The 121,896-nt window shown below is 35.4% G+C and overlaps 3 protein-coding genes and 2 long non-coding RNA genes across 9 annotated transcripts; 4 read left to right on the top strand and 1 right to left on the bottom strand.

Annotated features, from left to right (window-relative positions):
* Nucleotides 1–5,061: 5,061 nt before the first annotated feature.
* LOC122276136 (myosin-6-like) lies at nt 5,062–27,050 on the top strand. Its single transcript, XM_043085640.1, has 38 exons — nt 5,062–5,518; nt 6,126–6,254; nt 7,508–7,651; nt 7,912–8,057; nt 8,148–8,307; nt 8,464–8,522; nt 8,642–8,801; nt 9,047–9,196; nt 9,267–9,403; nt 9,474–9,620; nt 9,729–9,830; nt 10,254–10,311; nt 10,404–10,505; nt 11,362–11,399; nt 11,572–11,698; nt 11,773–11,943; nt 12,067–12,198; nt 12,300–12,409; nt 12,489–12,549; nt 12,831–13,008; nt 13,137–13,342; nt 18,811–18,930; nt 19,144–19,242; nt 20,677–20,889; nt 21,063–21,202; nt 21,408–21,537; nt 21,629–21,703; nt 21,821–21,991; nt 22,389–22,535; nt 22,713–22,895; nt 23,319–23,450; nt 23,532–23,602; nt 23,691–23,790; nt 24,043–24,099; nt 25,600–25,656; nt 25,807–25,887; nt 26,013–26,095; nt 26,385–27,050. The coding sequence occupies exons 1-38, from the start codon at nt 5,516–5,518 to the stop codon at nt 26,497–26,499; spliced, it is 4,494 nt and encodes a 1,497-aa protein (XP_042941574.1). The 5' UTR covers nt 5,062–5,515; the 3' UTR covers nt 26,500–27,050.
* Nucleotides 27,051–36,139: 9,089 nt separating this feature from the next.
* LOC122302981 (probable indole-3-pyruvate monooxygenase YUCCA7) lies at nt 36,140–38,573 on the top strand. The gene is made up of 3 exons (XM_043114491.1): nt 36,140–36,888; nt 36,993–37,364; nt 38,084–38,573. Exons 1-3 carry the CDS (start codon nt 36,190–36,192, stop codon nt 38,309–38,311), a joined length of 1,299 nt encoding a protein of 432 aa, XP_042970425.1. The 5' UTR covers nt 36,140–36,189; the 3' UTR covers nt 38,312–38,573.
* Nucleotides 38,574–40,719: 2,146 nt separating this feature from the next.
* Nucleotides 40,720–67,770, bottom strand: LOC122276130 (protein BLISTER-like). The gene is made up of 13 exons (XM_043085627.1): nt 67,183–67,770; nt 65,757–66,492; nt 65,038–65,627; nt 47,393–47,512; nt 46,734–46,799; nt 46,438–46,548; nt 45,095–45,171; nt 43,601–43,668; nt 42,905–43,018; nt 42,335–42,501; nt 42,076–42,144; nt 41,568–41,723; nt 40,720–41,254 (listed from the first exon to the last, which is right to left on the bottom strand). The coding sequence occupies exons 1-13, from the start codon at nt 67,219–67,221 to the stop codon at nt 41,174–41,176; spliced, it is 2,394 nt and encodes a 797-aa protein (XP_042941561.1). The 5' UTR covers nt 67,222–67,770; the 3' UTR covers nt 40,720–41,173.
* A 10,709-nt stretch (nt 67,771–78,479) lies between these two features.
* On the top strand, nt 78,480–82,017 carry LOC122276117. Of its 4 annotated transcripts, XR_006228760.1 has the most exons (7): nt 78,480–78,897; nt 80,032–80,128; nt 80,512–80,596; nt 80,703–80,801; nt 81,021–81,156; nt 81,282–81,439; nt 81,776–82,017. It is a non-coding gene; the product is annotated as an uncharacterized LOC122276117 (long non-coding RNA). The 4 variants fall into 4 exon arrangements; XR_006228762.1 differs by lacking the exon at nt 81,021–81,156 and having other exon boundaries at nt 78,481–78,897; nt 81,780–82,017; XR_006228756.1 differs by lacking the exon at nt 81,021–81,156 and having other exon boundaries at nt 78,482–78,897.
* Nucleotides 82,018–108,707: 26,690 nt separating this feature from the next.
* Nucleotides 108,708–112,389, top strand: LOC122276114. Of its 2 annotated transcripts, XR_006228755.1 has the most exons (4): nt 108,708–108,974; nt 109,599–109,771; nt 109,961–110,032; nt 110,741–112,389. It is a non-coding gene; the product is annotated as an uncharacterized LOC122276114 (long non-coding RNA). The 2 variants fall into 2 exon arrangements; XR_006228754.1 differs by having other exon boundaries at nt 108,710–108,974; nt 109,961–112,389.
* The last annotated feature ends 9,507 nt before the right edge of the window (nt 112,390–121,896 follow it).

The raw sequence follows: 121,896 nt of genomic DNA, 5'->3' as shown, positions 1-121,896 counted from the left end.
ATATGAATCCGATCAATGAGCTTTTGTTGTTTTCAACGGACATAAAGTAAAGGGTCTTTCTTTTGGTCATCATGAAGAAATCCTTTACTCTCTCTCTCTCCACCCTTTGAACTTTTACATGATGATGGCAAATCATAGATGGTGGCATCGGTGGGCGTGGAACAATCATTATCATTATTTTTTTGATTCACAAAAAGACAGTGATCCAGAGGAAAAAATAGACCCCAAAAGACTATTGGCATCGAATATTACCCATCGTTGGTGGACCCTAATTCATGGAAACAATATTTTAGAACCCTCTAGTCTCCTTATTCAAAAGTCTCAGTCAGTCCATCAGCTTTGATAATTCCTTTTTAAGTTAACTCTTTTCCTACCCAAATTTAGTGGTAGGTTACACTTAATTTGGGTGGTTGAGTTTCCAAAATTCCAAGTGTAATTAATGATGGGCAGAGGCTTACTACCTATCTAGTACCCAGTTTATTTCAAGTTTTCTTATTTTTTTTTATCATTTTTTAAAGTATTTTTTTAACATCTTTAATAATTAAAAAAATAAAATAATATATAATTTTATTAATACTCACTTTTTTAATCGTAAAATAAAAAATTAAAAAATTAAATATAAAAAGACTAGTAGATGGATAATAATAAGATAGTAACCCTATCATTATTCATTAAGATTATCATCTATAATTATGTAATGGAAAAGAAAATTGTTATTTGTACTTACATAGCAATATGTATTGATGTGCTGTCTATTGATATAGTGAAAATTATAAAATTTGAAATTTAAAAATTAATTTTAGAAAGAAAACTGATAAAATAATTATTGTAAGTAAAATTGTAAATACATGTAACACTATTTTATGAAAAATATCATTCTTATATTTTTAGTCATCATATTATTTTGACTAAAAATATAATAACTCCTTTTAGCAACTCTTTTTGTCACACGCACAGGATTACCGAAATTGTTACCATCAAATCTTTTTAGATCTGACTTTTGCAATTAAAAAGAGATAAACTTGTTGCCTTCACATGTCATCAAAGTCATTGGAGTTAATCCAAACGGTAATCTATCATTTTCGTTCTTGTGTTTCCTTATTGTATGGCAGAAATAAAAAATGAGTTCATTTATTGAATGGTTTGTTTGTAAAGATTGAGTTATCTCTTTCTATAATGAGTGATGTTAAGTATTTGTTTAGGCAGAATTTGTAGAAAAGCACGAGCAACAGTGAAGTCTAGATTAGTCCAATAGTGTACTGGTGGAGCTCTAAATGATTGATATGAAGATATCCCTGCATATATCTGACATTTGATATAAGTTTTTATTGATAAATGAATGAATGATGATATTTTTTTTTTTTAAAAAAAAATTATGTATTGATCATTTGATATCATGTTATAAGGTGATGAAATAGTTAACGATGGTTGAGAGACTTGTAAATATTATTATTCTTACCAAATTCATTGACTCATTGATAGGTTGTTAGGAATTGAGATGGTGATTAATACAAGAAAGAAAAAAGATTTTTTGCATGATCCAAATTTGTCTTTCAATGCAATGCACCTAATGGAAAAACCTTTAAATCATGGCTGAAAAAGTAATTTTGCAAATTTGCAATGCAACAATTGTCAACCCCAGGCAACCTTTTCAGCTTTTCTTCATATATTGAGTACTTAAATGATTGAGTTATTCCTAAGTTATTATATTAATAAGTTCGTGGGTAGAACATTCATATTATTTAAATAATAAGATTTTATTTATAATAAATAAATTTTAAAATCTTTACTTTAAATTAAATTATACCATGTTAAGGATATGTTATCTACACCGGGGTGAATTTGGCATTTGGATGGAAATTTGGATTTCGGAGACACAGACAATGCAATCTGTAAAAAGACAAAATTGCACATGGAAATCCATATTAAAGTGGTTGGACTTTGGAGCCATAACCTTGTAAGATGGGGCCCACCTGATTTTATATATTGTATAGTCAAGCCCACTATCTCGTTGAAAAGCCTCGTTTAAGGAACACCTGTTTCCTTTTTAATTAACAAAATTTAAGATTGTTTAGGATTGTGTGAGACAACTTTCCCTAAACGAGAGTAACTTCTTTTTCTTTCAGAGTCAAACGTCGTGGGATTTTCCTGTCTTAATTTATACCTTTTTGGTACCAATTTTGGCCCACAATCTACACTTCCATTTAAGCTTTATATTCCAGTCCCTTTTAGATCTTCTTTAATTATACAGCCTAGATATATTAAAATAAGATATTTTAAATAATAATAAAATTTTTTAAATAAAAATGAGATGAAATAATTTTAATTTTTTTCCGTTTGGATGGCCAACATAGATGAGATAATTTTATTTTTATTTTCATATTTTTTAATATATTTAAATATTTTAAAAAATAAAAAATATATCAATATATTTAAAACTATTTTTTAATTATTAAGGTAAAAAAAAAAAAGAATACTTTTTACTATTGACGAAATTATGTTCAAAATGTGATGGGAAAAAGAAACAAAAAAAAAGAAAAGAAAAAGAGAGTACGAAGGGCTCAGTAAGGACAATGCTTTTCACTGTAGGAGGAGAGTTTTCACCACTTATGCGTCAGGTACAATAGAAGGGTTGAAAACTTCACAGATAAGACGGAGATGAAAATCAGTAAGATGTTTGGATGGACAAAACTCTCTTCCGTACAGGTAAGAGGAGATTTGTATCTGAACTGGCATTCCAAACCGGGACTTAGGCTGTGTTTGCTTTGTTAATTCATCTTAATTTATTTTATTTAATTATTATAATTTTTTTAATTTTTAATATAAAATATAATAAATAATTTAACTTTTTTAAATTCTTAAATAATAATATTAAAAAATAATATTTTATTTAACTTTTAACTTTTATCTCAATTCAATTCATCTCTATATCCAAACAGATCCACGTGAAAGTTTGAGATTGCGGTGATAAATATAATTTATAATTTTAAGATTTATAGTTTAAGTTTTATAACTTAAGTCATAAATTTTAATATTAAAAAATTATTTATATTTAGTAACTATACGTTTAAAGCACTTTTAAACACATTAAATTTATTTGTAAACAAATTAAAAAAATATTTTTTGAGATAGAAATGACGATTATTTGAATTTTAAAAAATTAGGACCATATCATTGAAAATTGTAATTATCTTAAAGTTGTATAGATATTTTCGTCAATTATCAATTTTTTTAAAATTTCAATTACGTTTCACATTATCTGAAAGAGCAAATTTATATTTTTCCTCAAATGTACTTCTTAGTTTATTTGAAATTAAAAATACTTTAATATGTAATATTTAAAAAAAATCAAAATTTTATACTAAATAACTTTTAAACTTATTTAAGCATTTTTTAAGATTTATATCGTAACACCAAACAAAACCTTAGTATTTTAGAACTTTTATTGTCCCAAATAAATTTTATAATAAAAATAATTTTACAATCTAAAATACCATAATAAATTATATCAATTTATAAATTTATTTATCTAAATCTTTTTATAACTTATTATTCTATTGGGATCGTTCCATCGATCCCATAACACGCAAAGTATTGTTCCCAGTGGTGGACTTGAGACCGTCTCATGTGTGATGTTGATATTTAGTGGATTTTCGAAAATATGCCGATTCAAAATGTTACAAAACTCCGTGGCTGAATTTACACTGCCTTTTAGAAATGAATTTACACTTGAAATCCAATACTGAGATAAGCATATTAAAGGGAAAATATAGGGCAATAATCGTCATGGCTACGGATACAACTAGATATTGTAATTAGAAAAAATTTATTTATAAACATAATTATGTAGTAATATATATACTAATTTAATGTGATTGGTTAAAAAATAAATTTTATTAAAAATATTATTAATTTAATTTTTAAATATAAAAAAATTAATTTTGATACTTAAATTAATAAGTAAAATAATTTTGGGGGCGACACTACGGGAGAAATGATTTGGAAAACAGTTCCTGGACAGGTATATCCTAAAGAAGAGGTTTATCGGAGATCAATAGTGAAACGACACCTCAGCTAAGCGCATAATCTAAACTTAAACCTGGTCGCACCATAGCAAACGGCAAAAGAGTAGAATTAACGGAAAATCCCTTCGACGAAATCAAAACCGAACGCAACCCCACTGCAAGCCGTACAACCTCCGGTCCCGGTGGAGGAGCTCCAGACGGCGAACGGCAAAATCATTTGTATCATTTTAGTTTCTGATAATTTTTTTCATCTATTTCTCACATATCTCTCCTTCCCCAAATAGATTTTTCCATTCCGTTTCAAATACACAAATTCCACAAACTTAAGCAATTTCTCTGTCTCTAAATCCCTGCTTTCGTTCCCAAGCACCCTCTTCTTTTTTCTCCTTTCTCTCATTTCCCACAAAATCCAATTCTTCAGATATTGCAAAAATAATTTCAAAATCCTACAAGGTTAACGGCGAATCAATGGTGGGAGTAAGAGACCAAATTGCAAATGTGAGAAGGGAGGGTCTGAAACGCTCATAATTCTTGGTGGCATTTACAACGCACATACAATTTTCTAAAACGCCTACTCTGGAGCAGCGGTCAAGGATGGGGAGGGAGGGAGGGAGCGACCCCGGGGGGGGGGGGGGGGGGGGGGGGGGGTGGTTAGTTGGGACGACGCAGAGCATCGGGGGGAAGAAGAAATATTTTTTCTTTATGAACCGCATCACACAATAATTTGGATGTGTGGTCTATGTGGCATCTTTTAATTAGACTCTATTATTTAGGGAAAAACGGGCGTACCTGCGTGGAGTTGTTCTCTTTGGAAAAATGGAGAGTACGGATGACTTGCGAAAAATGATCACGTGCGCCGAACAAGAACCTTCGCTAAACAAACTACCGACAGTAAAATTTTGAGGTACGTGTGCAAACAGTAGCTCGAATTGGCAGTATCTGCAAATAAAACAAATACCCATGGGCAAATCCGGAAGTCGAGCTTAATATTGAGTTTTACGCGTTAACGTTGTTTGTTTGTTGTGCTCTTCGATAGGGAAGCGGAAGCCAAAGCAGGGAGAGAGAGATACAGAAAGAAACAGAGGGAGAGAGAGAGAAAGTGCGAGAAAACAAGGGGGAAAATAGTTGCAAAGGAAGGATTTGGTCTTTTCCCACTGTTCTTCCCGCCTTTGCTTGGCTCTCTGCAACCGCATTTTCCCTTTTTACCTCCCCTACCCACATTTCATTTTTCCCATTGCTCAGCTATAGACCACCAAAATTCAAATTCCGTGCTGTTTGAGCGGTAAAAAACGGAGCATTTGCACTCGTTCCCGGTGCGGCTTCTAGTTCAAGGAAGGGTTCGCGCAATTAGGGACTTGATTGGATCGAATTTGTTTTGATAGGTGGGATCTATGGTTTGGTCCCATTGGGTGGTGGCGGTTGCTCTTGAAGGATTTTAGGGTTCATTAACTCAGCCTCAGATCTCAATCTCGTCACATTTTCGTTTAAAAATGGTATTTGCTTTCCTTCGGCCTGGCATTGTCTTCCCCTCGAAGTCTAGCAATTTTTTTTTCTCTCTCTATTAGTTTGTAAAAATAAAATAAAATTATGTGCATGTCTTATTTTTCACATCAATTCATGTTATTTATTAACTTATTTCCACGATTCTGTGCTGAAATTTGACTTGAAATTTTTGAGTGTGTTTCTGTGTAAATTCGAGATATATTTGTATGCTTGCATTGTTCAGCGGGAAGCACTGTAGTCAGGTTTTATCTTCATTTTTACTTTATCAGATTTCGTAATCAGATGTGTGAAAATAAAATGTTTAATAGGATACTTTTGAAAGCATTTATCCCACAAAATTTTCATTTGTTAATGATTAACGACTGGTAAAATCTAGTTAGCCGATTGTGGTAATTTTTCTGGGGAGGCAGGGGCACTCTCCAGCTTTATATGTGAATGGATTTCATTATCATCAGTGGTTGCACTCTTGCTGCTCTCCTCACCTGTTTGCTACCTTGCATGACGCTCGTATTATATGTCAATGTTCATCTTGCAAAGTACTATACTCACACTCTGCTCTGTATTATAGACTTTCTGATGAGATAATTAACCACACAGGTTGTCCAAGCCAACTTAATGGTGGGATCTCATGTCTGGATGTTGGATCCTGAGGTTGCTTGGATGGATGGTGAAGTTATAGAAGTTAATGGTGAAGATTTAGAAATAAGCTGTACATCTGGAAGGACTGTGAGTGATGCTTCTCAAAATTAATATGAAATTATTGCATCATAAGTGTGGATTTTGTTTATGATTAAAAGAATTTCATCAGCTTGTTTTCTTGTTGCTAGCTGATTCTATTCACATGTTTAAAACCTTTATTGGATGATTGATACTAGTTTATACGTGCCTTTCCTGATTTAGTGCCAATTGAGTGGAATAAGACATATTACAGGGAAAATTCATTAGAAGTTGATAACTGGTTTGCCTAATGTGGTGCATTTGGAGGGAGAGGAATGCTCTAACCTTTGAGGATTGTGAGAAGACCGTGGAGGAGCTAAATGATTCCGTTTTAGATCTCTTTAGACTGAAAGTAATAGTTTATGTTCGTCTGGCCTAGTTTTCAGGATTTTCTTGGTCCTGCTACTCTTTCTGGCTAGCTATATCTAATGTATACTCCTCGTGTATTTGGGTTGCACCTCTTGCTCATTAACAAATTTATCTTATAAAAATAAAATTATCAATCACATCCATGATGTTGATTGACAACTTTTTCTTTTTTTTTTTAATCGATAATTAAAATTTTCTTGAGCATGAAATAGACAAAGGCTGAGTACACGGGACATATACAAGAGTGTCGCCTATGCGTGCAGTTTGTTGATTGACAATTTTAAGAATTACTTTATGACTTATGTGCCTATAAAGAGGCTGAATACTTGAAGCCTCCTTTACAATTTATATCGTCAGGATTGCTTACAAAAAAATTAGATTGTCAGGAGTTTGATCCTTAATTCTACTATTTGTGGCTGTGTTTTTGGTCATGTTGCTGGTTCCGAAGCACTAAAATGGACTGTAAAATTTTCCGTTACGGTTTTTTGTGACCAAGGAATTAGCTTTCAAATGTAGGTACAAAAAGTAAGAGTTCTTGCATGCCTTATCATCTTTCCATTGTAAGACTCTTTTTTTTGATAAATAATGCGAGAGAAATTTAGTACTAAAATCTCCATATATCAAGGGTAGTGGCCTTTATTTCATCTCTTGGGAGGCCAAGATCCTGGAAATATGCTTGCTTTCTGCATTTTATTCTATTTTGCCCAATTATTTTAGAAAGAGTATTTATGCATATGGTGGTTAAGGTCCATTTGACTGTATCTATAGTTGGTTCTAAGTGTTCATGTGACATTATTAGAGCTTCATTTTATGTTTATGTATATAGTGCCTGCTTCATGGGGTGGTTTCCAACTTTCCGGTTGTGTAAGGGCTTATATTTATTTATGTTGTAGGTTGTAGCCAAAGCATCCAATGTCTATCCAAAGGATCCTGAATTTCCACCATGTGGTGTTGATGATATGACAAAGCTGGCTTATCTGCATGAACCGGGGGTTCTACAGAATTTAAGATGTCGTTATGATATAAATGAAATATATGTGAGTATTATTCAAAAGTTTCCCGTTCCTCCCTGTTCTCCTGTATTCATTTTGAAATGGATAGTTTCTTAATACGTTCAGTTGCTTCAGCAATATTTAATTCCTTTTTCATTTTTATAAGGTTTCTACAAAGTGTGGAAATGTATATTTATTTGTTGTCCACATTGAGTTTTGTTGCTGTCTATCATTTGTCATTTTTTAAGTAGTATATCTCTAATGGTTGAGGTTTACAAAGCTAAACTTTCTAATGGTGTTTCCAGACATATACAGGAAATATATTGATAGCTGTAAACCCTTTTCGAAGGCTACCTCATTTATATGATAGTCATATGATGCAACAGTATAAAGGGGCAGCTATAGGTGAGCTAAGCCCACATCCTTTTGCTATTGCAGATGCTGCATACAGGTATCTGTCGTATCCTGCTTTCAAAACTTATGGGAGTACTCAATGTTATTTGACATGTGTAAAAAATAAAAATAAAAATTGTTAATGTAGATTGATGATTAACGAGGGAATAAGCCAGTCAATTTTGGTTAGTGGGGAAAGTGGAGCTGGTAAAACAGAAAGTACAAAAATGCTTATGCAGTATCTTGCCTATATGGGAGGGAAAGCTGCAGCTGAGGGAAGACGGTCTGTGGAGCAGCAAGTTCTAGAGGTAACAATTTATTTGATACTTATTCAAATGGATGGTCTTAAAGCCGATGATTCTAATGTTGCTGTCTTATATGTTATGGCTTTTTCTTGGAAAGGAATCTTGCATGAATGCTAAATTCCAGTTGATTCACTGTTTTTCTTCTTATTTGTCTGGCAGTCCAACCCTGTGCTAGAAGCATTTGGTAATGCAAAGACGGTTAGAAACAATAATTCAAGGTGGAAACCTATTTCTCATATCAATTATTTTTTTCTCCTGATTTCTACATTTATGGTGTCTTGTATGTTCTGTTTGGTTGGGTGAAAATTTTTCTGAATTGTATATAACACAATTGCAGTCGCTTTGGTAAGTTCGTGGAGATTCAGTTCAATCAAAGGGGGAAAATATCGGGTGCTGCCATCAGAACTTACTTATTAGAACGATCCCGAGTTTGTCAATTATCTGATCCTGAACGAAATTATCATTGCTTTTATATGCTTTGTGCTGCACCACCCGAGGTAAATTCTTTTGGAATTTCATAGCATTGAGTTCGTGCTAAAATTTGTATATCTGTTGGATTGGTGTTAGAACCTTGGTTCCCTTGGATTCCATTGCCATAATCCAGAATAGTCAAAGAGTCACTGTAGTGGCATTTACAGCTTAGTTTTATAAGGGACTGTGATGCACTGACTTTAATTTTTTATGTCAAGTTGGTTTCCCGATTGGTTTTTCTTCACAATTCTAAATGACAATTGATTTTCAGGATGTTGAGAAGTACAGACTGGGAAATCCAAGAACATTCCATTATCTAAACCAATCAAATTGCCATGAGCTGGATGGAGTTGATGATTCTAAGGAATACCTTGCAACTAGAAAAGCTATGGATGTTGTCGGGATCAGTTCTGATGAGCAGGTACTGTGTGGTTAGTTTTGTTACAGCATATATTTGTACAAGAATCTCTACTAAAGTTTCTTGTTCTCAGGATGCAATATTCCGAGTTGTAGCTGCAATACTTCATTTGGGCAACATTGAGTTTTCCAAGGGAAAAGAAATAGATTCTTCTGAACCCAAAGATGACAAATCTCGGTTCCATCTCAAAACAGCAGCTGAACTTTTCATGTATGTGATAATTGTTTACAATTTTCTAGAGAAGTTAAAGGCAAATCCTCAATATGCATGTTTTATTTAGGTGTCACGAGAAGTCTCTTGAAGACTCGTTATGTAAACGTGCGCTTGTGACTCGTGATGAGACCATAACAAAATGGATTGATCCAGAATCTGCAGCTCTCAGCAGAGATGCTTTGGCAAAAGTTGTTTATTCAAAGTTATTTGATTGGTAGGTTTTAATGTACTTAGTAACATCATCATTAAGGATATGTTGTATCTGTTACTTGGCCTTCCTTTTTTCCTTTTGATTAAATGTTTTGAACGCTGAATGACTCAGGCTTGTGAACAAGATTAACAATTCTATTGGTCAAGATCCTGATTCAAAAAACTTGATTGGGGTTCTCGATATTTATGGATTTGAGAGTTTCAAGACAAACAGGTGCTTAACCGGTATGCTTTTGTTTTCATTATTTACAGAGGTTAATTTGTTGCCAAGGACAGGTTGAAATAATTGTGATGATCTGATGGGGGGGATGTCTAGCTGGGAAACATAACTTTGTGGGCTTGATGCCATTTGTATGTTAATTTCGTGATGAATCATATTTTTGTTCATTTAAATATGTGCTGGTCAGTTTAATTCTTCAAACACTCCGTACAAGGATACTTTTGGGTCATAGCTCGCTTCTTACCATTTTTTTCTGGCTCTTGGCTTTTCTTGAGGATTGCTAATGAAATGGATATGCTAATTTTGAATGATTTTTTAGGTTGTTATATAGATACATAATTACAGTTGTATGATTTGATCCTTGTTTGTTATATTTTGAGTTTGGCATTGTGTAAAATGTTTATTGGCTCTGTGCAGCTTTGAGCAATTTTGTATCAATTTGACTAATGAAAAACTGCAGCAACATTTCAACCAGGTTTTGAGCACGAACATATGCTGTATTCTTTAATTTCATTGATCTGCCACGTGATTTCCAACTTAGTTTAACATCAATATTGTGTTTGACAGCATGTTTTTAAGATGGAGCAAGAAGAATATACAAAAGAAGAAATTGACTGGAGTTATATAGAGTTCATTGATAACCAGGATATTCTTGATCTCATTGAAAAGGTTTGTCAGTTTTCTGGCTGCACTTGCCATCACACATCAGAAAGAATATTCATTTCACCAAATGTTCTATGTACACAAGTTATAATGCTCCAATGTATTTAATATATGTTAAGATTATGGATTTTGAAAGTTATTTTATTTGATTGCTTCTGTGTCTGCTTCAATCATTCCTTTTCTTGGATGCTATGGTTCACCTCTCTTGGGTCCTTCTTTTATACCTCCTGCATACTTGAATTTTACCCTTTTTTATCCTTCATAGTGAAACTGCTACTTGCATGCGTATGAATCTTCTTTGATGATATAGTGAGACAGTTGTCCCACTTGTCTTTTCTTCTTACATTTTCCCTTCTGGTTTCTTTAGTTTCTTATATATATGTTTAATTTTCCTCTTTTAATCTTTGATGAGCCCCTATCAGTCCAATGATAGGTGTTTGTGGCTAATGCAGTAGGGGCCAGTACTTGATACTAAAATCATGAACTTATATCTAATATCCATGGTTCCCCTCCCAGGTCCCAGGCTAAGGATTTCCTTCGTATAACAACAAATTGGACTTAATAAGAGTTCATGCATGCGTGTGTGCATGCACATACACACAGATAAGCACATATGATTGTGTGTATGTATATATATATTTAGACACAGATAAATATCAATGAAATTTTATCTTATCATGAATCCTAGTTGGCTGTATGTTGCTTTTGTGCAATTTTATCATACTTGTTCATCTAAGTTTTTTGTTCTTGTTTTCGTTGCCTTTATTGTTGTTTCCGTAGTTCAATTCTTGTTGTAGTTGGATTAAGGAGACATATTGATGAATGACATAATATGTGCTTTATTTTCCCGTTTGTAATTCAGAAACCTGGTGGCATCATTGCTCTTCTGGATGAGGCTTGGTATGTTTCAAAAGAGAAAAAATCTATTATTCCATTTTATCTCATTTAGTTTTGAAACAGTAAACCTGTTTGGTCCCTGCAATACTTTTTGTTTCTCAGTTTGTTCTTTTTCTTTAGAATTACGTATAAATTTATTGGGCGATTGTGACATCACCCTTGGTATTTTTTGTAGTATGTTTCCAAAATCAACGCATGAGACATTTGCAGAAAAGCTCTACCAAACTTTTAAAGAGCATAAACGCTTTAGCAAGCCAAAGCTGTCACGTAGTGACTTCACCATTTGCCATTATGCTGGGGATGTAAGTGTCTGGAATCATTTGGTTTGCATGGTAACATGCCTGAACATTTTTTGATGTGAAGAACTTTGTTTTAGGTCACCTATCAAACGGAGCTCTTTCTGGATAAGAATAAAGACTATGTTGTTGCCGAGCATCAAGCACTCCTGAGCGCTTCCAAGTGCTCCTTTGTTTCAGGCTTGTTCCCACCTTTAGCTGAAGAATCTTCCAAATCATCAAAGTTCTCGTCAATAGGTCTTCGTTTTAAGGTTTGTTTCTGCTGTATCGGTATGTGCAATCAAGTTTAATTCTTCCCATATGCTTCAAATTTCAAAATATTGTAAAATTTTTTTTTTTTTTTATAAGTAAAAAATATTGTAAACTTAAAACAGCAACAATTGCAAGCTTTGCTTGAGACACTGAGTGCCACCGAGCCACACTACATCCGTTGTGTAAAGCCGAATAATCTTCTCAAACCAGCCATATTTGAAAGTAACAACATTTTACAGCAACTTCGCTGTGGGGTAAGTTCTATTTTTGGTTATCTCAATATAGTTTGGTGTGCTAGTCAGCTTTTCTTCAGACATCTACTTGCGTAACTGGATTAACAAATGTTGTACTTCAGGGAGTCATGGAAGCAATTAGGATCAGTTGTGCTGGGTATCCCACTAGAAAGACTTTTGACGATTTTTTACGTCGGTTTGGCATCTTGGCACCTGATGTTTTAGATGGGAGGTACGCCTTTGTCATTTTATTCACTGGATTTGTTGCATTAGATTCGTATTCCACTAGCTCTAATTCTTGTTCATTTCAGCTATGATGAGGTCACTGCTTGCACAAAGCTTCTTGAGAAGGTGAACCTTAAAGGCTATCAGGTATGTTTCCATAATAGTGCTCTCTGTACTGCTTGAACGTTTCCAGGATGCCAAATTCTGCATTTTCCTTTTATTGGCATGGTTTGTTGCAAATGTCCATATTTAAATTGCCTGGCAGACCCACATTCCATAGGTTTTTGGGTTTTGTTGAATTATCATGTTGCCATTAAGCATACCGCTTATGAGCATTTATGTTGTTGTTGGCTGCTGTATCTAGCATGTTCCTAATATATAACTTCTGGATGGGAGTGAGACAATTTTTTGGTGCCTTTCTTTTGCAGATTGGCAAAACAAAAGTGTTTCTTAGAGCAGGTCAGATGGCAGAACTAGATGGTTATCGAAGTGAGGTCTTAGGAAGGTCGGCAAGCATCATCCAGAGAAACGTTCGCTCATATTTGGAGCGGAAAAGCTTCATCTTGTTACGGCTGTCTGCCATACATATCCAAGCCTTGTGTAGAGGTACAGAGTAGTGTAGTTTTACTTATTTGCATCTTGGTATTGATTCAAGGGATTATTGACTTTGGGATTTTGTTACCTAACATTGGAGATTTTTATGACTTAATAATGTGTTCTCTGAGTTGATTCAGGACAAGTTGCACGCCATCAGTATGAAAACATGAGAAGGGAATCTGCTTCTTTGAAAATCCAGAAACATTCTCGCATGTATCTTGCTAAGAATGCTTATAGGCATTTATACTTTTCAGCCATATCTGTACAGACTGGTATGCGTGGGATGGCTGCTCGTAATGAGCTTAGGTTCAAGAAGCAGACTAGAGCTGCAATTTTTATCCAGGTAAATATGAAAATTTTGTTCTCATATATATAGGAATATAAATTTTCTTCTCGTTTATTTTTTGGATGGAATATTTGCAGGAAGCTTATTAATGCTAATCAAGTTCCTCTTTTTATTTACTCTCATTTTTAAATTTTTGTTTTTTTTTTGAGCAACCCCTAAATGTGCTAGTTTAGAGTTACAAGGAATTCATGAAAAGACATGCCATGAAAATCAATTACAATCAACCAATGGAGTAAAGTATTGAAAATAAATTTCTAAGCTTATCCATTGACTGCACTTGATCTTCAAAACTTCTTTTGTTCTTCTCCCTCCGAATTCACCACCATAAACATATTGGAACCATCTTCCAAATTGAGGCGATTTGAGAGTTATCCTGAATGGCTTTCCAAGAAGCTAGGAGGTCAATTACCCGTCTCAGCATCACCCAAGCTCCATCCAAGCAAAACTTCATTCCATAGTGTCCTGGCAATCTCACAATGAAGTAGTAGATGGTTAACCGACTCTCCACTCTTTTTGCACATACAACACCAACACATGAATATGATTCGACGTTTTCCTAGGTTGTCTATAGTGAAAATCTTCCCCAAGGAAGCTGTCCATACAAAAATTTTTGCCTTTAGGGGCCTTTCTCTTCCAAATACTCTTCCCTCGGAATGGATTTGTATTGTGCATTGTCATGGCTTGCTAGGAACGGACCCCGAACTTCCCTTTCTTAGAAGGGTACCAAAGATCTTGTCTTTGATTCCCCCCAACAAACGAGTGGAGTACACTAAGTCATAAAACTTAAAAAAAACGTCAATTTCCGAATCCTGTGCATCTCTGAGGAATGTAACATTCCATTGGGGAATGCCGTTAGAGAGTATGAAGAGGTCAGCAATTAGGCTTCTTTCGTACTTGCCATATCATAAACTTGTGGATAAGTTTCCTTGAGTGCCCTATTGCCACACCATACATCTTGCCAAAATTTAATTTTGAATGCATCATCCATCGTAAGGAGGGTATATCTTGAATATGTGTCCCAACCTCTTCTTCTATGCTTCCATAACTCCACACGGTGAGGCCCACTCACCTCATTGGAACACCATCCTCCCCATGGTTCACCATGCTTCAATTCGATGATGATTCTCCACAAGGCCCACCTCTCATTGTGGTATCTCCATAGCCACTTGCCACAAGCTTTGCTGAGAAATGAAAAATTGCAAGTTTTTTTTTTTTTATAGGTAATAAGTTATTTTAGTGATATAAGGATGGGCATAGCCCTGGTACACTGGAAGTATACAAGTACATACACCTATTTAAGAGTTAGAAATAGTTACAAGGAAATCATGGAAGCTGTGGCCATTAAAATCTAGAGCAATGGCCCACAAGAACAAAGTCTTCTAGAAAAGATTCCGAAACTCTTCCGAGGAATGTTCATGATCCTCAAAAAGTCTCTCGTTTTTTCTGTTCCAAATACACCAAAAAATGCAAATTGGAGCCATCTTCCACACCGCTGTGATCTGTGGTGTCCCAGTGATCCCTCTCCAGCTTGCTAGAAGATAAATCACCCTACCTGGCATTACCCATGCTATTCCCATTCTGCTGAAGTAGTTCCAAATCTCACAAGCAAACTCACAATGTAGGAGTAAGCGGTCCACCGTTTCACTACTATTTCTACACAAACAGCATCAATCCATAATTATTAGGCCATGTCTTTTAAGATTATCAATGGTTAGAATCTTCCCCAGAGCTACTATCCATATAAAGAATGTGGCCTTGGTGGGTGCTTTACTTCTCCAAATATTCTTCCTAGAGAAATTGTGCCTTTGTTGCAAGGTAATAACTTCATAAAAAGAGCGAACTGAGAATTTCCCTTTTCTAGAAGGACTCCATACTAGCACATCTTCAGTTGTGGCAACAATAGGGACATTATACAGCAAGTGAAAAATTGCAAGTTTCTGAATATCCAAGCCTCCTTGAATAGAGAGCATATTGTGACCCATTTCATTAAGTGAAATTTGAACTTGTCGTCCCCCCCCCCCCCCCCCCCCCCCCCCCCAAAAAAAAAAAAAAAAGAAAAAAAAGAAGCCATGTTGGAGTTTCTCCAAGTGATGAGCCACCTTGGTGGGGAGTGGAAATAATGATAGGTTGGCAAGTTGGGAGGAGTGCTTTGGATTAGGGTGACCCTACCACCTTTGACAAATACATCATTTCCAACTAGCCAATTTCCTCTCCATTTTTTCTGGAACATCATCTCAAATAGATATTGATTTCAACGGAGCACCCAACGGGAGGCCAGGATATTTCATAGGCAACTGAGATATCTTCATTCCAAAATGGAAGCCATACTCTCCACATTAGGAACATCCCCCACTGTTACTACTGCTGATTTGGCCAAGTTCAACTTCAACTTGATACAACTTCAAAGCATAAAAGGAGAGCCCTTAGAGCTTGGATTTGATCACGTCAAACCCCACAAATGATTAAGGGTCATCAACGAATAATAGATGGGATATGTTGAGAGTGTCAATTTGGCCTCCCCCACTGAAAACCCAGATATTCCACCTTCCACAACACCTGAGATCATCTTGCTAAATGCTTACGGGCGTTCCATTTTGTTATTCCCTTTGTTCTTTATATGCTTTTGTTGCATCGCAATAAAATGAAAGTTTATCAATGCTGTCAAGTTGCCTTGGCCGGCCATATAACTAGGACTTGGATGGTAGTAAGTTTATTGAATTTGGGTGGTCTAGGAGAAATTTTCTGAGTTCGTGACTCTTCTGGTAGGCAATGGCAGAAGATCATGCTTTTGGCTTGATGTTTGGTGTGGGAATGTTGCATTAAAATTGTTATTTTCTGACTTTTATAATGGCTGAGAGCAAGGACACTTCTGTTAGATCTTAGATCCATTAGAGCCAGGATGCTTCCCGTGTACTTGGCTTTGTCTATTTTTAATAAAATTCCTATTTACTGATAATAAAAAAAAGAAAGTTAATGGACTTTTAGGTTGTTTGGGAACTAGAATCAACAGACGATTCATATTTTTATCTGCTAGTGGGTGTAGGCGTTGATAGGTTGTACTAGGCCTGCACAGTGACCCGGTCCGATCAGATTTGGGCCAGATCCGATCCGACCCACAGATGAGGTAGTATCAACCCGACCCAACCTGAATAGTAATTCGGGTCGGGTCAAGCCCATTCTTCTTTCTTTCGATCAGTTCACCTTCATAATTTGATTTGCAGACCCACACAGCCACGCTTTGCAAACTCTGCCTCTCGCACATCGTCCGTCCCTCATTTTCCTCTTCCTCCTACTCCTCCCCTCCCAAACTCACCCTCCCTCTGCAGGTACACGTTGAGGGGCTCCACATAGTCTTCGAAGTTGAGGGAGGTCATGGCCCACAGCAGATCGTCGCTTCTCCCTCTAGCACTTGTCAGATGCCTCACCAGTGATAAAGTTTATTTCATTTTCTTTGAGATCGTCGACGACCTTCACCTCAAGAGGAAGCAGAAGCTTTGGTTGGAACCGGGATCTTGTTGGTTTGATCTGACATCGAAGCGAGTGCTTCGCATGACCGGATCTTTTTTCTCTCTGCTTCTGATTTCTGAGAAGGAACCATTTTTTGGATTTTGTACGCCTCTCCAATCTGTTTCTAGCATCCAGAATATTTTTTGGTTTTACTTTATTATCATTTTTCAGAGCTTGATTTTGTCAATTTAGCTGAATTCCCCTTTAGATCAAAGTAATCAGCTCTTCTATTGGTTTAGATGGGTTAAACTTTGGGTTCCTCGAACAGTTCAAGGTGGTGAACGGCTGTTAGGGTTGGAGGATAAGTTGAGAGTGGGATTGATCGGGTCATCGGTTTCGACCGATAATTGTTTGTAATTAACCGTGATTGGGATTGATCCGATGAACCCGACTTTAGTCGGGTGGTCCCATGTCGGGTCTGTTGGATGGATTGGGTCCAAGCTTTTTATGCACAGCCCTAGGTTGTACTGGAAGCCTAAGAGAAGTAATGAATTCAACGTCAATTGTTTTTATTAGGTGTTGAGAGGGCCCAGTAAGGATCAATTGCCTTTGATCCTAGCAAAATTCTTTGGAAGGGTCCTTTTTGTTTTTACTTTGGACAGCTAGGAAGATTCTAGCTTGTTGCATGTGTAAATCCAGTGGAGAGTTAATTGACTATCTATTGTTTTATTTCTCAGCCAGTGGATCATGGTCTTTTGTTTTGTCATTATTTGGGGTTCAATATGTGTCTCCCAAGAAGGTGGTTGAAATGCACTTAAGTTTGAAGACAATGTGGTATTAATTTTATATGCAATGCAACCCTGCTTCCTGTGTACTTGGGCAACACCTACTTCATTATCATTAATAAAATTATTTTACCTATTAAAAAAAAAGAAGAAATGCAATGCAACCCCTTTTTGCCGTATGAAGGCTATGCAAATTCTGTTTTTGTAGATCTCTTGGATTTTAGATTGTAATATTTAGGTGAGCCTTTTGTTATATTCTCTGTACACGGACTTTTCTTTTGCCTAATAAAATATTTATTACCTATAAACAAAAAATAAGATAAAGATAGGAAGAGGCGCACACTTATCAGTTGGGATTTCATATAAAAGAAAGGAAGTGTACCTCATACTTTTGTTTTGTATGGCTTTAAGTTTTAAAGGTGATTATTCTTTATGTTAGGATCACAATTCATGTCCTATTCTCTCTTGGCGAGGCATACATAACAAGGAAAATTCTTCTTGTCATCCTCACACTTCCCACACCACACTTATTTTAATTTTTTTTCATTTTTTCTATAATAAATATGTAGTGTGTAGATGATAAATAAAATAATTCAATTAGTTTAATAAGAATAAAATGAAATAAAAAATAATATTTTAATATATAAAATGTGTGGTGTAGGATGATGTGTAGCATTCCTCATATAACAATATTTAATTTTAAAACTCTACAAGTAAAGCCGCTAAAGTCTTAGTTTTAAAGGCTGTATTTGAGATGTACTGACCAGTAATAGTGTATTTTCATACAAATTGCATAGTAGAAAATTGATGACCAAAACTATCTTTATTTAATCTTTTATTATGGTGCAACTTACCATTTTAAAAGGGTTACTTTTTTCTGTTGAGTAGCAGTCTTGATTGCACAAACATTTTTTTTTTTTCCCGTCTTCTATTCTGGATCACTAACAGATCATAGAGGGAAGGGGGTTCTCTGCAAGGACAAAAGTATACAGAATGAAGAAAAAAACTAGTATTGCACAAAGCTTAAGACCAAAAGCTTTAAGAAGCCTGAATGTTGGAAAAAGTGGTAACATTGGAACACCAAGGCATTTGTTTTCCCGTTTATAAAAGTATTGCTGGGCTTTAGTTTTTCCCTGCCTTTTAGGTAGATTATCCTGTTAATAGAATTCTTATTTACTGATTAAAAAAGGTAGATTATGCTCCCTGATTCTATGTGAGTTCATGCTGTCACAGAGTCAATTCCGAAGATACTTGACCCGCCTTCATTATCTAAGGATAAAGAAAGCAGCAATAGCCACACAATGTGCATGGAGGGCAAGGGCTGCACGTCGAGAACTACGGAATCTCAAGATGGTGATGAGTTTTTTTTATTTATTTTTTATTTTTATGGCAACATTTTTTTTAATATGTTACAATAACTCCTCATATATGGAAATATTTATAAAAATTTACGTGCTCTAAGTATATAAATAAATTGGTTATATACTGGTTACTTCTAGTGCTTGTGCTTGCATTGCATAGAGTGATCATATGTGGATTTTGTTTTATTAAATGGCTGTCTAACAGGCTGCTAAGGAAACTGGTGCTCTCCAAGCTGCCAAAAATAAGCTGGAAAAACAAGTTGAAGAACTGACCTGGCGTCTGCAGCTGGAGAAGCGAATGAGGGTAATTATTTTCTTGTGTTTAATTTAATCCAGGATATTTCAATTTAGCTGTCATTTGGGTAAGTAGCTGTCCTGTTGTATCTTTGGCTTGCTTCAAGTATCGCAGGATTTCCTTTTAATTGAAATTTACACTTTTTTGTCTGTTAATACGAGTTGCTTCTATGATAAAAGAATTCTGTGTAGGCCAAAGGAGTTATGTGATGGTTGCAACTTTCAAAACAGTGTTAAAGATGTGTACAAGGTCCTTCTTCCATTTTTGGCTACACCCATTGTGTTAACCTTATCTGCTGTCCATGTTTGATTTTCTCTTGGGGTCCTCAGCTGGAGATACATGTTGGTCCATTTCCTAACTAATATCTTAGGATTGATGCTTCTTCAATCATAACTTAATACAATAAAACCTCTATAAATATTGGTACCACTGATATTTTTCTGGTGAATCATTTACTATCTCTTCCAATCGACTTCCCTTTTTGGACTGAGTGGGTTGTGCCTCAGCAGGTGGTGGAGTTTGTTTTCTGATGAGGTTCATTTACCAATTTAAATGTATAGAGGATGGTTCCCCCATGTTACTGGGGTGTATTTAGTAGGAACATAATGCTCGTACCTTTCAAATTTGGGAGAAGATGGTGGTAGAACTGAAAACCACTATGTTCAACTCTCTTTATATTTGGATGGCTGCTCACAATAATTCCCATTGCTGTAGTTTCTAGAATTCATGGACTCCTGTCCTTTTTCATCTTCTTCTAGTTGGTTGCTCTCTTTCGTATACCTTGTGAACTTGGGTTGTGCCCCTATGTGCTTTTAATAAGGTACTTAAAAAACGTTTGAAAATGGTTGCACTCTTAGGCTCCGTTTGGATGTTGAGCTGAGTTGTTCTTTATGAATAATAGTGAGTTGAGATGGTGGAGTGAGTTTTGTGGGGTCCACCTAAGATGAGTTTAGATGTTTTTGGATGTTAAGATGAGTTTAGATGTATTTATGGGAAGTTGAAAAAAGTTGTAGGTTCTATGTGTAAAGATGTGTTAATTTGAAAAAGGTTGTGAGTCCTACGTATAAAGAAGTTTTGAGTTGAGATGAGTTTAGTAATTTGAGAGTTGGGTGTTTGGATGTTAGATTCATTTTAAAATTAGTTCCAAACAGGGCCTTAGTGTGAAATTTGGCTGCTGTCTGTTTCTGTGTACAACTTACTGGTGCAGGGATATAAAGCTGTTTCGATATTTGGTAATTTTTTTTTTCTATCAGCATTGGTGCATCATTTGACTTCTTCTAAAAATGGTTCTTTTCTACCTCTATTTCATCCTCTGTTGAGAAAGTTCATGGAGTTTCGAAGAAAAACAAAGATGCTTAGAATGTGGTGTCTTTTACACATTGTTCTGGAAACTCTAAAGGTATCTAGTTTTACTTATTCTAGTCATGGTGTGTATTAATGCAGGCTGACCTTGAAGAATCCAAAACTCAGGAAAATGCAAAATTGCAGTCTGCTCTGGAGGAGATACAACTTCAATTTCAAGAAACTAAAGCACTACTTATCAAGGAGCGTAATGCAGCCAAGGAAGCTGCTGAACAGGTTCCAATTGTACAGGAAGTTTCCGTTATTGACCATGAAATGGTCAATAAACTTACTGCTGAAAATGAACAGCTCAAGGTAAGGTTGCTGAAATTCTGGCATTTATATGGTGCTTCTCAGAAAGACCTTGGTGTTGCTTCTTGAATATGATCTTGGTTTTTATCAGAGGCGTTTAAATGTTTACTTCTGGAAGTGGATGCATTTGAATTTACTCATATTGATCATTTCTTTATGGCTGTTGCATTTTTTAGGCCCTGGTAAATTCTCTGGAAAAGAAAATTGATGAAACAGAGAGGAAGTATGAAGAAACAAGCAAGGTTTGTGAAGAGCGGTTAAAGCAGACTTTGGAGGCAGAGTCAAAGATAATTGAATTGAAGACGGCCATGCAAAGGTTTCATACTACGTGTTTACTTCCTCTATCAGTTAGTGTCCAGCGTACCAATAAAAAAATAAAAGTTGGTGTATGGCATGAATTGTTTTGGAAATTGGATCAATTGGATTTTTCTTGATTTGATTGGGTTTGGCTACCATGCTTTGAATTTTGATGCATTAGATAAAAGATTACTTTTCTGAATTATTGTCAATACTTTTCTCAGGCTTGAAGAAAAACTATCTGACATGGAAGCTGAGGACCAAATTCTGCGTCAGCAGGCATTGTTAAATTCTCCAGTTAGAAAAATGTCCGAACATTTAGCAATTACAACACCTGTAGAAAATGGTCATCATGTAAGTGAAGAAAATAAAGTGTTTGTATGCTGTTTATGTATTGTCATTGCCCCTGTTATATAGTCCTGAGAGAGGACTATACTTTTTACAGGAACCACAGAGTGCCGCACCAGCAAAAAAGTTGGGTTCAGAGTCTATGAGAAGATCCCAAATTGAAAGGCAGCATGTATGCACTTGATTAAAAGGAAACAAAATATTGAATGTCTAACTATTAATTAATTTTTTTCCTTAATTTTTGTTGCGGAGATTAAATTGTTGATTCTCGTATTATTGTCTGGTGCAGGAGAGTGTAGATGCTCTTATCCAATGTGTGACACAAGATCTTGGGTTCAGTGAAGGAAAACCAGTTGGAGCATTTACCATATACAAATGTCTGCTTCACTGGAGGTCATTTGAAGCAGAAAGAACTAGTGTGTTTGATCGCCTCATTCAGTTGATTGGTTCTGCAATAGAGGTTAGTTGATGTATAGAGAAATTGTTGTTCCTTCTTTGGCCAAGTGTGGGATGTTAATTAGAACATATGACCTAGATATCTGTGATTTGGAATGCTTGATTACTAAAACTCTCATTTTATTAGCTTGAGAAAGACATAATATTATTTTCCCTCTTTCGTTTTCTAACTATCAAAATATTAAAAATATAGTGAATAAATAGAAGGACAATGCTAGTTTGCCCCCTGGGTTTGACCGCTAGTTTATTTTGGGTTTTTTTGGGTGTGGTTTGAAAAGGCTCCTCTGTCCAGAGCACCAGTCTGGCACTCCCCTCCTAATAAAAAGGAAAAGATGGAATTAGATCAAGCTTAGTCAACTGAAATCTAACACGGTTGGAGCTTGTGTTGACATTTCTTGCAGAGCCAGGATAACAATGATCGTATGGCTTATTGGCTAACCAACACATCTACGTTGTTGTTTTTGCTCCAACGAAGTTTAAAAGCCAGCAGTGGAACCGCAGCGCGGAAGCCTCCCACCCCAACATCATTATTTGGGAGGATGACTCAAGTACTGTGATGATTATGATATATAGACAATATGTATATACAATTTTTTTTTTCTATATATATTTGCATGTGTACGTTTGTGTCCACGCATGTATGCTTTGGCGCAAATGTACGCATCTATATACAGAATTAAATTTCATGAACATTATCATCTGATTGTTGATGGTGTGTTTCCCAGGGTTTCCGTTCTTCTTCTGCCAATCTTTCAGTTGGTCCAATTGATATAGTCCGCCATGTTGAGGCGAAATATCCTGCTTTGCTTTTCAAGCAGCAGCTTGTTGCATATGTGGAGAAGATATATGGGATTATCCGAGACAATGTGAAGAAGGACTTGTCACCACTCCTTTCTTCGTGTATCCAGGTATAGTGAATCTCAATTTTCCAGCACTGTATCTGTGCAATGAATTGTCTCCTTTTTTTCCAGTACGGATTTTCGGGGCTCAAATTTTGCAAGACAAGTAATGCCGGCTACATTCATGATTTTAGTATGAATTCAAGCTAAAGCTTATCTTTGTTTATATTTCATGGTCATTTTTTCCCTGAATCTGAAGTAAATTATCTTCTTTTAGCTTAGTTTTACTCATTATACCCAGCCATATACAGGGCATGACTTTTATGGTAGGCTTGCTTTATTTCCTCTATGTTTGCCACAGAAGGTGATGAAAGCCAGCTAGGTTTTCTAGGTTGATGTCCTGTGCTAGCCTGTAGTCCTATAGCACTGATTGGTTTATCATATCTTAACTAGCAATTTTCTAATACCAGTTATCTGTCATCTGACAATCAGGCACCCAGAACATCAAGAGGAAGTGTTTTGAAGTCATCTGGGCGGTCTAATATGAATAGTCCCCTAGCTAGTCCCTGGCACAGCATCATCGAGAGCCTTAATAATGTTCTCTGTTCATTAAAAGAAAATTTTGTATGGAGTTCTTTTGGAATATTCAAGTGAATTATTATCTTATTTTTGAGTTTTGGGAACTTATAGTCAACTTTGTTTCAGGTTCCTCCAGTTCTTGTTCAGAAGATATTCACTCAGATTTTCTCATATATTAATGTACAGCTCTTTAATAGGTAAACTGTGTTCATCTGTGTGTGTCAAGATATGTTATAAGCTGCCAGTATAACTTATGGATGCATCACTTGTTTGATGCTGCTGCAGTCTTCTCCTTCGTCGAGAGTGCTGTACATTCAGCAATGGGGAGTATGTGAAGTCTGGGTTGGCTGAATTAGAGCTATGGTGTTGCCAGGCAACAGAAGAGGTACTATTTTGAAAAGTATTATACCTAGTGAAGGTCTGTTTGGCATTTGTTTAACCTTACCCTTCCCTTGGGCAGATCTTTGTAATAGCACTCAATGAGCTGTAGCTCATTCAACACTACCTCCCCCATAAGAATGGGCTGGAGGGGAAGTTTGTGGGTGTGTTTAAATCATGTTCAATGTATTTAGTATTCAATACTAAATACTAAAGAATTGTATTTAGTATTGTTTGTTTGAAGCTTTTATCTTTGCAGTATGCTGGCTCATCATGGGATGAACTCAAACATGCAAGGCAGGCAGTTGGATTCTTGGTATGTCCTTTTCGTGTTGAAGAACAACATAAACATGATTTATTGAGTATTGATCTGACATACATTGAAGAAGCCAAATGTAGAATTAGGTTTAAGTGCTGTGGAAAATTTTCTATGGGATGAAGAAAACATATTCATTAGGTGGTATTTTCATATCAATCACTTGAATTTTGGGTTAATTTTTGTTTCTTTAATTACTGATATTTTTTTTTATTTCTTTAATTATTCAGAATTGGTAAGATATAAAAGTCTTTCAGATATTAGTCATCAAGCAATAGGCTGCATGGTCGAGTCCAAATTAAGGCAATGTAGTTTGAGAGACTGATTTGAAGTTCTTTGAGTTACTACAGAAGTTATCGTATCTTTCCTTCCGAGATATCTCATATTTATGCAAATTGTTGGGCTAAAACTCTTGTACTGAATGATGTTAATTTTCTGGATTGGAATTAGCTTTTCTTCTGCTTTCTAGGTATTTCCTTTGTATATGCCCCGTGTACTTGGGTTTTGCCTATTCTTGGTAATAAAGTTTCTTATTAATTAAAAAAAGAAATTATGCAAATTGCTGGTGTCATTTTTTCATTAAAAAGGCACAAATTTTGCACATTATTTGGGAACACTTATCCACATAATACCTTTACCATCCACATAATCCTAAGTTTCATAATATCTGTTAGTCAAATCCCTAATATATCCATCTGGTTTCACATTGTGCTGCAAGTAGCTTTTGCTACTTGACGGTGTTAGGTTGACTTCAATGCCATTTGTCACGATTTGTGGACACACCAATTACTTCTGGTCCTTACCCCAAAGGAGCTAGTCATTATTGGATTGCTTGTGGGCTCCTTTATTGTTATTTTATTTATGTATTTATATGTCGGGGAACCTCTCTAAGGCACCCTTTAGACCCACCTCTGCAGAGTAAATCCCGGTCCTATGCAGCACACCCTCGGAGGTTCCTTACAGGGAATTGGTTAAATCGCTGGTTTTTCACCAGGGGGTGTGGCCCAAAGGATTGTTTGCACCCATGAGGTGTTGAAGCTTGGACCTTGAAGGGAGTGATACCCCAAGACCAAGAGTTCCACTTGTGGGATCTATTACATGCAAACATTTCACAGTCCATGTGGTTCAAAGTATCACATTCTTTCAACCAATTGTTTAAACTTTTGCATGTGGAACTCTTACATAATTATTGGATAGAGACAATAAAGTGACGTCTCTTGTTACTTCAGCCTCTGAATTTATAGCTCCTCTGTATTTAGTTATTTTTATGGGCATGATTTTAGGTTTCTATTATTATTATTATTATTATTATTATTATTTTTAAAATTTTATATGAAAGAAATTTGTTAACGTAGTTCTGTATGGTTATGAGCATTATTTTTCTTCCATCATGTCTGCTTTTGTTGATGGTATTAAATATGGACTCTAATGCAGTAAATAGTTACTTTGGCTCTGATGGATATGATATTAAATCTCAATTTTCCTTAATAAACTCTGCAGGTTATACACCAGAAGTCTAGAATTTCCTATGATGAAATTACTAATGACCTCTGCCCTGTAACTCTCTCTCTCTCTCTCTCTCTCTCTCTCTCTCTCTCACACACATACTTCATTGCATGATTTCTTTAAGAGTTTAAACTGATAGGACTGGCTGCATGTCTAGAAAAATATTGTTCTTTCGTACTCACAATTGCTTATGGTCTTCAGATCCTGAGTGTTCAGCAGCTATATAGAATATGTACGCTATACTGGGATGACAATTACAACACTAGAAGTGTATCCCCAGATGTAAGCCAAAAGATCGCTAAAAATATTTTTTTAAATTGGTTCTAGATATTGGTTTCCTTTTCTATAGTTGGCGTATATTAGATATGTAACTTAGCAATGTGTTCCTGCTCCTGTAATTTGTGTAGGTCATTTCCAGCATGAGGATTCTAATGACAGAGGACTCCGACAATGATGATGGCAACTCCTTTTTGTTGGATGATAATTCGAGGTTTGCATACAATCATTTCTAACTGTAGGAAATAACTTTGTGTCTATATACAAAAAGAACAATTCATAAGAGATCTTTTCAAGGTTGGATGACAAGGAATTCTTTTTCTTTCTTGAAACAAGAAGAAAATGCATCCAGGGATTTTTTTTTTTTTTTGGTTGAAACTATAAGAAAATAAAGATACGCACATTTTTATTTATGTTACGATGATATCTAGTGATGGAGAGTAAAAGAAAAATTCTACAACTTGTGTTCTCTACTTGCATTAATTATAATTATGTAAATGCAGCATTCCTTTCTCGGTTGATGATATTTCCGGTTCCCTCCAAGAGAAGCATTTTTCTGATGTAAAGCATCCTGCAGCACTCTTGGAGAATCCAGCCTTCCAATTTTTACAGGATTAAGGCCGGGGTTCCTTTAGCATTTTTTATCCCTGTGGTGCGTCAAATTTAGTCAAGGATTCAACTGAAACTTCCAACTCCTGTCAAAGCCACTGTAAATCCAACCCCTCATCCCCCCTTCTCCTCTTATATTTTTCCTTCATTTTAGCATCCACTGTCCTGGAGTAAAATTATTCTTTATATAAGCAATGTAAAATTTCCATTAGGCTCGTTCAGATAGTTAAAGAGACAGACCGGGACAAGGATAGGTTTTACACTTTTGAGTCCACCACGTGCTTTTCTTCTGTATTTTCATTTGATTTTTTGTTTTCCCTTTGGCCTTTGTAACGGGTCACTTGAGGCCAGCATTCTTTGTAGGGATGGTAGGAAGGAAGAAAGTTACCGATAGTGAGGTGGGAGGAGCTGATCTTAAGGCTACTTCTTCAGTCCCCCACGTATTTAAAAAGCAACAGAATGTGTTAGGATATATCTCTGTATTGTAATTGAGCTGTAATATAGTATATTTCTTCTCGTTTCACTCCATATATACAGTTGCAAAGGTTACTTACAATTCACTTTTCTTGCATCATCTACTTGTTGAGGCAAATCTTTTTTCTTTTTCTTTTTCAATTGAAGCTTAATGAGATGCAAAAGCTCCTCCTTGTAAAAAGGTAAAGAAGATGATTTAAGTTTACTGTAAATTAAGTTAGACTTGTGATTTGATATGGTCATGAAGAGAAGGAGCATGCGTATTTTATGCTAAATATGTAGTGGGTTGGAAGACAGGTCCGAATGGAGTGGAGAAGTGCATGTATGCATTTTGTGTTGGGACACCTCACAGACATTATGTAATGTAAGACCTACCTTATAGCTGGGAAGGGTGAAATATTAATCTCTTGCAGTGGAGATATATAGCCTTACATATATCTATATAACCTCTACCTCTTAATTATAATGTATACAAAACAGCCAGTGGTGAAGTTTCAACAGAGAATTGTCTGACTTATCTTTATAAATTCCAAAATTATTTAGCAACTGCACACGAGGCTATTTTTTAACCTTTAAAAATACTGGGATCTTACATCCTTAAACTAGACTTCTTGTCTAAAATGAACGAGGTTGAGATGGATTTCAAGCTTAAGGCTCTGTTGTAAGATTCAATTGAGATTAATTTAGTTAAGTCTAATTTTAAGTTGAGTTTAATATTCATACACTCAATTCTCAAATCACTAAATTCATTTCAATTTAAAATCTCAGACTCACAGTATTTTTCAACTCAACACATTTTTATATATTAGACTTACAACATTTTTCAAATTTTCATAAATAGAATTAAATTTATCTAAACTCATTTTAGATGGGTCTCATATAACTCACTCTACCTATTTAAATTACTACTATTTATAAAGAATTTAGCATAGCTTAACAGCCTAAGTTGGGCTTAAATGGAAAATCCCCAACTTTGACCTTAAAATTGGGTTGAAGTCGACCGCGCCCGACCGAAACTAAAATTTTGGTTAATGTTCGGCAATTTTGAATATATAGATGCAATTAATCACACGGGCCAACAGAAAAAGAAAAGAGAAGATCAGGAATCATGAGCGCCACTAATTGTAAGCTATATAAGCTTGATAGATGTAGAATTGAATTTGAAGAACTCTTGTGACCTGTACGTACGTACATTAAGTGTCTTGTTTTTGTAGTCATTAAGCATCATCAAACAGACACGACAAATTAATTAGGTTGCTAACAATTAGATATGAAGGGCCATAATATACGTTACGTGACCAACCTGTAGACTGCCTAATTAATTACCTAACTCAACCTAACATGAACTTGTGATCTGGCTTACATAATTACATTAATTTTTGCAATGCATGAAATTCATCTTCGTCATAGAGATTTCATTAAATCTCAATCATTATTTTCAAATTAAGTTTATTGATATTTTATGATATCATTAACAACAGTACCCAATCATCCATTTTGCAATATTTCCATATATATATATATATATATATTATATTGCATTTGTTTTTCAAACTGGAAAGTTCTTTTTTTTAAAAAAAAAAAAAAAAAGAAATTAAAACAAATATAAAAAAACTAAGGGGTTTTGGAAGTGGCTTGAGTACTACCGATCGATGGAGTTAATCAGTAAGCTTGGCGGCACATGATGCATGCATGCATGCATGGTGGTCTTATATTTGGAAGATTGTCATTAAAACCGTTTGTTGAACATGACTTCGATCCTCAAGATGATCAGTACCAACGGTCTCATGACCCAACTCTTCCAATTACGACACTCACGTGATCACATGTCTTCCCACGTTTCACATCTGATTCCCTTCCACTTGAGGGAACAAATTTGACTACGTCTTTAATTAATATATATACGATTTCAGTTATTACAGTTATGGGAGTTGGTTGCTTTTGTGTGTTTGTATATATATATATATACACTAGTAAATGGGCTATGTGCAAGGCACATATGCCCTGCGAATATAGGACCTGGGATCGGTAGTTAGCTAGAAAAGTATTATAGAGGACCTATTTGAAAAGCATTATTATAATAGTATTTTTTGCACATAAATATTTGAAATTTCATATTTTTTAGAGAAATTTTATATCATGATATAAAGAAATAATCAACTATTTTAAATAAAGTGACTGATATAAATACATGCAATTCATAGATAAAAAAAAATAGTATATGAAACAAGTTTTTCGTATGCAGATATTAAAGAGCAATATATAAAACATATATCTAAATTATATTGAAAAGTATTAAAGGAATTCTTTAAGGGTAAGTTCTGAATTAGAATAATATGTACATCATAAAAGTTTGTTAAAGTTAAGGAAACATTATTTTTACAGTACGAGAAAAATATTTACATCTGTAAGTCATATCGTTGTTTTAATTATGGGATGCATAGATATCACGTTAAATTTTGTGTGTTGTACTTGTTTTTTAGATTGAGAGAGACTCAATTTATCTCATTTTATCACTATAATTTTTATAAATTTTAACACAAAATATAATACAAAATTTAAATTTTCAAATCTTAAAACAATAATAATATTAAAAATTAATATTATAATAATATTTTAATAAATTTTCAACTTTCATCTCAATTGATCTCATCTAAACTCACTATCTATATCAATGACAAGATACTTAAACAAAAATATAAACCTACAAATTAATGTAATTTCATAGAATTCATTAATTCTATTTTATAATAAAAATTATTTTATAATTTAATATAATTTTTCATAATTGACTAAATTATTTTATTTATTTAAATTAATAAAAGTCACACCACTACTTTAGTACTGCATGTCGTGATGAATTTTTTGTTATTTATTACTCGGTACAAAGGTGGGTCTTAAGGCCATTTATTCGTTGGATCGAGACTTTTGAGGAAAGTAATTATAGGAATCTGGAAATGTATGCAAGGGCAAAATGAGAATAAATATTGTAACGTAAAATACTGTTCGTTCACGGATTGACACTTTTATATATAAGAAGATATACTAAAATGTCTTTTTATTGATAAACAACTAAACTTCGTAGTTGGTGGTTAATTTATGCGTCAAGCGACTAATTCAGAAGCATGCAAATGGTCCAGTTTCCTTCTTAATTAATATATAGAATAAATTGGAATCCATCAAGGATTTTAATCCCGATCATGAAGGAGATCGATCATCTGTTGGATAATTGATGGTAGACCGACAATTTGATTCTGGTATAATAAGGTGGTACTGTTGCATGTTACTGTTCAAGGACGAACAATACGTTATCATGCGCCGACCACCTTCTAAATTAATGAAGTGCAATATTCCATGGATCGAACAACATTAATAATTAATTAATTATATATGTTGTTTCAAGCACGCTTGACCCTGGGGGGTTGATACGAGGCATGATTTAGTGCTTGGACTAGGGCTTTGGTGCATCTCGCTGAAAAAACATCTAGCTAATTAATTGGTTGAATAATAGTTTTGCCAATATATATTAGCTTGCTCAGAATCTGCTGCATGCTGCTCGCTGTTAGTAAATAGTAATCTCTCTCTCTCTCTCTCTCTCTCTCTCTCTCGTGCCTAGTGCTTATCCATAGTATTTGGATGACTTAACAGAAATAGACCTGATTCATTCTAACGTCTTCACAATCTATCGACCTCATTAGCAGAATCTATTTATCGAAAACTGTGTCATTTATATTCGGAAAATTACACACGCACATATATACATGACTAAACCCAGTTCCACCCTAATTAATAACAAACACATCATTAATATATAACGATATATTATAATTATATTGTATATTATATAAGAAATTAAGGAGTTGAATATCAAACCCTCATTGAGAAGTGGAAAAGGATTGTTGGATTGTTCTAATTAATGTGTGCGAAAAAGAACCAATGATTGATTTTCTTAGGCGCAACTAACGTACGTTTTGGGTGATCACATGCAGTGTATTTGATCAAACGGATCATGATGATTCGTTTTTATACTAAACTTTCATAAAGTAGAACAATATATAATGTCTATCATTTTCTTCTGAAGTTCTTGATCAGGCGAATATGGCACGGCGCAATTAATTTATAGGGAAATGTTACATATATATATATATACATTATATATACTGGAATGAATATATATATATATACATATAGCACTTGGGTTCTCTTTTTAATATAAATACATGTCATGCGTGTATATTACAAGAATATTAATTACTATAATCTCGCAAAATTCAAGACGCCATGCAGTAGTAATCGGGCCCAATAATTAATGAGATAGTCTTTCTACGTATGTAGCAATAAACCTGATGGTGGAATATATATGTGTTAGCTAGTTGTTGTCTTATTGGACGTTATAAATTAATTATTAGATGCATATTATATATAATATATAATATATATTTATATATATAATGTGTTATGGCTTATAATCAGTAGATAATTTATTAAGGCATATATATATATATATATATTTATATGTGATCTACATGATATATATGCAGTACTTAGAGATGGTTCGTGAGAGCATAAATACAGAGTCGCATCAAGAGATCAGAGATATCACAAAGTCAATTGAAGGCTTAATTTGTGGTATGGAAATCGAAATAAAGTCTTCTTTATATTTCTTGGCAACGTGTTAGGGCAAATGATGCGCCTACACTTATGATCATCAGTAAATTAATTAATTAATTATCACCCAAAAAAAGAATATATTCATATCTTTTTTAAACCACAAATTCGAAATAAAAAATAAACAAGAAGAGATAATTAAGGCTCCCCATAAATAAAAATCAAAGATGCAGTGGTTGAAAGAAAAGTTAAATAAAAAAAGAAAGGAAATTGAATCAATTATTAAATTGGTTAATTATAGCCTATAATTTCTTTATATATATATATATATAGTGTAATACTCCAATTGGTGCAGTACTAGAACTACTACTGGTTCTCAATTCTCAACTTTCTGACTTTTTAACATGAAGAAAAAACATTACATGCATGCATGATGAAAACTCGACTCACTAGAAACAAAGACATGCAGGATCAAATTAATTAATTAGCAGATGATCAGTATCTCAAAATAAAAAATTAAGTTGCAAAATGGGTGCGTTTATGTATATAATATGTATATTATATATATATAGCTAGGTAGGTACGTAGACTAAATTAAACGCAATCATAGGGGGCCATCTTTTAAGCATTAATAAAACAAAACATCGTATATTTATCAGCTTGTTCAACCCTAATTATGTAACAAGCAATTATTGAGGCCCCAGTCGCAAGATATATTGCATGTATGCGGATCAACTACTTCAGTCCCGAAGAAACTCCTCCTTCACTTAAGAAATATAAATATAAATATATATTTATATATATGACTTGTTCCTTCGATCGATGCAGCTTATACGTAGCTAGGCTCCTGGTTTGGTGTCCTCAGTCCACCAATACCACCAAGTTAATAAAGAAAAACGATATAGTAAAATAAAATAGTAATAATAATGCTTGTAGGCAAGTAGCTAGGCGGCCTCGGTTTGATGAACTAATTGGGTGCTTAATCGAAGCAAAGCCCTCCACTTCTCGAACCTCTGATAATGTTGGAAGAAGTTAAAAGATTAAAAAAAAGAACTGTAATCCATGCTAGCTTTAGAATTAATACGTACGTAGCCACAAGGAATGTTGTTAGGCCTCGAGTTACATACAGGCCAGCCAGGCCTCTCCGAATTAACTGGATGATCTCAGGGGCCATTGCAAGCTAGCTAGGCTGCATGCCTAGCTTGATAAAGATAAACCACAACTAAATCTCTATGAAGGGTGTGGATTCCGATCTCTATATCTTTCTTTCATGCACGTACACACATGACAATTATTAGCTTGCACAAAGGGATGCGTGCGCGCACTTGCATGCATGCATAGATATTTGTCAATTTTCTTGGAGAGTCCATTAGCAACTTTGGAATCATAACCCTCAAAATACTAGAATAATAAAGTGCCTAACAAGATCAGCTAATATATATATATATAGGTACACCTCCTCAATTTTGCATATAGAAGGGATTTACTTTGTGAAACCAAGGTTTCATGCACGTGAGGCACCTCCTTTTTCCCCATGGCATATATCTCTATCCTTGTGACCCCATTGGCCAAAACACAATAGTACTGGGCGTAAATGCCAAACACTGGGAAGAATTGAAATTGCTAAACCAAGTGTACGTAGGCTGTATTCCACACAGACACACACACGTACACATATATATACGCCATACAGTTGTTAATGTATAATTAGTTGGGAAACTTAATTGACTTTCGTGGTCCAAAAACAACATGTTCCAATGCAGAACAACTAAGGTATACATATATAGATGGTGTGGGCCAAATTCCGATATATATATATATATATATAGAGAGAGAGAGAGAGAGAGAGAGAGAGAGGGAAAGGGGAAGAGGAGGGGGGGGGGGGGGGGGGGTGTTTCACGATCAGCTCCTGCTCCCAGCAGGTAATTGCAAATCATGTGAAACGATAAGGAATGCAAAACGAGAAGGTTGCATTATCCTCATCAGCCGAAACTTCAAGTTCAAGTGGATTATTTTAGTCAATTCTGGAACTTAGGTATTGGTCATGTGTATGTAGGGACGTCCTAGCTAGTTGCTTAAACTCGTTTTCCAACATGCAGTTAATCCTATGTACTCAACATCATCATTTTTTTTTTAATATTATATTAAAAAAATCCAACCAATTCTATTAATGTAAAATTAATAAATAAAAATGATTACATAAATTTTTTTTGATATAAATATATATAACCTTTCACAATGCTTGTTTTCGTAATAATTAATGAAGAAAAATCTGGCCGGTTCAGCGCTACACGATTTTTTTTCTGCAATTAATTCCATCAATGTCATATATTATAATTTATATATTATATATATATATCTATTTAATTAACTATTGATTTGTTTTTTTCATTTCCGAGATCCCAACTTGTGAAAAAAAACTTCTGCCATTTAATTAAAAATTTATTTTTCATTTAAATCTTCATATATTGTCAGCATCATTTACTTAATTTCAGCCATCCCTCGTAAACATAAATATATATATATATATATATTGTCACATTAAACATCAAACAAAAGTGAACTTATGTAGACACTACAAGAAAATTAAGTAGATACTGTCACTTATTTCTTATAGAATGATTATATCCTGTTAAAATGAAACTATTTCAGCATGATATAGTTAAATTCGCAAAAATTAAATAGTAGTAACTGTCTAATTTTTTGTAGTGGTACTTTCACTCCACTTGATGATCTTAATTACTTTGATGGGCCTATATATATATATACACACACACACGTACCGAAGGCTCAAAGAATTAGTTTACGTTTGATTGGTCTAGTGACTCGTATGATCATATCCTAGATGATCATCTTCCAATATTATATATGGCGATACGTTCCATTCCACATGATCAATCTTTATCAGCAAGAAATTTGGAAGTAAAACTGTGCATGTCAGCCCACATATATACACTCATCCTGTACGTTTTTATTTCTGAATTATATATAGGAAAAAGTTTGTTTGCTGTCTGGGTGGTATCGCTCAGGTATACAGTTTGGAATTTTTTTTTTTTTTACTTAATAATTAAAGAAATGATTTTAAATATTGTATTGATATATATTTTTTATTTTTTAAAAATATTTAAATATATTAAAAAAATAAAAAATAAAAATTAGGCATGGGCGGCATAGTACGTAGCCTTGCCCGAAAAGTAGAACTAGTGCGAGGGAACCTCTGTTTGTCAAAGAGCGGTACGAACTCATGTACCAATATAAGAAGAAAAACCCCGGGGTACGTAAACTCGATCTTAGCCCCTTTTTTTTTTTTTTTTTAACAAGATATTTTCAAATATTTTCCTATATTTTTAGATATTTCATTCTAAATATCAATCAAAGTACAAAATACTTCTCAATTAATGTAAAATTTCAATTTTTTCATTTAATCATTATCCAAACATAAAATTCAATATAAAATTTTCAAACTTATAGCCAAAACACAAAAACTAATAACACTTTTTTAAATTTTAAAACAAAAATAACATTCAAATATTTTTTTCACTTTATAATATTTTTATTTAGCTTTTTCTCAATTTTTTTAAAATTCAATAAAACATCTTTAACTCAAACTATTTCAATAATAACATTAACAAATAATATGAGATATTCTAATAATTAATATCCAAACTAGCTATATCATCACATGAATCTTATATAATTATGAGATATCAGATCTGCTAAAACATGCATGCAGTCAAGGTAGGTTTGTGCGATGTACTCAAACTGTATCGTTACAATGTATTCGACCTGGGATCAGACAAATTAAATGGTTGGGGTTTCCAGTAGTGCTAGGTTTGTAGGGGGTTTTATCTTAGGAACCAACCCTTGAAAAGAGGTTGCTCGGCCATGTGCTTGCCTACTGGAAGCTAGCCATTGGACCAAATAAGATCAAAGGAGTATGGATAGTAGGTTTGGTGGTCAAACTAGGCTAAGTCGGAAGAGAACAAAAAAAAATAGGAAAGGTTGACCAAAGAAGACTATCCTATAAAGGCATACAGAGATAAAAAGTGACACGAGAATTTAGACCCCAAAAAGAAATAATTGGAGAAAATTAAAAAAAAAAAAGAAAAGAAAAACAAATTAAACATACACATGCATTGATTTCGTATCAGTTTTGTGGGTTATGAATGTATTATTTTATGTGGCCTCTAGATGTATAATAAATTAAGAAAAAGGGAAGGAAGGCGGCCACTAGCTAATTATCATTTGAGAATGACCCTCAAATCATTTTCAAATCCCAATCACATGCAGCTGCAGCAGCTCTCATGGCTATGCCCTCCCCTATTTAAGCCTCCCCATCCCTCTTCCCCCCTCCACATACATACACATCACTTCAAACAAATTACATTTTGTTCCCCTTCTCCATTCCTCTTTGTCCCATCTATCTTTTCACATAATTAGATCAAACTAGCTATAGCTAGCTAGCTAGTTCGTTCATTTGGTAAACAACCTTCTGTTATCATCTTATATTCATTCAAGTACTGCCATTAAACTTTAATATCTCGATCATCTCTCGTATATAGTATCACTCACCAATATCCGAAAAGCCGCATACATACACGTTCTCAAGTTTCAACCATGATGCGAAACAGTTGTCTGAGTATACCACCAATGGTTCCAGCTTTTGAGCATGAGGGACTTCTTGCTCCCCGATGCATATGGGTGAACGGACCGGTCATAGTTGGGGCTGGTCCATCGGGTTTAGCCGTTGGTGCTGGCCTTAAAGAACAAGGAGTGCCTTTCATTATCCTTGAACGAGCCAACTGCATTGCCTCTCTATGGCAAAACTGCACGTATGATCGACTCAAGCTTCACCTCCCTAAACAATTCTGTCAACTACCCAAATTCCCATTCCCAGAGGACTACCCGGAATATCCTAACAAATATCAGTTTGTCGATTACCTAGAATCATATGCGAAACACTTTGATATAAGCCCACATTTCAATGAAACAGTGCAGTCTGCTAAGTATGATGATACTTTTGGTTTGTGGAGAGTCCAAACAATTAGAAAAAGCAGCTCAAACCCTTGTGATCAAGTTGAGTACTTTTGCCGGTGGCTCGTGGTTGCCACTGGTGAGAATGCAGAGAAAGTGGAGCCGGACTTTCGGGGCTTGGAAGAGTTTGGTGGCCATGTCATGCATGCTTGTGACTACAAATCCGGCGACAGCTATAGTGGGAAACGTGTACTTGTTGTTGGTTGTGGGAATTCAGGCATGGAAGTCTCCCTCGATCTTTGCAATCACAATGCAGAACCAGCAATGGTTGTTCGAAGCTCGGTGAGTAAAAGACATGACTACATAAAGATGGCTATTCTACGACCAGTACTTTTAGTTTTTTCATGTTCACCTTATAATAATGTTAATGCTACTGTGTTCCACAGGTTCATGTTATGCCAAGGCAAATTCTTGGAAAATCAACTTTTGAATTAGCAGTTTTGTTAATGAAATGGCTGCCACTTTGGCTTGTGGATAAGATATTGCTGATTCTTGCGTGGTTCATTCTTGGGAATGTGGAAAAATATGGTCTGAGAAGGCCATCGATAGGTCCTTTACAGCTAAAAAACACTTCAGGAAAGACCCCTGTGCTGGACATTGGTGCCTTGCAGAAAATTAGATCTGGCGAGATAAAGTTGGTCCCTGGAATCAAAAGGTTCTTTCCCGGCAAAGTTGAATTTGTTAATGGAGAGGATTTAGAGATTGATTCTGTTATTCTGGCAACAGGGTATCGCAGCAATGTTCCTTCATGGCTAAAGGTAACTAATTTTTCTTCAAATGGTTCCGTACCTAAATTTTTTAGGTTCACCTGTTAAGATCCATGTGACCGTTATGGACGTTGGGCTATTTTTATTAGATTCTTTTATTAGTTCCCATTTCTTTTTTACTGAATTTAATAAACTTTGCTTCAGAATTTGGAAGTGGGGTCAGCTTGTTATTTCGGTGGTTTCATTGTCTTATTTATGAGCAGAATTTAGCATGAAAAGTTTCTTCTGATATCCACTTACCCTTTTTTCCCTTGAGTGGGAGAAGGCATACTGATTACTGAAACAACGGGCTGGGTTGTTTTGTGCCCACTCTCTCTTTTTCCTTACCTTCACTACAGATAAAAGTTCTCTTAATTTAACTTGAAATAAGAATATCCATTTAATGGATCCTTTTCTACCATCCGGCCCCCGTTTTCGTTATCTCTTTCCTGATTTATACGCCAATGGTTTCAGAAACAAGCAGACCCTGTCCAATGGTTTCTGTAAAAATCTGACAATCAGACCCCGTCACTTATTTTCCCATTGTCTTTTCTTTCTTTTATTCCTCGTGTACCTGCCAGATTGCTAGGTTGTTAGATGGCTTGATGTTTGCCATGTGTCTTTATTGAAATTTCCAAACGTTTCTCTTTCTTATTTCCATAATTGGGATGGCATTTTCCAGAAAGTAAGCTCACTGTCTAATGCTGTTTGAGCATATTTGCATTGTACAGGAATATGAATTCTTTTCCAATGATGGACTTCCAAAAAATCCATTTCCAAATGGGTGGAAAGGCAAAGCTGGGCTCTATGCAGTTGGTTTCACAAGGAGAGGTCTCTCTGGTGCATCTTTGGATGCCATTAGCGTGGCAAATGATATTGCCAGGAGCTGGAAAGAAGAAACAAAGCAGAGAAAGATATCTATTGCATCTCGCCATAGGAGATGCATTTCCCATTTCTGAAGCCTCAGCCTTACTACTGATGAAAGTGATTTTTGGTCAGCTTTGTTGCTTTGGTTTGGAGACTGATAATCTGTCATAACTGATTCAGTTTGTGTAGAGAATAATTTAGAATAGCCCTCTCCTCGGGACATCCCAAATGTTTTGTGCAAATAATTGGGTGTTTCTTGTACAAAGGAAGATGAGGCTTATCATCTTTCAAGGTCTAAACATTATTTGTATCTTAATTTTTTGTAATCCAAGTCAAATGAGAACTCTCTCTCTCTCTCTCTCTCTCTCTGTGGATCCATGTACTCACTAATAGAACCGATAGGTTTCTCTCTAAATGTGACATCCGGGGCCGAATGTATATATAGTCGACCCCACTATACCAACATCAGATTTCTCTTCCAAATTTCAGAATGCTTACGTGGAAAATGGATTTCTAGGCTCTTCACGTCATGTTGCCCTGCACATGGCTACAGCCAACCAGACCGACTCACAGAGAAGAGAAAATATATCTTATCTTTGAACAGTACAGCAGAAAAATTTAGTTACAAGCATAATTATGCATTAATTTATTGTGATTGATTAAAAAGTAAATTTTATTAAAAATAATGTTAATTTAGATTTTAAGTATGAAGGAATCAATATTGATACGCAGATTAATACACAGCTTTATTTATATGTAGCAAAACTCAAATGAAAAAAAGGACCTCCCAGTATTTATATCATAGGGATGAAACAGCATCAACTTATAACCAATGGCTGTAAACCAGTGCTTGCCATGTGCACGCACTCCCCAGCTAGAAATCACCGCCCATGAGCGAGGATGTCAAATGTTATCAGCAAAATAATTATATTTTGTATCTCAATACATACACATCATACTCATTTTAATTTAATTTTTTTATTTTTTCTATAATAAATATAAGATAAGTAAAATAAGTTAATTAATTTAATAAAAATAAAATAATAACAATAAATAATTTTAAAATATTGGGATGAGACTTTTCAATTCCCAAAGCATCTGATACGACCTGTCCAAACTCATTTTCTTCTTTTCTCAAATTCCTCTGTCAGGGGTCAAAACATACCAACATTTGTCTAATTGAAGAAGTTCGACTCTACGGTTCCAACTCTACAAACCTCAATCTCCGAAACCCATTAAATTATTTTAACACAACATTGGAGAAACAGTTTCATTTGTGGAACGTGAAAGTCATGTGGGAAATTGTGAAATGATTTTTCCAAGAAGCCTAAAATTCCTGTTAAAACTAGCTACAAGAGATCTGGGGAAAGTAATCTGGTCCCTGCCAGTCCTATCCAACCATATTCAGCTACCCTTTTGCAACTTTCCTTTTATTATGCAATTCATCTCCATGTCTGGTCTGATTTAGCAAGAAATAGTTTCCCACTAGACAGGCTACTCTTGTCTTTTAGATATGGAATTTGGAAGGAAAAGACAACCAATATGAGAACACATGCCGTTGATTCAAACGTGCAGAAAGGCTCTAACTGGATGGCCCATCTAAAAATCTCTTCACAACCACAAACTCATCAATAAAAAATGAACAAGAGATAATCAAAGTCAGCATCAGTGTACTACATAAGTAATATATTCAGTGGTTCTCTTTCTTCAAGTGTATTGAATCTGAAGTAAAGAAGCATAAGATTGAGCGCTTGAATTTCGTACCACGTTCAGACTGCAACACAGGTTCTTCAACCGTTCATTTGTCAATTCCCCCACCAGAAGTTCTAAGGTTCTCATAAAAACCTGCACCCACAAATACAGACATCACTGTGACTAAGAGAAGGAAACACATGGGGTGGCCACCACCCACATCTTTTTCCTTTCTCCTCACCCAAAGCCCATTCCTTCATTCATTTCTCTTCCTGTTCACTGAGGATGGACCGTAACCTTTTACCTTAATTTGGTCTGCGCATGCTTATGTGCGTGTAGTGATGTCGGATGATATTGATTAATTGGATTGTGCGAGCGCATTCCACAGGCACAGATGAGCCTCGCAGGGTCACGTACTAGGTCAACTTGGAATATATTAACAATTATATATTTCGAGCAAGAGAGAAGTCCTATTTTTTTTTTCTTTAAATGAATAATGTTTCTCTAGTCTCCCTTGCATATATTGTCATGTTACCATATGAAACATTAACACATAACATAAGTAATGGGTTCACAAAAAGATTTTACAAAAATAAAATAAATTTATAAAATGATTTAATTAGATGTGATGCATTAGATTTACTGTATAAAAAAAAGCTGCTTTTGCATCTAATGCACCACAAGCCATATCAATTTTTAAAATTTATTTTCGTGAAATCTCTTTGGAACCAAACATTTCCAATGCAGAAAAGAATAAAGAGTACTTCAGAATATGAAATTTTTGAATATGAAAGTATTTGAAGAACCCTTGGAAAGCCGAAACCGTTTGTTTCATTACCTGGGCTTAAGCCCCGAATGGTTGATCTGAAATACAATAGATATGGGCAGTAAAGAAAAACAAATCAACCTATGCATGTTACAACCTCTCTCATATTTGTCTATTACAGCATCGTCTCTCTCTTTTACATCATCACGTCCCATAAATGTCCCATTACACTTTGATATCCAAACGTAAAGAAATGGTAGCAGCAGCAGGGGGAGTTATTTATTGTCTTCAGTCAAATAAATGATATCCAATCAATGGGAAGGCATCTCAAAACATTAACTCATTTCCTTTCACAAAGAATGGCTATTTAGCTGGACTCAAAATATACAGACTACGACCTTTGTTTTGTATCACCAAAAATAGGGGATAGGGTGGTATGAGGGATGACCAAATCAGAGCTGAAAGGACTTTTCCCAGCTGCCATCTGACTTGCATTTTACAGAAGCTTGCTGGTTCTCCGTTTTGATGGCCCTCCTGGAAAGAGCTTCATGATCCATCCTAAGACCCTTTCTACCACCTGACATAGCAAGAAAAAATATTAAATCTAAGAAAAGCATGGAAATGCTTAGCTTCCAATTCATAAATTCGGGCGCTTCATGACAGGAAAAAAATAAAGATAGAAAAATACAGCATCTCAAAGAAAAATACAGCATGTCAAACTCTTGCATGGCGCTGGTTTATATGCAAGTAGTCTCTGGTAGTATTAGGAGTGATCGTTGACAACCTCTGAGTGGATTTAAAAGTTGGAAAGAAAAAATCAATGCAACCCACACCTACACACACACCCAACTGCCAACTAGTCTTAACTCAAAAATGTAACAACAGTATACCTCATCGCCCTCGTCTGCATACGGAGTATTCTCATGCATAAGATGAGAATCAGGTTGTCTAGCTGGAATAATAGCATTGGCCATACTTTGAGCAGTCAAAAGCTCCATTCTCTGAGTTTGAGCTTCGAGTTTATGGGACAAATCCTTGTTCAACTCCTTCATTCATAAAAAATAGGACAGGTAAGCTTGTAACATACAAGATTCAGGTCAATAGCTGAACAAGGCAGTGAGTATGTTTAGTGAAATGCATAATTTCAAATCACATTTTCTACCAGATGAGAGAGTACGGCCAATTACATGGGCTTGAGAGAGCGTGTCGCTACATATAAATGACTTCTTTGTTTGGTAAATAATAGTAAAACTTCATTGATAGACACATACATGACTTCTAAAGCCTCAATTGAAACAAAGGAATGAATAAAGACAACAAAATTAAAATTTTAGAAATATGTGGCACGATATAATTTCTATTCACAGTATATAAAGCCTGCTACAAATTGAAAATTACCTTTAGCTTGGAACAATGAGATGACTCAGATGCCAAAGCTTGCACCAACTCTTCTTTCTCCAACGCTAACTGCAGCAAGACAAGGCAATGCTTTTGTTAGGTCTAAACAGTGAGGAAAGAATTGGATCTCAAGGCATATCACGAATAAATTAACAACCAGACAATCTATAAAAATGTGGTCGGATAATACCTCAGATACGTTTTTTGATAAGTAAAAGAAATTTCATTAGCATTTTCATAGCCCAAGTACGGATAATACCTCAGAAATTAGCGTGTTAATATTTTGAATCATTCTCATCTGATCAGGAGGAACATTCACAGATGAAACTTCAAGAGTTGACTGTCCATTTTGAGGCAGCAAGGAAACACTGGAGGTATCACTTACAAGAGAAGATGCATTTTGATCCGTTTCATGGATGGAGACATCTGGGATAGAATAGAATTGAATCAATGATTGGACGCCACCAAAGAGAAAACTGAATATCGTTAAGAAGAAAAAGAAAAAGAAATTTTTTTAAGAACCCATCCTGTACAGACTGGTCCAAAAACAAAGGAACCATTCCTGTACAGTACCCCAAATCAGTAGTATGAATACATAATATCAGCATAAGGTCTATTTTTTACCTTAAATTTTTTTGGTGCAGAAAAAAATTAATCACTTGGCATCAAACACTCAAAATTATAAATAAAATAAAATTATTTGAGCCGGAACTTTATCAGGGACCAGAATGACATGGTAACTAGACCTGATTTGGCCATCTCAACAAGATTCTTTATCAAGACCACTATTGAAAGTTTTATGAGCAGCCATGACAAAAGGTAGTCTTACCTAAATCTTCTGTAGATGTAAACATATCCCTTTTATTATGAGTGTGGTTGCTAAAATCAATAGAAGTTGCACTTGTGGAAGCTTTCCGCAGCTTAGACTGCAAGAGCTTTTTCTCTGTGTCAGAAAAACAAAAAAGGGACAAAGAAACAAATAAGAGGCAAACATTGCAAGCATATACGATATACACTGGCATATCTATGTGACAAATTCATTTACTACATCATCAGTTGTAGGACAACAAACAGTGGAAATCTCAACAATTTAGACCTGTTTCAGTGTTGTAACTTCTGGAAGTTTGGACAAAATCTGAAACACAAAGCCTACTGAATTCCTTGGACCAAAAAAAGAAAACAACTTTGATGGAATTTCTATTATTCGAATCTCTAGACATTCTGGAATTTCCTAAGTTACAAATAAGGTAATGCACACATTCTCAATTGGGTTTAAAAGGAAGGTCAAACACAGAAATTGTAAATTACAGATCGATCCAATTACTTCTTTATCAGCCCCAACCTACCTCCCCCAAATCCCCTCGACAACTTCGTGCCCCAAAAGAACCGCACAAATATATATATATATATATATATTATATGAAGTCTGCTCAAACCCTACCACACTGATACAATAAACTAATATTGGAACTAGAAGATAAGTAAAGAACTAAAACACTGGAGAAATGCATACAAGCACGCTTACCTTCTTGAAGAGCATCCACAGTTGACTGCAAATCCTGACTATCTTTCTCTAAGCTAGAAATTTTCTTTCTACAAAATAATACAATATGATAGTCATTTTCTGAAATCTCACCACGAATAACTGGAAATTAAAGCATAGATAAGGATTAATCAAGTTTCTTTCCATATGAAGGGACAAACAAGTTCCCAAATAACTAAATCTGAAAGAGTTCCACATTGACATTTTGTGAATAGTAGTAAGATAGTTTGTGAATAGTAGTGAGATATTTTGAATTGAGTATTTTTTGGGTTTTGAAAGGACAGAGAAAAAGTTGAATAAAAAATATTATAAAGTTAAAATATTGTTAGAATATAGTTTTATAATATTATTCTTGTTTGGGCATTTTAAAAAGTTGAATTGTTTTTTATTTTTTGTTTGAAAGTTTGGGAAAGTTGTAATGATTAGTTTGAAAGTAATTGTGTTTGAGTGATGTTTGGGAAAGAGATGGGATGGGATGAGATGAGATGAGAATTTTGGGATGGAAACTTTTTCCAAACAAGCCCAGTCATAGTACATCTAATCATTTACTCCTAACCAATAATAAAGATCTTGTGATTACGAATAGTGGTACCTTGGGCTATATAAGTCAGTTTAAACTCCCAATCAGAACTCGGAATAAGTGCCACACAAGGGAATAACATTATTTGAAGATATCAAAATAGGAACACCATTAGCAGGAAAAAAAAAACCATCCCTAAAATAGGTCACCGAGATTATGAGTTTTCATATACACCATCCAGGAAAACTCTCTTTTTCACAACAAACGGCATGTAAAAGCACCTCTTTAACAACTACAAATACCATATTTCAGCAGCAAATCTCTCCCATTTTTTAAAAACTTTAAACTCAAAGCAGTCCATATTCGTCACTAACACATTTTTTCTTGTAATTTAGCAATTTTTCTATTACTCATGAGCATCACACGTTTCAGAATAACTTCTAAATTCATTTTTGATTTACTATAAAATTATAGTAATTACACAATCTTTTTCAGAGCTTTAGATAACACTGCATCCATAAAAGAGAAAGCCTGGCCACACCCATTGTTCTTATCAATAAAACTACATATAAAAACATCGCACGGAATACAGGAAGCTTAATTTAAATAAGTTGTATCACAGTTCTTTGTGTACGGAGAACCTTTTTTTATGAGTAATGTAATATCATTAAAAAAGCACAGAGGGGCAGGCATAATCTTAATATCATTAGGTGCTAGCTTTCATATACTTCCTGTGTAACTGGGCTAAACCTATTTACTTGTTTCAATATTATTTTATTCTTACTTACATAAAAATGTACGCAAGACAACCCCTATTCAGAATAAAACGAAAAAACAGCAATTCCAAATTCTGAAAAGCTAAAAGCACGGTATCATGAGCTATAATCAATATGTAAAGGGTGTTTGAGAACAATCTTTGTCCTAAACACCCAGGAAACTAAAAAAGAAAAGCATACTTGTATGAAGATATTTCAGCTTGTGAATTCTCCAACTGCCTCTCCAGCTTTAGCTCACTAGATCTTAATCTGAGTGCCTACGTGAATTAATTAGAGAATGATTTCAAGAAATATAAACGGTGACGGCAACTGAGAAAATACCAGTAAATGGTACAATATCATCATTTACAAAAAGAATTATTCATGCATCTGACACGTAGCAATCCCAGTACAGCCTATTTTGCAAGTCAGATTTATAAAAACGTGAACAAAGCAACAAGAATGTTCAGACTAGCCTATCCTCACTAGATTCAGAGACTTTTTCACATTGCTTTATCCATAATCCTTTTATCATTGCTGACTTTAGTCTTTAGGAAAAGACCTAGATGAAACACTTCACTTTCCAGTAAATGATGGCTTTCTATTCAAACTAATTTGTTTAAGCATAGCAAAAACGTTTTCATCACGATACAAACAGTTTCTTCTCTCGTACATTTTATCTCAAATATATATATATAATTTTTTTTTATAAGTACTTCAAATATATATATATACTTTAATACTCAAACTTGACTAAAATCCCTTAATGTAGCATGTTAATCAAGCGTCCCAAGACACTATTATCTTAAACTTAATCTCATGCAGACAACTATAAAACTAACAAAATATTGAGGAAAATGAAAAATAAAACGACCAAAAACACCATCTCATCTATATCAATTTTTTTTTTTTTAATCAGCATCTATATCGAAACTTCCATCTTGTAAACCTATTACTATCATGATATCTTTTTTAATTTTCTGATCAAAGGCAAGTTGATTTACCATACTGCATAACCTAATGGTTATGTTAACCATACTGCCAAATCTGATCATGGTACCAACACTTTTGAGCCACTAGCCTGACTGATCAAACACACTTGAGTCTGCAAATAACAACCCTAAAATTATACCTAATGCGACTTTGACAAAAATTCTCAGCGATTCATATTTACAATTCTATAAGAAGCAAATATGAGTTTGTACGTGTTCAACACCCACACACATAAGGATATATGTAAGGCACGAAAAATATTATTTCTCTGTAACATATATTCAATGGTAAAACAAAAACTATATTTTATGGAATGACATAAGCCTGATGCAACTTCACCATAAGTTTAAAAAAAAAAAAAAACACTTCTAGTTATTGTTTTCCTCCCTCATACCCGGTTAATTTCTTTCATATGCACCTTGTGTACTTGAGTCATGCCCTTTTATACTATTAATGAAATTTGATCACTTATAAAAAATATATATAAGTAATGGCATTTCTTCGTGAGAAGGCAACAGCATAAACATAAACATACCAATAGATTCTACTACCTTCTCCTCTAAACCAATAACTTCAGAAGCCAGTAACTTGGCACGTTCATCAGCGGCATTACATTCTAGTTGTGCATTTGCATATTCAACTTTGACAGACTCAAGTTCCACCTGCCCACATCAAAGGGTACATATATAGCAACTAAAAGTAAAGCACAATCAAACTATAAAACATTTTGAAACCAGAGTTGACATGACAAAGTCAAAAAGAGGAAAATAATAAAACTAATACCCACACAATCAAATAAGTTGATTTATATTAACAGACAGAAAATTAAAGGATGGCAGATGCTAACCAGTCGAGCTTTGATTTCCTCCTGTAAGATCTCCATGTCAGATTTGAGTTGGTTGACAACACTTCTCTGAAGCAAATATAAGTGAATAAAAAACAGATGGATTAGAATTTAAATGTGGTAGCATCTCCACGTCATATTTGATTTGGTTGACAACACTTAACAGAAGAATATATATATATATATATATATATGAAAAAACAGATGGATTAGAAAGCCATTCTTGGTTATTCCACTTAAAAAAGAAAAAAACTCAACTTCAATAGTAACATCTTTCAATCCCAAAAAATTATTCTATTTCAACTTTTCAACCAATCATTTGCCTGGGTTCCAGTGAAAAAAACTTCTACAAAAACCCCTAGATAACTTCCCTAAAAAAATTATGTTCGTCGAGTATCATTATCCCATTTAGATAGCATGTACCTCTTTTACATCAGATATGTTTCTGTATTACATCTGATATGAATATGTTTCTGTCTTACTTCCTTTGCGAGAGAGAGAGAGAGAGAGAGAGAGAGAGAGAGAGAGAGAGAGAGAGAGAGAGAGAGAGAGAGAGAGAGAGAGAGAGAGAAGATATCTCAAATCAAGGAAGAGATCATGCTGAAACAAAATAATTGACAAGCTGCCTAAAATAAAATAGTATTGCTAAATTTAGAGCCAACCTGTTGATTGTAACTATCTGTCATAGATGAATTTTCAGCAGCTAGGGACTCTGCTAAAGCTCGTGAAGCCTCAAGAGCTCGTTGTAAAGAGAATTTTTCTTGTGTCAAATCTTCAATATGCTGCATGCACGAAAGACAAAATCACTAACGTAACTATTAGAAGGCAACAAGCTCAGAAGTTGACATCAATGCAGGGGATGATAAATACAGAGTTTAAACTATTACTAGAAATAACAGTTAAAATTACTAGAGGATTATGCTTTTGCATTAAATATATGACAATAATTCCAAGGAAAAAACTGAAGTAATGTTAATATTCAAACGTTTAAAGAATCAAGAGTACATACTTATCATTCAGTTTCTGGCAAGCTAATGGTTTTAATATTCAGAAGGCAGTACATCACATGTTTAAATAAAAAACTACTTGGCCATTTTCTCAAACACAAAATTCCCAGATCAAAACTCTCCAAATCATTACAAGCTGTTCAAGCCTAATTGACCGTGCATAAAAACTAAGTAGATTCTTCCAAACCTTCTGCCATATAATTATGCCAGTTTGATGGTAAAAATCATTGCCCATTTTTGAACAAGAAGTAAATGCTATTAAAGTAGTGTCAAAATGAAGATGCAGCTTCTCTCACTCTCTCTCTCTCTCTCTCTCACCATTTCACCCCTTGTTTTAGTGGGGAGGAGATGCCATCTGGTCCAAAGAACATTGAACTGGGTGTCTCATATCCTCTGTTCAAGCGTAGCCAGCTTTTAATACAATTTGTCTCATGAATGAAATTTGCAAGGCTCTCCCAGATTTCCTTCCCTTTTTTAGTTAATAAAAGTATTTTTTAAATAAATAAATAGGGGCAACCCACATACATGGGAGTGTATTAGTTTAAAATTTGAATCGAATTGAATTAATAAAAAGATGAAAAAGGGATACTTTAAGCAGTCATCCAATCTTCAAAGGAGCACTACTTTTTAATACACAAGTTATCTCTACTAGTTAGCTACATTAATAAGAAGTTATGTCCTAGTAATTCTCATCCTTTTTATGCTGATGATCTGATAATCTTTTTAAATGGCTCCAAATTCTTTGAAGGCATGTATGGATACTTTACACACATATGAAAACATTTCTGGTCAAAAGGTCAACCATAACAAATATGCTATATATTTTGCTAAACAAGTTTCTACAGTACGCAAGATGATTGGGCTTCAGGCCACAGGATTTCATAGGGTTCATTTCCCTGTTTATATTTGGGTGCTCCTATATGTCCAGGTAGTATGCGAGCCGCTCACGTAGATTTCTTAATTCAGAAAGTGCTAAAGAAGTTGGCCTCGTGGAAAGGTGCTTTACTCTCAAAAGGTGGTAGACTTGTATTATTAAAACACATGCTATCCAGTATTCCTATACATCTGTTTACTGTGCTTAATTCACCTCGTAGTGTTATACACAAGTTGAATCAAATTTTTGCAGACTTTCTGTGGGGAAGTAAGGAGGGGAAGAAGATAAAGAAATGGGTGGCATGGGACACTGTTTGTCGGCCTACAGAGGAAGGTGGTCTTGGTATACAGAAACTGGAAGACATTGAGAAAGCTCTTCATATGAAGTTTGTTTGGCAATTTTTGTATGCAAAATCTATTTGGGCTACTTTCTTCAGAGCCAAATATAAAGCTCAGCATCACCCTTTCTCCCTGAATCATGTTTCATATGAATCAAATTTTTGGAAGGCTTTAAAATCATTGATCAAATCGGTGATTCGAGGGTCTGGATGGATCATAAATGAAGGAAAGATGTCATTCTGGTATAAACATTGGTCATCTCTGGGGATTCTAGACCGGATGTTATGGATCCCTCTCTGACAGTAGCTGATGTTTTTTCTGATATGGGAGGTAATTGGGAGAAAATCCAAGAGCTAGTGGGGAATCATATTTGTGATGAGCTGAAATCACAACATATTCAACTCTGCTTAGCCCAGATATTCCTATATGCAGAGAGGAGCAAAATGGTAATTTACCTTCATCTTCAGCTTGGCATTATAATCATGAACCTAAAGACAAACCACCATGGGCTAAATGGATTTGGCATAGATTACTTCTGACTAAAATACCTACGTTTATGTGGAAAGGTATGTATAATGGTTTGCCTTTTGACCAGAATGTTATGAAGCTACAATATCTATGGCCTCTAAATGTGAATATTGTAAAATCGCTGGTTGTGAATCTTTAAATCACCTGCTTCTTTTGGGGGTGATTCCAACTTTTGTTTGGAGTTTTTTTTAGGTAGCGCTAGGTCTAAAATTTGGGCCAACTCATTCATGGGGTGGTAAAATCCAACAATGGATATCCAAAGCTCGGGCGGTATCACAGATCAATGTAGTGGTTGGTATTCTTCCCTCTTTAATAAGCTAGTTCCTATGGTTATATAGATGTAAAGCTCGCATGGAAGGGATTATTGAAACAGGGGAGCAAGTGGTTTATAAAGTCAAGAATCTGTTAGCTAAAATTATCCACACCAAAACGCATGAGCCCTTAATCAAATGCTCAGATAGTGTGAGTTTACAGCAACTAGGACTTATGAAGATGCTTGTACAGAGAAAGAATATTAAGATTTTAGAGTGGATGCACCCGGCACAAGGTTTTGCCAAACTTAATGTTGATGGAAGCAGTCTTGGTAATCCAGGCAGAAGCGGAGGTGGTGGTATTCTTTGAGATGCGGATGATCAAATGATTTTTTGCATTTGTCAGATTCTATGGTATAAATTCCAATAATGTTGCAGAGATCAGAGCCCTTTCGAATGGTCTTAGATTATGTGCTCAAATGAATAGAACTCATATTGAGGTTGAATCTGATTCGAAACTTGTGATTAAATGGTGGGAGAAAGATGGGCAAGTTCCTTGGCGAAGTTAGAGATATTGGAATGAGGCAAGATTGACAGCTCGCTTGAGGGTGGTGAGGCTTTATCATTCATTTAGGGAAACGAACCATGTTACTGAAAGATTAGCCAAATTGGGCACTAAAGGTATGGGTTTCTTCTTTAATAATAAAAAATAGTCTTCCAAAGGACATTCTGGGAGCTATTCGCGTGGATCAAGCAAGTTTACACATACTTCACTGGCTATAACAGGTATGCTACAGATTTCTTATCTTGTTTTTTCTTGCAGGTACATTATGTTATTTTGGTTTTGTTTTTATTAGACTTTTGTCGTTAATAATTTGTATATTCTGTAGTGGGTTTATTTTGGGTTTGGATATTGTATATTGCTTCTTTTTTTTTTATACCTGGGTTTAGATTTTCTTGATTATATGTAACCCACAGGTGTCTGATTGTAACTACGGTTTTCCTCTACTATAAGTGAGGGTTATCAATAAAATTGAGGTATCGTCATTTTCTTAAAAAAAAAAGAAAGAAGGTGCATGGCCCAACGTTATAGAGACATATATATATATATTGTTGGATCTTGTATTAAATTTAGGTTGATCACTTGGGATAAGATTACCTTATACTCGAGCCTTGTAACATAAATTGGTTATAACTCGACCAAATAACTAAAGTTGCAATTCTCCAATCCAAAGTACTGTCAATTGGGTTCGTGCTTGCTTGCTCAATCAATAACCACCAGGGGACAATCAAATAAATGAAAGTCCTGATTGAGACTAAGGGCTTGTTTGCACACTTGGAGTATCTCATAATTATGTAAATAGTAAGGAAATGGTTTGAGTTAATATGTTTTATTATGTTTTGGAAAAAGAGAAAAAGTTGAATAAAAATATTATAAAGTTAAAATTGTTGAATATTATTTTTGTTTGGAAGTTTGTAAAAGTTGTATTGATTTTTGTGTTTTGTTTTTAAGTTTTAATAAGTTGTATTGGTTTTGTATATAGATAATGATTAGGTAATGATTATATGGAAAAGTTGAAGATTTGAAATTGACAAGTGTTTTGTATTTGAGCGATGTTTGGGAATAAAATTATGAGAAATTTTGAAATTTTTGTCTCATATTTGTGTCCAAATGAACCCTAAAAATATCATGAATTAAGGAAACTACATAAGGTTCCACTATTGTATACTCAATCCAATTAAAGCTTTAGGATATCTACGTCATCCATATTGGTATATACACTTCATGAAAGAGTAGCTCAATCAATCATATTTGAAAACCTAACTTATATCTTCAAACAAAAAAGTCAAATCGGGCATTGACATACTAGGTTTGCCATTAACAAAACTTGCACCTAAATAGCCAGAGAGAGGATAAAGGGAAGCACAGGGGTTGGGGGGGCCAATTTCTGGAAGCAGGGGTAGGGTACTAGGACTAAGGCCATTATGGAGATATAATGCAAAGGAGGGAGAGAGAGGTTGATAGAATGAAAGAATGCAGATGCAATCAAGGGAAGCAAATAACATCAAGATATTGTTGTTAAAATTCTCGAAGAATTAATGAAAATCATATGACTTACTTCTTTGTAGGCCTGTCCAACCGATCCTATCCACATATCAAAGCCTCTATGATGTCAGGAGGGAAGCCATTAAAGGTTAGATTAATAATTGCCATCTTGTAACGCCCCAATGGAAGACCCAAACTACATGACCTATACTCCAAAAGGATTAGTCAATGTTACAAATTTTTTTTATGTAAGTAATTAGTCAATGATACAATTTGAGCCCCATTAATATATTATAAAGAGCAAGAACTTCTCCTCTCTAAGCAATGTGGGATCTCATACACCACCTCTCCTTACACATCAGATGGGGTATCACAATCTCCCCCTCGCCCCTAAATTCCTGACGTCATTGTTGGGCCTATCTTTCGTAAGTGGCAATGCTCAAGTCACACATTTCTGGTTAGAATAGGCTTGGATACCGTTTGTAACACCCCAATGGAAGGCCCAAATTACATAGCCTATGTTCCAAAAGAACTAGTCAATGATACAATAAGAGCCCTATTGGAATATTATAAAGAGTAAGAAACTTTTTTTTTTAAGTAAACAAATTATATTAAGAGCAAGAACTTCTCCTCCCCAAGCAATGTGGGATTCCATACGTCACCTACTCTTACACATTATATGGGGTATCACACGTCATAGCTTCAGTATTGAAACCAAAATCTGATGATATTAACGCACAAGTTGACATTGGTATTCCCAAGATATCAAGTGTCATCTTCTCAAGAGTTGAAAATTCTGGATTATTGGTACACCACTAACCCAAAAAGTCGAACTCCTCATTTGCATTAATGAGAGGCGCTACTAAATATCGATCAAGTTCCCTTTTTTAGGAAACTTGGTTACAACAGCATATTTTCACATCCCGAGACCTATTCAGCATATTGCAATCACCATCATCAAGGTGAAGCTATTACCGTTATGATCAGTGACAGAAGATGATAATGCCTACATGCCAAGTTCCTTTTCATAGTAGTCAAAAACATTATTAAAAACATTACGAATAGGTGCCAAGTATGTCTTAGGTGCCTTAAGACCATAGAACTTCGTGAACGTGAATTGCACATACTCAAATTTTCTACTTAGGTCAAGGATGATTATAGTTGCCAAAACCGTTCTACACTCACCAAAATACTTGTTAAATTTTACTTTCATTCTAATTGCCAACGAGCAAATAAATTCGTATTCACTTTTTTGCAATTCAAGCAATCTAAGGTGAATGCCACAAACCTTAGGGAAGCATACATTTGTAGTACGATATTTGCTTCTTGAAAAACTGAAAATAGCATCATATAGAACTTTCAAGCATTTGTATACGACTGTCGCCATTTTCCATTCCTCCACAACGGATTCACGGCCACAAAGTCACGATCATTACCTTCCAAAGAGAACACTTTTATCAACTTCAGGGCACTCTCAAGCATAAGGACATTGGAATCCCACATTGAAGAAACTAGGGCTGTACAGGAACCGAAGAAACTAATCGGAAACCGATCAGACTAGCCGAAACAGACAGAGAACCAGTCGGCCTGCGGTAGGATTTAAGTTAAACCGACGTCGGCCAGTTCGATCTTGGTTCAATCCAGGGAAAAACCACTGAACCAGCCAACGTCTTTTCCTTATTTTCTTTTCATATATATAGGCCCAAAACGACGTTGTTTCACTTATTAAAATGAAACGGTGCATTTAGATCCTGCAATTTAAAACAAATACTAATGAAACGGCGTCGTTTAGTAGGTTGATACCAAATGGCATCGTTCTGGCTAGGGTTAGGCTTCTTTGAATGAACCCCCACCTTTCTTTGTTCTTCAACTCCACCGTCACTCACCCTTGTGCACACAGAGACTCTCTCTCGAATCTCACCTTTGTGCTCTCTCTCACCATCGTGACGAACTCACGTCCTCCTTGGCTCCTCCTCGATGTCACCCGCTGCTGCCAACCACCATCTCTTCCACTCTCACCGACGAGTTTCACTTCTAATGTAAGCCTTCAAAATTTTGGATTTCACTTCTTCAATTCCACACTCCCACTGCCCTTCAGTTCCCATCGTCATCCCCAATCTCCTTCTAGGGTTCATAATGCCACACACAGACTCCCTCTCATCTCCCGATGTTTGCCCGAAATTTGTTGATCTGATTCTTCATTCTTGAATGTTGAGAAATTTGTTGAATTTTATTGTTGAATGTTGAGAACCAATGGAATGCCGATGAACCAACAGCAACCGGCCGAAACTACGCCAGCCGGTTTTCCCACCCTTTATCGATCGGTTTCACCCCCTAGAAGAAACATCGTTACATATTGTACTATACTTGCCTCGCAAGTTGTGTTGCTGTAGAGTATACTGAAAATTCAACTTCCACTGTACTGGTGCTTCATTAATATATCTTATAGTGTTCCTCATCTTATAAAAAACATCTCACTCATATCATTCAATCCATCCTAAAAAAGAAGATTTATAATGTTTGTAGTGTAATGGATGTGGCAGAAACGTGCACATAAAGGCCACCGGCAAGCTTGAAGGCGAAGCCAACTTTCCATGTCTCAAACCATTTCATCATTAGAGCAAGAACTTTTTAAAGTAATAGAGCACAATTTCTTGTCAATGTTCTACTCCTAAAGCAAACGTGATACCGTTAAAAACAAGTTGTCCCTGGCTCAATATCATTGTATTGATCTACTTTTTTCAAGGCAAGAATTTTCTTCAATATCAAACCATCTTCAAGAAATTGTAAGGCGAAACAACAATACACATTCTTCTTACGATGACATGTCCAAAACTGAATTATTGAACTAAAATGACGAGAAAGCGTACCAAGATACTTGTATAGTTTCTCCTTCTCTTCTTTGAAGACATAATGAATGTTAGCCTTTAAAGTGTCTCTGTCTTGTGAATAAAGTTTAAACCTAGGCTGTAAATTCTTCACAAAAATTTGAAAAACTAATGTTCAGCCATATTCACTAGATTCCCATGCTTAGTTATCATTCTTGCGACATCCAAGCAACTCCTTGTTAAGGAAAAAGACAGGACTGTAGACTTAAACACCTAAAGCATAGCTTATCTTGTCTTCCTCCAACACCTGGTGCTTATCTTTCTAGTGTTTATCTTCTAAACACTGTAGATAATCATGCGTGCAATCAAGTGGATAGTCTTTGTAATTGCTCACACTTATCTTGTATTGATCATACTTATCATGTATTTTAGTGCTGCACTATAAATAAATGAATCACCCACCTAATAAGGTGGCTGTGGAAACCAAACCAAACATCTTGGGTGTAGTTTGGATAGTGAGATGAGATGGTTTTAGATAAAAGTTGAAAGTTAAATAAAATATTGTTAGAATATTATTTTTTAATATTATTATTGTTTTGGGATTTTAAAATGTTGAATTATTCATTATATTTTGTGTAGAAATTTTGAAAAGTTGTAATGATGACATGAGATAAGATAAAATTGTTTCTGTATCCAAACTAAGACTTATTCTTTCATGGTACCAGAGCTTGCATAAGCTTAAGCTTCTGTCATCATTGGTATGCAGCCTCTTCCAACACTACCAGCAAGCCAACATCATGTCTTGAGTCCCCATTGCCAACACCACTTTACCTACATTTAATTCCCTTTCTAGAATTAAACTTGATGACTCTAACTACTTAGGTTGGGTATCACAATTTTTGCCCATCCTTCGTAGTCATGATCTTATAGGGATTGTGGATCATTCTAAACCATGTCCCCCTCAATTTCTCTAAGTCACCGATTGTGCAGCTAATCGTGTCAACCCTGCCTACGTGACTTGGCAAAAGAAAGACCAGCATTTGTTAAGCTGGCTTATCTGTTCACTCTCTCCAACATTTGTTTCATCCATGTATGGGATCAATAACTCAAGACAGCTTGGGAAACTTAGGCCAATCGTTATGCAGCCTCTTCCAAGCCTCGAATCTCTCACCTAAAGAGACAATTGAAAAGCCTCCAACAAGGAAGCAAGTCCTATCGAGAATATCTCCCCCAGGCCAAACTTTGGGCTGACCAACTTGTAGCAATAGGCAAACCTGTTGCTGATGATGATCTGATCTCATTTGTAACCAGCAGCTTAAACCTGCCTTTAATTCCTTTGTCAGTGCATTCTCATTTGTTGTTTGTGATCATGACATGTCTTTTATAGACTTTCAAGCTGAACTCCTTAGTCATGAGACCCTTCTTGAAATGCAACAACAGGCTGCAGCCTCTAGGAATGTCACATTTACTTTCCTCTCCAATAAGGGCAGCAAAAATACCTCTTGAAACCAGTCCCGCAAGCCTAAATTCTCTGGACCATAAGGGCCCCATACAAGGTCTACTGGACCACCTTGGACCTACTCAGGTACTGCCCCATCAACCTCCTATCCAAATGGCTCCAATGGCAACTCAAGGACTCCACGAGTTTTGTAAGATAAGGAACGCCATATGATACATTCATGAAGCAGTAGTACTTTAAAAATTAATTTTCAGTATACTCTAGAGCAACACAATTTGTAAGGAAAGTATGGTACAGCATGTGAAGATGTTTCTACAATGTGGGATTCTGGGATTCCAGTTTCCTCATGCTTGAGATTGCCGTGGAGTTGAGAGAAGTGCTTTTGCTCTTAAAAGGTAATGATTGTGACTTCGTGGCCGTGAATCCATTTGTGGAGGAATGAGATATGCTAGCAATTAAATACAAATGTTTGAAAGTTCTATATGATGCTATTTGTAGTTTTTCAGGAAGCAAGTGTCTTAGTGCAAATGTGTACTTCCCTAAAGTTTCTGGCATTCACCTTAGACTACTTGAATTGCAAAAAAGTTAACACGCATATATTCGCTCGATGGCAGTTAGAATGAGAGTGAAATTTGACAAGTATTTTGGCAAGTGTAGAATGGTTTTGGCAACTGAATTCTTGACCCCGGAAAAAATTGACTTTGCACAATTTGCGTTCGAGCACTTTTATAGTTGCCATAATGCTGGAAGAATCTTGGCATATTCATAATCTTAATGATATTTTTAAAGATTATGCAAAGGAACTTGGCATGCAAGTATTATCTTGTCACTAGTCATAATGATAATAACTTCCCATCACATTTTGATCATGATAATTGCGCCATGTTGGGTATGTGGTACGGGTCTAAATGTCGCGATTGTTGCCTCCTCAAGGGTAGAACTCAATTGATATTGAGGAGGGGATAGCATTGATACTGCATATGGGGAATTTTGACTTCCTGGGTTATTGGCATACCAATAGTTCAAATTTTCCACTGTTCAAATGATGGTCCTTGACATTTTGGGAATTCCAATGTCAACTTGTACAATTTCAGAATTTTGGTTTCAATATTGAAGCTATGAAGACGATCAATCCAACTTTTGACAGCCTCGATCCTGAGATCATAGAGGTTTTGGTACATGGAGAGTACTGGATGGGCAGGCTTGCAAAGAAGTCATGTAATGTTAATTAATTCTTCGAGAATTTTAATAAGATCCTCTTACCATATCCCCCCCCCCCCCCCCCCCCCCCCCCCCTCTTCTTTCTTCTCTTCCTCCTCTTCCTTGGCTGCATCTACATTTCATTCATTCTATCAACTTTTAGGGCACCTAACAAGGAAGACGAAAATGACTCTTCTAGTGACTCTTTCAATGGAGAACCTACTGATCATGATCATATATCATTGGCTTTGGCTACACCAGTATCTTTAAGCAGCTTGGAGCTTGATCAAGAGGTATATCATCGTGCCCTTAATTTTCTTTACCATATATGATGTACCGTATTTAAGTGTATTTTAATTCAATAATGATTTCATTTATTTTATTATTGGTCCTCTTGTTTTAAAATTTATATGAATTTTGTAATATTATTTTATGATATTTTAAGTTCTGAAATTTATTTCAATATGTCCTTCTTGTTATTAATTATTGTTTATTATTTAAATTTCTCTTTATTTTAAATTATTTTATTGTTAGATTTACTATTTTATTTTTAGTCACTATGTTTTTAATTTAAGTTATCGTTTTAAAATCTTTTCGTTGGATCAGTTTTGAGACCCAAGATGAAAAAACTGGATCTCAATTTTTTTCCCATCCTTTTTCTTTTTCCATTTTTTATTCTTCTTTTTCCTTTTCCTTCCTTCTCCCCTGCCTTCCCCACATGCGACCCCTCTCCCCTGTACGTTTTTTCATCCGCCCAGTGCGTCATCCGTGGCCTCCACCACCCCTTTCATTCTCTTCCTCACCGGCCGGCGACCTCACCACTCCATTTTCAACCCCTCCCTCGCCGCCGTTAGCCTCCACGCATGGCTTTAAGCCACGGCTCCCTTTTGTTCCAACGCCGCCATGGCGCCACCTTTGGCTACCATCTTTTCACCACCTCATTGTTTTAAAACCTTTTCGTTTGATCAGTTTTGAGACCCAAGATGAAAAGACTGGATCTCAATTTTTTTCCCATCCTTTTTCTTTTTCCATTTTTTTCTTCTTCTTTTTCCTTTTCCTTCCTTCTCTTTTTCTCCTTCCTTCTCCCCTGCCTTCCCCGCGCGCGACCCCTTTCCCCTGTATGTTTTTTTGTCGGCCCAGCGCGTCGTCCGTGGCCTCCACCACCCCTCTCATTCTCTTCCTCACCGGCCAGCGACCTCACCCCTCCATTTTCAGCTCCTTCCTCGCCGCCGTTAGCCTCCACGCATGGCTTCAAGCTGCGGCTCCCTTTTGTTCCATATTTCAAGATGTAGGTCCCCACAACTATTTTTGTATCCCTCTGTCTCAATCCACTCTTGATCCCTTCAACATTCTTTTGCATCGGTGATCATACGATGAGTCTCGTACACCACCTATTTGATATTTTTATTTTTTAAATTTATTTTTTTAAATTAATTTAATTTTTTTATTTATTATTCATATACTAAAATATTTAATAAAAAATTAAAAAAATAGATGATATGTAGTATATTGAATGATGGATTTATATTTAAAATTATATATATATATATATATGCAGGCGCGCATGCAATTTTATTTTTTATTTTTTTAATTCTCTTTTTCACACTAAGTACTGAGCGAGCTGCTTGTTTGGCATTGGTAAGAGATAGACCAATTAATTAAACTCACTGTAGGAATTAAGAAACTCATACATATATGCATCACAGCTGGATGTTGCTAGGTAGCTAGCTAGCATGCATGTGCAGTAGACTATTACCCTTGATAGTTGAAAACTTGAAAATTAACTAATTAATTAATTAATGGTGGTGGGGGATGATTAGGAGTGATGTAGTAATAGTAGTGGAATCAAGGTTAACGACAACCAAGACATCAACTCATTATAGTGGTTAGGCGATTTTTTTAAAAATTTTTATTCTTAATCATGTCTACTTTTTCCCTAATTTGTCATTGTTTTTTGCTCTTGCCGACTGATTTCCCATATTTTAAGTTCCGATTTCGAGTGAAACTGAAGTTGATTCGGCACTGTTAATTTCAACTACTTTTCCTAATGATAAGACCATTGACATAGACGATTTAACTTTTGACAAATTGGTCCTAAGGGAACTAAATAATTATAAAGAGGACAAGGAATAAGACTGCCGCCATTAATCGTAGACACATCAAATCCATTGTCTTTGGTATCATCTTTTCCAGCTCCCACAGCTAACACTACCTAAAAAGAAAATTTAAGAGTTTTACTATTTGTAAGGATAGTCATATTAATATATTAATATTAATTTATTTATATTTAAAATTTAAATTAATATTATTTTTAATAAAATTTATTTTTTGACCAATTATATTAGATTAATATACATATTATTGCTTCTATCTTTATAAAGATTCTATTAGATCTACCAACTATTAAAAATAAAAAGCGAGTCAAGCAAGGAGAAGAAAATATGAAGACAAACTAATAAATTTAAAAAATATATTTAGATAAAAATGAGATCCGAAAATTATTCTATTCTTGAGAGATCCTGTTTCTTGTTCTTGGCTTATCATTTGTAGTTTTTGGAGTTCAGCAATTATTTTTCTCGTGTTAGCAATGATTCTTGTAGATCTCATCGTAATTTTCTTCCTTTATGCTTGGTTTTTAACTTCGAAATGGTGATGTTAATTATTGCTTAATTAATTTGTTGTTTTCCTTTTACTTCGCTTATAAGATTACACGGTTTCTTATTACGATGGATTTGAGGTGGAAAATCCCTCTCTTACCTGCTGTTGAGCGGTCCATAGCGGTGTTGCTGATTGCTGAACGTGTCGATGGTGCTGGCGTCGCAGACGATAGACTTACAAAAGCTGTACAACGTGTAGGGATGGGACCCGTACGCCTACGCATTCGAGGCGAATGAGGAAGAGGTGAGTTTGGTTTTTAGGAATCTAGACATGGAGGATGACCCCGCTTGTGGGCCCATCATTGATGATATTGCCATCAAAAAGTTCTTCAGTTCCGATAGACCCAAAGATATCCCTTTCTTTGCCTCTCTCTCATCTTTGATAGGACAAAAGTCAAAAATCTAAACTTAAAAGCTAAAGATGGATGGTGGTTGGAATAATTTTCAGATCTCATTATTATCTAAATATATTTTTTAAATTTATTAGTTTGTCTTCATATTTTCTTCTCCTTGCTTGACTTGCTCTTTATTTTTAATAGTTGGTGGATCCAACAGAGAATCGTTATAAAGATAGCAGCAATAATATGTATATTAATCTAATATAATTGGTCAAAAAATAAATTTTATTAAAAATAATATTAATTTAAATTTTAAATATAAATAAATTAATATTAATATATTAATATTACCATCCTTACAAATAGTTAAACTCTTAAATTTTCTTTTTAGGTAGTGTTAGCTGTGGGAGCTGGAAAAGATGATACCAAAGACAATGGATTTGATGTGTCTACGATTAATGGCAACAATCCTATTCCTTGTTCTCTTTATAATTATTTAGTTCCCTTAGGACCAATTTGTCCAAAGTTAAATTGTCTATGTCAATGGTCTGATCATTAGGAAAAGTAGTTGAAATTAACAGTGTCGAATCAACTTCAGTTTCACTCGAAATCGGAACTTAAAATATGGAAAATCAGTCGGCAAGAGCAGAAAACGACGACAAATTAGGAAAAAAGTAGACATGATTAAGAATAAAAAATTTAAAAAAAATCGCCTAACCACTATAATGAGTTGATGCCTTGGTTGTCGTTAACCTTGATTCCACTACTATTACTACATCACTCCTAATCATCCCCCACCACCATTAATTAATTAATTAATTTTCAAATTTTCAACTATCAAGGGTAATAGTCTACTGCACATGCATGCATGCATGCTAGCTAGCTACCTAGCAACATCCAGTTGTGATGCATATATATATGAGTTTCTTAATTCCTACCGTGAGTTTAATTAATTGGTCTACCTCTTGCCAATGCCAAGCAAGCAGCACGCTCAGTACTTAGTGTGAAAAAGAGAATTAAAAAAATAAAAAATAAAATTGCATGCGCGCCAGCATATATATATATAATTTTAAATATAAATTCATCATTCAATATACTACATATCATCTATTTTTTTAATTTTTTAATTTTTTATTAAATATTTAGTATATGAATAATAAATAAAAAATTAAATTAATTTAAAAAAATAAATCTAAAAAAATTTAAAAAAGAATTTAAAAAATAAAAATATCAAATATGTGGTGTATGAGACTCATCGTATGATCACCGATACAAAAGAATGTTGAAATTAAATGTTGAAGGGATCAAGAGTGGATGCAGACGTTGAGACAGAGGAGGGATACAAAAATAATTGGGGGACCTACATCTTGAAATTTGGCTGCCATCTTTTCACCACCTCACTGGCGACCTCCCAACTACCTAAACCACTCATCCTCAGCTCCAATCCGCCACCATTGAAGCCTCTCTAACTCCATTTCCGATTTGAGCTTTTTGGCCTCCAACCATTGCCCACACCACTGCCCACGGCCATCCACCACCACCATTTGCTTCACCAATACCTCTAAGCCCTTCCCTAGCCATCCCAAGTCTTAGTTTTTTCCCATTCAAAATCTGGTATATTAAACCCATGGCCATAGTCCAAAATACAATGTTACATTGTTGTGTTTCCACCTCTTGCACCTTCTTGATCTTTCGAAAATTATATTTAATCACTGTAAGTAATTTTTCAAAGAATTTTTTGAGATTTAAATATATTTTTGCACTAACATATTTTTTGCAGTCTGATTGGTTGTGCCGAACTTTGAGTCAGCGGAGTATGGAGGTCAGGTTGGATTTGAGGATGGGTTTGTTTATTGAGATGAATTATGCTTGCATGTATTAAGTTGTGTTTTGGTGTCATGATATTTTATTGCATTATGGCAGGCATATTCATGTGTGTAAATGAAAACTGATTTTTCATCTTCATGTGAGAGAGGATTTTTGATATGTTTGTATTGAATGAAATGAAAGGATTGAGAGAGAGGAAAAATGGACTGTAGGGATGGTCGTAAGCAGAGACAGTGGTAGAATCCTGCCTGCAATTCCCGCCTATAGAGCTCAAATAGGTACCCCTTGTGTGGAAAGGAACTGTAAAGATGGTGGTAAGCAGCGATGGTAGTAGTCTCGCTTGCAATTTCCGCCTACAATGGGAGCTGTAGGGATGGTGGTAATCCCGCTTGTGATTCCCACTTACGGTGCACGCGATATAAATAGTGGTAAGCAAGGATAGTGGTAGAATCCCGCCTATAGTGAGTTGATAATTGGTTAATGGGTAATTTTCTGGAAAAATGGCGGGTAGTTATTTTTAGGGAATGGTTTTGGATCACATGCATGTTTCATCATGTGCACGCATGTTTGTTGGTTGCATGAATGTATTTTTATCTCTTGGGTTGTTTTGGTTGGTTACTCGATACCCTGTGGTATTGTTTTATGGTATCGTAGATTTTGATGCAAAGAAAGATGTTGAGCCTGAGGGATCGGCTCTGCTAGAGGAGTGGCATGTGGTCACTTTGGATCACGGGTTGTGCATCACTTTTTGGTTATGTAAATATTGGTTTTTACTTTACTTTCGCTAGATAAGTATATAACATTTGAAATACTTTTATTTTGATATGCATGTATTTAAACTTCTGGTACTTAATTGACTAAATGTAAATTACTAACTGCTACTTTTGTTGTACACTTGTTGCATGTTGCACACACTTGGAGCACTTATCGTTGAGATGCATGACCCGTGTTGTCATCTTCCCGACGTCACGATTCCCAAGTTTCTTTACGTGGAAGTCGGAACGTCACACTATATCTCTTTACTTATCAAAAAAATATTTGTTTAATTATAAAAGGAGGAAGTGTCGTCAACAATATTGATCATTATACTTAATTCCATGCATGTATGCAGAAACTAGATTCTCCCTATGCTGCCAATAAAAACTCGTGCTTGCAAGTCCCAGTTCAATTCCTTCCCCTAAGATCATTTGCTCTCTAGTTACCCCTCCTTCCCCGACATTCTCAGAAATAGTCCCCCAAGAGCCTCTCTCTTCCTCCTTCCATTATATCCCCATAATGGCCTTATGTCCCACAATTAAGGTCCTAGAATTATTCATGCACAATCTACTATTTACTTTATCCAATTAAAGTTTTGGAATATCTATGCCATCCATTTAATTTGAGGAGACAACATATGGAAGGAAGGAGAGACAAACTGCTGGGGGACTGTTACTATGCCATATAATTATGCATAGTAACCCTCCCTCCCTCCCTCCCTCCCTCCCTCCCAGACAAACTGCTGGGGGACTGTTACTATGCCATATAATTATGCATAGTAACCCTCCCTCCCTCCCTCCCAGACAAACTGCTGGGGGACTGTTACTATGCCATATAATTATGCATAGTAACCCTCCCTCCCTCCCTCCCTCCCTTCTACCCCTTGTTATAGTGGGAAGGAGATGCCATCTGGTTCAAAACACATTGAGCTGGGTGTCTCATATCCTTCGTTCAAGGGTAGCCAGCTTTTAATATAATTTGGCTCAGGAATGAAATTTGAAAGGCTCTCCTAGATTTCCTTCCCTCATTTGGGCAATAAATGTATTTTTTAAAAGAATAAATAGGGGTAACCAACATACATGGGAGGTGCATTAGTTTGAAATTTGAATCGAATTTAATTAATCAAAAAATAAAATATAAAAAGATGAAAAAATGATACGTTAAGCAATCATCCAATCTTACAAGGAGCACTACTTTTTAATACACAGCATTTACCCTACTAGTAATCAAAATTAGTTACTTCCAACAAAAAACCAAAAAATTAGTTTCAGACCCTAGAAACATAATTCATTAGGAAGGATCAAATTTATCATAACTTTAAATTACATAGATAAAAGAATGATGACATACATCCAGTAATTCTAACACACTATATAGACAACAAGTCACTCCAACCCCGCCCAGTGCCCAAATCGCAAGACCAAGCAAACGATTTCATTAAAAATTATGAGTAAGCGGGTGGGAGTATCCCACCTACCTGGTAATTACCCCCCCCCCCCCCTCCTTCCCCAAGTAGCTTTCTCTATAAATAGGAAAACCTCCCCTTGAGCTACATGCCCACACACGCACTTCTCCTCTTCTTTTTTCTTCCTTCTTCTCTTCTTCTTTATTTTGAGACAGGTCTCTCAAGGTTATGGTTGAGAGACCCACGGCCCCATGACCATGTATGTGGGTCTCTTGTAGGCCAGACCCCCACAACCATGCTTTGGGCTCAGATCCTTGAAAGGCAAATCACAATGCAGAGTCTCACTTGCAACTTCCTTTCTTAGGCATTTGATCGTGATTCGGTTTGGTTGAGCAGGGTTGCCTGATGACTGTGCTATGCAATCCTCCTGCCCGTCCAATGGGGGGGATAGGGAAAAATTGTGAAATGGCCATGGCTACCCATCTAGGGTGGGTAGCACCCCTAGGGTGTCATTATCCTTGGTGTTTATGTTAACCTAAAATACTTTGAAGCAATTATCCATTTGAAGAGAAATTTTGAAATATAAAGGGTAATCTATGGACCAATACCCATGCTTCATATATTGTAGAGGCTCCCAATAAATTCATATGTGACTGATTAAGGAATTTATCAGTCGAAGTAGCCTAATTAACTTCGGGAATTTAAATACTTGAACTTCCAATGGCTGAATCAGCTGACAACACCAATAAGAAGCACAAGGTTATCAAAATGCAGCAACATAAAAGTGGGTACCTGTTCCAAAGCAGCAAAATCTTCATTGTGTTTAGCTGAATAAAAATCTTGTTTCATATCCATGGTATTCTCACTCATAATTGGTCTCAAAAATCCCCCATTGCTGGAATTAACGGAAGAATTCACGGATTGATCGATTGAACTAGGACCATTAGGAGTTTTCAGCTTTAAAGAAGTCTCCATACTTTCACTCTCCACTGATGGCTTCTGAAAAAGAGACAATCCTAAAACATCCATGCTGTTTGTATTTGAACTGTTGGACATATATGATTCCTCAGGTTCAGTATGTTGAAACATAGTCCCTGTAGAGGCTCTAGGCACATGCAGAGAATCAAGGAAAGATGGGCGAGATCTCCTAGGATTCTTTTCTGTTGTAACTGAAAATAGTGGTACATGATTGGAAGAACTTCTGACATCAGAACTAAAAACTGTGGTTTCAAATGCTTGCGGAGCTGCATTGAAGGCACCAGGCAAAGCACTAGCAGAGCCACTAAGTTTTCTTTCCCCAAAGTTGGCAATCACAGAATCACTGATGTGTGCAACGCCACTCATGTATTGCCCTCTTACATTAGTAGTAGGTTGAATAGATTCTACCAAATAACCCCAAAACAGGTCAGTTCCTTCCCCCAAAAAACTATATATGCATACATACTATAAATGGTACAAGCATGTCCTAAAACATGAAAACACTAGTAAAAGAATTCATATGAGCAAATTACCATCATAAAACGAGGAGGATGTATGAGCACTGGTCAGCATGCTAGCATTGCTGGAGTAAGCTTGAGGTAGAGTACCACCAGCTTTCAGAGGTGAGACTCTTGCAGTAGAAACAAAAGAATAACCAGAATTTGTAACACTAGATTGCATCAAAGAACTGCCACTTTCTGTTGATTGGGTTTTATCTGTCCCATAAAGACTAGATTTACCCATTGTACTGTTCAAACCTTGACTTGCTTGTGGATGTGGAAGAATAGACTGATCTGTTGCAGTCTCGTAAGGAAGTCTATCACGTACTCCATTATATATTCCGAAATCGTTATTCCGCCCTTCTTTTTCATGGCCATGATTGGCATTCATTAATTCAGCAAATCCAGATGCGCTATATCTCTTATATTTTGTATTATCTGAGTGTGTATGTACACCATCCACAGAATTTGTATCATAATCTTTCGCAGACAACTGATGACTAGCAAGTGTGTCATTCGAAAACTCTTGTTCATTTTTAATGGGAAAAACATTTTTTTTGTCGTCATTGTCGGTTACAGCAGGAGATAGTCCCATAAAAGCTTGGCCGGGTATATCAGATGTGCCAGCTCCCTCTGAATCCGTAATTCGAATGGGACCAGTTTCCAAAGGCTGTTTCTCATGAGGCCTAACATCAGAAGCATGATTTTGGCTATTAGAAGCAGTTTTCTTCGCTTGCTCTGCTGCTTTTTTCCTGCGGAACTCCTCCAGCTGCAAGATAAATGAAGACAATGTGCGAACTTTGACAAACCAAAAATACAGTTCAGCTAAGATATTTGGGATTGAAACTAGAAATAAAAGGAAATGAAGTAGCAGGAAAAAATGCAGATTCGTAACAAAATTATAATGCATATAAAAAGCTGCAGTATGGAGAGACAGAGAGATACATCACAGCTATTTGAGTTTAAACTAATCACAGTTATTTTAATTAAACTCCCTGTGTACTCGGGCTTTGCTAATTACATGGATCAATAAAATCTCTTTACTTATCAAAAAAAATTAAAATGCTCGGTTTTGCTTCGAAGCACAGTGCACGGGCGAAATAATATGTCGTTGAAGACATCTTGATCTCAACTGGTTATATGACAAAACATGTTTGTTATCTATCAACTAAGTAAACCGTCAAAGGAAGCAAAACAGGCAGCTAAATCGTCAAATTTTTAACCTAAAATTAACAAAATATCTTCACGAATTTACACGAAAATAAATCTTGTTGTGCAAAGTAGTGAATAGTATAGAAATGTACACAGCATCACCAGCTAACGCATGCATGCATATAAATACGATGGCAATAGAAACATTGATGATATTTAAACACAAGAAATACAATTCCAGTTGGGAATGTATACCAGTCATTCGGGGGGGAAAAAAATGCTAAAGAAAAAAACACAAAAAACGTACTCGGCGCTTTCCAGCTTCCAAATGCTCTTGCTTCCGCATCACCTGAGCCGAAGCCCTTCAGGCCCAAAGCCCCAACTCCCAAATTGGCATACAACTAACCTACAATTCCCATCCCGACCACATACCATCGGCAAGAAACCCTAATCAAGCAGTGCGGATACAAGAATTGTCAAAAATCCTCAGCAAAACCCTACGAAACAACCTTGTGATCGCAATTGTATTGGGATCAAGAAACTCGTGAAATCACACAAAATTCCAAATAATCAACGGTCCGAAAAATTTTCAAAATTTTAAGAAAAACAAAACACACTATGAAAATTTTGCAAGTTTCCTTAAAACCGTAAATTTGCGGAGGGTGGAGGGAGGGGTACGATCTGATCGGAGAGGAGGAGAGCTGTATTTGAAAAATCTTTTGGTTGTTGCAAACCTCGTTGCTTATTTCTAATCCCGTACATGAAAATAGTTTTTTGTTTTTGCTTTTGTATTTTACGAAGTGGGTGATAACATTACCCGGCAGGCTCTGCACATGAAATGCGAGTGTATAAAAGCAAGCACATTATAAGATTTGAGATTGTCTTAAGATCTTTCATTCTGGTGTAATTGAAAGTGGCGGTTGCGTATGAGCAGCACATGGACCCATGCCCAATCAATCCTTACAAACACAACCCTTAAATAATAAAAATTTCATTAAATAATTGCTTAAATATTAAGATAATTGCTTGATTTGGCTCTTGGATAGATGAATTTCTCTTATTTTGTTAACTTTCATTAAAATAATAAATCCTTCTGTTTGTACAACATTACTAACTGTATCCTTCAAAAAAAAAAAAAAAAAACATTACTAACTGTCATACTTTCGTCAAGAATTGAATTACTTAGACAATTTTGATTTTAACTCATTTATTTTAATGATCTTTTATTTATAATTAATTTTTCATTTTTAAAAATAAATACTTTGCCTATAAAAAAATTTCATAAAAATAAATATACAAATTGATATTATTTGACGTAGTATGTCAAATTATAAAATTATTTTTATTATAAATTAAATCTAACGTATCATATAAAATTATGTCAGTTTATAATTTTATTTTTATAAAAATTTTGTTATTGTTGTAGCACTTCTCTTTTTAAAATGGTGTGAGGCATTTAGTCATTAGTGATGATGTTGCATTTTAATAGATTAATAATGATAAATTGACGGAATGTCTAATTTAATTAAAACTGAAAACATTAAGAGTAAAAAATTTAAAATTAAATATAGAGGCTGCTCTGTTCAAAGGACAAGCCAAATTATAAAGACTATCTTAACAACCTTCAAAATAATAAAATGTACAATATAAGTATAGAGGACGTGCCAGAGAGAGATATATATATATATATATATATTTATATATAAAACGAAAATGAGATAAGAAAAATATTGAAGTCTATAGAAATTAACCATAGATCTAGATTGATGGAATTAAAAAAGAACAAATGAAGCTGTCTAATTAAGACCTATCTCGTGCGTTTTATCCCATATAGAGATGGTGTTAAGTCGAGGTCATGGCTTATGCTTGTCCAATCGGTGAAAATATTCCGTTTTTGTTAATATATTATAATTTGTGCCTTTTTCATAGTTCAATAATCCTTAGAAATTTGTCGAAGTGAAAGTGATAGGTACGTAATGTCACACACATATATATATATATATATATATTTATAGCTAAGTACGTTAATAAGGTACCCCAACGTTGTAGAGACATATACGCGTTGTTGAGTCATGTATTAATTTTAGGTTGATCACTTGGGTTAAGATTTCCTTATATATCCAACCAAACAAATTCTCAAGTAACCATGCATATACTCGAGTCTGATAATACTAAAGTCTCGTTTAGTTACATAAATTATTTCATTTCATTTGATTATGACAATTTTTCTAAACTCTCACACAAATACAATAACCAAATGAGGAGGCCTAAGTTGCATGGTCATAACTCGACCAAATAAATAAAGTTGCAATTCTCCAATCCCAACTGGGAATGTGCTTGCTTACTTGCTCGATCAATAACCAGCAAGGGACAATCAAATAAATGAAAGTCGATCCCGATTAAGACTAAAAAAATTCATGAATTAACTAAGGAAACAAGATAAAGGTCTCATAATTACTCACGCATAATCTACTGCTTACTTGATCCAATTAAAGTTTTGGAATATCTACGCATCCATTTTGAGGAGAAAACAACATATGTATATACACACGAAGAGTACTCAATCAAACTTATTCGAAAACCTAAGTTATATCCTCAAACAATTAAGTAAAATCGGGCATTAACATACTAGATTTGTCATTGAGTATTCTCGAACCCAAGCTACCCGAAAAGAGAGCAAGGGGGAGCACCGGAGTTGAGGGATTCAGTTTCCGAAGGCGGGGGTCGGGTGGGACTTAAGCCCATTATAGGGATATAATGGAGGGAGGGAGAGAGAGGCTCTTGGGGGACTATTAATGGAAATGTCCGAGAACGAGGGGTAAGTAAATAGCAATTTATCTCAGGGGATAGAATTGAACTGGGACTTGCAAGCATGAGTCTTGTGCTGGCAGCAGAGGGAGAATCAGCTTTCTGCATATATAACCATGACAATAATTAAGTATAATGATCAATATTGCCTATGACACAACCTCCTTTCATAATTAAACAAATTAATAAAGATATGTAATAAAGCAAATTAATTAAGGACATGGTGATATACCTCTTGATCAAACTCCGAGTTGCTTAAAGTAGGCGCAACCAAAGCCATTGAAGTATAATTATGATCAGTAGGTCCTCCATTGAGAGAGTAACCAGAAGAATGCTCGTCTTCCTTGTTAGGTACCCTGAAAATTGATAGAATAAAGGCCATTGCCATGCATATGTATTATTTAGGGGGGGTTAAGAGGATCTTATTAAAATTCTCGAAGAAGTAATGAACATTACATGACTTACTTTTTTGTAGGTCTGCCTAACCAATACTCTCCACATATCTAAGCCTCTATGATCTCAGGATCAAGGCCATCAAAAACAGGATTGATCATCGTCATAGATTCAGCATTGAAATCAGAATCTGAAATTGCACAAGTTGACATCGGAATTCCCAAAATATCAAGAGCCATCTGCCCAACAATTGGAAAATCTAAACTATTGGCGCCCCACCAACCCAATATGTCAAAATCTCTATCTGCATTATCAATGATCTCCCCTCCTAAATATCGATCGAGTTCTGCCCTTAGACAGGCAACAGAGTTACGATGTTTAGACTTGTACCACATATCCAACATATTGCAATTATCATGATCAAAATGTGATGGGAAGCTATTACTATTATGATTGTTGACAGAAGAAGAGGATGATGCCTGCATGCCAAGTTCCTTTGCATAGTCATCAAAAATATCATTAAGCGTATTACAAATATCTGCCAAAATATTCCCAGCCTCATGGCAACCATTTAAGTGCTCGAATGCAAATTGCACAAAGTCAAATTTTTTTCGAGGGTCAAGAATTACTGCAATTGCCAAAACCGTTATACACTCATGAAAATACTTGTCAAATTTCTCTTTCATTCGAACTACCATGTGAATATATGTGTGTTCACTTTTTTGCAATTCAAGCAATTTAAGGTGAATGCTACAAACTTTAGGGAAGTACACATTTGCAGTAAGACATTTGCTTCCTGAAAAACTGCAAATAGCATCATATAGAACTTTCAAATATTTGTATACGACAACCGCCATATCCCATTCCTCCACAGATGGATTCATGGCTACGAAGTCACGATCATTTCCTTTCGAGAGAGAAAACACTTTTCTCAACTCCAAGGCACTCTCAAGCATGAGGAAACTGGAATCCCCCCTTGTAGAAACATCTTCGCATATTGTACTATACTTGTCTTGCAAATTGTGTTGTTTTAGAGTAGATTGATAATTCATTTTCCAAAGTACTGATGCTTCATTAATATATCTTATAGTGCTCCTAATCTTACAAAGCACCCCACCAATCTCATTCAATCCATCCTGTAAAAGACGGTTTATAATGCTTGTAATGCAATGAATGTGAAACAAATGTCCGCATAAAGGCAGCCGGCAAGTTCGATGGTGAATTCTACTTTCAAATTCTTGTACTATTACATTATTTGAGTAAGAACTTTCTAAAGTAATAGAGCACAATTTCTTGTCAATATTCCACTCTCGAAGTAAACTTGTTACTGTTCCGAACAAAGTTTCCGCTACAATATCATTGTATTGAACTACTTTTTTCAAAGCAAGAATCTTCTTCTTCAATATTAGACCATCTTCAAGAAATTGTAGGGCCAAACAACAATACATATTTTTCTTAGTATGGCATGTCCAAAACTGAATTATTAAATTGAAATGACAAGAAAGCGTACCAAAATACTTGTAGAGTTTCTCCTTCTCTTTTTTGTAGACATTAAGAATGTCAGCCTTTAAGGTATCTTGTGAATAAAGTTTGAACTTAGGCTGTAAATTTTTCACAAAAGTTTGGAAAAACTCATGTTCAACCATATCTAATGGATATCCATGCTTAATTATCATTCTTGTCACATCCAAGCGACTCCTTTCATTATCAAATACAAAATCCCTGCCAACTCCGGCTTTTTCAAGACAAGTAGTATTCATCATTTTTTGGTGTGTTTCTACATCTTTTGTAGCTGGACATCTTGACAAGTGATTCTTCAGGTGTGTGGTCTCACTTTTGCTGGACCCTACAAATCCCCCTATTACAATATTTACACACGGCCTTGTCCTTCCCGTCTATTATAACCTTGTCGAAGTCGTTCCAGACCTCAGATACCGACTTTCTCTTTTTAGAAGATGAGGGTACTGCATTAGTTTCTTCAGATCTCTCATCGTGCATTTGCAAGCTAGGAGATGAAGCTTCTAAGATCCCTAAACTTTCCATTTTGTTTACTGACTTCCTATTAACAAATACACAAGTAATGGGAAAAGATCACCATCATACATTTTGCAGTACCATATACTACAGTACGTAACTGAGTATAAATGGCTTAGCGATTTTTAGAAGAAATTTATAAATATAGGGGCAGACCAACATTCGGGCTGGCTTGGAGGATGATCATGCCCCTGAGAAATTTCTAAAACTTCTGTTGGAACAGTTGGTGTTTTGCATGAAGGTTCCCTCAAAGATATTTTTTGCTTCTCAGGACAATTCCTAATTTTGAGTTTTGACCCGTTAAGTCTTAAAAAATAAAAATTAAGTTTGAATGTATGCAAAAAATTAGGCTTCTCAAAGTTTTCAGAGTTTCATTAAAATAAAGGGCAAGAATGAATGCTGTACGTAGATAAGAAACAAACATTAAACATACCCAAAAAATCCCGACACATGCAATATACGGCCATTTTTATCGATCTCATTGCCTTGTCTTCCCTTATTAATGGGGATTTGTTGAATTTTGTCATGTAATTATGATAATTAACGACAATACCCCTAAAACAAACCTTACATGAACTTACTAATTTATACTATAAATTTTCTCTCAGAGATAATTGTGTAGATATGCATGCAGCTAGGTTGCCTAGCTAGCTAGCTCGCTAGAAGATTGAAATACATACAGAACAGGAAACGCCAAAATATTTGAACAAAGAAGCAAATAGATCAAATACGTACGTACCTGAAACTAAAGGCAAGAAGAAAAGCTCAAGAACTAAGAAGACGGCTTGCAGAGTATGCTCGATCTGGTCTCTGTTCATATCAACTAATAGAAAGAGAAATGTATATTATTATATGGATAATGGTAGACTGACAATTCATTCATAATTTATAAATAATTTTAAATATAATAATATTTTTTATTATATTTAAACACATCACATTAAAAAAAAGTCAAAGTTAAATTTAAAATTTAAAATAATATTATTTTATTAGTTACTAATAAAAAGTCAAATTTCCTTCGTAGAAGCCACGGCAAGCAGTGTGGGTGCCGCGTGCGCGCGCGGACTTTTTGTCCCCGATCTTATTCTCTCAACGGAATCTACGGGACTAGCTTCTTGCGTAATTTCTAGCTAGTTTCTGCCTTCTGGTTCTGATGCATGCATACCAATTACGGTATATAATCACATTTCAGGTATATTTTATTTTAAATAAATATTAAAAAAACAAAAACAAAAAAAAAGTTACGGTACTTACAATTTATCTTGCCTAATTAATAATTTTTGTTAGTAAGTTTTTCAACCTTATTGTATATTTACCATATGGGGAGTTTTCATGATTGAACTTAAATAATTGAACATGGACCGAGAAAGCAAAAGTAATTCATGATGGTAAACCACTTGATTTAGATGCGCATATCTTTCTTCCTTCTCTATCTTTCTTTATTATTCACCTTTTCAACTTTATCTCATCTTTAGAACCCTCGAAGCTATTTTCTAGAAAGAGAAACTCTGACTTCTCTCTAGAAAAACAAATCTTTCTGTTTGTTCTTACCGGAGAGGAAGGTGTGAGTTTCGGCTCCACCTTCCTCTCCATCTCGTTTTCGTTTTCTTTTTCCGTTCATTTTCTACTACCTATATGTGAATATGCTTATATGGTAGTGTTTTTCTACCGGTTCGGATTTTCTCAGATCTGCAGCTTTCTAGCCATGAACAATCGACACGCGCCCCACCATCACGTTCGCCATCCGCCGATCTTCTGGAACGACGCGGAACCTCGCCAATTTTGTCTGCGCGTGGCCCTCACGCGTGGCTCGTTTCCGCGCGTGGCTCTCACGCGCCGCAGCTTTCCGACAGCTCCGCCGGCTACACGCTCCGTACTAGTAGATTCCCCGCCCTCCGATCCTTCAGATCGGCTCGTCCTCTCATCTTTTCAACCGGCGCGTGGCCTTCACGCGCCACTCCAGAGGCGCTGCTCGATTTTTCGGCGACTGCTTTTCTGCTCTTCCGATACCAGTCTATCCGGAGTTTATCTTTTCCTAACCGGTGATCTTGTGAAAGAGACTAAGGACCTCACCAACAAATACAAACTAGAGGTTCAAAAGATTATTCATTTGCAAAGTGTTGCAAATCAATTATCGGATGTATTTACTGATACTAAAAGTGTGGTAAAATCATATATTCCTACTGTTAATGTTCCAGCAAGGATTGTAATTCCTGAATGATAAGTTGTCGAAATAGCAATAGGTGAATCTAAGACACACTTGAAGTGTGGACGACCTATTGGTGCAAATGACAAAATTCCTAGGAGAAAAATACAAAATGAATTTGATACTCCTGAAGAGTCCATATCCATAACACAGGCCATAAGAGTAATTGATGCTCCTAAAAGGACTAAATCTCTTGAAAAAGAACCTTCTGAAGAGGTATTTAATGAAATGTCTTCCCTTGAAGATGGACAGGTACCTGAAAATAACGAGATCTCGATATATTTCATGAGTACTGGAGAAATTTTGGATAGAAATAAAATTGTTGTCGACAACATATTTTCATATAAAATGACCCTTAATATTACCAGAAGTAATGAAGAAATTGAGTCAAGAACTGTCGAAGAATGTCGACGTAGAAATGACTGACCAAAATAGAAATAAGTTATTGAAGTTGAATTAAACTCGCAAGTAAAACAAGATGTCTTTGGACAAATTGTACAAACACCAAAAGGTATAATGCATGGTGGATATAAATGAGTATTTATACGTAAGTATAATGAGAACAATGAAATTGTGAGATATAAAGTACAACTTTTTGCACAAAGTTTCCTGCAAAAATCAGGGATTGATTATGAGGAAACATACTCACCTGTTATAGATGCAATCACATTCAGATTTTTGATTAGTTTGGTAGTTAGAAAAAGATTATATATGCAGTTGATGGATGTAGTCCTTGCATATTTATATGATCATTGGATTATGACATATATATGAAAATCCCTAAAGGATATAAAATGCCTGAATCTTCTAATTCAAGTACATCTAGAAATATGTAGTCTATTAAACTTCAAAAATCTTAATATGGGTTAAAGCAATCCGGACGCATGTGGTATAAACGCCTTAACAAATATCTATTAAAAGAAGGATTTGAGAATAATCCAATATGCCCATGTGATTTTATTAAGAAATCAGACTCTGGATTTGTTATTATTGCGGTTTATGTTGATGATCTAAATCTTGTTGGAACTCTTGAAGAGACAAGAAGACCTGCTACATATTTAAAGAATGAATTTGAAATGAAAGACCTTGGTAAAATAAAATTTTGTCTCGGCCTGCAGCTCGAGTATTTGCAAAATAGAATTCTCATTCATCAGTCAAATTATATAGAGAAAGTCTTAAATCACTTTTACATAGACAAATCTCATCCCCTGAGTACTCCAATGGTTGCTCGATCACTTGATGTGCAGAAAAATCCATTTCGTCCTTGTGAAAATGATGAAAAAATTCTTAGTCCTGAAATACCTTATCTCAGTGTAATTGGAGCCCTGATGTATCTTTCAAATTGCACTCAGCCTGATATTGTATTTTCAGTTAATTTACTTACAAGATATAGTTCTACACCAACTTGAAAACATTGGAATGACATTAAACATGTCATTCGATACCTCTGAGGTACGGTTGATATGAGATTATTTTATCAACATGGATCAAGTTCAAAATTAGTTGGATATGCGGATGCGGGTTATCTTCAGATCCACATAGAAGTAAATCTCAAACTGGATATGTATTTACTTATGAAAATTCTGCTATATCGTGGAGATCTGTAAAACAAATACTATCTGCTACATCTTCAAATTACTAAGAGATCATTGCAATTCATGAGGCAAGTCAATAATGTATTTGACTAAGATCAGTGATTCAACATATTAAAAAAAATGTAGTCTTCCAGTGATTAATGATAGCCCAACAATTTTATACAAAGATAATGTTGCTTGTATTACTCAAATTAGAAGAGGATATATCAAAGGTGAGAGAACCAAACATATTTTATTTAAATTCTTTTATACCGATGAACTTCAAGATAAATATGAAATTAATGTCAAGCAGATATAGTCAAATAATAATCTGGCAGATTTATTCACTAAATCATTACCAACTGCAATAGTTAATAAGATTGTGCAGAACATTAGAATGTGAAGACACCTATTATCATGCACTTTTCAGGGAGAGTAAATGTCTTGAAAACTTGTGCTAATTGTACTCTTTTTCCTTCGTTAAGGTTTTATCACACTGGGTTTTCCTTTACAAGATTTTAATGAGACAATTTTAAAGCACTTGGCAGTACACATAAATGTTGTACTATTTTTCTTTCATCATTAGTTTTTTTCCACTAGGTTTTTCTTTGGCAAGATCTTAACGATACATATTCTTTATGTATGATTATCCAAATGGGAAGTGTTATAAACTAATTTGTATGACATTTTTAGCCAACAATTAAAACCATTTAGTCATCAATTAAGACTAATCTTTAGCCATCAATTAAAACTATTGAGCCATCAATTAAGACATATCTTTAGCCATCAATTAATACTTAAGTTATACCTAAACTTCTTTATACTTTTATATATATGGATATCATTTAATTATATATGATCAAATTTTTTATTTAAATAACAATTATTTTTTTTACAATATTATTTCTCTTTTAATTTTATATCAGAAACTAATTAATAAAGTTATATTTTTATCTTTATAGAATTAAAAGAAAACACACTCGTTTCTCCTTTTCTATATACCATTGTTTTAACAATTAAGATAAAAATAATGTCGGCAATCAATATTGTCGGCAACCTCAACTTGTCCCAAGCGCGGAGGAGGACACGTGTCCCTCTTCAACATACCTCAACCCCGTGACATCACCTGCTCTTTCTTTGTTTTGATGGAATCACCTGCTCTTTCTAGAAGTTGGGAAATGAAGAATAGTCTTTTACCATATTCTATCGCCCTGAAAATGCAATGGCAGATGAAACTTCAAATACTAGATCTCCAACAGAACAAAACCAAAACCTTGTATGAGAGGGAGAAAGACTGGATTTAATATTAGATACAAATTTTAATTATATAAGTAAGGTATATTTCTTTTGAAAAAAGTTAATAAATTTGAAACCTATATAAAAAAAATACACTAATTTTTAATGGTGACTCCTATATATTTTCAAAGGAAGTACACACATATTCTACTATTGTATCTACGAAGAAAATAGTTAATTTGTTTTATGAAGATGGAATTTAATTTTTTCATAAAATTGACCTTCTCTATTCATGTAAAGTTTTCTTTTACCACAAGACTTATGCCTAGGTCTACATTATTTATATATATGAAGATGATCTTGAAAGTTTAATATTTTGAACTAAACTAATAAAAATATAAAATAAAAAGGAAGAAGAAAAAAGCATTAATTTGACATTATTTAGTACGCTAACCTTTATGATTGGACCACTTTTTTTAGATAAGAGTTATGTTACATATAGTCATTTTTATATATTTTTTTATACATTTTATTAATGTGATTGATCAAAATAATTATTTTATATTAAAAAAAGGTAACGCAGCTAATCACATTAGTGTAGTGTATAAAAAATACGCAAAAGTGACTGTACATAAAATTTTTATTTATAATACAATTTAATTAATGCAAAATAGACAAAAAGACAAAGATTTTTTTTTTTAAAAAAAACAGGGCACTAATCATCTAAATGAAAATCTTGCTAATTTTACTTCCTAAACGAAAAATATTTTAGAACCTCATGGACAAAAAAGAAGTCCATCAAACACAAACCTCAAGGATAAAGAGGTGATTTTATCCATCAAATACATTAGAACCTCAAGGATAAAGAGGTAACTTTGCTCACCAAACACAAATCTCAAGAACAGAAAATTAGGGTAAGTTTGGATAGGAAGATGAGAATTTTCAGTTTTAAATGAAAGTTAAATATATTATTATTGTTTTGATGTTTAAAAAAGTTAAATTATTTTTTATTTTTTATGTGAGAATTTTAAAAAATTGTAATGATGAGATGATGTGAAAATTATGTCCCATCCCACTTACCAATGATAACAATGTAATTTTTTGACCGAACGCAAATTACAATTCATGCTAGTCACATGCCCCAATAGATTTTATTAATAGAATGGATTGATCATTTTGTCAAATTTGTATAGTTGGATGTGCTGTCTAGTATAAATATATTAATATACTAGTAATAACTTTTTCAACTATTAAAAAATTTAAAAAATTAAATATATGAGCGGTGAAACTCAAAGAATAAAATAGGAGGGCAAATAAGCATTTTCCTAGAATAAATATACATGGTCCGACTAATGAAACATACTGCGGATCGGATATTCGAAGACTTGATGTGCAATAGCCTAAGTAGCTGGCCAGGTTTCTGAGTTTAAAACCGAGTAGGATAGAATATTCTGCAGTGCCGTATCTTGCGTTTTGCTGTATATATCCAGGATTTCCTTCTGCTGTGAGATGAGACCTCCTTGAATGACAGGTTGGAAGGGTTTTGGTGGATGGAATTTATTACTCCTATTGAATGTTTCATCTCCGGTTGTTGGTATGACATTAAACACTGGGAAGTTACTGTATTCAATAGTAGTTGAGTTCATCTCAACCTTTGGATCAACCCGTTTTTTCCCTCCTAAAGCACCACCTATCACAGCTGGACTGATGATCGGAGAAGACGGCATGAAACCCAGCTGTTCCAGTTTGTTGTCTTGGTCAATCTGATATGGTAAGTGATTTTCAACCTTTCCTTTTTTCAGCTTTTTCATCCACACAAATATTAAACCTGTTTTCGGGTGGATTAAAACTAGAAATGAGTTCTTGAAGAAACCTAACCTTAATCGGCTATGTCTTGTTGTTCTTTGCTTCCGTGATAATGGGGTCATCCTCCTGGAGCCAATGAATTTCCCGCCCGTCCCTTGAGAGAAGACTTCCTATACTAGAAAAAGTTTCTTCTTAAGGGATAGCAATCCCTTTCCCCTTGTCCATTGAAGGAGGAGCACTGATTCCTCTAAAAGTGAAGTTGGAGCATGGGCCGAAATGTCTTCAAACAAGTTTCCTTCAGTCTCTATTTGATGGAGAGTACTGTCAAAACCATCCTCTTCTATGAATTTGACCAATGCTAGCTTAGAAATATTTGAGTGACTGCTCTGAGTATGAATCGGTTTGAACATTAGTGAGTTTGTACGCAACCAGGGTCCAAAGGGTAGGTGATCTGGGATAATACTTAGAAAGGTGCAGAAGATATGAGAGTGATTGATTCTACCGCATGCGTAGCAGAAATCTGATAGGCATTCATATTTAAATGAAACCCATGGTACACTGGATTCTCTAGGTTCGAATATTCCTTGTTTCAAAGGCTTGTTGATGTCTAGCTCCACCTTGATCTGGATAAATTTCTTGCTAGCCAACCCAAACAAAGGGTCCTCATCCACGCCATGGTATTTTCCAAGAGCCCCCCTATTTTTGAGGCCAAATTTTCAGTCATGTGTTTTATAATCAGACCATGTATTTGGACATAGAAAGAGGATGTGCTGAGACTGATATCTTACCATGATGAACCTACTGGGCAGATCTTGAGAATAAGAAGATGCCCTTTAAAATTCCATGGAGTTTGGTTCATAATTCTTTGAATATCATTTGCCTTTTGGAACCTAAAAAGGAATAGGTTAACATCTAAGTCTTCTATGTGAAACTTAGTGGCAGTTTTTGTAAGGGAGCTACCATCCGTAAGTAACAAAAATATAGTGTCAGCACGTACTGACGTGTCATTGTTATTAAAAATAACGAAAATATAAAACTAGAGAGAGAGAGAGAGAGAGTCGTTTCAAAACTTAACACAGACCTTACAACTTCCATTCAGTAAAATATACCTCTGCATCTGGTCCTCTCATGACTCATGAAGACTTTCCACGGATGGAGAATGTAGTGCAGCACGCATGAAGAAGGTAGTGCAGTAGGTAAGCACTTAAATTCCTTTCTTTTTTCTTTTTTTAAAAAGAAGCAAGAATTTTCTTCTTTTTCTTTAAATGTTCAATACATAGTTGTAATTTTAAAATTTGTTGAGCTTTTCGTGATTGGTTAGTTCTCCATTAAAGCCCCCACAGTCTCTCTGTCTTTCCCCCCTCTGTCTTCCCCCCATCGCCTCGCTTAGATTATCTTCTTCAAAGTCTCTGAAAGTGGCCTTTGTAGAATAGATTTTGTTTAAAAAAAAAAAACAAATTCATGAAAGGATAAAATATATTCTAAGAAAATGTTGTAGGACAGAGTTTTGTTTAAAAATTTTCATTTATAACCTACATATATGTGTGTGTAATCTAAGCATTGCTTTTGCCATTGCCAGTATAGGTGAGCTAAGTTGCTAACGATTGGGTTAATTGCTAGTTCAATTTCTAAATCTGTTGGCATGGAGGTTTCAAGTAGTAGAGGTTAGTAGTAGTAGTTGAAATTTACCATCTCAATTTTTTTATTTATGCATATTTGATTATTATGTATTGTCAAATATGTGGTATTTATAATATTTACTTAATTCAGATGATCCATGCACCGATGATGAGAGTCGTGATGTTAATGTTGGGACACTAAGTGGTCGAAGAACCAAAGGTTGGAATGACCTTCGTTTCGGAAGATGAGGTTAGTGCATATTATACAGAATATGCTAAAATTAAGGGGTTTGGTGTGTCAAAAAAGAAGTTCTAGACCTAGAGATGATGGAAAATTGAGGTATTTCACTCTCGCATGTGTACGTCAAGGCATGGCTAAATCAATGGCTTCTAATGTTCTTAGGCCAAGACCAATTGAGAGATTTGGATATAAGGCAAAATTTAACACAACTCTTTCTCTTGATTGAAGGTATACACTTTCTACCATTATACTTGAACACACACATACATTAAGTCCGAGAAAAGCAAGATATTTTAGATGCAATAGGAAGATGGATCCAGTCGTAAAGAAGCAATTTGATGTAGGAGATAGTACTGGTATAAATGTAAGTAAAAGCTTCAAATCTTTCGTAGTTAAAATTGGTGGTTATGAGAACCTAACATTTAGAGAAAAAGATTGTCGAAATTATCTTGATAAGGCTAGACAATGACCCAACCCATAATTATGTAGAGGCGTGTGCCCGGATGTCATGTGGAAGCACTAAAGATGGAAGTCGTAAAGTGCACAGCCCTTTGGTGGTAAGAAGAAAAGGGAGGCCACTATCAAAGTGTAAAGTGTCTATAGCGGAAAAGGCGGTTGATAAATGTAAAGCAAGAAAACAAAATTAGGTATCAATTATGATTATTTATTTTATTGATATTTTATTTATATAGTTCATTATAGTTATCATTTTTTTTGCAACATTCTCTAACAAAAGCATTTGATGCTACAAACACGAGTTAACCTAACCTAATATTTGCTGTCGTCGCAACATCCAACTGTGTCGTGGAGTCAATCTAGTACAAATATTGGGTTCCATTCAACCATATATGATGATGTGAACAAAATTAGCCAAGATGTAGATATTAACATTCATAAGTGCTAACCTTAAAAAATATTTATGTTCTTGGGTGTTTATTATGGTTGGATTCATAATTCTAATATCGTTTGCTGTTTTCTCTTAGGTAGGCCTCATGATTCCTACGATATACTGGGTGATGGACTTCAATAATTGTTATGTAATATTAGTAACTTGAGTGTTGTAATATTTGTAATTAGTGATGGAAAAGAAACTGTTGGCAAATATATTTGTAATATATTTGTAACTAGTTCTATTGGAAAAGGCACTATCAACATAGAATCTTTAATCTTGTAATATACAATGGGTTCCTTTTGATGGAATGATAGTCCTTATGCTTATTGTTTACTTTTGGCTTTCTATTGACATTTTTTATGGAGTCAACAAGTACATGCCTCATTTTTTTCCCATCAATATGCTTTTTGTTTTTGCATCAAGTACTCAAATTATGTTTTTTTTTTTACCATGAAGTGCTCAAATTGTATCAGGAAAAAATTAATAAATAATAATAAACTCAACAATATACCAGAATAGTGGATGATTTAGCATTAACATTTTCAAAGTACATAATTATATTACAAATTGGACAATCATCATTTGGCTACAACCAAGTAATGAAAGAAAAACCAAAACTTCATATATATATATATATATATATATAAACCTATGCGAAGAATCTTCATGTTATGCATTTCTGCGTTTTGGCCTGTCCAAATTGATTAGTGATTCTCCGAGTCTCCCTCAATACCCAAATCCTCTCAACCCAAATATTCAACAATTCTGCAATACAATATTTGCAAATGTTAAAACCACGCGTACAAGAGAATCCAGGAGAAAAGAAAGCGTATAGAGTCTTGAGGTTTAGAATCTAGGTTAGTATTGAAGGTATGGGTCCAGTCAATTGATTGTTCTTCAAATTCTGGTGGCCGGCAAATTGGAGAATTCTGTGTTAAAAGGACCAAAAATAGGTTGAGATAAAACATGACATGCTAAAAGAAAACGCAAATTTAAGACTTACAAAAGCTCAAGCTGCTTGAGCTTAAATACTGAAAAGGGAATGTACCCAAATAACAAATTATCAGAAAAATCCCTACATTAAGAGGAAAGTCGTTATATAGAAAAAGAATACAATGCTCCAAACATCTTCACCCAAAAAGGGACAAGACAAGAAATAAAAGAAAATGAAAATTGTACAGATACACAAGGGAAGCATAGTTCCTAATTTCATTTGGAATTTAACCAGTTAGCTTATTCCCTTGTAAATCACTGTCGTTTCAACAAAAAACAAGAGTAAATAAATGAATAGCTAAATAATACTTTGTTATGATAAATGAAGCAAAGCAAGTAAAAATAGAACAAACCCATATAGGTGTTAGAGAGAGAAGCAAACCCATGTAAATCCAAACAAAAAAAGAAGAAAAATAACACAATATAGGCGTTAGAGAGAGAAGAAATACAGATTAAGCATTGAGAGGCTGGCATTGTAGCATAAGACATCTCGCCAGCAAAAAAAGAGAAATGGAGAAGGGCCTTTTCGATGACAATACGCAAAATGAAAGTGAGGGAGAAAGAGATATCTTTTCTTTTATTAGTGAATTTATACTTATGACCTTGCCATGTCAGTCCGTAACAAAGTCTACATTTTTTGTTAGTATATTTAGCATTTCTCTTTCTGTAAAGGATGTTGCTACGTCCACAAAGAGTTTCTACATAAATTCTCTACAGATTAGGCAAACCTTTTTTTTTTTTTTTCTTTTTCTTTCATCAAATTTTAACTATTAGACATTTTTAAAAAATAAAAAAAAAATCAAAAATTCATTTTTTTTGAAAACATCATACTTTCATACACCTTCAAGGAAAAGATGGAACATGATTACAAAGAGGTCTAACGACCAACTCAACCGAGTTCTCAGCTAGTTCTAAGGATTCCTTAGCTAGACCATGAGCAAACTGGTTATCACTTCTCCTAACAAAAGCTACTTTCCACTGGACCAAACTAGAGAGTAACATCCTAGTGTCTAACAAAACCATACCAACTCTATCCCACCTTTCAACATGGTGGTTGACCTCATTCACAATCTGGAGTGCATCTCCTTTCAAGACAACCGAGTTCAATTCCAATTCCTTTGCCAAGGAAGCCGCATGAAATGCTCCTAAGGCTTCAGCCAATACAGGTTCAACCAAGTTGGAGACAAAGAGCTTCTTTGTGGCCAAAATGGAACCCTCATGGTCTCGGGCCACCAAATCTATTCCAATTCTACCTTGAGCCACATTCACAGCAGCATCTCAGTTTATTTTGACCCAAGCTGTTGGATGAGGGATCCACACCGAGGGATGAATAGAGGCCACTTGAGTTGTAACCACCTTGCTAGCTTGAGCTGTCTTGAACTCTTCTAGGGACTGGGATGCCTGTCTCAATACCAAGTTTGGGTGCAAAAATGACCCTCAAACAGAAGCTTGTTCCTTCTTAACCATATGCTCCTAGCAATGACTGAGAACAGTTCAAGTAATTCCCTATCACACAGCACATTGAGATGTTCATACAGCTCTTTAAAGCTGACTTCCCTCAGGGTGCTTTTTTGAAAAAAAATATGACCTTGACTCCAAACATCTATGGCATAACTGCAAACATCAAAAATTTATTTTAAAACTGTTACTTAATTACTAAATAAAAAATAAAAATAAATAAATAAAAGATTTCAGAAGAGGATTTCGAATTCCATGTAAGACTAGAGTTTTCCTTTTGTAAAATATTGAAAAGTACCTTTGAGACGGGCTATTGACTTAAAAAGCAACTCTATATTTTAAAAAAATCAGATGTGATTCAACTTTTAGATGGCAAATACTGTAAATACTTAAATAAACTACCCATTCTAATAAGTTATGACGGACGGCTCCTTATTTTGCAAAGAAACGGAGGTCTGGAGGAATAAAGAAACCTAGAGAAAGATAGAGCTTTGAGAGAAAACTGTGAGAGAGGGAGAGAGAAAAGCCGTCAAACTGAAAACGGTGGAGGGAGAGGGAAGATTTTGGCATGGGCTTACCGAAAATCTGTGGGTTCGTCAGGGTTGGGCTGGTTGGCACTTTCTGACACCGTGGGTGGTGCTCTGACGTCCTGGTGGTCGTCGACGGTGGCTGGGCAAAATACGAGGCCTATGCGAGCGAGTTCTTCTCCAAATAGTTTTGTGTTTATTTTCTGAAGGGTCTCGGTGGTTTTATAGGCTAGGAGAAAGAAGGATGTGTGAGTGATTTAGAGATTGGATAAAATTTGGAGTTGGGAGTTGGTTTCGATTTAGGGGTCTTATTCCAACCGGAAAGCGCACGGGGGAACACTCGGGATTGGCATATACTTGTAGATTTTTTTTTTTTCTAAGCAAGCTTGCATATATATTAATCAGAAAAATACAAGAAAACTAGGGAGGGTCTTTCCCACTATCAATATATAGAATACTATTAGGAACGCTAGCTAAAGGAATGCTACCAAACTTAGAGTTTGTAGCGGCCCATTATGCCACTGAGTGCGCGAATCGATTTTTGTGAAGTTCCAATCTTTGCGAGATCTCAATGAGCTTGCAATGTCTTCAGTGATCAGAGTGATTTGCCAAACTGCATCTTCACTATTGATGGAAGAAATGACTAACTGAAAGTCCCCTTCTAGGATGATAAATGGGTAAATAAAGTGTTCCGCTATTTTGAGGGCCAACTTTGCTGCAAGAGCTTCTACAACCACCAAAGTTGTGGTTGGATTTTCCTCAGTCCATATTTCAATAATCTTCATTTTTGAGTTCCTACTTACTGCTGAGGCTACAGAGGAGGAATTTTTGACAGCTGCGTCAAAAGAGATACAGATTTGATTTTGGAGTGGTTTCTGCCATAATTTCTCAAATGTGGCATTTTGCTTTTCTTGCAAAGCATGAAGATTTTCTTGATATGAGAAGTTCAACTGTTGTGATGCTTTTTGAAGAGAGAGGCTCTAATTGTTATGAACTAAGTCATTCTAAAGCCTCCAAATGAAATCCATGATCAATATTGTAAAAAGTCTTAATGGTTCTTCATCTTGTGAATTGAGACCTAACTTCTATTTTGGATTTAAGATGAAGAGGAACCATTCATTCATAGAGTTTATAGTCAAGGAGGAGAGATTTAATGGCCACTTACTCTGACTCCACAGTATTCTTGAAATGGGGCATTCAATAAAGAGATGTAGAAGGGTTTCTTCATTACCATCATAGAGTGGACAGTCTGTGGATAGGATGCAAGAGATGAATCTTTTTAATCTTTCTCTGGTTGGAAGAATATCCCAAAGGATTTTCCGTAAAAGGAGTTTGTGACGATCATGGATTCTAAAATTCCATATCTTTTTCCAACAAAAGTTTGGGATGGCTGTTCGGATAGTATTTGTCATGTTGGATATAAGATGATAGGCTGATTTAACAGAGCGTCTCCCATCTTGAGTTTTTGCCCAAATGAAACCGTCTGATCTTTGTATTGTAGTGGGGAGAATGATTTTTTGAATTTCTAAGACACTGCTTTGTTGGAAAAGAGATTGTAATTTTTGAATATCCCAGGAGCTATTTGTCATATTTATCAGATTTGAAACCTTGAGATTTGGTGAAAGGTTTGCTAGGGGTTCTAAAGGAAGAGGTTTGAAATTTTCCAAAGTTGGAACCCAAGGGTCAAGCCAAACTCTCACCGAAGAACCATTTGTGATTTTGAAGCACATACATTTTTCCAATAGGGGCCTCATTTTTAGAATTCCTTTCCAGAGACTTGAGTCTGTAGTCTTTGAAGGAACATTTGTGAAGGCATTTGATTTCAGATATTTCTTTGAGAGGAGCTTGTGCCATATGCCCACGTTTTGGTTGACTCATTTCCCATACTATATTTGCTAATAAACCAACATTCACGTTTTCCATTTGTCGTAGACCCAAGCCTCCATCTTTTTTTAGTTAGTAGATTGACTTCCATGATTTTAGACAGAACTTGTGTTTTTGATCTTTTGTGGTCCCTCACGAGAAACTTTTGAAGCTTTTGTTTAGAGACTTACAGATTGACTTTGGGAGCATGTGCGTTGACGTTTGATAAGTGAGGATGGTGCTTGCTACTGTTCTGATTAGCATAGATCTATCCGCTTGAGATAGCAGTTTAGATTTCCAGCCCTCTAATCTTTTGTTGATTTTCTCCATAATTTCTTTATAGTCCTCTTTTTTTGAATGACTAAAAGTGGTTTGGATCCCCAGAAATCTCATTTTTTATGATGATTCTTGGTATGGAAAAATCTCCAAAATTTTCCTTCTTGCTGCAAGACTAGTATTTTGCGTGATGTAGATTGAGGATTTGTTCTTGTTGATGCATTGGCTTGACCAGTCTTGGTATTTTCCTAAGGCATTTTTTATGGCCTTTGCGTGATGTAGATAATTAGATCATTTACAAAGAGAATGAGAAATAGGTGGGCCATCTCTACTAATTTTTATACCTTCCAATTGTCTGGTGCTTTTCGATTGTGCCAAGAGTCTTGAGAGGACCTTCGTACAAAGAATGAATAGAAAAGGCGAGATGAGATCACCTTGGCGGAGGCCTTTATGAGCTTTGAAAAACCCTGTTGGGGATCTATTTATGAGAATAGAGAAAGAGGCCGTAGTAATGCATTCCTTGATGAGGTTTATCCAAGTTGAGCTAAAGCCTAATACTTTCATAATAGCAAAAAGAAAATTACATTCAATAAAATCGAAAGCTTTTTCCATATCTAGCTTTAAGGCCACCTGACCTTTCTTCCCTTTGTGTTTCTTTAGATGGTGGAACATTTCATGGGCAATTATTGAATTTTCTTTGATATTTCGGCTTGACACAAAAGCTGTTTGAAAAGGAGAGATGGTGCTTGTGAGAGTTCTCTTTAAATAGTTTGCCAGAATCTTTGTGATGATTTTGTAAATAACATTTGTCAGGCTAATTGGACGGTAATGATGGGGGGAACTTGGGTTTGCAATTTTTGGAATGAGAGCTATGTGTGTATGATTCATTTGCTTCAAAAGTTTTCCACTTCTAAAGAAATTTTGCACAGTTGCAATCACCTCACTCTTAATAATGTGCCAGTAATACTTATAAAAGAGGGTGGTCATTCCGTTTAGACCAGGCGTTTTGTGGTTTGGGATTTGCTTAAGAGCACCATATATTTCTATTTCCATGGGCAAAGCAATTAGGGAATCATTTTCATCCATTGAAATGTGATTTTCAAAAAGATTCTCAAGATTTTTTGGAAAAATTGGTTCCATGGAAGTGTATATGGATTTAAAATATTCTATGAATTATGATTCTATCACATCTTGATCCATTGTCCAAATAGCTGGATTTAGCTTGATGGAGTCGATCACATTCCTTCTTCGGCGTATAGTGGTTGACAGATGATAAAACTTTGTGTTCAATTTTGTTATAGTGAGCCAATTTATTCTCGACTTTTGCCTCCAGAGGATTTCTTCATGCTTTTGTTGTTCTTGAAGATTGTGAAGAAGGATGTTCTCTCTATGTAAATTACAAGGATTCGGCGTGGTGCATTGTAGTTGACTGAGCTCCATCTCTATTTGCTGGATATTTGACTGAATTCTCCCAAAGTGGTTTTTATTCTAAAGCTTGAGTGATTTTTTTGTTTCCTTGATCTTGCTGCCTAGGATAAAAGCTGGATTGCTATTGAAAGGTTGGTTCCATGCATCTTGGATTATAACATTGCTTAGAGGTTCTCGGGTCCAAAATTCTTCAAATTTAAAAAGGGAAGCATTTTTCCTTATCTTCATTGTATTGAGTAGAAGAGGCTTATATCTGAAGTTGAAGATATTAAGTGCTGAATAAAGGCATCCGGGAAGAACATACTCCAAATGGCATTAGCTATTCCACGATCTAATTGCTCTCAGATCATCGCATTCCCTTGTCGATTATTAGTCCAAGTAAAAGTTGGTCCCGAGAAGCCTATTTCGATTAAGCCATGAGAGTCCATTAAGCTTTTTAATCCCCCTATAGAAGAAGATGTGACTGGCCTACCACCCACTTTATCTGTTTGACTAAGTAGATCATTGAAGTCTCCGATGCAAAGCCAAGGACTTGGGAAAGATTGATGAGTTGATTTCAAATGTGACAAAAAATTAGCCTTATGCTTCCATTGAGCTGGGGCATAAACAAAAATAGACAACCAAGGATGATTAGGAGGATTGGAGTAAACCAAAATAGAAATGGCATTTTCATTAACGTGCACCGGTTCGATATCCACCCCCGGTCGCCATAATAACAGAAGGCCTTTATTTTTTCTTGAGGCGGGGGAATTTACAAAAAGTTGGAAACCTAATCTATTTACAATAGTAGAGGTGTTTTTACTAGACACCATAGTTTCCGACAAAAATATAATATCCAAACTATATTTAGCTATGTAGGCCCTTATATTTTTAATTGCTTTTGGGCAGGTTAGACCCCCGCAATTCTATATCAGTGCTTTCATGGAAGATTTGGAGGCATGGTTTAGCTTGCCTCGTCAACTTTTTTTGTTTCCCCAGTTGAAGATGCCTTTTGTGTAGACTACTGTAAGGTTTTGTTCTTGTTGTTCCTTTGGGTTTTCTTTCTTTTCCACTAATTTTTTTATTGATTGATAAGAACATGAGTGCTGCCTCTTTTTCTTCATTGCCTTTGTCGAATTTCTTGCCAACTGCCTCTGATATTTTTTGAATTTTATGTTTTGGGAGATGAATGTCTTCAGCCAGCCTTTTTGACGAAGATTCAGATTCTGAAATTGGGATCCAAGTGACTGAACTCTTTGCTGACCCAACTATCTTTTTTTAAAGTAAATCCTAGTGGGGGATTCGGACGTTGGCTTTTCGGAGTAAGATGAGCTGGCTGGTATGTAATAGAGGGTGTGAAGTTTATGGCCTTCGGTTTTTGCTGTGTGGGATTTAGAGCATTAAAAGGTGGGCCAAACTTCCACTTATTCTCCCTTTACTAGTGGACTAGAGGCTGACTAACTTCAAAGATTGGGCCCATTAAGCTAACGGGTGTTGGTTCAATAAAGTGTAAAGCTTCAGCAGATTGCATTTCCTTTAGTGGGGGCCCATACATATTGGTCTGCGAGGACTTAATGCTCGAAGCAGCTTCTTGCAGCTATGTCCAACGTGATGGCCAGTATGGGAGAGTTTGATTCGGTCTGGGTCGGTCCTGGGAGGTTTTGTGGACTGGACCGGACCTATTCGATTCAGGGTTTTCTTACCCTGGACCGGACCGAAGTCATTAAGGACCAGACCGGTCCAGTCCCATTCGAGACGACCCGGTCCGGTCAGTCCAAATGGGCCAATGGCCCAATATTTTTATTCCATAATTTTCAGCCCAATAGTCTTATTTTCGGTCCAATAGTCTTAATTTTCTGATTATAATTTTCTGCCCAATAAACCTAAATAAAATATTTTATTACAAAAAAAATCAAAATTTTCTATATTAATCTAAACAATTTAAACAAGGTATACATCAAATCTGGCTTTTAAAATAAAGAAAGAAAAAAACCATTCACAAGCATAGATAATGAAAATTGAAAATTATACAAGTTTCAAAAATTGAAAATTAAAAAGTCTTTAAAAAACTAATAGTAGAAGACTAGAACTAGAAGTCTAGAAGAGTAGGAGAGTAGGAGTCATATTAGTAATTTACATCAAAAACTCTAAATAAAAACATAGCTCTCAAATATGAAATTGAAATAACACTATAGCAGTAGCCTGTAGCATAAATTACTTATAAAAAGGAAAAAAAAAAAAACTATAACAGTGGCTGCATAAAGCATTTACATGATTACATCAATTCAAAAAATAACAATTATTCTCCTGGGCTTGGCAGTTTCTACATCATTTAGCTTGCATACTCTTCACAATACTCTATAATATGTAAACAAAGGAATTATCAATTTACTATATATATATATATATATATGCACCAAAACGTCATGAATAAACTTCTATTATATATAAGTGTTATCACGTTAATATTATAGTGTGTGTGAATCTGTGATAACTGCATGCATGCTTGGCTTCACTTGTTTTAATTTCTTTTTTTCTAAAACCTAAACTTAAGCAATGGATTTGTTATGAAATTTATATAAAGAGTAGCTATATTAATCTTAATGATCATGATAAGCAGCTAAATTTGTAGTGATATTTTAAGAAATGGGGTAGAAAAGTGAAAGCATATAAATTGCATCTGCACAAGAGAATCTGGAACATATGTTAAAACTCCTTCGAAGATATTTTTAACCATGAGCACTATGGACAAGCACCATAACAAAATACAAAGATTGCACAAGGAAAATACGATGCTCTTACATGAAACTCAAATCCAATTTTGCATGGAGAAGTTTTTCACCATAGGACGAGTCATCTAGAGAAAACTTTATACCATCATAAAAGGTGAGCTCAGGAGAAACAACCTAAACATAGTATTATGCAATTCAAACAAGAATACTATCAAATTGGGATCATAAAAAATATAGAAAAAAAAAAACAAATAAACAAGGAAACATGTCTGAATTCAATAGAAAAAGAAGCTAGAAGTGAGAAATGTTCAAAATCAAACTATATAGCAGTTAGAAAAAGCAGTTCCTTTCATAATAACAACTGGACTAAATGCAGAAAGCTCATACATATAGCCATCCATCTAGGTCAAAGCTAGCAGGGGTGTGATTTTAATGACTTGTAGAAGAAAAGGTTTTTATGCTTCTTTTTTCTTTTCTCACCTTTTTAGTCTTTAATCAGCATTGGGTTAAGAGTCGGTAGGCATTGAATTTGATCCCTCCATAGAATCAGCAAATTCCCCAACAAGTTCTATCCATAAAAATTTAAAACAAAACAATTAAATAAAGTTAAATAACATAGTAGATAAAACAAAATATACCACAAAAGATATCAAAAGATAATCATGTACTTAGTAACTTACCCATATCCATCTGCTTCTCAAATTCCTCAACTTCATCCAATAAAGTCCTAAGGCTTATTGGAGTAGAAGAAGAACGAAGCCAATTTTGTGCACATATGAGAGTCTCAACCATCATTGGATTTAAATTACTTCAGAAAGCGTCAAGTACATAACCAGCAGTGCTGAATATAGATTCAGAGGCCACATTAGATACCGGTATTGTTAGTACATCACGTGCAACCTTTGAAAGTACGCGATATCTAACTGAATTCACATTCCACCAATTTAGAAGGTCAAAACTATCACATTGATCCTCACATTTTTCAACTAGATATCTATCAACTTCTGACTTGCTTTCCAAAGAGTCTTCTGACTGCAACTCTTGCTTAAATTGGGCCATCAATGCAGCCTGTGACGCCTGTCTATTCGTAAACTGATATGTTGAAGGACTTGCATCTTCACGTGGGGAACTTGTACACTGAGGAGAACTCCCTTCTTCATTTTGGATGTATGCCTCATACATGTGAATAAATGCATTTTTCACCATCCAACTCAAATCAATAGTTTTTGTAGCATCATTTGCATACATTTTTCTCAACCCAAAGTCAACATATTGCATTTTGTAGCAAGGATCAAGAACAATCCCAACGTACATCAACATATTCTGATTATCCAGGTTCTTCCAATACTTTTCAAACTTTTACTTCATATTTGTGGTCATTAATCCCACCACGGGGCTTCCTTGTTCACACTCTATGTTAATGACATTTTTAATAGTAACTAACTCCGTAAAAAAAGTATTGCAAGTTACATAGTCACCCCCTGAGAAACGTAAAGTTGCATAATGAAATAATCCAAGAAACCTCTCAAACAACTGTACCTTGGTCCAATCAGAGCCATTGGGAGGCCCTAACTTCTTTAACTTTCTCCTATCTACCACACCACCTTCATCATCGTCATCTCTCATACTACCTAAAAAGCCCCCATCTTCAATCGCCAACCGATCAAAAGCCTTTCTAAATTTCCCAACCCTCTCCAAAGATAGGTGGAGTTCCACCTAGTCGGTACATCTAGGCAAACATGACTTTTGAATTGAATCTCTTTCAATCCCACACATTTCTTAAATGTATTCTACCTTTGAGGGGAGGATTTAACATAGTTCACAACACCCCTCACATTCGCAATAGACTCCTCATATTCTTTCAATCACTCACGGATAATTAATTCAAAATATGGGTACGACATCAAACATGCAAGAATTCATGTTCCAAGATCGTGTCCCTCCTATACTTTGTTTTTTTTTTCAAATAAGAAACGACCCCATTATTAGAACTTGTATTATCAAGAGTGATTGCAAGTATTTTCGGTCGCCTCCAATCATGCAAACACAATTCTATGCCTTTACCAAGTGTATCACCCTTGTGATTTTCAACCAAAAAAAAATGAAAGAATCATCTTGTGAAGCTTCCAGTCATCATCAATAAAATGCGCCGTAAGACACATATAATTGAGTTTTTGCGCAGATATCCATGTATCCATGGTGAGGAAATTTCTTTTCCCTCGAAGAGAACTTCTCAATTTATTTTTTTCCTTCATAAATAAATTAAAACAATCCTTGGCAATCGTCCAACGGGATGGAATCCCTACCCACTTAGGGCAAACCACAAGCATAAAATTTCCTGAAACCCTCCCCTTCAACAAACCTAAATGGTAACTCATCAATAATAATCATCTCTATTAAGTCTTGTCAACAAGCCTCAACACTAAATGCAATGGGCACAAGTCCCCCACTACCACTACCTCCCTCCACCTTCCAACCTAGAGTCATCTGTGACTTATCCGTATTCTTAAACGGACATTTCTTACATTGCTTCTCAATGTGATACTTCATAAAATTCGTACTGTTGATTTTTGTATCACATGCATACGAAATACCACAATAATTACATGCAGCCCTAGGTTTAGTGGGATCACCTTTTGGTATTTTTGAAAAGTGATCCCAAACCATTGACCTCACTTTACCACTTTATAACCCACTTACATTAGATGGGGGTAGGGGTGGTGATGGAGGCATATCTGGACTTTGTATTGACTGGGCATCATTGGTTGAAATTGAAGAGTCCATCTAGAAAAATAAATAACCAACAATTAGAAATATATACATATATATAACAGGTCCAGATATGCCTCCACCTTGTCCAAGGCTCAACAGGAGATCAATAATATATACATATATATATATATATATATATATATAACATTATTTATAAACATATTCAAAAGTGCACAAAAAGGAGAGAAAACAAGGAATTACTGGCCATGGCATTGTGTAATTAAAGAATACATTATTCTTAAATGTTATGAAGTGTAGCATATATGTGTTTCCCTCTTGTCATAGAACTAGACATTTTTTCTAATTAAAAGAGGGAAACAAAAATAACAAAAATCATCAATTTCTTTCAAAACTTATTAATAAAAAAAGCAAAAAACAAAAACTATTGAAAAATGTTAGTATTCAACTAACCCAATTAACATTTTTAAAACAAGTTAGATAAATATTTACAAATCCTAACTTTGATTTCATCTGTTATGGAAGTTTAAAATCATTGTATTTTTCATAAACTTGAAGCTCTTGCAGTTAATTATGATCTCTAAGATTTAATTATTAGATCAGCAGTCCAGCTGATAAAATAGGAAATATAAGATCCATGGGTTACTGATCAATGCTAAATGGAAATGGAGGCAAAATGGGGATGAAGCTTGAAATGATCATCAGGTTGAAAGAAAATACATGAAACCCGTTAATATATATATTTTTTGTAATGCTAGAAATCAGAAGTTGTGCAATCGCAAAACGTCTTTGAACCAGTCAAATCTTTGTATTCTTCATAAACTTGAATCTGGGAAAAAATAAGATAAGTATAATATATTTTTTTTATTCACATAGTAGAACCGTAGAACTAACCAAACTGTTATGAACGGTAGCACCGTGGTCCGTAGCACACAAACAAGCCTAATATCCACAACTATCAAGCAAATTAACACAAACAATAACTAATAGGTAAGATATGAGAGAGAGAGAGAGAGAGAGAGAGAGAGAGAGAGAGAGAGAGAGAGAGAGAGAGAGAGAGAGAGAGAGAGAGAGAGAGAGAGAGAGAGAGAGAGAGAGAGAGAGAGAGGCACCTCGTATTGTAGGGAGGAAATGATGCACGGGGCTAGAGAGGGCAAGGGCTTTCAGAGGTGAGTCGCGACGGAGGGGCTGGTTGTTTGGCAGGGATGCAACGGATGGGCTACGGTTTAGAGGGGATGCGCATGGGGCTAGGGTTTTGAGAGAGTTCTGAGATGAGAGTTGAGAGAGAAACATAAGTTAATGGGGATGGGAGGGAATCGGGGGGAAGACCCAAATTCGTGTACTGAAACGGCGCCGTTTGGGTTTCAAATTCCCTCTAAAACTGGACCTAAACGGCACCGTTTAGGTCTAATTTTACTATAACAGCGCCGTTTTCAATCCCTCACTAAGATCATATGTGATTTTCACTTCTAAACAATAAAAAAATAATTAATAAGTTAGTAAAAAATATTTAAGTTAGTACAATTAAAAAATATTTAAGTTAGTAAAATTAAAATTAAGTAAACTATTTAATGTATATTATTTAATTAACTCATTAAAAAAATCACTAATTAAAATTATATTGATGATGTTAATTGTTACTTTATTACTAACTTAGAGAGTTAAAGTATATCAATTGACAATTTTTTTTTTAATATCCAAGGGAATATGTTTAATACTTATGTTATTATATTATAATATTAATTTAATATATATAACTAATAGTATACTATTATATATATATATATTAATATATATTATATATATTAGTAATACACTAATAATACTATTAGTCTATTAGTATATAGTAAATTAGTAATAGTTATTAACTTATTTACTATAACTAATAATGCACTAGTACTAATAATATAACTAATAACTAGATGTAATAACTAATAACTAATAATATGTAATAACACTAGTACTAATAGATAATAACTAGTTAAACTAGTACTAATAGATAGGCTTGTTCATCCGGGTAAACCCAAACCGGAATCCGGATTTCAAATGCGGGCCGGAACCCGGACCGGGTTAACCCGGGTCATAAACGGGCCGGAACCCGGATGCATCCGGATTTTGAAAAACCCGGATTCCGGGTTCCGGATTGAACCCGTTTTTGGTTTTTTTTTTTGTAACAAACCTACATAAAAAAGCCTAATTTTTCCCATATAGCTCTGATTTTTTTTTTTTATAAAAAACAAAAGAATAAATTTGATTGTGCACTTTAAAGGTTGAAAAATATCATCAACTCCTATATTAAAGTTCCACTTAATTTTCCTCACAATAAAAATGCATGTAAAACAAAAAAAAAAATTTCAATATTCATCTATGCAAGTATGCATGCATTACAATACAATCCACTGCATATTATATTATTTGTTATTTATACATTACATTACAAAATACTAAATTACAATATATGAAATACAAAATATTTAATTTCCACACCAAATAGCAACTTCAAAGTGATTGACCTGAAAATGATCCTGCAAAATACAAAATAGAATGAAACTAATAGATTAGCACAAGTCATGGAAAGAAAAAATCTGTTCAAAAGTTAAAAATCATCATTTGGATTGCTTAGTTTTTTCCCCCTCCCTTGTTTGAAAGATTGCCTCAAACACCCCAAAAGCTCTACCCAACTCTCTTCCTCTTTCCCCAACGAGAAATCAGATTTAACCCATAAAAATACTTATCAAACACAATATTGGCATGGTATACCACAGTACCTGGTTCTTCCCTGACCATCATACTTCACCCATCAAGAAGACATGGATAACTATTTGCTGAAAAAGAAGAATAAGCTGTTGTTAGACTGTAAGGGCATTAGAAACTCATAACCAGATGTTATTGCCATTATAACCATATCTGATGATAAAATTACTCTTAACAAAGTAGTTATCAGAATCCATCAATGTGACAAGAGACAAGGATAAGCCAAATTAGAATTTGAAGGGATTGGCTAAATTAGAATTTGAAACCATACTTCAAAAGAAAGAGAGAAATTACAAGAAAATTCAATTGAAACCATGAATGCAAAAACCAAAATGCAAAGAGGAAGGTAGTGCTAGGTAGGGCCATCTTTTTTAAGAACTGCCAGTGCAGATGTAGCAATCCACACAAAGAAATATCCTACCATTCTAGATATATCAACCAATTCCATAATAAGCTAAAAAAAAATCAAGGGCTTTCCCAATCATCTTGAATTCAATGAATGGTATTAAACCATTCACCTTAGACCCTTGCAACATGTAAGCAGGGCATGGATGCCTAATTTATACAAATAGACGATGCTTCAAACACCATTTTAAAAGATATTAAAGTAACAGTTTGATGGATTAGCCTTCATATTTTCAAGTATCCAACAATACCTAATTGAGCTAGGTAGGCTAGAAATCATTCAAGCATTTCACAATATATTGTGGATTAGTTTCAAAGAAAATGATCCGGCACACCGTCAGTAGTCATAGAATAAGCCCAAAATGATGTAGAAAATGACTTCCAACATCAAAAGTCAGGTTAGAAAACAACATAATAGATTTAGCAAAACAATAAATGAGAAGTAATACAACTAGAAGCTAAACAACCTCTCTCACACACTCATTTCACCATGCATTCCAATGCTACTTCACAAGTTAAACTCACAAGCAACGCTAAACGGTAAGACTTTCCAAGTAAATTTAGGGTAGTTTGAAGCAGAGGAAAACTAGAAAAATGTCTGATGAATTCCATTAGATGAAAAGGGAGTGGGGAGGGGGAACATAAACAGCAAAAATTGCAAGGGATTTTTTTTACTAAAGTCTAGTTCCTGAACAACATTGCAAGATGATATACTTTATACCCATGTTTATCATAATAACCAAAAAAACCCAGATATATCCAAATAACAGCATATGCATTATACCCATATTTAACAACGTAACAAAAAATACCCAGATCTATGGTTAAATCCAAACATCCAAATATTCAAATATTCAAATCTGTTAAAAGATCTATGGTCAAATCCAAACATCCAAATCTAGACACAGTGTGATTAAATCTCAAATGTTAAACTTAACAGAGTGAGTAAATGTGAAATATAGAAATTTACCATGATGTAGGGACACAGATCTGGACGAAGGCACAGATCTATGGACGAAGGCACAAATACCTCAAAGTAAACATAACAGGTTGAAGGTCTTTGACCATTCATTTATATGGCTATTAACAGCAAATCATGAGAAATAGAATAAACAAAACGTAAATCCTCAAACTTAAAAAAAAAAAAAAACCCCATGCTTAACAAAATAATGAAAAATACCTAGATCTAGCAAAATAACAGTATATATTTCATACCCACATAAGAGTTGTTCAAAGGCATTACTTACAGATCGAGTTCGAGTTCGAGAGAGAGTTATCAAACCCAAACCAAGTTCATGTAATAACCCAAACTGACTTCGATTGGTGCACAAGGCTGAAGATGACGGAATGGAACTTCGATTGGCAGATGAGGCTACGGTTTCGGTGTGGGTGTGTGTGTGTGTGTGTGTGTGTGTGTGAGAGAGAGAGAGAGAGAGAGAGAGAGAGAGAGAGAGAGAGAGAGAGAGAGAGAGAGAGAGAGAGAGAGAGAGAGAGAGAGAGAGAGAGAGAGAGAGAGAGCGTGAGAGCGTGCGAGAGGGTGAGATAGAAGTCGGCTGTGGCGTTTTTAGGTTTAGGCGTTTTGAAGAAACATGATATGGGTTTTAGGTTAGAAATTTTGAAGAAACATGGGTACCGGGTTTAAAACCCGGGTTCCGGATTTTAAACCCGGTACCCGGCTCGGATTCACCCGGATTTAGGAATGAGGTTTTCGGCCCGGATCAAATCCAGGCTGAAAACCATAACCGGAAACTCGGTTATCCGGGTTCCAGGCTGGGCCGGGTAAAACCCGGCCCATATGAACAGTCCTACTAATAGATAATAACTAATAACTAGTATTACTAATTTACTATATCTCTTCATTGTCTTCAAACCCAACATATTTACTAATACTCTATGTAATACTATATTAATTTATTAAATAAGAGTATTACATAGTTTTATAAGACTATAATACTATATTAATAGTTTATAAGACTATAATACTCTATATTAATGTATTACATACTCTATGTAATACTATATTAATGTATTAAATAAGAGTATTAGTAAAATTAAGTAAACTATTACTAATACTAGCATATTAGATATTAAGTTAACTAATACTAATAGTCTAGTACTCTTATAATCTTAATTACTAATATAGTAATACTAGCATATTAGATATTAAGTTAATTAATACTAATACTCTTTTTTTGAAAATGTGAATTCATTCATCATAACGAAGTAACAAACGTGACTTATAATTACAAGAAAATCCAGACTATAAGCCAAACTACGTATCTGCACTGGAGCATCCCCGCACACAAAGTGACAGATATTGTCTTAACTTCTCATTCTCTCTAAAAGGAGAGAGCACTTTGTATAAAATAGAATGACCAGCCCCCTCCGTCCTCTTAGGGAGGTGGAATAAGGGACAATACTGCTTTGAACACTAAGTCCAAAAGCCTATTCCTAAAAATTACTAATAATCTACATAAACTACACTACAAAACAAAGAACAAAACAACATAAGGCATGAACTCGGCGGCACACCCACCCCAGGCGTCGGCATTAGGAGCCCAAGAACAGCACGAGTACCCAGCTCACGTACGGACCACACTACCTCCACTGCAGAGGTCGGCCATACGTCCACCGGTTGTAACATCGACCACCATACTCCACTAGCACCAGCCCAAGGTTGTGTCCAAACAAAAGAACTCGTCACCCAGCTCGGTTTGAGCATGGAACACCGAACAAAAACCAGAAAAATGAAAAAAAAAAAACCTGTGAAAACCACTAAAAAAAAACACTAAAAACCGACGGACAAAAAACACAAAACCAATGGTGCTCGTTGAGCAAAACCACTCTTAGGGGAGAGCCGACGGCAGGTCAATGATCTCCCAAAGTCTTAGGTCCCAGAAAAGCTAGGTTTTGAGTCGGCAGGTGGCTCCCCAGTGGCGCGTGACCCCCACGCTCTGGTTCAGACCGAGACTCCATCCCGTGTGTGCGGGCTACGCTCCCCTCCGTTTGGCGCCACGTTCAGTGGTTTTGAAGATCGGTGGCTGGCCAACGTCTTGGTGGGGCGCGTGTTGGCAGTCGGTGGTTGGAAGTAACCCCGTCGGTACTCCCCTTTATTTGCCTGAAAACACAAAAAAAAACTAACGAAAAATGAAAAACAGGAAACAGAAAATAAAGAGAAAATGAGGGGGGGAGCCGAAGCTCCCACCCCTGTCCAACGCTCTGAAAGTTAGGGTGTTTTTTGAGAGAGAGAACGTTCCATAAATATCTCAACCGTAATACTAATACTCTTAGTCTCTTATAATCTTATTACTAATACTAGCATATTAGATATTAAATTAACTAATACTAATACTCTTATAATCTTATTACTAATATAGTAATACTAGCATATTAGATATTAAGTTAACTAATACTAATACTAATACTATTAGATATAGTTATAGACTTATAATGATTTAGTTATTATAAATTTATGATTAGTATATTGTATAACCATATAATAGTATATTAGTATTAATTTAGACTATTAGTAATTTAGTCTTAGTATAAATATTAGTATTAGTATAAAATTATAAATATTAGTATTATCAATATTAGCCTATTAGGTTAGATAAAAATTATAATTAATTATATACAATTATAAATATTATATAAATAATAAAATATATTATATATATTATTCATTTGGTCCAATCTGGGATAAAAAAACTCCTAGACCGGGATTGGACCGAAACTAGTCGGTCTATCAAAATTCAGACCAAGACCCACCACACCTACTCCCGATTAGGTCCGGTCCCGTCCGGTTGGTTTTGGTGGTCTGGACCGACCGATACTCCCCCCTATGGCCAAGTTTTTGAGTTTAAAACCGAGTAGGATAGAATATTCTGCAGTGCCGTATCTTGCTTTTTGCTGTATATATCCTGGATTTCCTTCTGATGTGAGATGAGACCTCCTTGAATGACAGGTTGGAAGGGTTTTGGTGGATGGAATTTATTACTCCTATTGAATGTTTCATCTCTGGTTGTTGGTATGACGTTAAACACTGGGAAGTTACTGTATTCAATAGTAGTTGAGTTCATCTCAACCTTTGGATCAACTGGTTTTTTCCCTCCTAAAGCACCACCTATCACAGCTGGACTGATGATCGGAGAAGACGACATGAAACCCAGCTGTTCCAGTTTGTTGCCTTGGTCAATCTGATATGGTAAGTGATTTTCAACCTGTCCTTTTTTCAGCTTTTTCATCCACATAAATATTAAACTTGTTTTCGGGTGGATTAAAACTAGAAATGAGTTCTTGAGGAAACCTAACCTTAATCGGCTATGTCTTGTTGTTCTTTGCTTTCGTGATAATGGGGTCATCCTCTTGGAGCCAATGAATTTCCCGCCCGTCCCTTGAGAGAAGACTTCCTATACTAGAAAAAGTTTCTTCTTGAGGGATAGCAATCCCTTTCCCCTTGTCCATTGAAGGAGGAGCACTGATTCCTCTAAAAGTAGAAGTTAGAGCAGGGGCCAAAATGTCTTCAAACAAGTTTCCTTCAGTCTTTATTTGATGGAGAGTACTGTCAAAACCGTCATCTTCTATGAATTTGACCAATGCTAGCTTAGAAATATTTGAGTGACTGCTCTGAGTATGAATCGGTTTGAACATTAGTGAGTTTGTACGCAACCAAGGTCCAAAGGGTAGGTGATCTGGGATAATACTTAGAAAGGTGCAGAAGATATGAGAGTGATTGATTCTACTGCACGCATAGTAGAAATCTGATAGGCATTCATATTTAAATGAAACCCATGATACACTGGATTCTCTAGGTTCCAATATTCCTTGTTTCAAAGGCTTGTTGATGTCTAGCTCTACCTTGATCTGGATAAATTTCTTGCTAGCCAACCCAAACAAAGGGTCCTCATCCACACCATGGTAATTTCCAAGAGCCCTCCCTAATTTTTAGGCCAAAATTTCAGTCATGTGTTTTATAATCAGACCATGTATTTGGACATAGAAAGAGGATGTGCTGAGACTGATATCTTGCCATGATGAACCTACTGGGCAGATCTTGAGAATAAAAAGATGCCCTTTAAAATTCCATGGAGTTTGGTTCATAATTCTTTGAATATCATTTGCCTTTTGGAACCTAAAAAGGAATAGGTTAACATCTAAGTCTTCTATGTGAAACTTACTGACAAAGTTCCAAGCTACCCTAAAAGAAGCATGAAGTGCAGTCTTTTTGAGAGGTCGAGTAGCAACGATTCTTCCAATGAGTGATAAGTCTTCTTTTTCATTTGCAGGTTCTTGTTCTGGAGAAAAGCATAAGTCCTCCCATGAAAGTGCTTCAGTTTGGTTGATTAGGTTTTCCATATCCATTGGAGAAATATTAGAAGGATGAAGAGTTGAGAAGAATGTAAGATTGGAGTGATGTGGGGAAGAAGGAAGTTTGTAGGAGGGTTGAACTCATCTGACCATCAGAGAGCTGGCTATCACTGGAGCTTCTAACAAAGAGAATAAGGGGTTACGGGGGATCGAGCTAAGAATTTCACTAGGCAAAGTAGATGTGGGTAGGGTCTTTGGAGCAGTAGCATATACTTGTAGATGGTATAGCATAACATGGCATATTTTTGTACATGGCATAGCGTAACATGGCATAATGTGATCTGAACATAAACATTCCACGACATACATGATCTGAGTTTTATATGAACTTTACATGACATACTTAAATACTTCATGACATTACATAGAATATATGATTTAATCTCTACATGAATATGGCATACATGATCTAAGTACTACATGAACAAGGCATACATAATCTGGCTATTTATTACATGGCATACTTGACTTAGATTACTACATGACTATTTTATGGCTTCCATGTGATTTTAGAATCATTTACTCCATCAAACAACAAATTCATTCATTCAAGCATAATGTCATAATTCATCAAAAATCATGAAAGGAATCTAACTTTGATTTAGCTTGTAGCGTAGTGTAGACAAACATCACATTTTTATATACCATTAGAACATTTATAGCATACATGCAATTATATGATCATACTTAACACTACTTCCACAATCTCACGTCGTAACTCATGACCTATAAAAGAAACTAATCGTCACTAACTTTTCTAAAAAGACATGTTGTGGCATTCTAAATACTTAAAATCATATATAGAGATAATTTAATTACACTAGGATTACTACATACTAATATTATTCAAAACTCATAACATATTCCTTAATATTCTGTGTAAACATATAACTTAATAATTTTATAAAAAAAAAATTAGTTAAAGGTCAATTGGAATATTAACTAAAAGAATAGACTAAAAATATAAAAAGAATACTTTAAAATGCACTTGAAATCCTCTAAAAAAATAAGAAGGCCCAAGACTCAATTAAATAAAACAGTCCATTTAAAATCACTCAAACAGTTTTTAAAATATGATAAATCAAGCCCAATTTAAAATAAAAGGTGGCTGACTTAACTAAAATTAAAACAAGCCCATACTAGTCGGCCCATATCAAAAGAATTAGGGTCATTTATTTTTGGTGAAAAAATATTAAAAAGTTTAAGGCTCTTACAGAAGGTTACACAACTAGCTTTTTAGTGGCAATTTCTGTAAATAATGAAAAGGTACATCTGAGTCTAATTGATAGGGGCGGGGCTAAAGTAAGGATGTGATTCAATTTTTAGATGATAGATACTATAAATACCAAAAAAAAAACTACCCAGGCTAATAAGTTATAATTGACTGCTCATTTTTATTTTGCAAAGAAACGGAGGAAGCATGGAGGAACAAAGAAATCGAGAAAAAGAGAGAGCTTTGAGAGAAGCTTTGAGAGAGGGAGAGAGAAAAGCCGTTGAACATAAAACGGTGGAAGGAGAGGGAAGATTTTGGCATGGGCTTACCGAAAAAATAAGTAGGCCCGAGGTTCAATTAAAGAAAACAGTCCATTTAAAAACACTCAACAGTTTCTAAAATATGGTAAATAAAGTCCAAATTTAAAATAAGAATTAAGAGGTGGCTGACAAATAAAAACAAACTCATGCTAGTCAGCCCACCCTAAAAAACTAAGGTCATTTCTTTTTGATGAAAAAATATTAAAAAGTTTAAGGCTATTACAGAAGGTTATAGGGCTAGCTTTTTAGTGGCAGTTTTTGTAAGGGAGCTGCCATCCATAAGTAACAAAAATGTAGTGTCAACATGTACTGACGTGTCATTGTTATTAAAAATAACGAAAATACAAAACTAGAGAGAACCCCGTTTCAAAACCTTAACACAAACCTTACAACTTCCATTCGGTGAAATATACCTCTGCATCTGGCCCTCGCATGACTCGTGAAGACTTTCCATGGATGGAGAATATAGCGTAGCACGCATGAAGAAGGTAGTGTAGTAGGTAAGCACTTAAATTCCTTTCTTTTTTTTTTTTTTTTTTTTAAAAAGCAAGAATTTTCTTCTTTTTCTTTAAACGTTCAATACATATTTGTAATTCTAAAATTTGTTGAGCTTTTCGTGGTTGGTTAGTTCTCCATTAAAGCCCCCACAGCCTCTCTGTCTTTCCCCCCTCTGTCTTCCCCCCACCGCCTCGCTTAGATTATCTTCTTCAAAGTCTCTGAAAGTGGCATTTGTAGAATAGATTTTGTTTAAAAAAAAAAAAAATTCATGAAAGGATAATATATATTCTAAGAAAATGTTGTAGGACAGAGTTTTGTTTAAAAATTTTCATTTATAACCTACATGTATGTGTGTGTAATCTAAGCATTGCTTTTGCCATTGCCGGTCTAGGTGAGCTAAGTTGCTAACATTGGGTCAATTGCTAGTTCAATTTCTAAATCTGTTGGCATGGAGGCTTCGAGTAGTAGAGGTTAGTAGTAGAAGTTGAAATTTACTATCTCATTTTTTTTATTTATGCATATTTGATTATTATGTATTGTAAGATATATGGTATTTATAATATTTAGTTAATTCAGATGATGAGAGTCGTGATGTTAATGTTGGGACACTAAGTGGTTGAAGAACCAAAGGTTGGAATGACCTTCGTTTCGGAAGATGAGGTTAGAGCATATTATACAGAATATGCTAAAATTAAGGGGTTTGGTGTGTCAAAAAAGAAGTTCTAGACCTAGAGATAACGGAAAATTGAGGTATTTCACTCTCGCATGTGTACGTCAAGACATGGCTAAATCAATGGCTTCTAATGTTCTTAGGCCAAGACCAATCGAGAGATTTGGATATAAGGCAAAATTTAACACAACTCTTTCTCTTGATTGAAGGTATACACTTTCTACCATTATACTTGAACACACACATACATTGAGTCCGAGAAAAGCAAGATATTTTAGATGCAATAGGAAGATGGATCCAGCCGTAAAGAAGCAATTGGATGTAGGAGATAGTGCTAGTATAAATGTAAGTAAAAGCTTCAAGTCTTTCGTAGTTAAAATTGGTGGTTATGAGAACCTAACATTTAGAGAAAAAGATTGTCGAAATTATCTTGATAAGGCTAGACAATGACCCAACCCATAATTATATAGAGGCATGTGCCAGGATGTCTTGTGGAAGCACTAAAGATAGAAGTCGTAAAGTGCACAGCCCTTTGGTGGTAAGAAGAAAAGGGAGGCCACTATCAAAGTGTAAAGTGTCTATAGCGGAAAAGGCGGTTAATAAATGTAAAGCAAGAAAATAAAATCAAGTATCAATTATGATTATTTACTTTATTGATATTTTATTTATATAGTTCATTACGGTTATCATTTTTTTTTTTTTGCAACAGTCCTAACAAAAGCATCTAATGCTACAAACACGAGCTAATCTAACCTAATATTTGCCATCGTCGCAACATCCAACTGTGCCGTGGAGTCAATCTAGTACAAATATTGGGTTCCATTCAACCATATATGATGATGTGAACAAAATTAGCCAAGATGTAGATATTAACATTCATAAGTGCTAACCTTAAAAAATATTTATGTTCTTGGGTGTTTATTATGGTTGGATTCATAATTCTAATATCGTTTGCTGTTTTCTCTTAGGTTGGCCTCATGATTCCTACGATATATTGGGTGATGGACTTCAATAATTGTTATGTAATATTAGTAACTTGAGTGTTGTAATATTTGTAATTAGTGATGGAAAAGAAAATGTTGGCAAATATATTTGTAATATATTTGTGACTAGTTCTATTGGAAAAGGCACTATCAACATAGAATCTTTAATCTTGTAATATACAATGGGTTCCTTTTGATGGAATGATAGTCCTTATGCTTATTGTTTACTTTTGGCTTTCTATTGACATTTTTTATGGAGTCAACAAGTACATGCCTCATTTTTTTCCCATCAATATGCTTTTTGTTTTTGCATCAAGTACTCAAATTATGTTTTTTTTTTTTTAACCATGAAGTGCTCAAATTGTATCAGGAAAAAATTAATAAATAATAATAAACTCAACAATATACCAGAACAGTGGATGATTTAGCATTAACATTCTCAAAGTACATAATTACATTACAAATAGAACAATCATCATTTGGCTACAACCAAGTAATGAAAGAAAAACCAAAACTTCATATATATATATATATATATATATAAAACCTATGCAAAGAATCTTCATGTTATGCATTTCTGCGTTTTGGCCTGTCCAAATTGACTAGTGATTCTCCGAGTCTCCCTCAATACCCAAATCCTCTCAACCCAAATATTCAACAATTCTGCAATACAATATTTGCAAATGTTAAAACCACGCGTACAAGAGAATCCAGGAGAAAAGAAAGCGTATAGAGTCTTGAGGTTTAGAATCTAGGTTAGTATTGAAGGTATGGGTCCAGTCAATTGATTGTTCTTCAAATTCCGGTGGCCAGAAAATTGGAGAATTCTGAGTTAAAAGGACCAAAAACAGGTTGAGATAAAACATGACATGTTAAAAGAAAACGCAAATTTAGGACTTACAAAAGCTCAAGCCGCTTGAGCTTAAATATCGAAAAGTGAATGTACCCAAACAACAAATTATCATAAAAATCCCTACATTAAGAGGAAAGTCGTTATATAGAAAAAGAATACAATGCTCCAAACGTCTTCACCCAAAAAAGGACAAAACAAGAAATAAAAGAAAATGAAAATTGTACAGATACACAAGGGAAGCATAGTTCCTAATTTCATCTGGGATTTAACCAGTTAGCTTATTCCCTTGTAAATCACTGACGTTTCAACAAAAAACAAGAGTAAATAAATGAATAGCTAAATAATACTTTGTTATGATAAATGAAGCAAAGCAAGTCAAAATAGAACAAACCCATATAGGTGTTAGAGAGAGAAGCAAACCCATGTAAATCCAAACAAAAAAAGAAGAAAAATAACACAATATAGGCGATAGAGAGAAAAGAAATACATATTAAGCATTGAGAGGCTAGCATTGTAGCATAAGACATCATGCCAGGAAGAGAAATCTTGGATGTGCACATTGTCCTAGTCACGGAGAGGGAGCAAAAAGAGAGAAACAGAGAAAGGCCTTTTCGATGACAATACGCAGAATGAGAGTGAGGGAGAAAGAGATAGGTTTTCTTTTATTAGTGAATTTATACTTATGACCTTGCCATGTCAGTCCGTAACAAAGCCTACGTTTTTTGTTAGTATATTTAGCATTTCTCTTTTTGTAAAGGATATTGCTACATCCATAGAGATTTTCTACATAAATTCTCTACAGATTAGGCAAAACTTTTTTTTTTAACTTTTTCTTTCATCATTTTTTAACTATTTAGACATTTTTAAAACATAAAAAAAAAAAAATCAAAAATTCATTTTTTTTGAAAACATCATACTTTCATTCACCTTCAAGGGAAAGATGGAACATGATTACAAAGAGATCTAACAACCAACTCAATCGAGTTCTCAGCTAGTTCTAAGGATTCCTTAGGTAGACGATGAGCAAACTGGTTACCACTTCTCCTAACAAAAGCTACTTTCCACTGGATCAAACTAGAGAGTAACATCCTAGTGTCTAACAAAACCATACCCACTCTATCCCACATTTCAACATGGTGGTTGACCCCATTCACAATCTGGAGTGCATCTCCTTCCAAGACAACCGAGTTCAATTCCAATTCCTTTGCCAAGGAAGCCGCATGAAATGCTCCTAAGGCTTCATCCAATACAGGTTCAGCCAAGCTGAAGATAGAGAGCTTCTTTGTGGCCAAAATGGAACCCTCATGGTCTCGGGCCACCAAACCTATTCCAATTCTACCTTGAGCCACATTCATAGCAGCATCTCAATTTATTTTAACCCAAGCTGTTGGAGGAGGGATCCATCGAGGGATGAATAGAGGTCACTTGAGTTGTAACCACCTTGCTTGCTTGAGTTGTCTTGAACTCTTCTAGGGATTGGGATGCCTGTCTCAATACCAGGTTTGGGTGTAAAAATGACCCCTCAAACAGAAGCTTGTTCCTTCTTAACCCTATGCTCCTAGCAATGACTGAGAACAGTTCAAGTAATTCCCTATCACACAGCACAGTGAGATGTTCATACAGCTCTTTAAAGCTGACTTCCCTCAGGGTGCTTTTTTTAAAAAAAATATGACCTTGACTCCAAACATCCATGGCAGAATTGTAAACATAAAAAATTCATTTTAAAACTGTTACTTAATTACTAAATAAAAAATAAAAATAAATAAATAAAAGATTTCGGAAGAGGATTTCGAATTCCATGTAAGACTAGAGTTTTCTTTTTGTAAAATATTGAAAAGTACCTCTGAGACTAAGGGCTATTGACTTAAAAAGCAACTCTATATTTTAAAAAAAATCAGATGTGATTCAACTTTTAGATGGCAGATACTGTAAATACTTAAAATAAACTACCCATTCTAATAAGCTATGACGGACGGCTCCTTATTTTGCAAAGAAACGGAGGTCTGGAGGAACAAAGAAACCTAGAGAAAGATAGAGCTTTGAGAGAAAACTGTGAGAGGGAGAGATAAAAGCCGTCAAACCGAAAACGGTGGAGGGAGAGGGAAGATTTTGGCATGGGCTTACCGAAAATCTGTGGGTTCGTCAGGGTTGGGCTGGTCGGCACTTTCTGGCACCGTGGGTGGTGCTCTGACGTCCTGGTGGTCGTCGACGGTGGCTGGGCAAAATACGAGGCCTATGCGAGTGAGTTCTTCTCCAGATAGTTTTGTGTTTATTTTCTGAAGGGTCTCGGTGGTTTTATAGGCAAGGAGAAAGAAGGATATGTGAGTGATTTGGAGATTGGATAAAATTTGGAGTTGGGAGTTGGTTTCGATTTAGGGGTCTTATTCCAACCGGAAATCCCACAGGGGAACAGTCGGGATAGGGGAAGAAACCCAATTAAAAACAAACACCATCTTAAAACCTATATCAAATTAATAATAATAATAATAATAATATAAAATCACTCTTTTGAAGTCTGGATGTTAAATGAAGTTAACGAGCGAGCTGCGGGAATAGAAGTATACAACGAAAAGGGAAAATTAGCAACTTTGGGGTTGGGGTGGGGGAGGTTGAAGTCTTACTTCAACTACTGGTACTGTTGTTACAATAGATATAACATCTATTATAGTTGATAATTAATTAGATATTGGTAATCATGTTTTCATGGTTAGATTCAACTGTTTCTACTACAGAATTAGTACTTAACTATAAGGGATTGGCAAATTACTAGATTCATTCTGTTTGCGATCAGACCTAATCACAAAATGTTGTTGATCAATATAAAGTTATAAATCCTATTACCTATAAAAAATATGCATGATGCAGGGTTTCTATTGAGTCCTACTACAGTGTGAAAGAGTCATAGCTGTGACATCTTGTGTGACCTTGGCAGCAGGATTGGCTGCAAGACAGCCATTCCCATGGTTGCATTCCAAATTTGTTTACAGGTCTGGTTAACATCATCACTTCTTGCTGATGGTTTGGCTGTTTCTGGACAGGTAGGATTGCTCTTCTATCCTTTTTTTTTTCTTTTCAACTAGCTACTAATTCTTCATGTTTAATCTCAGTACCATTTCATGGTAATTCTGCATGCATGCTTTAATGAAGATGGTGTATGTCCGTGTTTGTAGGTCTTGTGTCCAAGAAAATCAAATACTAATGTGAACTTCACTTTCTCTGTTGTTTAGGCAATCCTAGCTTATGCTTTTACTGAGAAGGACCATAAAAAGGCAATTACAACTGCTATCCTGGCAGCATAGGTAATTACAATTGCGTCTTCTTATTATTCTTCCTCTGATGACAGGGTATATTAATACTGCAAAACTATACCTCCCTTTTTTAAATGAATGGCATTTCAAATATGGACTTGTTCGGCATATATGGATCATTGGAATGATATATGCATATTAGCACCCCGATGTAATCTCTTGAATGTTTGATCATATGTTAGGTTTTGCTTTCTTGATCATGTGTTGTATCATGAGAGACATAAAAAGATAGGTGCCCACTGTTCCAACTTTAGTCGATGCTTAAATTAAACTTCTACATCTTTGCTTTTTTATTTCATAGAAGCTGCCAAATCCTGAAGTTTTTGGCTTGTGTGTTAAGATATTGTTGCCACCACAGTTTCCTTGGCTTAATTCTCATGCTTACGTTGCGGCTGTTATATTGCCTTCCAATTTGTATATTCAGATTCTATGTTTTTTAGAAGAAAATGCATCTCATTAGAAGACAATGCTCTACGACAAAGAGTTCAACATAAGTACATAATATTCTCTAGGACAAGTTCAGTTATTTGTAACAATTAGCAACTGCATAATGCTTATATAATACCTTTATAACGTTAGTTTTCCACTTTTCCCATTCAAGTTCAGTTATTTCCCATTGAAGTTTTGTTTTTACTTTTCAGTTTTTTTGATGGTGAGAATTTCATGATCCATTTTATGACATTTTATTTGGTTATGTAGGTACAAAGTGCTGTCTATGGCAAAGGCACAATAGGAGTTTTTTTTTTTTTTTTGATAAGTATTAAGATATTTTATTGATGAAAGGATAGACATAGTCCAGGTACACTGGAAGTATACATGTGAATACACCTATTTAGGAACTAGTAACTGATTCAAGGAAATCATGGAAGCTGAGACTATTCAACTCTAAAGCTATGGCCCACATAAATAAAGTCTTCCAAAAAAACCTCCTAAACTCTTCTAGAGAGCGTTCCTAATCCTCAAAAAGTCTATCGTTTCTTTCACTCCAAATACACCAAAGAATACAAAGATGAGTCATCTTCCATACGGCCGCAATCTGTGATGTCCCCGTGATTCCTCTCTAGCTTGCTAATAGTTCTACCACCCTTCCCGGCATGACCCATGCTATACCCATTCTGCCGAAGAAATAATTTCATGTTTCCTGAGCAAACTCACAATGTAAAAGTAGATGATCCGTGGATTCACCATTATTTCTGCACATACAACACCATTCTGTTATGATAAGGCCTCGTCTTCTTAGGTTGTCCATAGTAAGAATCTTCTCTGATGCTGCTGTCCATACAAAGAATGCAACCTTGGTGGGTGCTTTGCTCCTCCAAATGTTCTTGCAAGGAAAATTATTGTGTCTTTGATGCATAGTAATTGTGTCATAAAAGGAGCACACAGAAAAATCTCATTTCCTAGAAGGTCTCCATACCATCTTATCTTCATTTATGGCATCAATAACAGTGTTATACAGCAGGCTGAGAAACTCTACCAGCCAAGTCACTTCCCAATCATGTGCATCCCGAGTAAGACTTATGTTCCACTCGTGTCATTGATTATTACCCACAAATCAGCCACCATAGCTTCTTTATCCCGAGCAATTATGAAAATGGTAGGATAAGCATCCTTTAAGACGGTGTCTCCCATCCACACATCATGCCAAAAGTTGACCCTACTGCCATCCCCCACACATAGTCTAGTATTCCTAGCAAAGAAACACCAACCTTTTCTTATGTACTTCCATAAGCCCACCCCATATGCCCCCTTCCCTTCCCTAGAACACCAACCCCCCCATGTACTTCCATACTTCATGTTGATCACCCCTCTTTATAAAGCTCCACTCTCCTTATTATAATGCCACAACCATTTTCCTAGTAATACCTCGTTAAATGCCCTCACATTACGGATCCCCAAGCCTCCATTTTTCAAAGGAGTACACCTTATTCCACTCCACTAGGTGAAATTTGAGCTCCTCACCTAAACCGCTTCACAAAAAGTCACATTGAAGTTTTTCTATTCTCGTTGCAATGTTGGCGGGAAGAGGGAATAGAGACAAGTAGTATGTAGGAAGGTTGGATAAAGTGCTCTTAATAAGAGTGATCCGCTTCCCTTTAGTTAAATACAACATTTTCCACCCGGCCAATCTATTATCTAATTTCTCCACCACCTCCTCCCAAATGCACCTCACCATTAATGCATAGTATTCTGTAGTTAGTGCTTTGAACTTGTTACTGTTATTTTTTATTTAAATACAACTACTATTATTCGTATTATTTGTTATTTCAGTTTATAGGACAAATCCGAGAACATGCCACTTATAATGGTATATTATGTTATATCATTATCTATTTTCAGTTTTGGTTCACACTGTGTAGGGTGGATGCTCCACATCATTGAGAGTATTTTCAAAAGCTAAATGTTGGTACACAAAAGATGTAAGAGATTTGTACATATTGTCTTGTCATTTTTGTCACTTTATTTTATGATGGTGATCTTTTTCCAATACTTGTGTATTTGTTAATAGGAACTTAGTAAACAAAATGGAAACTTTAGGGGTCTTAGCAGATTCATCTACTAGCTTACAGATGCACAATAAGAGACCTGAGGAAACTTATGCAGTACTTTCATCTTCTAGAAGAAGAAAGTTTAGGGGTGATTCTCGCATATGTGGGGGCGGGGGCGGGGTCACCCTTTCTCCGCACCCCACATCCTGGCCCCAGGAGGCGAGGCCGGGGGCAGACATCCCATCCGCCTCACACCTCTAGGATTTTAATACAACATTGGGTCTAAAAAATATTTTTGAGTCCCAAATTTTTATGTACTTATTTTTATATATAACAATAATTTTAAAATTGATAATATAAAACTATGTTATTAGATTTTTAAACTATATAAAAAAATGTTGTTAGGTTTTTAAATTTTGTTAAACTTGTTCACAAGAGCGTTAGACTTATGAGCAAGAGTGTGCAATGAATTGGCACAGGAGGCCAACTATATTTGAGTCCCATATTGCTCAAGACAGACTCTGGCATTGGAATCCTATATATGGTCGGCCTCATGCCAATTTTGCACACTCTTGCTCACAAGTCTAATATTCTTGTAAATAAGTCTTAACAAATTGTAATATTTACAATTTGTAAACCATAAATATATATTTATTTATATATTAAATTAAAAAATATTAGTGAGGGTAGGGCGGGGGAAATGTGGGGCGAGGTTGGGCCCTGCCCGCCCTCACTAGGGAGCTAGATGCGGTGCACTTAGCCGATGGGGGTCCGCTCTGCCTATTCGGAGGTGGGGGCGGGTTAGTGGGGTACGAAGCCCCTTTATCCACCCCTAAGAAAGTTGTTATCTGACGAGTTCAAAAAGGTTATAATAGACGGGAAGGATAAGGCCGTATGTAAACATTGTAATATGGGATTTGTAGGGTCCAGCAAAAGTGGGACCACATACTTGAAGAATCACTTGTCAAGATATCCAGTTACTAAAGATGTAGAAACACAAAAAAATTAATGAGTACTCGTCTTGAAACAGCTAGTATTAATGGAGATTTTGTGTCTGATGATGAAATGAGTTGCTTAGATGTGACAAGAATGATAATTAAGCATAGATATCAATTGGATATGGTTAAACATGAGTTTTCCAAACTTTTGTGAAGAATTTATAGCCTAAGTTTAAACTTTATTCCTTAAAGGCTTACATTCTTTATGTCTACAAAAAAGAGAAGGAGAAACTGTACAAATATCTGGGTACGCTTTATTGTCATTTCAATTTAATAATTTAGTTTTGGACATGCCATAGTAAGAAGAATGTGTATTGTTGTTTCACCCTACAATTTCCTGAAGATGGTCTGATATTGAAGAAGAAGATTTTTGCCTTGAGAAAAGTAGATCAATACAATGATATTGCAGTGGGAAAGTAACAAGTTTACTTCGAGAGTGTAACATTGATAAGAAATTATGTTCTGGTGATAATCAGAATGATCAACCTTTTGCAAGGCAAGAATCTTCTTCTTCAATGTCAAACCATCTTCAAGAAATTGTACGGCGAAACAACAATACACATTCTTCATACGATGGCATGCCCAAAACTGTATTATTAAGCTGAAATGACAAGAAAGCGTACCAAGATACTCGTGGAGTTTCAACTTCTCTTCTTGGTAAACATGAAGAATGTCAGCCTTTAAAGTGTCTTGTGAAGGAAGTGTGAACCTAGGTTGTAAATTCTTCACAAAAGTTTGAAAAGACTTGTGTTCAACCATATCCAATGGACATCTCTTGATAATCATTCTTGCCAAATCCAAGCGACTCATTTCATTATCAAACAAAAAATCCCCTCCAATGCCGGCTGTTTCAGGACGAATATTCATCTCTTTTTTGTGTGTTTCTACATTTTTCATAGCTGGACATTTTAACAAGTGATTCTTCAGTTGTGAAGTCTCTTTTTTGCTGGACCTTACCAATTTTCTATTACAATATTTACACACGGCCTTGATCTCCCCGTCTATTTCGACCTTGTTGAAATCGTTCCAGACCTTAGATACCGACATTCTTTGTTTTAGAGAAGACCCAAAAGTTTCCTCGCATCTCTAATCTTGCATTTGTACCCTAGAAGATATTGAAGCTGCTAAGACCTCAGCGTCCATTTTGTATTCTAAATTCCTATTAGCAAAAGTACACCCAAGTAGTAATGGAAAATGACCGTCATACGTTTTGCAGTACCGTATAATCCTGTAACTGAGTATATATGGTTATGGAATTCTTAGAATAAATGATAAATATAGGGGCAGTACCGTCATTCGGGCTAGCTTGGAAGATGGTCGTGCCCCTAAAATAAACTACAATACATTATTTTATTTTCTTAAATTAATGAACTAAAATCCTACAAAACAAACAAAAAAACTTACAACTTGAATTTTGCGCTTGCAAGTTCTTCTACCTCTGAGATAATTTTATAGATATGACCACTTGTGTATTAACATGTACAGTGTTTAAATATATTTTACAACTTAATATGAAATAAACTTTAACATCATAAGTATAATGGAATAAGAAAATGATAGTATAACTATTAAATATTCTCATCAAATATACCCATTCATATATTTTTTATTTTAACGGTTAAGAAAATGACTATTAGTGAATTAATATTTTTTATTTTTTATTTTCTTAATAGTTAAGGATGTTTAAAAAATAATTAAAGAAAAATAAAAAACTCATTATTGAATATATCATTATTGAAAAAATAAAAAGAAATTCATGCTGGTTGCCTAGATCGAAGATTGAAATACAGAACTGGAAACGTACGCCAAAATATTTTAGCAAACAAACTAACAGATCAAATTACACAAATACATACCTGAAACACACGGCAAGAAGAAAGCCTAAGAAGTAGGAAGATGACTTGGAGAGTTTGCTTCGGTCTCTGTACTTTATAGAAAGAGAAATATATCCAGCTAGCTAGCTGATTTGCCTCTGCCTCTGCTTCTGCTTCCGCTTGGAAATAAGATGAGCAACTTAGATATATTGCAGGCAAGAAGGTAATAGATATTATTGAAAAAAAAAAAAAAATTCATGCTGGTTGCCTAGCTGGAAGATTGAAATACAGAACCGGAAACGTACGCCAAAATATTTGAACAAACAAACTAATAGATCACATTACACAAATACATACCTGAAACTCACGGCAAGAAGAAAGCCTAAGAACTAGGAAGATGATTTGGAGAGTTTGCTCAGATCTCTGAACTTGATAGAAAGAATAAATAACAAAAAAAATAGAAAATTTGGTAGTTGCTATATATATATTATATATGCTATACCCAATTCCCTTTTAGACCCGATCCGACACAAACCTGGCTGCCAACCCACACGGAAATGATTCGACCCGACCCGAATGTCTTCGGATCGGGCGGGAGCGATCTTTGTTGCTCACCTGTATTACTCATCAAAGTCTGCAATTTTTTTTTTTCGATAAGTTCATCACAATCTGCAACTTATTTAGGGAATTGATTGCTGCTAGCTTCCTTCCCACGACGAAATCAGAGAGAGAGAGAGAGCGTGACAGAGAGTAAGTTCTAGAGAGAGAGAGAGAGAGAGAGAGAGAGATGAAGATCACGGCGTTGTTGGTGCTAAAGTGCAGCCCGGTCATACTTGCGAACGCAACGAACGTTAGCTACTTCGGGACTTCCAAAGGTTCAGAGTCAAGGAGTTCATCGTTTTTGTCGCTCGCACAGTCGCCAAGTGCACCCCACCGTCCCAGGTAGGATCATTCATTCCTCTTCAAAAAAAAGAAGGCAATTCCAGGCTCAAAAAAAGAAGGCAAAAAAATATTTGAAGGAAAATCCCCTCTTCAAAGGTTTTACTCGTACTGGTCCTAGGAAGATGTATATATGCCCGAAGTGTAAACAAATATTTCTTGCCATATTTAGTAGCGTATGCCATATGCTCAGATCCACTTCAAAAGACACCTCTACAAATCAACAAGGAAAAAGGTACGAGATTCTTTAAACCAAGGCGAAAAGATGGTCAACAACTGCGTTGATTGGAAATAAAATTACCAAACAGATGAATAATACAGACATTTATGCTGTTTTTATGGGAAGCATGTGTTTGGGGATGAGAATCAAGGAGAAGATGAAATCAAAATAGCCCAAAATCAGAGGCCGATTAAGAGACGATTTTTACTGCATCCAAACATGTGCCTTGCCTTGCATGATCGATTTGTGTTCATGCGGCATGCTTGCCCTTTTTCAGATCTGGGTTTGTGAAAAAGGAAATGAAATATCACTGGCTTGTAGATTCTTGTGCATCTTGTTGATGGTGACGAGCACATCCTAGCTCAACCGATCGAGCTCCTTGTAAACGTCGAGAAAAACAGAGAGTAAAAGATCAAGCTCCTTGTTCAAAATGATTTCCTCAGGTGATCGGTTTCGACCGATATTGAGGGTAGTAAACCTGTTATTAGCTTTGAACCGATGGACCCGAGTTTAGTCGGATGGGTCCATATCGGACCGTTCGGATTGATCGAGTCAGGCCATTTTATGCACAGGCCTACGTTATACTACTATCTCACAAACTAAAACGTGGCACATTTATCATCATTAATTTAAAATTATTAAATCAATAATTTTAATTTTCATAATAATGAAAATATTTACCTCACCAATTTTAATGTAATTCTTATTAATAAGGACTTATAATTTGTATTCAATCACAATGCAAAATAATAAGGATATAACCTCAAAGTTCTAATCCTCTAATCCGTTAGAATTTTTATTTTATTTGAATTGCTTTCAATTTCTGTATATATTTACAATCAGATGGCACTTGTTATGAAAAATTATGATTGTTGGGACCGAAAGAATTACTCTGTTTCTTATTGGATGGTGCATTGGCTGCAGAGGGGGCAAATGAAAATGTTTATTATATAATTAAAATATTATTTTTTAATATTATTATTATTTTAAAATTTAAAAAAATTAAATTATTTATTATATTTTATTTAAAAATTTAAAGAATTTATAATGATGAGATGAAATATTTTTACTATTTAAATGAAGTCTAAGTTTCCTTTTATTTTTGTTTTTACATTTTCTGTAACGAAGATATCGTATACTCTTTTTAAAAAAATTCTCAATTTATTATTTAAAAGATAATTTTTTTCATAGAAATTCTAAATTTATCTATTTTTACGTAAACTTATATACTCTTCTATTATAAATATTCTTTCTTAGCGGTCTATGCATGTGAAATGCAGAGCGTGTGAAAGCAAGCGCGTTTATACATGATCCGAAACCTGAGACATGCGGCGGATCGGATATCCAAAGATTTTATGTACAGTATAGTCTGAGCAGTCATATAGTCGGATCTCGATTATCATAGTATTTGCTCAACAGTCGGTACATATGAGATACAGATCCGAAAAGCAAACCACCGATCCGATAACTTTTTGGCACTTACCAATTCAACTAACCCAACGTCTTCCAAAGTCCACACGAACTATAGGCCCCATGGTCGAATCAGGGGTGCTACCGTTCGGGCCAAGGGCTATTGGCATGAGATCAGCTCCGACTCATTCTAGTACTGATTATGATGACCAACTGACTCAATCTAATGACTAAAAGTTATCCCAATATCAAAATAGCAATAATTAGCTTGTGGCTAGCAGACCAATTATCTCAATCTCATGCATGGCTTTTCTAGGAATGTTACTTCAAACTCTTGCACTTTAAAATGAATCGTCAAAATTGTTAGTAACGAATCAGATTGATTTACATGTGTTATTATTTTGACAATCATGAACAGCCCTCGCAAGAGAGAGAGAGAGAGAGAGAGAGAGAGAGAGAGAGAAATAGCATCAAACCGTAAGGTCATTGACAATTTGATATGAAGCTTGATATCACGATAACAAGCAATCATTGATGAAAATGACATCAAACTTGGCAATTGTTTAATGAAAGAATTTACATACAATTTTTACAATTATTTTACAACTCATATTTTAAATAAAGGGAATATTATTTATAAAGGAAAAAAAAATCTTACAACTCTATTTTACAAGACCCTGGAAGGTTAAAATAGTACACCTGACAGCCCAACTCCAAGTTATGATGGACCAAGGTCGTGAGCTAAAAGCCCATGAAAGCCTAGTGTTCTGTCATCTAAGATAGTAGATAAACCCTACCATGGCAATCCTATAACTCCTGTCATTTAGGGGTAATATATGGTCATAAGCATCACAAGAGATAGATATTGCCCGAACATGATACAACTACAGTAGTGATCCAATTCAGCCCGATGCCTGTATATATACAGATACCAGGTAAACCTAAAGACACTTTTTTTTTAATATATTCTAATAATTATGTGATTCTTGACTGACTTAAGCATCGGAGCAGTGCAGGCATACAACACTGTCATCCCTTGTTGCTTTGTAGGGGAACGAGTACATCTGGTAGTCGAACACGTCCTTTATAGTGGCGCCATTTGTGGGATCCTTTTTATCTCTGATTTCATTTTCTCATTGGAGATCAACGTGGTTCTCACATTCAGATTGTGACACGTTCCCTAGCAAATTGTGACACAAGAACCTTACCGACCACCATGGAAGCACGACTAGCAGCAACGGAATAAAAGTTGAAAATGGCATTGGACGCCGTGGAGATTTTAAAGAAATATAATGAAGAGTTAAGACAAAAGAATGTGGAGCTTAATGACACGGTTGCACCTAGTCACAGTGAGTAAGGTGAGGGGGAAGTGCATTATAATGAAGGATTGAACCAGGAAGAGGTCGAGAAAAAGAAGATACATGACAAATTATGGAGCTGGGCGCGGAAATATGAAGAAATGGCAAAGAAAATAGAGGATATTATTCAGTAGAAAGTCTATTAAACCAGACTGATTTGCCTATAGTGAGAAGATTATGACCATGTCGCTTCCCCCAAAATTCAAAGTACCACATATGGATCAGATGTACGATGGGTCTAAGGACTCTATAGACCATTTGGAAAATTTCAAAGCACACATCATGCTTCACGGCTTCTCCAGAGAAATTGCCTGTTGAGCTTTTCCTTTGACCTTGAAAGGAACAACGAGAGGATGGTTTGGAACCTTTAAGCAAAGGTCGATAAGCAACCTTGAAGAGTTGGCCAAACGTTTCTAACGCAATTCATGCCTAGTAGGAGCTGCCGGCGCGCAACCGCATACCCCCTAATAGTCAAACAAAGAGAAGATGAGAACCCGAAGGCATACCTTACTCGTTTCAACAAGGAGAGGCTAACAACCGACGATTAAGATGAAAAAATAACCTTCACCGTCCTTTTAGGTGGAATATGGCTACGTAGTCTTTTCATGGCCGAGTTAGCCAGAAGAATCCACCCACCCTAAGAGAGTTCATGGATAAGGCAGACTACTTTGTCAATGCGGAGGATGCGCTGTAAGCCTTTGTGGATCCAAGAAATGGGAAAAACAAGGCAGAATGAAAGAATAGTCACGTCGACAAGAAACCTACTTTGGGTCATTCAGATAAGATAAAGGAAAGACGGCTAGAGCGTAATCACGAATTGATGCAAAACTACTTAAATGTGAAAGAAAACGAGGAGTCTAGCAATGCCAAGCCAAAATGAGCGCCTGGTATTGCAAGTATCATCAAGAAAGTTCACACTAGACCGAGGATTGCACAACTATGAAAAAGAGTGTAACTGAATTGGCAAGAATGGGAGAGTTAGTGAGAATCGTTGCAGAATGCTCAAAACTTAAGTGGCATCATGAGCCAGGGCGCGATCCCTGATGGAGCAATAGTCCCAATAGAAGGCGGCAAACTGATGACAATGCTCGGGAGAACGATAAAGACAGAGCAACCCCGAAAAATGATAGCACGAGGGTTCGCTAGGGTCAACGTATCCTCATACAACCAAAAGGCGCATGCGCGAAGGACGAGATACGAGGAAGTGTATGTGGCTGACAAGGCCCACAAGCATCAAAGGTTTGACACTCAGACAAACATATCCTTTGGGAAGGAGGATCAAGAAAGGGTTTTGTATCCACACAACGATGCCTTAGTAGTCACTCTCTTAGTGTCTAATACACAACTAGGTGGATATTGGTTGACAATAGCAGTTCAACAAATATATTATTTTGGGAGGCCTTCATCAAAATGGGTATTAGCACCAAAGAACTTAGACCCTCCTCGACACCACTAAAGGGTTTCTCTGGGGATACGATGTAACCAATAGGCACGATTACCCTCCCATTAATCGTTGGATTAGGGGTCCGCACGACGACCACCATGACCAGTTTCTTGGTCGTAAAAGCCCCATCCTCCTACAGCGCCATACTAGGGCGGCCAACTCTCAACAACCTGAAGGCAGTTATGTCTACCTACCATCTGAAGATGAAATTTCTGACCAATGATGGAATAGGCGAGGCACGGGGTGAATAAGTCCTGGCATGAGAATGTTATGTACAAGAGTTAAGGAGTAATAGGAATGAGGTATGCGTTGTTGCAAGCAAAGATAAGGGCGTCACCCAGGAGATTCTAGCACCAACCTTACCATCACCCTTGGCGGTTTGTCTGGAAAAAGGCATAGACGTCAGAGATGAGCAATACTTGCTGCAGGCCGAAGCCAACGAACCACTAGAAATAGTGACACTATATCTCGATCGCCCTAATGCCACCACGCGTATCGGGACCCACGTTCCCCCAAAGGATGGAGAAGCTCTAAAGCAACTGCTGATAGAGCACAGCGATGTGTTCGCTTGGAACCATGAGGAGATGCCCAGGATAGACAACAATGTTATCGAGCACCATCTGTGCATAGACCCTTCGCACAAGACAGTATTCCATGAAAAAGGTTGTTCAACGCAGAAAAGTACGTCGCCTTGCTAACGAGGTAGAACGTCTGCTCGTCGCGGGATTCATCAAAGAAGCCCATTAACTAGAATGGTTATCCAACGTTGTCTTTGTGAAGAAAGCAAATGGGAATTAGACAATGTGTGTAGACTTCACCGACTTAAACAAGGCCTGCCCAAAAGACAGTTTTCCTTTACTGCGATTTGATGTTATTGTAGACACTACCGTAGGACATAAGATGTTGAGTTTTATGGATGCCTACTCGGGCTACAATTAGATCCGAATGCATCTAGCGGACGAAGATAAGACGTCATTCATTATGGATCGAGGATTAAATTGTTACTAGGTAATGCCTTTCGGTCTGAAGAATGCCGGGACGACCTACCAGAGGCTAGTCAACCGGATGTTTAAAGATCAGATTGTGAAGTCAATTGAAGTATATGTAGACGACTTACTAGTAAAAAGTAAGGAACCCGCCCAACACCTTGTCGGCCTAAATGAGGCATTCACGATCCTACGCC

The sequence above is a fragment of the Carya illinoinensis genome, chromosome 1, assembly GCF_018687715.1.
Source record: "Carya illinoinensis cultivar Pawnee chromosome 1, C.illinoinensisPawnee_v1, whole genome shotgun sequence".
NCBI classification, from domain to species: domain Eukaryota; kingdom Viridiplantae; phylum Streptophyta; class Magnoliopsida; order Fagales; family Juglandaceae; genus Carya; species Carya illinoinensis.
Note: the sequence above shows the minus strand (reverse complement) of the source record. Positions and strands in the feature narration are given on the sequence as shown.

Bases quoted from the DNA above. Each gene is read 5' to 3' on its own strand.
- LOC122276130 (XM_043085627.1), bottom strand. From the start codon at position 67,221: ATGCGGAAGCAAGAGCATTTGGAAGCTGGAAAGCGCCGA. The intron at 45,172-46,437 runs GTAGTAGAATCT...TAATTCACGTAG, and splicing joins TTATTGGTTTAGAGGAGAAG to GCACTCAGATTAAGATCTAG. The intron at 41,255-41,567 runs GTATACTGTTGT...TTGCTATGTCAG, and splicing joins ATGCAGACGAGGGCGATGAG to GTGGTAGAAAGGGTCTTAGG.
- LOC122302981 (XM_043114491.1), top strand. From the start codon at position 36,190: ATGATGCGAAACAGTTGTCTGAGTATACCACCAATGGTTCCAGCTTTT. The intron at 36,889-36,992 runs GTGAGTAAAAGA...TGTGTTCCACAG, and splicing joins CAATGGTTGTTCGAAGCTCG to GTTCATGTTATGCCAAGGCA. The intron at 37,365-38,083 runs GTAACTAATTTT...TGCATTGTACAG, and splicing joins ATGTTCCTTCATGGCTAAAG to GAATATGAATTCTTTTCCAA.
- LOC122276136 (XM_043085640.1), top strand. The intron at 9,621-9,728 runs GTAGGTTTTAAT...TGAATGACTCAG, and splicing joins TATTCAAAGTTATTTGATTG to GCTTGTGAACAAGATTAACA. The intron at 11,699-11,772 runs GTAAGTGTCTGG...ACTTTGTTTTAG, and splicing joins TTTGCCATTATGCTGGGGAT to GTCACCTATCAAACGGAGCT.